General features: G+C 28.9%; 24 protein-coding genes across 24 annotated transcripts in view; 16 read left to right on the top strand and 8 right to left on the bottom strand.

The window, feature by feature from the left end:
- Positions 1 to 128: 128 nt before the first annotated feature.
- Tsp_02141 (hypothetical protein) lies at positions 129 to 2,019 on the bottom strand. The gene is made up of 6 exons (XM_003377849.1): positions 1,939 to 2,019; positions 1,619 to 1,888; positions 1,113 to 1,481; positions 670 to 1,056; positions 495 to 611; positions 129 to 434 (listed from the first exon to the last, which is right to left on the bottom strand). The coding sequence occupies exons 1-6, from the start codon at positions 2,017 to 2,019 to the stop codon at positions 129 to 131; spliced, it is 1,530 nt and encodes a 509-aa protein (XP_003377897.1).
- A 174-nt stretch (positions 2,020 to 2,193) lies between these two features.
- Tsp_02142 (G2/mitotic-specific cyclin-B3) lies at positions 2,194 to 5,200 on the top strand. The gene is made up of 11 exons (XM_003377848.1): positions 2,194 to 2,199; positions 3,188 to 3,256; positions 3,301 to 3,405; positions 3,805 to 3,857; positions 3,911 to 3,950; positions 4,020 to 4,291; positions 4,371 to 4,440; positions 4,506 to 4,661; positions 4,734 to 4,880; positions 4,944 to 5,077; positions 5,137 to 5,200. The coding sequence occupies exons 1-11, from the start codon at positions 2,194 to 2,196 to the stop codon at positions 5,198 to 5,200; spliced, it is 1,116 nt and encodes a 371-aa protein (XP_003377896.1).
- A 1,475-nt stretch (positions 5,201 to 6,675) lies between these two features.
- Tsp_02143 (uncoordinated protein 58) lies at positions 6,676 to 8,106 on the bottom strand. Its single transcript, XM_003377847.1, has 5 exons — positions 8,079 to 8,106; positions 7,707 to 7,729; positions 7,270 to 7,618; positions 6,885 to 7,201; positions 6,676 to 6,858 (listed from the first exon to the last, which is right to left on the bottom strand). Exons 1-5 carry the CDS (start codon positions 8,104 to 8,106, stop codon positions 6,676 to 6,678), a joined length of 900 nt encoding a protein of 299 aa, XP_003377895.1.
- A 4,994-nt stretch (positions 8,107 to 13,100) lies between these two features.
- Tsp_02144 (conserved hypothetical protein) lies at positions 13,101 to 14,886 on the bottom strand. Its single transcript, XM_003377846.1, has 2 exons — positions 14,566 to 14,886; positions 13,101 to 13,121 (listed from the first exon to the last, which is right to left on the bottom strand). Exons 1-2 carry the CDS (start codon positions 14,884 to 14,886, stop codon positions 13,101 to 13,103), a joined length of 342 nt encoding a protein of 113 aa, XP_003377894.1.
- Positions 14,887 to 32,569: 17,683 nt separating this feature from the next.
- Tsp_02145 (hypothetical protein) lies at positions 32,570 to 33,607 on the bottom strand. The gene is made up of 2 exons (XM_003377845.1): positions 33,556 to 33,607; positions 32,570 to 32,646 (listed from the first exon to the last, which is right to left on the bottom strand). The coding sequence occupies exons 1-2, from the start codon at positions 33,605 to 33,607 to the stop codon at positions 32,570 to 32,572; spliced, it is 129 nt and encodes a 42-aa protein (XP_003377893.1).
- A 976-nt stretch (positions 33,608 to 34,583) lies between these two features.
- On the bottom strand, positions 34,584 to 35,667 carry Tsp_02146 (hypothetical protein). The gene is made up of 4 exons (XM_003377844.1): positions 35,564 to 35,667; positions 35,427 to 35,515; positions 34,645 to 35,160; positions 34,584 to 34,597 (listed from the first exon to the last, which is right to left on the bottom strand). The coding sequence occupies exons 1-4, from the start codon at positions 35,665 to 35,667 to the stop codon at positions 34,584 to 34,586; spliced, it is 723 nt and encodes a 240-aa protein (XP_003377892.1).
- Positions 35,668 to 37,325: 1,658 nt separating this feature from the next.
- Positions 37,326 to 37,655, top strand: Tsp_02147 (hypothetical protein). The gene is made up of 2 exons (XM_003377843.1): positions 37,326 to 37,425; positions 37,513 to 37,655. The coding sequence occupies exons 1-2, from the start codon at positions 37,326 to 37,328 to the stop codon at positions 37,653 to 37,655; spliced, it is 243 nt and encodes an 80-aa protein (XP_003377891.1).
- Positions 37,656 to 41,157: 3,502 nt separating this feature from the next.
- Positions 41,158 to 48,497, top strand: Tsp_02148 (7 transmembrane receptor). The gene is made up of 13 exons (XM_003377842.1): positions 41,158 to 41,436; positions 41,661 to 41,795; positions 42,680 to 42,822; positions 43,299 to 44,931; positions 45,705 to 45,791; positions 45,871 to 46,131; positions 46,564 to 46,627; positions 46,832 to 46,982; positions 47,039 to 47,255; positions 47,403 to 47,592; positions 47,641 to 47,768; positions 48,037 to 48,056; positions 48,305 to 48,497. The coding sequence occupies exons 1-13, from the start codon at positions 41,158 to 41,160 to the stop codon at positions 48,495 to 48,497; spliced, it is 3,501 nt and encodes a 1,166-aa protein (XP_003377890.1).
- Positions 48,498 to 49,358: 861 nt separating this feature from the next.
- Positions 49,359 to 49,697, bottom strand: Tsp_02149 (NF-kappa-B inhibitor epsilon). The gene is made up of 2 exons (XM_003377841.1): positions 49,478 to 49,697; positions 49,359 to 49,381 (listed from the first exon to the last, which is right to left on the bottom strand). Exons 1-2 carry the CDS (start codon positions 49,695 to 49,697, stop codon positions 49,359 to 49,361), a joined length of 243 nt encoding a protein of 80 aa, XP_003377889.1.
- A 13,043-nt stretch (positions 49,698 to 62,740) lies between these two features.
- On the top strand, positions 62,741 to 64,028 carry Tsp_02150 (conserved hypothetical protein). The gene is made up of 4 exons (XM_003377840.1): positions 62,741 to 62,963; positions 63,071 to 63,096; positions 63,241 to 63,271; positions 63,880 to 64,028. Exons 1-4 carry the CDS (start codon positions 62,741 to 62,743, stop codon positions 64,026 to 64,028), a joined length of 429 nt encoding a protein of 142 aa, XP_003377888.1.
- Positions 64,029 to 69,576: 5,548 nt separating this feature from the next.
- Tsp_02151 (hypothetical protein) lies at positions 69,577 to 75,729 on the top strand. Its single transcript, XM_003377839.1, has 15 exons — positions 69,577 to 69,838; positions 69,896 to 70,007; positions 70,064 to 70,260; positions 70,318 to 70,416; positions 70,463 to 70,618; positions 71,067 to 71,231; positions 71,594 to 71,713; positions 72,509 to 72,616; positions 72,675 to 72,791; positions 73,051 to 73,164; positions 73,403 to 73,513; positions 73,585 to 73,698; positions 74,563 to 74,718; positions 74,920 to 75,084; positions 75,629 to 75,729. Exons 1-15 carry the CDS (start codon positions 69,577 to 69,579, stop codon positions 75,727 to 75,729), a joined length of 2,097 nt encoding a protein of 698 aa, XP_003377887.1.
- A 1,638-nt stretch (positions 75,730 to 77,367) lies between these two features.
- Positions 77,368 to 79,982, top strand: Tsp_02152 (hypothetical protein). Its single transcript, XM_003377838.1, has 9 exons — positions 77,368 to 77,441; positions 77,586 to 77,664; positions 77,716 to 77,770; positions 77,821 to 77,912; positions 77,971 to 78,066; positions 78,437 to 78,499; positions 78,845 to 78,925; positions 78,989 to 79,699; positions 79,863 to 79,982. Exons 1-9 carry the CDS (start codon positions 77,368 to 77,370, stop codon positions 79,980 to 79,982), a joined length of 1,371 nt encoding a protein of 456 aa, XP_003377886.1.
- A 2,744-nt stretch (positions 79,983 to 82,726) lies between these two features.
- Tsp_02153 (PAB-dependent poly(A)-specific ribonuclease subunit 3) lies at positions 82,727 to 86,225 on the top strand. The gene is made up of 17 exons (XM_003377837.1): positions 82,727 to 82,778; positions 82,833 to 83,290; positions 83,341 to 83,452; positions 83,534 to 83,613; positions 83,670 to 83,735; positions 83,801 to 83,908; positions 83,962 to 84,019; positions 84,074 to 84,235; positions 84,294 to 84,413; positions 84,478 to 84,615; positions 84,676 to 84,823; positions 84,892 to 84,976; positions 85,042 to 85,181; positions 85,252 to 85,378; positions 85,506 to 85,570; positions 85,642 to 85,780; positions 86,079 to 86,225. The coding sequence occupies exons 1-17, from the start codon at positions 82,727 to 82,729 to the stop codon at positions 86,223 to 86,225; spliced, it is 2,205 nt and encodes a 734-aa protein (XP_003377885.1).
- Positions 86,226 to 87,140: 915 nt separating this feature from the next.
- On the bottom strand, positions 87,141 to 89,493 carry Tsp_02154 (T-box protein H15). Its single transcript, XM_003377836.1, has 5 exons — positions 89,429 to 89,493; positions 88,405 to 88,678; positions 87,828 to 87,956; positions 87,494 to 87,561; positions 87,141 to 87,396 (listed from the first exon to the last, which is right to left on the bottom strand). Exons 1-5 carry the CDS (start codon positions 89,491 to 89,493, stop codon positions 87,141 to 87,143), a joined length of 792 nt encoding a protein of 263 aa, XP_003377884.1.
- A 1,511-nt stretch (positions 89,494 to 91,004) lies between these two features.
- Positions 91,005 to 92,719, top strand: Tsp_02155 (hypothetical protein). The gene is made up of 5 exons (XM_003377835.1): positions 91,005 to 91,018; positions 91,083 to 91,172; positions 92,031 to 92,147; positions 92,363 to 92,375; positions 92,609 to 92,719. The coding sequence occupies exons 1-5, from the start codon at positions 91,005 to 91,007 to the stop codon at positions 92,717 to 92,719; spliced, it is 345 nt and encodes a 114-aa protein (XP_003377883.1).
- A 2,564-nt stretch (positions 92,720 to 95,283) lies between these two features.
- Positions 95,284 to 97,279, top strand: Tsp_02156 (hypothetical protein). The gene is made up of 5 exons (XM_003377834.1): positions 95,284 to 95,356; positions 96,507 to 96,628; positions 96,758 to 96,874; positions 97,091 to 97,129; positions 97,232 to 97,279. Exons 1-5 carry the CDS (start codon positions 95,284 to 95,286, stop codon positions 97,277 to 97,279), a joined length of 399 nt encoding a protein of 132 aa, XP_003377882.1.
- Positions 97,280 to 100,822: 3,543 nt separating this feature from the next.
- On the top strand, positions 100,823 to 101,678 carry Tsp_02157 (mitogen-activated protein-binding protein-interacting protein). Its single transcript, XM_003377833.1, has 4 exons — positions 100,823 to 100,890; positions 101,268 to 101,430; positions 101,478 to 101,567; positions 101,622 to 101,678. The coding sequence occupies exons 1-4, from the start codon at positions 100,823 to 100,825 to the stop codon at positions 101,676 to 101,678; spliced, it is 378 nt and encodes a 125-aa protein (XP_003377881.1).
- Positions 101,679 to 101,841: 163 nt separating this feature from the next.
- On the top strand, positions 101,842 to 103,146 carry Tsp_02158 (caseinolytic peptidase B protein-like protein). Its single transcript, XM_003377832.1, is given in 7 exon segments — positions 101,842 to 101,857; positions 102,179 to 102,379; positions 102,404 to 102,500; positions 102,554 to 102,640; positions 102,790 to 102,893; positions 102,951 to 103,090; positions 103,108 to 103,146. The coding sequence occupies 7 exon segments, from the start codon at positions 101,842 to 101,844 to the stop codon at positions 103,144 to 103,146; spliced, it is 684 nt and encodes a 227-aa protein (XP_003377880.1).
- Positions 103,147 to 104,418: 1,272 nt separating this feature from the next.
- On the top strand, positions 104,419 to 106,672 carry Tsp_02159 (chaperone protein ClpB). Its single transcript, XM_003377831.1, has 10 exons — positions 104,419 to 104,430; positions 104,592 to 104,726; positions 104,783 to 104,897; positions 104,956 to 105,134; positions 105,268 to 105,429; positions 105,491 to 105,647; positions 105,703 to 105,776; positions 106,019 to 106,063; positions 106,103 to 106,243; positions 106,466 to 106,672. The coding sequence occupies exons 1-10, from the start codon at positions 104,419 to 104,421 to the stop codon at positions 106,670 to 106,672; spliced, it is 1,227 nt and encodes a 408-aa protein (XP_003377879.1).
- Positions 106,673 to 108,756: 2,084 nt separating this feature from the next.
- Tsp_02160 (hypothetical protein) lies at positions 108,757 to 112,071 on the top strand. The gene is made up of 3 exons (XM_003377830.1): positions 108,757 to 109,629; positions 111,501 to 111,768; positions 111,824 to 112,071. The coding sequence occupies exons 1-3, from the start codon at positions 108,757 to 108,759 to the stop codon at positions 112,069 to 112,071; spliced, it is 1,389 nt and encodes a 462-aa protein (XP_003377878.1).
- A 288-nt stretch (positions 112,072 to 112,359) lies between these two features.
- Tsp_02161 (u4/U6 small nuclear ribonucleoprotein Prp31) lies at positions 112,360 to 116,879 on the bottom strand. Its single transcript, XM_003377829.1, has 3 exons — positions 116,741 to 116,879; positions 116,159 to 116,289; positions 112,360 to 113,871 (listed from the first exon to the last, which is right to left on the bottom strand). The coding sequence occupies exons 1-3, from the start codon at positions 116,877 to 116,879 to the stop codon at positions 112,360 to 112,362; spliced, it is 1,782 nt and encodes a 593-aa protein (XP_003377877.1).
- Positions 116,880 to 119,814: 2,935 nt separating this feature from the next.
- Tsp_02162 (ATPase, AAA family) lies at positions 119,815 to 127,871 on the top strand. The gene is given in 27 exon segments (XM_003377828.1): positions 119,815 to 120,165; positions 120,370 to 120,538; positions 120,592 to 120,704; positions 120,755 to 120,857; positions 121,100 to 121,412; positions 121,475 to 121,493; positions 122,176 to 122,262; positions 122,282 to 122,432; positions 122,504 to 122,581; positions 122,770 to 122,924; positions 123,102 to 123,293; positions 123,539 to 123,697; positions 123,746 to 123,890; positions 123,948 to 124,062; positions 124,231 to 124,303; positions 124,369 to 124,386; positions 124,492 to 124,651; positions 124,719 to 124,829; positions 125,071 to 125,186; positions 125,291 to 125,386; positions 125,444 to 125,686; positions 125,751 to 125,828; positions 125,895 to 126,041; positions 126,531 to 126,561; positions 126,933 to 127,005; positions 127,561 to 127,654; positions 127,806 to 127,871. The coding sequence occupies 27 exon segments, from the start codon at positions 119,815 to 119,817 to the stop codon at positions 127,869 to 127,871; spliced, it is 3,456 nt and encodes a 1,151-aa protein (XP_003377876.1).
- An 8,996-nt stretch (positions 127,872 to 136,867) lies between these two features.
- Positions 136,868 to 137,726, top strand: Tsp_02163 (diacylglycerol kinase beta). The gene is made up of 5 exons (XM_003377827.1): positions 136,868 to 136,970; positions 137,034 to 137,113; positions 137,168 to 137,327; positions 137,423 to 137,616; positions 137,718 to 137,726. Exons 1-5 carry the CDS (start codon positions 136,868 to 136,870, stop codon positions 137,724 to 137,726), a joined length of 546 nt encoding a protein of 181 aa, XP_003377875.1.
- Positions 137,727 to 139,573: 1,847 nt separating this feature from the next.
- Positions 139,574 to 140,026, top strand: part of Tsp_02164 (diacylglycerol kinase alpha) — a 7,106-nt gene continuing 6,653 nt past the window's right edge. Inside the window, exons 1-2 of the mRNA XM_003377826.1 lie at positions 139,574 to 139,604; positions 139,924 to 140,026. The exon at positions 139,924 to 140,026 is cut by the window's right edge and continues 11 nt beyond it. Of these exons, the coding sequence (XP_003377874.1) occupies positions 139,574 to 139,604; positions 139,924 to 140,026 (134 nt within the window). The remainder of the gene's footprint in view (positions 139,605 to 139,923) is intronic.

Here is a 140,026-nt window from a genome sequence, read left to right as displayed (position 1 = left end):
ACTTTTAAAGTAATTTAATTAAAAATATGAAATTCTCAAAAAAACACGAAAAAAAATAATTCAACTTCAAATAACACCAATAAAAAATGATAACGCAGTAGAAAATATAAAGTGCAAATATGGAACCATCATCTCCACGGTCTTCTATCGTTTTTCTGCTTGTGAGGCGTTTTCCATTGTCGACTTGATGCAATGGATAACATCGAAACAGAATCACCACCGTTACTTTTGGAAATTTTATTCCTCAAATCGTCAGCACTCTGTGAATACCACCCAGTTCGTCCAGACGCTTTGACAGAAATTAAATGTTGCCTTTTATTGCCACTACAAACGCTTGGTGTTTGTGAATTGGCGTTTCCTTTTCGTGCAAGTCGTTTTAATGTTGCTGAGGATATTTTCAAATTTTTCAAACTCGGTTCAGGATTTCTTTTGACCTATAATTAGCATTAACGTTTTAATCACAGATTTTTTTTAATTTATTATTAAAGAATTACCTCATCAGTATTGATCTTTGCCATATCTCTGATTCTATCCCGAGCGATGATTTTCATCCGTTCAGAAGTGGAAATTTCGAAAAACACTCGATAAAAAGTGAATCGTTCAAATTGAAGCTAAAATTTCATTATCAGCGAATTCTGAAATGCAAAATGTCGATAATTTCAAATATACCTGATAGAAAAGTGACCGTTTGAAATTGGAATCACTTTCAGTTAACAAATTTTCCTTGTTCAATGCATCAATTTGAGATGTTGTATCTCGAATAGCTGCCAGTAAGCTTTTCACGTAATTAGTGCGCATCAGACGTCTGATGAAAAATCCTTTGACAAGCGCTAATAATTTTTCTCTCGCTTTAAACGGGAACGATGTTAATTTTGAAAATTTTTTCATATCGGATGAAGAATTATCCAATAACTCCCTAGTAACATGTTCTGGCAAACAATCTTGATGTAAGTGACAAAAACTCTTTCCTTCACTTGTCAACGAAGGTCTTGGTTTCAACGTTTTCGTCGGCGATAAACTTACATAATAAGAATCGTTGCTCGCGGTCTCGCACAACTGAAACAGAATTAAATTTTGAAACACTTAATTTTGGAATTTATAAAAGAAAGAACCTGATTAATAAAAATTTGCTGTTCGCTGTTGGAGCTGTGTAAATTAATTTTGTTTAAAAGATTTTCCATGAGAGAAAGTTGAGTTTCAATTGTCTGCAGTTCTCGAGCTTGCCGCAATTTCAGCTCATCCAACTGCAGTCTGTGATATTCTTTTAACATGCATCGCATCTCGTTTAAGCTCATTATTTGTTCTTTAATAAGATCATAATCAATTAGAGTATCACCAAACTCATCTCCATATTTCTGCAATATTCTTGTAATTCCATCGGATACAACTGGTGACTGAGCTGCGGCTGTATTTGAGCTTCTGAAAACATCACTGATCGAACAATTTGCACGATTCATTGCAGAATGGCTGTTTGAAGCAATCTGTAACAAAAACATACAATCACACAAATAATTTACAAAAAAAGTTTACCAACAGAATTGAAATTTGACTGGAGCTGACAGCCCAAAGATTTAAGATAAGGACTCGTTGTGTTGACAGTAAAAGTGAAACTTCTCACCAGCTTGCTTTTAGAGTGATCACCTTCCGCATTTTCACACGGTGCTGTTGTGCTCGAAGCGGCAACATCGCTCATTAAATCGTTGTTGTTCAGCGTCGATTCATCATCACTGGTTGTTGAAGCAAATTGTGAATTTGGACCGGAATTTATATATGACCTCAAATCCGTGGAATATGCCAATGAACATGCGTCTGAACAACATCCGTCACATGTTGAGCTAGAAGTGGATACTGCCATTCGGTCGCCTTTACCATTAGAATATGGCGTTGCCTTAAAGCGAACATTTGTACATGTGTAGAAGGCAAATAAACTTCACTTACACCAGAAAGAGATTTCTTCGTAGACAGTTCTGTAACTACTGTCGAAGCAACGAAACAAGGAACGTTTGAATTAGAAGGCATAATGCGCTTGAAGTTAAAAAAAGCTTTTCATAAAAAATATCAAATTCAAAAAAGTAATAAAATGAAATACAAATAAAATAAACAATTTAAATGATAACAGTCAAACATTTATTTCGATTATACAAAGCAGCAGTCGCTAAGCGACTTTATTCGTTTCCTAGGTGATACAGTAAAATGCAGGTATAACTTATACAGTAATGTTTTAATTAAATTCATATTGGAATGAATTGGTTAAATTTAATTAAAAATAAAGCATAAGATATCTGATAATAATAAAAAACTTAATTAGTATATGATATTAAATATAAACTAGTTAATTTTTGAAGCAATTTTATATATGGCTTAATTTCAAATTTTTTTACTAACGCTTTAAACTTTCCTCTGTAAATATAGATGATATTCAAATTTTGATATAAAACAAAAATTTTAATTTTAATTTATAAGAATCGCATTTTGCGTTGCTATCTATTTTACTTCCTCTCTTCATCGATGCACACTTTCAATTTGTATATTTCAGAAAAAAAGCCGAATTCTTATTAAATGAGTTTTAATGGTTAATAATAATATATTCTTATAAAAATTTAAACTAATTTAAAGCAAATCACTGAATAAAATGCGTTTTAAAGTTTAATGAACTTACTTTGCTGTTCCATTTTTGAATTATACAGTACCTCTGCTCAAATTTTAGTCTTCGCTGTTGGCTTTGAGGTGCATTTCGGTTTTCTCTTATTTCTAATTCTTACAGTTTCTGACACTAATAATGTTTTTAATAATTTTATCTTAGATATTTTAATTTTTTTTGGATCACTTTTTTATTTAAAATTATGTTTAAACATTTCATTTTTAATTATTTTCTTCCTTGGTATTTTTTTTATTTCTGAAATATTTTATATTCTTCACTTATAACACTTTTGATATTTACTTATAACTTTTGCGAAATAAATTTTCTTAGGGTGATTTGAATGTAGTATTTGACTTCTATTCACTATACTGTTAAAATAATTAGCACTTATTTATTTACATATCACAGATTAAGGTCAAATATCAATTTAATTACTATTGCTATTATGCGATATCATTGTCACAAAAGTACAGTAGAAGGGATTGCTTCAATTGCGTCAACGACCTCACATTGATTATATTGCTGATTTACCTTATTCTTTTTCAGTTTCTTTGTTATCGAAAATTGAATTTATCATTGACAACAATGGTAAACACACGGAACCAAACTCAGCAGGTTTTTCTTTAAAATTAATTATTTTTTTACATTATTATTTTGAGAAGTCTTTTTGCCATCAGGCTACGAGTCGACTAAAGCGGAGTGCTTCTTCTCCACCGCAACATCAATCGACTAGCAAGCGTTCAGCATTTGGGGATCTCACAAATGTAAGTTTGAAATATCAGTTTTTTGTTTCAGATTTAAAACATTTATCAAAAATGGGGTGTATTTCAAAACAATGATATTATTTATTAAATGGTGTTGAATTAATTTTCTATTGCAGATTTTGTCATCTTTGTAAATGTCTATTACGTATGACTGAGGTTTCAAAATTTAAAAAGTATACACTTAATTTTGAACTTCGCTTGACTGATGACTTTGACATACATTTCAGTTTGCTTTGGCAGTTCTCGTAGTTGGGGGAACATAAAATTTTTTAAATCTATAATTATTCATTTTAAACAATTATATTAAAAAATTTTTTTATTTAATTAAAAATATACAATGGTTTTAAAAGATATTCTCTCGATTCAGCGAGTGAGTGAGTAAACATGGCGAATTTATAGGCTTTGAGTGGCGTACAAATTTCCAGTCCCTCGGAAACGAAATTGCAGACAAGGTCATTTAATTTTTGCCACCGCTTTACAATGATAAACGCATTCTGCTTTTCAGATCCGCAAAATCTCTGGAAAATTTAAAAGTGCAACAAGCGGTATGTAAATTTACTTATTGATTCACCAATTATATTGTTTTTCTATCTGTTGTTGTTTCTTTATTTCAGGCTTGGATCACAGAAGAATTTCGAAATGATTATGACAAGAATAATGAATTTGATCCATATGAAATACCCAATTATGCTGAAGATATATTTGATTATTATCGTTATCGAGAGCGAAAGTTTCTAGTGAATGATTATTTGCGCAAACAGAAGAGCATCACGAAGGAAATGAGAGCGATTTTGATTGACTGGATGGTCGAAGTGCAAGAAAATTTCGAATTCAACCACGAAACATTGTATCAAGCCGTGAAAATGGTTGATTTGTACTTGGACAGGTAGAAAAAATTGAATTACAAAGTCACATGCAGAGGTATTATTTTTTTTAAATAATTTCAACTGCTTTCTTTTTCATAGAGTTAGCATCACGAAAAAGCATTTGCAGCTGGTTGGCGTTGCCGTGTTGCTGATTGCATCCAAATATGATGTTAATAAATTAAATTTAATAATAATAATGTTGCTGTTGTTGTTTTCAATTTTGCTAACATTTAGGAAAGATGTCCACCTTCGATTGAAGATTTTCTTTACATCTGTGATAATGCTTACACTGCAGAAGAGGTTTTCGAGAAGGAAAGGGATATTTTGAAAAATTTAGAATTTGATATTGGCTTTCCTTTGTCTTATCGTTTTCTTCGTCGATACGCTAGAGTATATGATTTATTTATTTATTTATTGTTTGTTTTTTTGAAATTTTGTGTAATTTTGGTTTATTTGTTTCAGGTTACTAATTCTGATTTAGTGACATTGACTTTCGCTCGTTACGTTTTGGAGAATTCATTGTTGCATTATGAATTTGTCAAATACAAGGAAAGTCACTTGGCGGCGGCAGCTTATTTGCTTGCTCGTACAGCAAGAGAGCTAGAATGGGTATGAGTTGAATTTCAGCATTCATGAACAAATTTTCTGCAAATTGTAACACTATCCTTTCAGACCACTGAACATGAACAAGTGTGTGGTTACAGTAAGGAAAACTTGATGCCTCTAATGTGGAAACTGAATGCTGCTGTCGCTAAGCCGCCACTGAATGCGGAGCTGAAGCATATTTATGAAAAATACTCTCACGTGTATGTTTTTAACTGAAAATTTATATTGAATTTTAGTTTAAAGAAACAAAATTTTTTAGTATATTTCATGAAGTTGCGAAGATTCCAGCATTGATTCCTCCATCGAATCAATATTTGAAATGAATTTTCATATAATATTCAAGCATTCTTACATGTTATTATATATCTGTTTTAAATGAGTAATTATTCCCTAACATATGAAACTTTCTCCTCTAAGTGATGTAATGTTTTAAAGCAAGTTTTATTATATGATTACATGGTAAATGTTACATTAGATATCAAGTTTCAAGTGGTTACTGCTCTGTAATGGAATGGTCGACAAATAATTATATGACAACAACAACTGAAAAATTTTCTTGCAGTATTCACTTTTAGAATTTTTCAAATGCATGCTTTATGTTGGTAAAATATTTTAGTAAAATTTATATATGAAAATTTCATTGCAAAAATGAAATATAAAGAAGCTTGTTGAAGTAAAGAATTGGAAGTGTACTTTTCTGTATCTTTGAAACACTTTTGCCAAAAGCACATTTAATTTACACTCATTTGTCATTTCTGAAATGCAAGCATTTATGAAAATTCCTGACAAATTCATTTGAATATAATTTTAAAAATTTCTTGTACAAAGACCGTTTAACAATGCAATCAATACAAATACTTGTTACTGAGAAAAAGAAGTCATTTATTGAATCAAACAAAAATAAGGAAGTAATAAAGATATAATTAACGATTAATTGTATAGCATGAGAGTAAATTTATAATAAAATGTAACTTTCTAATTTTATACTTTAACAGTAACAAAGATGATTTATTGATTTCATAATTAACATAATGTTTTATCGTTCAGTTATTATAGTTTAATGTTGCTTTGTAATGTAAAACAACTGTTTATATAATTCAAAGCGAATGTATATGAGTAAACAATTTTTTAATTGTGCAAATAAAAAAATAATGATAAACAAAAATTAAAAAAATATCGGCAGTAGTTGGCATCGATTTTATTAAAATTTGTCCAAAAAGAAAGGAGAATTCTTCCCCTGCTGCTGTGCTTGGTACAATCAACAACGGTCATCACTTTGTAGTGGAAAGTAAAAGAACTGAAAACGGCTGAAGAAATTGTGCATCATTTTATTGCATTTTTGATTTTTTTCAATAATTATTATTGTTCTTTGCTTCACTGTAACATGTAAGTTCAATGTAGGTATATGTCCACATTTACATGTCGGCTTTCAAGTGATTATTGACCATTGTTGCTAGTATCCACTATTTCCCTTTCGAATCTTAACGTCGACGGACGACGACTGGCTGTTGAAGAGCTGGATATTAGCGAACTGTGTCTGTAAGTGGAAACGGCACTGCTCGTCTCGTCGACATATTTCCATAAATGAATATTTCGTGGAATGAATGGTCGCATGCGTTCCGCTTCCAGGTATTGCTTCAGATCATCCCAAGTTACTTTGCCGCCTTTTTTCTTTCTCAGAGTCGAGATCAGCGAAACAATTTCACGGATGTCGTCCGACATTCCAAGAAATCGTTGTCTAGCACGACCGAAGTAGTGAATTTTTCTGAAATAAGTTTGAAGATGCGTTGACGCCAAATCAACGCACATCGTCACCACCGCCAGGCCGATTACCACGTAAACCACGATCAAGCACAGGTAAATGGCGTCGGTGACGAAAATGTTGCCCATGCCCACAGTGACCACCGTGTTGAATGCAAAATGAAAGGCATGTATAAAGCCCCAGTTGTCTTCGAAGCTGCAAAACAGCAGCGCTCCAATGCTGCAATAAAGACACATCAGAAATACGTATGCTCCTATTGGAAACCAGAGACTGTCCGAGCCGAGCTCATCTTCGTTTGCCTCGTCGGCTAGATCGTCGAATATTGTGTTCTTCTCGGATGCAGAGAGGCGTCGATTTTGGTTCACCTCCTTGTCTTTTCTTGAAAAGTTGGACAAAAATGCCCGGTAAAGTCGGTTGCTCCAAACGCAGACCCGCTGAAATGTTTCTGACAAAAATTTCCCAATATCTGCAGCAGTGATGAACATGAGCGGAATACCGACCAGGGCGAACGCAATGGCGAAAACTTTTCCGCCGTCTGTCACCGGGTCTATGAAATTGTAGCCTAAAACAATTAATTAATTAATTAATTAGCATTTTTGTTTATTTATGAGTATGCATAACGTGATATACCACAAGCTGTCAGCACGGTCAATGCGTATAGCACAGCTGTCGGAAAAGTCCATTCTGCCATCGGTAGAGATTGATCGATGCTTGTTCTACGACCTTCATAAAGCAATGATATATTTTGCAAGCGGTCGAACAATTCAGACTGCCATTGCTTGTAAGTGAGACCACGACCTTGAAGCTCCCAAGTTTCATTGACCAGTGCGTGGAATGTTTTTTCCAGAGCATAGTGGCGATTCAACCTGGACAACACGTTTGTACCGTTTTCGATCCGCTGTAATACCACAGCGCCGAAAGCTATATATGATAAAAGCACTGCCAAAAGCAACACATGAGGAATGGAAATTTTCAATGCCTAAATACAAATTTTTTCTTTTTAAACATAACAAACAAGCAGCTCTTTTATATAACAATGCGCATACATGAAACACACATACACAAACAATCGTGTAACGATATCTACGGACTTTATCAATAATATAAAATTCAATTATAATTTTTTTAAAAATTTATTTCAATATAAAACAAAATTAATTACTAAAAATGTTGAATAATAAATTAGCTTTTAACAAATTTTGAAAGAATTGTTTAAAAAATGCACTGAATTATTTATTTATTAAAAACTGTAACTTTTTAAATTATTAAATTAAAAATTAAATCAATAAATATTTTTTTATAATATATATTTCATTTAAAGCAATTTTTCAATAAAGAATAAATAATAAATCCATATGGATACATAAATAAACATAAATACACATGTAATATATCTATAACAGTGATTACTTAATTATCAAAAACTTTTTTATGAATACCTAAAGTTTCAGAATGTCTATTGAGCATTTAAACTGATATGCCAAAACATGCACAAACGTCATTTTGCGACATAGAGTAAACGTCCTGGATGTTTTTGCTTATATAATGATTACTTTGAACAAAAGACGTCCCTTGTTAGCATAATGTCAATTCAGAGAAGCATGAGTAGCTCAAAGATGTAACAGAAATCACAGAGTAGTAATGAAAAATTGAAATGAACTGCAAGGAAAGAATAATAAAAAAAGTAGATAAAAATGCCTCATATATTATTATGAATAATATTTTTTGAATAAATGAAAAGAATAACAAGTTTTAATTCTGCTTCTCTTTACAGTATACTTGATTCAAAAATGTGTTGTCCATTTCTAAATTAAAACTAATGGAAAAATATGAATACTGATGCCATTGAAGGTAAATATTTTTGTACTTTTCCAAAACATTATGCCAATTTGATTTGCTTTAAATGATGAATTGGTTGATTTCAAAGTGTTAAAGCATAACTGCTGTTTGTCAGAATAAAAAATTGGATAAGCTTATTTGACACCTCTCGTCAATCACTTCTAAAAATATTGCAGCATTGTTTCAGGTGAATTGCGCAAAATTTTTGAAGAAAAAAACATAATATTATTTTACAAAGTTTGGCAAAATTAAAAAATAATTTCCAAACAGAAGGGTAGTTAATTTTCAAATTGTTCCTTGATACACAATAGTGACGAAATAATAAATTAGCTAATTTGACGTAAGTGCGAATTGAAAAACGAGGAAGAAAAATAGGAAAAATGAAGGGTAATTTGTTTGAAAGCAGTTCAAGGAAATGTTTTCAAGGAGCAACTGAAGTAATTTGAACACTTTTAAAACAGTTCACAAGCGTATTCACAGTATTTAAGTTTAAAAGGATATATATATTAATTATTAAGTAGTGATTTATTAAATGAAATTTGAAAATACATTGTAATCAGAAGTCTATCTTTATATATATTTCAAATTTAAACAAGTCATTTTATGTAAACAAATGATTAAACGAAGAGAAATATATACGGCTATACATGTATAAAAAAATAAAAGCAAACAAATTAGGAAATACATTTTTTTCTACATAATATACAAGTAAAGCTGTACAGTAAACTTATAATACGCTAAGTATAGATGTTTTGTTCAATACTTGAAGAAAATTATCATATCTATCGCTTCTTTCAAATCTGTCTTCTTCAAAATTATTTAGTCACTTTGTATATATTTATCTACTTATATATGATTACATAACCAAAATATAAAAGCTGTTAGCAAAATTTTTATTCATAAAGAAGTGCTTTTGAAAATAAGTTCACTTTCAATATTCAGTTAATCTGGTTTAAATTTAAGTTGAAAACTTTTGCAGCATTTTCATTGGTAATGTTGACAAGTCTTCTAACATTTTATAATATTTCTTATCCAATGTTGAAGATCTTATTTTTTAAACCCAAAGGCGTACTATCAACGTTTACGATCTAAGTCAATCTTGCTTTCAGTGTCATGTGCTTTACTAGAAGCTGCACTTAAAAATTTATAAGATCAATACCAAACCAAAGGCACAGATTAAAAATTGTCAATCTATTAAAAATTGAAAACTAAAAAGCTGAGCAGTTAAGCACACAAGGCGTGTATTTATGACTATCATTTACGCTTTTCTGTCAAAATATGTTTCTTTGATCGAAAATGATTCTTCAACAACAAAAGGGGGAAAATTAACAGTTCCGTCAAAATTTAAAAATTGTTTCCAGCTCTTTGTAATGTTTTTGCTATTTTTGCTAAAATGTAAGAAAGCATGTAAATTCAAAACTTGCATAACTGTTTGTCAGCGCTGCATAACTTTTCGTGATATGCAGCAAAAAATGTAATGCATAAACTAAATTATATGTTAGGAATACTTTTTTAAGCAAATATTTTAAATAATTCAAGAAAAGCAATCACTGCGAGCACATCAGCTCATCTTTGAATAATTCACGTTGAAAAAATCCTTCAATATTGCAGTATTTATGCGGTTTACCATTTACTCCTTAAAGTATTATTATAAGAGCATTCAGCAGTCGACTGAAACAATCGAATAATTAACATAGACCTAATAATCTAAATATACTTTTATATTCATTCACAACTATTCAATTTCCATTTTTATACAAAGAATTAATTATACATTCCTTTTATTTAACTAAATCATTCGAATCGTTAAGATTACCATATGTAAAGTATCAAATATGTTTAAATGCTATAAATGAATAAAAAATAGTAACCTTATCTCTATGTAAAATTTAAGAAAAACCATATGCAAAAATACATTTATATGTAATATGCATATATTCTTAAAATAACTGTAAAACAGTAATAAAAGGAAATAATTTGTTTTGCGTATTTTAATGTAAATAATTCAAAAAATAAAATAAACGGTGCAAAATTCAATAAGTAACAAAACTGAATATATACAATAATTTATTGTTATGATAATGGCCAAAATAAATATAAATGCCTTAAATTAGTTACTGGAAGCTTATTTGCGGCTAAACTATGATCAGTATGACAACGCAATCGACTGACAGAAACATTTTTTATGGCTTAACAAATAACTTTAGCTTCATATATTTCATTATCTTATGTCTAGCATCGTAAAACTTGAACAGATAAAATGCAGCTTGTGGCACACTAAAGCGCTAAAGTTTTGTATTTGAAAACTATTATTTATTGATGTGCAGTAACTGAAAACTTTATTTTAAACAATAATTAAAACAGTTTAAAGTTATAATTATGAAAAAAGAAAATTTATTATTTATTTTCTTATTTGTAACACTCAAGACAAGTAGATAATGCTTGCAAAATCTTGCTTTTAAAATGAAATTATTATTATTATGTAAATTATTTTATCAATTTTTTTCTGAATCAAATTCTTAAAAGTTTTGGGAATTCTCAAGGGAAAAAAGCACATAAACCCTTATTTCAATTGCTGAAATTATGGAAATCGTACCATACAACTGCTTATTTAATTATTTTTTATTGCCTTTAAGATTTTAAAAATCTTTTACTGACGCACTAATAAACAAAATTTTCTGAAAAAATATTTAACATTTTAATTACAAGAAATGACTTATCAGAAAATAAAAACTTCAGAATCAACTTTAATAATCACTTTAAATTTCGTATTGCATTTTTATATTACACTACAGTTTAATTAATATATTGCCTTATCATAATTATTTAATACGTTTAATATATATTGATTAAAAATAGTTTTGTAATTTTATGCTGTCTTTTAGTTTTCTTGCTTTCCGTTTGCAGTAAACAATTTCTGTAAATATTTATAATAAAATGTCTCATATTTTGCTGCCTAATACCTTTTATAAAGGAAAAAGGTTTTATTACTTTGCTGGCATATTCAATATTAAAAACGCAATAAATATTGAATTACAGTGATTCTATAATTCATAATAAACAACTTTAAAATAAATATTTTATTTCATAAATGCATAACAAATTAAAATTATAATATAAAAAATTTCATTTTAGCCATCGAGCCAGAACAGTAAATGAATCATTATTTGCATTTTATTTTGTAAAATTTCAGTTGAGAAAATTCAGATCTTTTTAAACCAGGTAAATGGTTGTTAGCAAAATTTGAAAGCTTTAATAGATATTGATTAAAAATTTAGTCATGATCTTTCAAAATATTTTGAAAAGTTTTCTAGAAACCAATTTTATCACATTATTTTATTTTAATGAAACATTAAAATAACTTGAATTGCTAAAATTTATTAAGACTGTTCAATTGCTAAATATGTATTTTTTAATGGTAGCATTGATCTAAAGGAAAAAATGCTTGCAGCTGCAAAAGTCTGCTATTTTAATGGTGCATGTCAAAATCAAGAAACCCATACTTAATACTAATGTTCTTTAAATAGCTTTCTTTGACATCCAGTTACACTAATGCATGATTTAACGAGTGCAAACATGCTTTTAAACATGATCCAATGTCACTAAATAAATTCAGTGTAAACTTAATTGAAATCTTCATTTAAAAAATTATTATCCATTAAAAGAAACATATCACTTTTCAATCTCCAAATCAATAGTTTGCCTTAATGGAGAATGAGTAGTAAGACTGAGCAAAAAAATAATTTGCTATGCTTTATTCCATGATGCCGCAGTTGGAAATGCAAAACACAACTTGTAAAACTTAATTAACAAGCAATAATAAGTTAAACTGCATTTAATCATAAATTTAAAGGAAATATAAATGATTTGTTTCAAAAGTCAACAATTTCACACCACACTACTATTCACAATTGTCATTAATGATTGTAAATTTCAATCCTTTTATTTATTGTACATAAATTTGTTTGCAGATGAATAAATTTTTAAATATTTTATTAATAATTAAAATATATAGCATATTCATTAATGATAATGGCAGAATTGTATTGCAAATGCTCATTCCGTATGTTTTAACAATGTAGGAAACAATTCTTTTCATTTAAATAAAAAATGTACGTAAAATGTTAGAAAAATCAGTAAAGCACTGCTTATTTACAAAAAAGGAAAGATGAAGATTGATAGTGTCGAAAAAATTTCTGGTCAACACCAGGACAATGCTTGACATGAGAAGGAAGATTGAATGAAAAATATGTTTTGCTATTTGTGATTCAGATTTAGACGTGAGTTTGGATATAATTATAAGCCAGCTGTTAAAGCATGGAGAAAAGGAGAAATTGTTAGCTTCAGTTTGAGACAAGCCGCTGTTATTATTAAAGCAGCAGCTGTGTTTTGTTTTGGGACAAAACGTGGCTGAGTTTACCCCTAAACGCCACTGTCCACCTCAAGCTCTCCCTGAAACACTGATTTATTGCACTTCAGGATAAATCAGTTGAACTAAGACAACACCAAAATTTCTTGCCATATTGTTTGAAAACATATCTCACTGATGTCACGAAACACAATTCCAATAATATCCATTATAAATTTCACTAATAAATACCGTAATATACGGTTTAATTGAATTACTGATTAGTTTTTCCATGCTATAAATAATTAAATCTTATGAAATAAATGCATGCATAAACTATAAAATATTGATTTTTAATAGTTTTTAAATTATAATAAGTTTATTCATCATAAGCTATTGCTCATGCATTTATCACTGCATTGCACTTTATCAAAATTATTAATTAAATTTTACTTTAAAAAAATTATATTTATTCCATTTATATATTCAAATTGAACAGTTATTTTTATATGCTGAATTGAGAAATTCACATTTTAAATTGAATTGGTAAATTGGTAAATGAAAAATTATTGAACAAACACCAAATTTGTTAATGGAAGTAATAATAAGCAATAAGATTATTATTATTTGTGTAAGTTATACAGTATAAAAAAAGCAATAGTTTTCAAAATCTGAGCTTCACAATATGGCAATGAGCTTTGTAAAGTGTATATTTTTTCATAAATATTTTTAATTGATTTGATATTACTGGCAGAAATCTGTTAATTCAGCATACCATTAAAGAATAAATAAGTGTACATATTAGCAGTCCGTGTTAAGCATCTACTTATTATGATTTATAGTTTGAACAAATATGTTATGCTGATCTTCACTTATGTGCGCCATTTCAACAACAATAAATATTCAATGTTTATCCTTTGCACCACCAGTAGTACTGTAATGAAATCCGAATGACTCGGAAGTATATTTTAGTTGGTTTTAACAATGTGTGCACATTTTAAATGAAAATAAATCAATAAAAACATTTAAAATATGAATTCAAAATTTCTTTAAAAAACAAAGAAATTATCTAATGTCAAATGAAATAGAATTCAAATTACAATTTCTGATTCAATCATCATATTAGAATGAAGCTAAAAAACGAGCAATTTTTAGCCTACAATTTTTGTTCTATTTTAACATTATAGTTTCAAATTAAGAGAAGAAAATTATTTAAATAAATTATTTTTATAAATATGCAAAGATAATGGTTATTTAATATAGATGAGAAATCATTGAAAATGACAATCAGTTCAAAATTTAAATTGAATTAAATTGAATCGATTCAATTTAATTTCAAAAGTCTTTAAATGGAAATTATTATAGATGTGTTATTATTAAGTGGAAAAGCTGAAGCATTTAATTCTTCTAGCTTTTATTGCTGCCTAAGATTGGCATTAAGCGTAGCAGACGAAGCGAGCAGTACACGCAGCCGCTTTCATGTCCTCCCCCCTCCTCTCTTCCCGACCAGGAGCAAATGAGTTTCAGAAATGATAAATATGCGAATATAGCTAATTTGAGAGTTGATGATTTTTCTTATTCAAATCCAGCTGTTGAATGTTAGTAAAAGTAACACATAAACGGCCCAATGGGAAAACAAGTCAAACATGAGCACATAAAATACAAGAAAAAATTAACAAGCAATTATTATTATTATCGAAAAATAAAAGGAAGGAAAATGAAAAAAATTGACAACATACCTTAAGTATGAGGTGCTTAACGGAGGTGTCGATGTCATGGTCGGACTGATCAAGCACACCTTCGGCAACCAAAGTAGGTAAATCATCAATGTCGGATACGTTGCCATCGATTGGCGTCAGTGGCAATCCTTCCCAACGGTTCAGATGATCTACAAGGCCAAAACTGACATCAGTATGCCAGAAAGAAGATTTTTTTCGTTCAATAGGTAAAGGCGTTGATAGCCATGTATTCGGCGGCAAAGATACTCGTTTTCCTGTTAGTTCCTCGAATTCTCTCAATTCGGTGTATTCGTTCCGTGATTTTCTCAGCAGCTTTCGCATGTTTTTGAACAAACGTGCTAAGCATCACGTGTCGGCGCGTAGAAGACGCACTCTGTCAGACCAACTGACAATCCAAAAGAAGAATACGAGGAAAAAGAAAGATAAAGAGAGAAAAAGAGGAAGCATAACAAATATGACAACAAGAATAAAAAAGAAATTCCAATCCAAGATATAATTTGAAAAGGATTCAGTTTTGTAGATGCTGCTTTGAAAATGGGGGTCTGTAATAGCTGAGATGCGCGCCTGGACACCTGACTTCAACGATGCAGATTTGGATAGATTGCGTCGTCAGAGCTGTGAGATGAACGTACGCTTCTTTTGAAGTTGTTGATAGGTAGGCGAGCAGGCGCGAAATAGTTTAGCAAAATACTTGTGCAACTCAATGCAACTCACTGACTGCGTTTGATCGTTTGAGAAACCTCAGACCAGCTGCAGACGAGCACTTAATCATTCGTCCGGTGAAAATGGATCACAGCAACGGGACCGAGGAAAAAATTGCCAAGAAATGCTTCAACGTTCAGAAAAGTGATCTCACCAGCACTGCATTAATGCACCGACGCAAAAATAATAATAATTTCAAACTTAAAATAATCCTTATATCTTTCTTTTTTCCCTTATCCCTCACTGCTACCTCTCATTCAAAATATCCTTTACAAATCGTAGTTTCATTTCTGACCAATCAGAATAATCTTCCATTCTTCTTCTTATATAGTGGAGAAAAATTCTTTTTCTTGTAAATTATTTTACTTCTCATATAATGTAATTTTTATTTACGATTAGCATTTTTACGATGGCAATCATTTTTATAATTTTTTTAACTGGAAAATATTGATTCATCAGGTCATGAATCAATATTTCAGTCAACACATCATTTGCGTCTTTATAATGAATTTCTTTCACTATTCTTCTATTGATATACATACACACATACATATATATTCATTTGCTTGTAATTATTAACAAAGAACTTTTAAAGTTGATTTTAGTCTTGTCTTTTTACAAAGTTGAACAGTTGGGAAAAACGAGTATTTGCCGCCGAACACTCTAGCAATCAAACAGCCAAAAAAATGACTACATAAAAAAACATATATGTAATACCATATGAATTCAAGGTAAGCTGAAACATTAAAATTAATTACATAATTCCTCGAGATTTTAAAGATTATTTTAAAGATGCACGTTTTGTTTTTTAATTTATTAATCCCAGCTTTTCAAAATATCAGAAGCTTTACTGAGAAACCAAACGCACAAGTTGAATCAATATATTTAGTTCAATCTAAATACATCTTAAAAAATACGACAATTTTCACATTTGAAACAATTTCATAACTATTGTGCTTTTTTATTAATAAAAATTAATTGCATATGTTTCGAAATAAAAAAAATTTTTATAAATTAACAGTGAAATAAGATGTGACATTTAGCGTGAATTTCATTCAAAATCAAATTTTTGTCAAACATACATTATACTGTAATAAAAGGAATGTAATTTAACTATTGGAAAATATCCTAAAAACTAAAAAGAAATAAATATTGAAAATTTTCAAATTAATTTCATCCTGGTATCATATTATATGAATTTTAATTTAAATTAATAAGTAGTTATGCGTGATTGAAAGAATAATTTAAACTGATTCAATAATATTAATTACATTTATCAGATCAATGAACTAAAACATATTAATAAAAATTGTACAACTGTTTTTTATGAAAAAATAGTGAGAAAAATTTACATTGATCACTTTGTGTTATTTACACAATTTATTTGCGTAAAAACTTATTCATCATTATGTGATTGATAGTAAGTCTTAATAAATCAAATGAATTAAACTTGGAGGAACTTGCAAACAATGAATGCACAATTTTTATGATGTAGTCTTCAAATAAAATATTTCCCTTTTTAAAGAATATGAAGGTTCAATGATAAACGTGGTTTGCAACATCAGTTGCTCAATAATCGTAATGCACATCTGTTTCAAAAGCGTGAACTAAATGAATATATGCATCGAAGAATTGTTAATTAAATTATTCAAAAACTCTTTAAAATTAAATTAATTTTTCATTCCTAAAATAAATGATTATACTGTAAAAATTAAAATGTGACTCCTCAAAAATAAAAACAAAACTATTTTGTATAAAAACTATCAATTTAAGCTATTTTTAAAGTATATATTTTATGTCTATTCAATATGCAATTAGGTACAATTATTTTTATATTATTTTGAAATATATCTTCCACTGCTTGGTAAACTCATTGAAAACAGTCGAAGAAAAACTGCGAAAATAAAATCTATTTCTAAATTTACATGCATAATAAATATAAAATTATTTTAAATGATCGCACTGAATTTTCTAAAGCAGGTCAGCTCTTTGAATTGTGCATTAAAAATTTTCATTACAGAATTTTTCAAATATGAAACTGCAGTATATAGCTTTTAAATTTTCAATCCATAATAAATGATTTTCAGATAACTTACAAAAATTACATAAAATTAAAAACAAACTACCATTTTTTGTAAATGGTAATATAATTCAAATGAAATGTCAATTTAATGTAATGCTTATTACTATTAATTTATAAAACACTATGATTATTTATATTGGTCAAAAAGAGGAAAAGGTAGATGAACCTTTATTTAGAGTACACATTGAATCTCGAAGAAAATCGCATTTTGTAGCTCTGTGTTACAGCATGAGTTTTGTAACTGATATTATAATAATGGAGCAAAAGTGATATTGATAATATTATTTATTTGAAATTAAGTAAAATATATTTTGCAGTGTCTTTATACAATTCATTTCATTATCAACATTACATATTATTAAAAAATGGACTAAATTTTTCTAAAACTTTAAATGGAAGTTTATGCAAATAATATATAATTACTGCATTAAATGAAATAAAATTTGGAGTTTTAAACTGCTGCTATTCATGAAATGCTACGGCTTTATAATGAAAAACTGATGAATAAAAGAGAACAAATATTTTATATGGAAGAATCATAAATTTACTTCGTGTATCATACTGCTGAACGTTAAGCAATAAATATATCATGAGTTTCATGTTGAGTTGTTGAGTTAAATCGGTTAAATGCATTTTGACAGACTTATTTTTAAACAAAAGCATATAAAGTTTACAAAATATTAAGGTTAATGTAATAAAAATGTACTCTCCAGTTGCATGATTAAGAAATTTGCAATATTAAAATAAGTTTTAATATCTCTGGTATCAGTAATGTAACTATCAATTAAATAATATAGCTCAAAGCAATGTCAGGCTAAAATGTTCATTTTTAAAACATTTTCACAGTAAAAGAGAAAAATGTTTTCACATTAGTACATCATGTGTCATATATATATATATATATATGGAGACACTGCTCAAAGCAAAATGTAATTAATTTATAATTATAATTTTAAATAAATGCTATTAACATGCTGTTGTTGTGATATGATTATATTTGTATAAAAAGAGTCTTCAAATTCCAAAAATAAGTATCTACTATTGTATGATGACGACGATTTGTTAAGTTAGGTTAGGTGAGAAACAAATAAACAAATAAGTAACAGCTGTTTATGGGATTATGGGAACAGTTTATTCAGATTTGGCGAAAAATGGAGATTTTTCTCTCACAAAATAAAAAAACCTTTTGTCAAGAGAACTGTGAATCTTGCCTCTGGGACAGATAGGAGATTGCTTTAGAAGTGCTTTCAAATGCGGTGATAGATGGGAAAATTAGTGCAAGATTGTATTAAACACTGAATGCCAATAGAAGTTATAAAACACACTTGAGAAAATAGTCAATGAATGCCAACGTTCAGAGCAAGAAGACCAAAGATTGCTGAATCAGCATTGATTTTGCCCCAAGTTTGTATTGATCAAACATAGTACTTCCTGGCTTTGTTGTTCATATTTAAATGCAATTTATTTTTCACCGACTTCCAACTGTTCATCTGTTTATTAACAACTGATTTAATATGATAATTTTAATCATCTGTTTAATAATAATATAAATGAAACTGTGAAAATATTAAATGTAAAAAATCTTGAAATTAATGTCAATCTTACATTAATTATATTCTATAAAAATTAAAACCCAAGCAAATCCAAAAAGAAAAAAACATATCTTAGCTATTTCCCTGTTGTTCTGAAACATTTTAATAACGTTTACATTAGTATATGTTTTAGTATTTCATTTATATCAAAACATAATGCAATTGAAGAAACATAATGTTGCAAAAACAAATGAACAATTATTATTTCATTGAGTTTTGCTTAGTACTTTTACAGATGCAACTGACTAAAATAAATTATCCTTTTATGTGTCATTTTGAAATACAACCTATTTAGCAAATGGATGTAGCCAGCATGTTCAAATTTTATGCTTCAATATGATAAACTCTACCAAGCAAGCAACTTCCACTGCACTATTTTAGTTTTGTTTGAAATTGTAAGCTAATTTCATGAATAATGAATGTCTCTGATTTCTGTGTGAAATATGCTCTTAATCATGAGCATTGCAATTAGTAAATCATTACCAACACTCTTAATTATTTGCATTTAGTAATTACACAAATTTTTGAAAATTTAAAGTGCATTTTGCTTAGATTTAAAACTTTATAATGCTTAGCATTTATAGCCTTTTAAACTTAGCATACTATTAACGATGCTCTAGGTGCGATATAAAAAATTCTTTAATTAAACTTTAGGAAAATTATGTACAGTTAAAAAATTTTAGTATATCTTTAGTATGTCATGCTAAAATAAATGTGTAAAAAAACATTATTTACTTTGTAAGCTTTTACAAAGTTTCTGGAAATGTCAACTGCATAATATTAATTATTGCTTTTGTTATTTTAAATATGAACTGTTGACTTTTACATACAAATAAGAATAAATTAGCGCAACATGCTTATTTATAAGCAAATGTACTAAGTGAATACACATAGTAATTCATTATTAATTATATAAATCATACAGATAATGAATTAGTTGATAGCTTCCTTGAAGACTAACTTTGAAAAGAAAGCAAAAAATCTCAAAAGCTGAAATTGGTATTATGCCTTCAAATTGCAATTCAGATGAATTATAATTTAATATAAATTTTGTACTGTAAAACTTGAAGATTTTTAACCTTCTTATGATGGTTTATTTTAAATTTTAAAGTAATTATAAATATAAAAATTATACGCAAATAAAACTTTTACTTTATATCGTGCTTCATATTCAAATTAAACCTTTTATAAAGCAAAAATTTATGGTTTTCTGCTTTCAAAACTACCATGGAAACATTCAGATAATAACAATTAAACATCACATAATTCAATAATTTTAATTTATTTTTGTAGATGCGTTCGATGTATGAAGAACTTTAGGATATTTGAGAAAGTTACACAAAAACAACGCGCTTTATAAAACAGTTTCATTAATATTATAAAAATTAACTTTCATTCTTGAGAAAACATCAAAAGTATTTGATTTTGATTAACAAGCTTCAAAGTATGAACTAGATCTTTTGAAGTCAATATGCAATTTTTATTATTCTTGGTAAAAACAGTCATTTAATTATTCTGTTCAAAAAAATTTCATTAAATTAAACTAATTCAGCAAGAATTACACAAATGAGTGTAATTTTTGCTTTTTGTACTTTGCATTACATTTATTTTATATTTAAATATAATCTGTAATACTCATTAACATTTATATAGCGTTTTTCTTCTACAATAGCATTACAAAAGAAATAAATACTTATTAAAAAGGATAAATACAAAATAAATAGTTAGCCATGATTAATTCTTTTATTAATTCGACTGTTGTAATAATTTCAGTATTGAATAATAACAACATCAAACTTTTATTCAGCTTTTGTATTTACTGTTTGTTATTTAATGTAATGCAACTTTCAGAGATAGGTTGTTTGTCACAATTAACCATTTATTGAAAATGATTAAATTTTTTCAGAAAAGTATAAAAAAGCAAAACATTGCTATATATGAACACTATTTCTAATTTGAAAATTATTAAGTACATTGTGCTATAAATACAATAGTCCCATTAGGTGCTATATATGTAAAATTACTATGACAGATTTGCGATTATACTATAATAAAATAGCACCTTACCGCTGTATCCGTATCTCCAAGATAGAAAAATCTGCCTCCTGAGATCTGCTTGCCAGCGCCTTTTTACGCTGAACCATTTCTCAGGATGGTCTTCGGAACGCTCTACCATAATCATTATTCAATAATGGCAAGCTGTAGTCTGTTTCGCCTAACCTTAATGATGAAGGAAAATTGTGCGAAGATCCGCCAACCGAACACCCCTTGAGATTCTCATTGGAAAATGTTTTCTGGAAATGGGCATTCATCAGATGCCTCCCTCGCATTCAATCGACATCTGTGCAATATTTTGGCTTGGAATACTTGGGCATCATCTGTCAATCATTCAGTCGCAAGGGGTCAAAAGCAATAAAAGGATAAAACAGGATGTGAATACTTTAGTAAATAAAACTTCAAACAGCTGAGAGAGGTAAACTAGAGGTGATTAATGCAAAGTCGAATAGCTTTTAAAGTATGCCGGTTTCAAAAATTTTTTACTATTTATACATATAATATAGAAAATCTTTTCTAATTTCCATAACATAAACATAACAACCGTAAATATAAAAACTTAGATTTACTTTTGATTTTCAATTTTTTACTTATAATATAATTTTCAAAACAAATGCTCATAATATTCTATCAGGATTATACAATTCTAATGATTATTTTTATATAAATTGGTATTCATTTAAAAGCATAACAATTATTCATTTTAATTCTAAGACTTTTTAATTCATTTTTTCACTTTTAATTATTTCATTTTAATTCAATATTTATACAATTCATTTAAGTTGAACCGCATGCAAAAATTTTTAAATTAAATGAATTGCACCTTAATTGAATTGTATTATGAATGCCCATGGTGTATGCTTCAATGGTTGCACAATTTATGTGAACGCTCATCCATGTTACCAATAATGTAATGCAAACAATGCTATTAAGCGTGTATCACGTAAATTGCATAAAGTATCACCGCATATATCTTTCATGCATTTCCAATGATAAATTGTTCAGTTGCAAATACATCAACTCAACAGTTAACTAATAAAAAACATTTAAGTATTATTATTCGTACTGCTATTAATTTCTGAAAATTTATTAGATAAATTTATGTAATAATAAAAAATTATATTAAATGTAATTCGTTTATTATAAAAATGTGACTACATATTTATAAATGTCTCTACAGTTGGAATTAGTTTGCTTCATCAGTATTAAAACTATATCATCACAGTAAAGCAGTTATTATACAGTATAACAAACTTATGCTATTAAACCATTGTCATTTAGAATTATTCACAATATAAAGAATGATTTGATAAAACATCACACTACCTTGTTATGAATGAAAAAATTCACTTTTATGGGAACATTACAATTTGCCTGCAAAGAGTTTTGCTGCAAGAGGGCATTACCTGCGAAATAATCTGCATTATAGCAATGGAGCATGCCAAATTACACCGATTGCAGACGTGAACAACTTAACAAACAATGAGAAGACATTAAAAGAATATAAATGGTATGTTGTTTCTGAAGTATACATTACAAATGGAGCATCATTGTCGGTCATCACGCTCAGTAGCTACAATTAATACGGATAATTAAGCAGAGAAATTAAAAGATAGCGGGCGCATCGAACCATGACTGAATTTCATGAATGAATTAAGACTGTTTTTCACTGGGTTTTGATTTAGCATAAATCATTTTCATATGCTTAATATTATGCTTAGCGTGCACCACTTTTACACTTGAAAATATGATAGAAAAGCAACAAAGCTAGAAAATTGAAAAGTTAAAACTTCCATAACAATATGGTTATTAAAATTTAAGCAATGGAGCACAAATGAGCTTTTTGGAGTTTGATTTGATCCAATATATAAAATCATACACATCTACTTGAAATGCTTGTAAATAGTTTCCAAATGTGAAAAAGCAAAACGTAAAATTTTCGTATTCACGTACTTACTTTTAATTTGTAAGCTATTTAAATTTGAATAATAATTCCATTAATTGAGCAATATTTCGAAAAAGTCATAGTGATAGTTTAAAATTTTTACAAAATTGAAATCACACATTAATGCATATGCAATTTTTGTACTGTATTTAAAAACTGTTATCTTTGCTTACAGGATATTTCATTGAATAAAATTTGAAACAGCATTTTCATTGATTTTAGCTATAGATGATGATAACATAAAGGCATAAGAAGAAAAATTTGTCATTTCGGACAAAAGGAATTTGTTAGTTTTTACTTACAATCGACTGTGATTGTTTGAAATTCTATTTTGCTACTATGAATAACCAGCCATCTGCTCATCACATTATGTACAAAGCAGAAAGATCAAGAAATATTTAATTTTTACTAGTCAGTTATCACTTGCTTTTTGAATGTTCAATGCAAAGTAATTCCCAATTTTCAACAAAACTTTCCGGTCTTAAGTCACACATGTTCCAGATAATTTCTCATTTTAATTTTTTTAAGAATCTGCAATAGTCTCTCTTAATTTTTATTGTGCATAAAATGAAATGAAATGAAATAATGACACATTTCATTTCATCAATTAAAAATTTATTGTGCAAAAAGTAAATATTATTATAAAATTTCATAATTGTTTTCATCATTATTATTAATTTTTTCAATCATCAAGCTTCAAAGCTGCAACTGAATCTAGCTTTTTGTATAAATGAAAAAATAATATGTTGGAGATTCAGCAAAAAATGATTGCATAACAACATATTATTCTTTTCAGGATTTTCCCAAAATTTTTGTCCGATTAAATTGCAAAAAGAATTAAGATATGAGTTTGCAATTCTCCATATAATAGCGACCGATTAAAATGCAATGATTAAGCATTCAGTTAATAAGATTTAATTTCATCTTTTATTTCTGCCTAATATTTAAATATTATATATATATTACATCGCTTAAATTTGAAATTGCAATAAGCCAATTACAGCACACGCCCGTCTGAAAAGGCATGGTGTGAAAAAATGAATTGATTAAATTTCGTTTAAATAAATGAGTTTCTTGTGCATCAGAATTTTGAAGTTTCACTTTGATTTAATTCAATGAATTGAAATTTTAAATTTTAATGATTAGTTGACAATTTTAATATGGTCAGAATTAAATAATTAAAAATAAACAATCATCATATCTAATTAATTATATTCTTTTAAATACACAGTAAATGTTATGCATATGAATTTCTTCTATGCAGCTGGAAACAGTGTGTAGTACGCATGTGAATGGAGTAGTTCCAATCTACACTTATCCACTGCCTTAATTTTATTATTTTTAAAGACAAATGCTTTTAAATATGAAAAAGATCATAATTTTTTCCTGTATGACTGAATTCATCAAGCATAACTTCATTCATTCATAACATAAATTGCAATTTTCGAATTTTGTGCACTTGCGTTATCTTATGCATTTCAGAAAATATATGCTATACGAGTATATTTAAATTCCAACATAAGTCAGTAAATTTCATATTTTCTATGGGTAATACATTAATCATTAATCATTACATTGCATATTAACTGACAAAAATAAACTACCACGATTTTATTAAAATTGTGCACATATAAACAAGTTCAAGTACAGGAAGGCTTATAAAACATAGAAGCTGAAGTTAATTAAGAACACAACAAATTTATTCACACTCATTATATACATTGTATATAATAGACAGAACATGGATCAATTATTGATTTTTATACTTTCCCTTGTTTAAAGTGGAAATGTTATTCTTCTATATTATTGGATGAAATAAAGTGGTTTATATTATAAAATGAAGTGAATTTTCGAAAAATCAAAATTACATCACAGTTATTACAATTCCTTATAATAATTATAATGTATTTAAAATTCTACAAAAATGAAGTTACTCTTTAAGCTTTTTTATTGACTATATTTTAAATAAATACCTGTGTTATTTTAAAAAACGAAATGCAAATAGTTATTTCTTAGTTTTAAATATATTTATCAAATTTAAATTCAGTTCAACTTTAATAAAATCAAGATATATCAAAATGCATGCATATCAAAAGTGAATGAATCAGTGCACATTATGTAATTATTAATGTATCTGAAGAGAATAAATTTTCTTAATAAATTCTCCTGGTAATTGTGAAAAATTCTGCGAAGCAGATCAGCTTACCAATGTAGCAAAGAAATATAAAGTAGATAAAGCTTATTTTTTATTTTTAATAAACTGAATGAAATTTATGATATTTCATTAACACACATAATAATACAAAGAATAGTATGCGTTACCTGGCATTTGCAAATTTACATCTAGTTCCAGAAGCATGCTTAACAGAATATTACGCTTTTATTACAAAGCAAAAATTCTACAATCTTTTGTAATCATAATTAATATTATAAAGTGTGATCTCAGACAGCAAAATCAAGAAGAAAATTACGTAAATGGAAAAGCTTCAGCTAAGTCATGTTACAGTAGTTCAACTGGCAAAAAGAAATCATTTTATGGCAGCCAGCAAAAGAAATTTACAAATTAATTGTTGTTAAGCTTGCTAAAATATTAAACCTGTCTTAATGCTGGCAAAAGTATAAATCTATTTAGCGTAATGTAAATTTAAGTGAAAAAAGAAAAATGACTATTTTAACAAAAAGATAAAGATGTCACTTTTGAACATCTTCAAAAAAAATTTGTCAACTTCTTCAGTAGATTTTATGCTATTTGATATTCATTTATTGATATAGCGAAGCTAATGTTTATCATAAATTAAAATTCAATCCAATTTTCAAATCATAAATCATAATTTTCATTCCAATCGTGTTAGGTGAATAGTAATTAATGTTTTTTTTGGATTAGTTTTTTGGTCATATATAATTTTTTACACGCCACTATGTGTATACAATTTTATATATAGCAGGTTGTTTATTATCTTATTAAATGTTTTAAAATGGTAAATAATGACAATTTTATCAATTTTTAATCATTTAAAGTTGATAATAAATTTTTTACAAAACAGAGTTTATTTTGTGTGATTAATTCATCATTAATTACCATTAAAAAATTAAACTATACACTTGAGATTTAACTAATATTTCACAAAAGTCAAACATTGTATTGTGCTTCTGAAACTTCTTCCCGTTCTATTTAAATATGATAAAAAAATCATTTATGAAAATTAAAAAAATATTTGAATTTGTCAAACACTTACGATTCAATACTTATATTTGCATTACAATCAATATTTAATTATTGAACTGTTTCATTTTTAATATTTCTTTTCATCTACGAAGATTATGTTTAAATGTAATAATTGTTTACATCGCAATAAAGACAGTGCAATTTTTATATTATTTACTTATTTATTTAATTTAAAGTGTTGCACAAACAATTTAATGCTGTACATTTGAAAATCAAATGTGAATCATGCATGATTAGTGAAATTGAATTAAATTGTGATTACAAAAAGCGATTATAAAATTCAATATATATTCAAAATAGTCTTTGAATTTGTCGTATTTCAACCGAATGCCCTTTTTGTGTGATACTGTACAGCTGGAAAGTTATAAGTTTGAAAAAATTTGCATTTCATGTTTGTAAGTTAGAATATATCTAATTATTGAAACAAATGAAGCAAAACATAGGCCAAATCTAGTTCATTTTACAGAAACTTTTTCTATAAAATACTACGAAAATATTTCATTTCAATAACTATATTTATGCGGATTCATTGATCAATGAGTTGATAATTTTCTTCTTTTTTCAAAAGTATGATGAAAGAATTACAAATTTAAATTTTCATAAAAATTGGCATAAAAGATAATTTCATAACAAATATAATTAGACTAATAAAAAAATACCTGAAACATTTGGATCAAAGAAACAATTAAGCAAAGAACCTGATCTGAAGAAAGCCATTTAGCCGACTTTTGATAAACAATTCTAATCCTGCATTTCCATCAGATGCGATTCAATAGCCAAATTTGAGAAAAGCCTGCGGTGCATCATTGAATGAAGGAAAAGCGAGACATTTAACGGACATCAATTAAAAAGTCACTGTCATCATTGAGACGCATCACACCGCCTTTTAAGTGGAGGAGTTGAAGTTCTCCTTTGTCCCTTGCTGGCAGCGGAAGTTATGAAACAAGTGCCACAAATTTACAGCTCAGCAGGATCATTAAAATCTCTGAATTATCAAATCCAACAAGTCTTAATCTGACGAACTTAGCAAATAAAAGAGGATGCACAAATTGTAGATTTACAAAATCTAGTGCTTTTATATAATTTAAATATTTCGCAAAATCTGTGTAATTTTTAATCTTCCAATATAATCTTGGCGTTATTTCAGTTAAAATTTAATAATTCCCCCTCCATGAACATAAATAAATTTGATAAAAACTGAAATATGCAAACACATACGCATGTGCTCAAAATATACAATTGCAGTTAAAAGAAATTTAAAATTACAGAAAATAACTAATAAAATTTGAAATCATTGGATTTTGCGTAAAATTACGGAAATCAATAAACAGTCAGTGAAATAGAATAACAAATCACTCATATGCATTACTCACCCTGATCAATATAGTCAGCTTTATTTATTTGTTTGAAGTGAACATTTCGTTGTTTCTTCACTTTTCTAACCATTATCTCGCTCATTTTGCTTGTACCGGATTATTATGTTCAATTTCTTTTATAAAATTCCACAACTTCCCTTTAATTGTACAGGTATATGAGAACCTCAACCAAAGTAGGACGTACTCATCTAAAATGATAAACATTATTATTCTCACCTGCAATGTATATAATACAATTAAATTAACATTACATTAAAATTTCTATTGGTTTAGAATAAATAAAGTTTTTGTAAATTATCAAAAAATGAACCATAAAATCAATCTGCTTGTAATTAACGCACTGCAATATGAGAGTCTTAATGATCTTTGCATTTGCATAAATATTAAAGTCAGCTTTCTTACTGAATGATTTTCAAGGAAAAGTGGATTGAATTATCTATCTGCATAAATGCACTCTTATAGAATGCATTGCATAAACAAGAATAAAATGCACTGCATAAATCATCACGTATTATGTATATGCATATGAATAGTATAATTAAAGCTATACATTTGCTGGCCACTATGGATCTAATAAATCTAAGATAACAACCATTCATTGTCATAGGCATCTTATTTTTATTTGAAATACCAATATGTTTATTACGGTATTATTTTAATAATAATGAATATATTACTATCAATTATTATCTTTTTTACTGCATTTAGATCAATGGATGTTAATTGAAAAACGTATCATCTTTAGAAGCTAAGTATTACTAATTGTTTAAATGTAATCTTTGCTTTATTGATATAAAGAGATCAATTTTACTCTTTCATTTTATTACATAAATGTTTAGTATATTTGTTTATGCTTTTGTTTAATTTAATATGTTTCAAACACTAAAAAATATTTAAAAATTGTTCTGTCATTGAAATGAAAGGTAAAAATCATTGAAAAGCAAAACTTTTATTGAAATTACTTTAACATAATAATTCACTTTTTTATAATTGACATGAATTTAAAATTCTGAATATGAACACTTCTAGAACAAAAGTGAAATTTCAGCAGAAACTGACCAGGTTTTACTTATGACAGTAGTTAACTTCACAGAAATATCATATTTTTAGCCATACATCTTTATGAAATATAAAAAAATAAAAATATAATTTTGAAAAGGACAAACTGTTCTGCACAGCTTACAAAATAAAAGATATAAAAATCTAACACTTCATGCCATGTCAGAATCAAAACTTAACTGTGCGATATACATCTGAAAACTCTTATACAGTAATTTTTATACAGTACAAAAATTAAATAAAAATAGCTTATTTACATCTCTCAGGGTTGTAGTACAAAAATTAAAGACAGGAAAAATGAAATTAATTTTAAAATCAGAATGTCTAAAAATTAAAAATGCTTCATAATTCATAACAAAATACAAAGAATAATTAAAAAGAAAGTAGATTATTAAAAAATTCTACAATTGTTGTGACTTGCTTATGTAAATGCATAATACTGATTTAATTAAAAACTTTATGAACTGAATGTCATTTCAAAACTTGTTTACTATTTTTTATGTATAAAATTATACTATTTGAAATGTTAATTGCAATTTTTATGACACTTAAGAAAGTAATCAAATGAAAAGTTTTGTAATCAAACTGCTGATCTTTGTGTTTGTATCATATACTGGACAAGAAATGTGAACTTCTATGTAAATAACCATACTGTAATTGTACTGAACATTGCGCTTAACAAAAATGGATTAATTTTTCATGTAGATGAGCTCAACAGAAAATGGAATAAAACTTTTTGAATATTTGTTTGCATTCTTATTAAAATGGACTTGCTTATATCAATTTACAGGTTAAAAATCATTTCTGAAAGTATTAGGAAGATGCTCCATAACGCAATTAATCACTTTTTATTATATTTATTAAAAGTTTAAAAGAAATTTTAGATAGATAATTTTAGATAGATAATTTTAGATACCTCACTGATTTTAAATATTGCTTATACAAATAATGATAAATTAATAAAGCAACCGTATCGTAACGTTATTAATAGATATACTGTATTGCTGTTTTTGTATAAGTATGAAACTATACACAAAAATTTCATATGATCTAGCATGAACGTGCAGAGAACTCTGTTGCTCAGTATAAAAGGGTTGGATTTAAATTATACAACGCTTATCATTAATACATTGCAGCACATGTTTGCAGTCATATGCAAACTTAATCAGCTCCTACCTCCATTACCATTAGCAGTGATATAAAAAAGAAAACTTTTCCATTCACTTTTAGTAGAGAGAGCAAAATTTCTAGACTTTTTCCAGCTGAACATGAATAAAGTGAACGTGTGATGAATAAAGTATGCAATCTTTTTAAAAAGCATTAATGTTAAAATTATTAGAATATACTTTCAGTAAAAATTGAATCTTCTTATTTCAATTTAATTACATTATCTCATTTAATATTCTAAATTGATCGAAAATATTCCCTCAAATTTCAGTGAAATTAAAATAATTAAAAATGGAAAATTTCATTTCTTATAAAAGTATAAAAGATAAATTTCATCTGAAATCTATTTATGTATGATGTTTATAAAAGTGGAGGAAGAAAAAAATGTTTTTAAAATCATTTCGGTGAAAACAAACAAAATGGATAAGTTAAATGGCCAATAAAAAAAGATATCTGAGAAGCAGATTATTTGATTATGGAGACTTTGAGAATTATTTCGTTTATTCATTGGAAAGAAAATGCAAGAAAGGAAATAGAGTCACAAAAGCACAATTATGAAAAAGCACGAAAAGCCTAATCCAATTGCTATCAAGTTGAACGCTATAATTAGAAATTATTTGTGCTATATTTGTTTTAAATAAAGAAAGTGCAACTATTATGAATTAATTTTGGATGATGCAAATATGAAAATTAGTTGAAATACAGAATGGAATCAAAATTAGTGGAAATGGGCATTGTTGTTCAGTTTTGAGATGAATAAAGAAAAGAAATTTTAAATGAAACTCAATGAAAATCGGCGATCACAATCTGCAAAAAGTGAGCAAGTGGGAAGAAGGATGAACAAATCACGGCTTGCCTTATTTTGGTGCTGCTGCATTGTTTCCAAATAATGATTGATTCTTTGACATGGTAGGCCAAATTGAAAAGTCGCGCCATGAATTAGCCTGATGGAGCAATTTTTGTCAGCTTTTCAGAAGACACTGATTTGCTGAAATGAAAACAGCAAATGGAATGCAGATGAGAAGATAGACAGCAACTAGGATATTGAATATGTCAAAAGAGAAGCTCTCTAAGAACCAAGACTAGACTGAAAACTGAAATTTAATCATTAGCATTCGACGGCTTGATACTATTGGCTGAACTGCTCGATCAGTGTACATTCTTCGACTACCATTGACAGCAGGTGCGAATCCTGAAGCAATTATATGTCGTCATTGCTGCTCTGATTATCTCTCTGCTCATGTGAAATATTAGCAATAAGCTTGCAACACAAACTATGCAAACACACACACATATACCAGAAAAATCCAAATTTGCCAGAAAAAACATTCTTCTCAGTTTTATAAATTGAAGAATTATGCACAATACATCTGAAATTTTTTACTCAATCTGATACATAAATTTTGATACAAAATACAAAAATTCCTTTTTCTATTTTCCATATTTCCATCATTCTGCTTATAAATAAAAGCGAAATGTTCTCTTGTGAAAGAGCATCGGCTGAAATGATCATTTATTTTTTATCATCACCAACTACAAATGAATAGTTTTGCTTTTGCTTTTCTATTTCATTTTAATGAATAAAGAGCTTAAAATTTAATTTCACTTTTCTTCTTTGAAAAATAAAATTTCAAAAGTTGTACTTTAAGCTTTGGTTGATAAATTGATAATTGCATAAAAGCATGCAATAAATTATAACAAATAAAAACAATAAATTACCATAAAAATATCTCCAAAACAGACCGCATACAACATTGTAACATATGTTGATTTGTTGAATAAAATTAGGAATCATTGCATGAACAAGAGAAACAGTAATAAAAGTGAATTGGTATTTCTATATATATATATATATATATCACCGATGAAAAAGTTGCCTGTCTTGCTGATGTACTGCAACGTGAAGACATTCTTCTCAGTTTCTTAAATTCATCGTGACAAAGAAAAAAGCTTACTGCTTAATCTTGTATATTATACTATTTTGCATAAAAGATTAAATTATTTTCATTCGCTTCAAATTTCTAATCATTCAGGCAATCAAAGCGATTATCGAATGGGTCATATGTTACACTAAAATTAGCAGTGAAACGGAAACTTTTACGAATTTATCAAAAAAAACCAATAAGTCGACGGTCGGTTGACTCAGAAAGCATTTTCTGATGAAACATGCAAAGACAGTAGTAATAAAATCAATAAACCTGAAAATGCACATTCCAAATGTCTTTTATCAGTTCACAGTTACTAAATTATAAAAAGTATTCAACATTATTATTATTATTAATCACGTTATTATAGAGTTGAATTGATATCTGTTGAAAAATACCATTGTATTGCTTTTATATTCCATTTTGTCACAATTTATTTAAAACTGTAGTATTAAATCTACAAGCAGTTACATTGCTTGATGCAATGAATAGGCAAATAAGTTTAAATTTTCATTTGAAAGAAGAAAACATTGAGATTAAATGAAAAAAATTAATAGCAATGTGTGAAGATCAAACTCTAAATTGAAACGTTTACAGTACTTTCTGTGTTTAGAAATGCATTCATGAAATGTACAACTATTTTTCACAACATAACCTCTATTTAAAGTGTAATTTAAATATAATTAGAAGGCAAAAAAATATCGCTGACAACATACTTTAAAAAAACAAATTTAAAATGCAAATCAAGTAATCAAATTTAAGTAGCAAATTGTGCAGATTTGTTTTCATTATTGATAAAAAGCAATCTTACAGAAATTTACAAAAATTTAAATGAAAACATTTTTGCAATTTTATTTGATTTTCGTCTGATAAATCATTGTACGATTTGAAAGTAGTGAAACAAAAGTGTATTGAGATAAAAGCTCCAAAAATTGATAAAATTAAAATCTTCTGAAATTTGTTTGTGTTGCAGAAACTAATTTGAAAATTTGTTATTAGTATTAAAATTTCAATTTGAAGAAAATAATACATTTCAAGAAAAAGCAGAAAAATGGTTGTTAGTCAATAAAACGATAAGAATCATTTATATAATTTGCACCCTTATGTATGTATCACAAATATTGCATATGTAATTTTGAAAAATTATAACTGTTTAATTTTTACAGTAAACAGTATGCAATGAAAGAAAAATAATAAAAATACTTAATACCAGTACAGCTTGAAGTGAGAACTTTTTTGAGAATCGAGACATCCTGTGGTTGAATGTGTTCATTCTCCTCCCTCAAATGAAGATTGTATATTTGTGCACTATTGGTAAGAAACAAATAAGAGAAACAGAATCAAGAAGAGAGAAAACTGATGTATTCAGACAAAAGATAGATTTTATTCAATTAGTAGAAGCGCGATTCTCTGAACACTAAAACAAATAGATTTGTAATTCACACTTGTTATTGGCTTCACTATTGGATTATATCTATCCAAAAGAAAATTGAACTACACAAACCGACAATGTTGCATTATTAATCATTATTATTTAATTTCAATAATTCTAAACTTGAATTTTATTCTCATGTTTCTTTTTTATGTGAAAAAGTATATCCTTCATACTTTCACTGATTATAATAATATTTTCACTCACTGCACATTACACAAAATTAAATATAACAACATCATAACCATTCATTACCTACTATTATACACACATACGTGAAGAAACTTTGCAAATTTCAAATTACAAAATTCTGCATTTTCTACTCCATATATTATTATATAATAAATAACAATTGCAAAAAATTATACAACAAAAAATAAAATAATATTAATTCATAATTATGCATGGGAAAAACTTAGAAAATTTACCTTCATTTTTCAGTCGATTATCATTCACTTCAACAGCAATAAATGAACTCATTTACAACAACTCTGAAAATTATTAACATTTTCACAACAATTATTTGTTCAGAAAAAGTTTGCAATTACGAAATATTTAAATAAAAACTATCCCAACAAAACGGTCGCAAAATATTGCGTGACTTAATAATTTTATTTCCAAAAAATTAATTATTGCATTAAGAAATGCATTTCTTTCGACTTTTCATACACAAACATGCGATAATTTCATTTTCTTCTCTTACTTATTGTACTGTCAATATTGATAAAAATTTCAACGCAATTTTCAATGTTTATTTCAGTTCTTACCAAATATAATAATATTGAATCAAAACACAAAAATGTGCACTGTTTCTTTCATGTTCATATTTTGTTTATATGCATCGAATTCAAATTAAATTTCCCGAATGAAATAATTTAACACGAAAACAATTATTTGCCAATGATAACTTCAAAGCCATTTATTCCAACTCACTGATTAATCGATCTTTAATAAATACAATCTTCAACTAAAAATTTCGAATATTTTTCCAATCAAACCGTTTCCTTTTGTATTATTATTTTCTTTCTCCAAACCATATGCAAAAATGCATTTTCATTTCAACGTGCAAGCTGCCAAATTCTTTCGATTCAGAAAAATGTTTACTCATCCAGTTCTTCTTCTGACACCACCGTAGCTTAAGCATTCAAATATTACTATTGTACAATTTTAAGATAAATTTTCAATTAAAAATTAATTACATTTTATACTACTTATTAATTAATCATCAGGTATAAGTTTCCTATTTGCATCTTAATTTTTAACGTTTCCATTTACCAATTTAAACAAACAGTATACAATTAATTCAAACATTCAAATGTAAATTTTATCTTAATTAAAATATTTTTACAATTTTCTATGATGGTTTATTGCTTCAGTTTTAAATGAGAAATCAATACAAATATTCTCCATTTAACCTATGCAACATTTAGCTTTAGTTTAAAAATAGACATAGTTCTCATTGTTCAACAACTGAAACAAAAAAAGATATGATAAATAATTATCATAAATTCGCTTACACTGATCACTATCGATGTAATCTTCATCATTCGGTGCCAATTCTTCCTCTGAATTATTTGCATCAGCTACGTAGTTGAAAGTGCGTTTGATTGGACGACCACGACTGGAAACTTCACCCTGCGATACCAACTGTGCCTTGGCTTTTGGTACTGCAGATCCTTTAGCCCCTTTTACTTCAACTTTAGATCTGCCCGCTTTACTTCTCTTTGTCTTTGCAATGTTAACTTTTCTTGAATTTCTTGATTTAACATCTTTAATTAATTCCTTTATTTTGAAATTTTCAGGCGATGGAAGGTATGTCAATTTTTGAACATCAAATATTGAAAATCCGACAATTGGTCGAGTAGGCTTTTCAAAATTTAATGGAAATAATTCCTCTGCAGTGACAACCTCACTGAATTCTCTGGTTTCCTCGTTCCATTTACAAAATGGAATCAAAGTCAACGGTTCTTCTTCTTCTTCAAATTCATTACCATAATGTTCCTGATCCCTATCATCATGTATTTGCAGCTGCTCTGAAAAATAAAATAAGAAAATATTTCAAAAACCTTTTCAACACTTTAAATATGAAAATACTTAAACTTAACACTTGCAAAATAATATTGATAAAATAACGCTAATTATTAATCTATACAAAGCGCCTACAAAAATGCAAAACACGCCGACGACATGTACCCACAATTATTTCACAAGCAATAATAGAAAAAAAATACAATTTAAAGTTAAACAGGATATGAAAAGTAAAAGCATGCTTTAAAAAGTTAATAAACAAATAGCTCACTTTGATTCCTTTTCCTTTTTCTTTTCTTAGAACCATCTTTTAATGATTTAAAACTGTTTGAAGAACTTTTGTTGGATCGAAGAACACGTCTAAAACTCTACGATCAGTAAAAACAATGGGTAAATCATGCATCATACGTAGCACTTTCAACAGTTGCAACGGTGCCATCTTCCAAATGATTAAGCTTAACACGAAGCTTTATTTTCCTGTTCTTTGACTTCTTTTCTTTCTTCCTGCCCATTTTAATAATCACATTCTGAAAAACAATAACAGACAATTTTATGCATATTCTAATAAAGGATTATAAAAACCAAATTTTAAAAACAGCATTCTGCAAAACTTGATTACATAATGCGTTCTTCACAAATTTAAAACATTATATTTCAAAAAGCTGTTCTAAAAAATAAAGCGAAAATTAAAACCATTTTACAGTAGAATTCTTAGACAAAAAGGCATCTAGCTTTATCCCATGCATACAATTCGCAGAGTGATAAATAAAATCTTCAAACGAAATCAACATTATCTTCAAAGGTACAAAATATACTGTATAAAAAGCAGGTTTTATTATTGTAATTTTGCAAGTTTATACTTACCACAAGTTGTTCTACTCAAAATAATAATATGTAAAACATTGGCAACTGCATTCAAAATCTTCAATACAAAATAAAATTTAAGTATCTTACGGTAACACATACAGTTCAAGTGAAAAGTATGTATTAATTTTATGCATTTTTAAGCAACAAGAACATTTAAATAACAAACATTTTTCTTATAAAATTTAATTATTTTATTATTTGTTAAATAATTATTTTTATATAATTTTAGGTTTAAATTAATAAATATATTACTGAATTATTTGTTACAACGTCTATACATTTGATTTCACATAAAGTAGATTTACACACGTCAAATCTAACAGTAATATATTAATTTTTTATATCCCTTGTAAAACGGTAACTTTTATTGAAATAAAAATAAAATTTTGCCAAAAAATGACTGAAATTTATTTCTTTAAGCAAAAATTAAAGAGGTATATTATATCGAACTTTAAGCTTCCAGAAATGTCGTAACAACGCTAACATTAATGCACTGCTCTTCAGAGGGCAAGGTTTTACCATTATTGTATCTGGATTTACAAAAATAGCAACTCAAAATTTTCAAAATTTCTTTATTGCACGAAACTTACAAGACATATACGAAATAAAATCAATTTACTTTTATTTCATAATCAATACTAATTTTTTGCTTTTGAATGTCAGTCTGAAATTAATATCCATATTTTGAGCCGTTTTCTTGATTGCCATTTAGCAATATGCATATTTAATATCGCCACTTTATTGGCAGTCTTTGAAACGGTTTATTAGAAGATAAAATCTTAAAGATTAAACAAAATATCGAAATAATTAAAGTGAACCACATTTTATATGATTTTATCAGTATATTATCAATAAAAATAGTAAATGTTCATGACAGTACATGGGAAACTTGAACTCTCACACACTGATAGCAATGATTAAATTTTAAAATTTATATAGTAATAACCTCTATCATACTATAACTTATAAGGAATAAAAGCGGTTCCATTGTTGTAGAGTTTGCTTTCAAGTATATTTTTAATTTCTAAAACCAACAATTGTTGAGAAGTATTGAATATTTTTTTAAAGTCGATATGATAGGAGCAAAACAAGTCGATCGATAAATTCGTTGTTACATGTCGTGCTGGACAAGTGTAAAAAAACAATAAAAAACACTTTCCTGGGATAGGATATGGTGATCAGAGAAGAAAGGCGAAATGAAATATATTGTTGAACTGAGAACAAAGCTTTTATAAATTTAAAGAGAGATCAGATTAAAAATTACATATAATTTAAAAAATTAACAGACATTGTTTGAAATGCTATGGTAAATTTAAAATCATTATCATCAAGCTGTCGAGAATCAGAGAAAATTGATTTGAAGTTCAGAATAAATGAAAATAATGCACCAAGAAAAAGTGTCCGTGAGCATGATAATAACAATAAAAAAAGCAATAAATAATATTTTACAGAAAAATGAGGGGTTTGTCATTTTAAGCTCACATTTGCAGTGTTATATAAAGAAGAAAGGCTGCTGATTCACTTCGACGTAATCGGAAAGTCGATAGGATTTTCAGCAAGGGTTGCTTTCTTATTGATTTCACAGGACATGAAGAAATTGTGCGCTTGGGATAATGCTAACAGCATCAAGTAAAGCTCTGAACAGAGCTGAATTTCAAGCAGACGACGACGATTCATGCCAGTCAACTGCTTCTTCCTTTGTCTACAAATTACTTCCTACTGAAGAAAGTGAACTGCTACAACAACTACATCAGCATAAATATAATAACCTGGTAAACAAGATCACCCATCATTTTGTATTAATCTTTTAATTATTTGTTAATGTTTGTTGCATGTGTTTGATTAGAATCGTAACAAATCAAATCAGAACCAACAGCTCTGTGATTTCACTTTATTACCAGTTATTTTTTCCTTTTTTTTTTAAAATATTTTATCCTAAAATTTCAATTACTGTATTTTGCTCTGAGAATACGTGAAAAGTACAAATTTTTTACTATAAAATTTCAACTTTAAAAAATTTATTAAATTTTCAATAAATTTTCTTAAATAAATATGATTGTTTACTTGAAGTTGTAATTTGCATGGCATTATGAAAAAATTGAATTATAAATGTCACAGTTGTACAGATTTTTACTTTCAAAGAAAAATGAACTTTTCCTTGAATTGATTTTTCATTCTCACATTTCTTTTCTCGCGTACGTGAAAGAAATATGCAAAATGGTATTGCACAAAAAATTTCAAAGTGTATTGCAAAAGTTGAAAATCATTGAATAATAAAATTAAAATATATTTTAAATCTCTGGTGTGTTTTGCTGAAATTATATTTTATGAACAATAAAAAAATGCAGCAAACTATGCATGAGGGATTAAAGTTGCAAAATCGAAATAATTGAAATTTTTCAAGCGGCTTTCAAATGATACTTATGGTAAGTATTGATAGAAAATTAAATATTTTCGCAACCAAAATTCATTTTCTTCAAAATACATTTGCAATAAAATTCAAATTCAAACTTACTAATTTTTAGCTGATACTTTTCACTTGTTAATGTTGGGCATGAATTTTGTTTATTCAATTACACTGAAGATACGCTGATGAATTGAATTCATTCATTTATTTTCTTATTATAATTAAAAATAAAATATACATGCATATAATAGGTTGTCTCATTTATCTCTCTAAAATGAATTAAAAGTTAGATTAATTCTAAATAAGAATTAAAATTTAATTTTAACTATAAAATATTTGTCAAACCGAAAGCAGTACAAATAAATGCTACAATGCATAGCCGAATTTATTTCAGTTCAATAGGGTATTATTTAACGTTATGTAGTAATTAATAGTCATGACGCATCGTTTGCAATTTGATTTGGTAAATTCAGAATCACTTCGATGATATTCAATACTGTTATAAATGTAATGAAATATAAACATATTAAACTGTTAATACAATAAACCATGATAATTAAATTCAGTTTTATTTCATTGCCGTATCATTTTCAACAGTTAATGAATTGTTCACATTTCATTTATTTAAATTTAAACATTTGAACTTGTTGACAAAATGCTTTAAAATTGAATTGCAATTTTGAAAATAGTGGAAATTGAATTTTTTAAAGAAATTTTTAATTTAAAAAACACCTAAAATACCTTTTCCGTTACACATTCATCATAATCATTAGTAGTCTGTTACTGAGATTGGAAGAATAATCAAGTGAAAAGTATAGTTGATAAATTATACAACAGCATCTGTTATTTGCATTTGTTGATGTGTTGCTGCTTTTAAGCACAAATATATTGACTAAAAATGAACATTTCAAAGCACTGCACAAATTAGATCAATGAAAAAAGAAAGCTATGATTTGATTTATTAGCACCACTCTGGCTATGTTTGAGATTTCGCAAATAGAGAATTTGAATGCTGTCTTAAATAAATAAATAAATATATATATATATATATATATTTATTTATTTATTTATATTTATTTATTTATTTCAAATTACAACTAGCTTTCTGATAATCTGAATAGTTTTTCACAATTAATAATAAAACTAAGAAAGCTGTAAGTAGGTTTGCATATTCAAAAATAGCAACAAAGTTGAAGCATTCATCAAAAACTCTTATCATTATTTTGATAAAGTTATAATATTTTTATTTATTTTGAAAAAAAAGAATATTTGTTTGGTTATTTATTAAAATACTTTAACATGGGCTAGAAGTGAAGAATTTACGTTTTCAGGAAATTAAAAATTTTAACAGCTGCTTCAAATAAATACACTCATAGTGTAAATAAGTTCTCATAGAGTAAAAAGTGAGTGGCAAAAAATTTTCAAGGATAGAAAAATTAAAGAAAAGTAACAAATTGCTTTCATAATTTAAAAAGTAAGCAAAGCTGAATGCCAAACGTTTCAACACCAGAAAGCATTTCATATTGCCTCAGAAGAAATGCTCCAAAAGTTTTACAGTTTTGAGACAATTATAAAAATATTTTATTAAAAATTTCGAAGTATGAAAACTAAAAATAGATTTTTAAAATGTTATTAAACTTTTCAAACAAAAAGTATTATGCGTACTGCAGTATGTGAGTAAATTTTCATTTTTTGTAGCTGCAAATACAATAGCTAAACTCTATATATGGATGTAGAGATATGTATATATAATTTGAGCATATCATGTAGTAATTAGCAAGGCTGTTTTTGACAGCATTCTTTTAAAATAGATAAATTATGTCAAAATATAATCTAAAATTAAGTTGAACTGTCTGCAACGTTATTTTCTTCAGAAATTTTCTGAAATGTTGGATGATATTTTAAACTTTAAACTTACAGTAAACGTTTCACATACAACAAATAGTGATTCGTGTTTTTGCTCATACAGTGAGTTTAGCAATTATAAAGATGTACAATTATACATATTTTTAAAACGTCGCATAAAATGTCTGTAAAAATGATAATTTGTAAATTTAATGAATATCGAGATGTAATTCACTTTTCTCTAGAACAGAGAATTTATTAAAAAGGTAAAAAAGTCTGAAATGAATGGTATTCGTAATATATACATATATGAATTTGAATTTGAATAGTAAGAAAGCAGTAAAGTATTTAAAGTTGAACTTAGTTATTTAAGAATTATTTGCTTACGAAGTATTTTTTAAAATTGTTACTGCTTCTGCTTTTGAAGTTATGATGATTCAGGCTTGTTTTCATCGTTGAAGTTGATCAAACATTGGGCTATTTCTGAATACGTCAGAAATTAGTAAATTCAGTCGGAAAACATTTGCGACGAACAGCTGTCAAAACTGCTTTGACGATAAAGCTTAGAAATTAGCGGCACGTCAATGCTTATACGTGACAAAGAGCAAAGTTGAGTTCGTTAGCGTGCCAAGATATTAGTCTTATCAACAATGAGTCTTGAATTAATTGTTGAAAGCGTTTTTACATATGCACATACTTTTCTGTCTGTTTCAATTGCAAAATGAATTGCCATTTATTAGTTCCACAGCATTAAACGCTTTTCATTTTTATCCGTTATTTTTAACTTCTGACATTTGAATAAGTAATGTTTGAAAAAATTTTCATCTTTGAAAAGTTACAAATTTCATTTACATTTCAAAAAATTTGTACCTAGGGTTGAAAAATGCCAAACATTCGTCCGCTTGTGCAGTGCCATCCGTTGTTACTTGCCTGTTGCTATGTGTCTATATCTGGGCTGATTGCTTTGAAAATTGTCGGAGATACTGACAATACAAGTGATACAAGACCTCCAGTTCATATTGGTGCAGTTTTTCCCATGTCTGCTGGCACAGGGGGCTGGCCTGGAGGTGAAGGATGCTTACCAGCTGCCTCTATGGCATTGCAAGATGTAAATCGAGTGCTGAAGAAATTTCGTCTTGTTATGTATTGGGATGACAGCGAGGTAATTATTTGTCAAATTGTAAATTATGACAAAAGTTTTCATTTATTATTCATAAACAGAATCCTTATTTCATTTTTTATATCTTATTAATTGAATAAATATGAAATAACGAAGATTTTGGCGGTGAACAACTTTATTTAAATATGCCAAATTAAAAAAATAGAAAAAGATCAATGTAAATAAATCTTATAAATGAAATGCAAATTGTTAACAAGTGCATTTAGTGCCACCCTGGTCTTGGTGCAAGGCGTTTATACGAGTTACTTTACAACAATCCTACAAAGTTGATGCTGTTATCAGGCTGCAGTTTAGTTTCGACAGTAATTGCAGAAGCAGCCCCTGTATGGAATCTAATTGTTGTAAGTTTTCTTTCAACTTATTATTTTTGCATTAAATATTAAAAATATTAATGCAAAATGCATAGTTAATGGACAGTTTTAATAAGTTGCAAAATCAAAAACGCACTGTTGGCATTTATTTGTTGCCTTTAATGTTTTCGCATTTTATTTTTAAATTGCAATTTGCATCATTTTGTTTGTATTCAGATAAATATCTTAAATTATAGCAATTGAATTTAATTGACTATAGTCATTAAATTATAACTGTAAACAAATTGCTGATAATTTAACAGATAAAATAATAATATATATTTTTAAAAGTATATAACATGCAAACAGTATTTAATGCGCACCTGCTTCCATTAGTGTTAATTTATTTAGATGAAGTATGCATATGAAACTTTTCAAGTTTTGCCTGAACTTATACTTACTTTACTCTGAAGTCGACTAAACCGAGTCTTAAAAATGGACATTTAGTTAATAAAAAAAGAAATAAAGTTCATAGAGTGCAAACAAAAGCTAATAAGAGCATGCTGCGTCACTGATTTAACAGGTAATAAAATTAATTGGAACCAGATGTTATCGAAATTAATTGCTTTAAAAGCTATCTGCGTAATTTAAACAATTATAACTTAAAAATTATTGCGTAAATTAGCTTAAAAGTGAAAGCAAACTAAAAATGAGATGCACATAATAAAAAAGCATCTTTGGCATTTTACTCACATCATACTTTGTTCGTAGTATTTTAACCCTCCTGTTATCCTCCGGGTCATATTGACCCGTTTTGATTTTCAACATAAAAATTAGTACCAAAATTATTGTCTGTTGATGCTGAATTTTTTTGACTTTTCCTCATTTCACCTTATCTACATATAATGAAATTCCTGCGCCTCTGTCATTTACAGCAACTGCTGTATGCACTCCACATACATCCGAAAAGCCCGGGGTCAAATGGACCCCATGATATATCTTCTACTGCTGCTTTATCAATATTGAAGGCAATGCAACATCTATCACTCTCAGGGTTCTATAGTTTATGTGACAACATGTAGGTGAATTTTATTATGCAATTTGGTCTAGTTCTAGCGCTATGTGCATGTGTTGTTTTGATCTTTTTTGGTAGTAGATGAGAAATAGAGCTGACGTTAGCTGTGCAGAAAGAGCTGTTGTGCGAGTCAGTTATACAACAGCTCCCCTCCTGCTGTCAGTATACTGAGTATAATAAACAGTTGTTCACTGTATGGTGTGTTATCCTATGCACACTTTATGGACAGTTGTTCTTATGGTTGTTGTTTTACTAACTGATACCCCCAGCTGTCCGGGATAGGGTCATGCATAGCTTAGGCTTTACACTTTTCTCAAAAACAAGTCATTCAGTGAAACAATCTCTTAGTGACCAGCTTGAAAAATAGCATCCTCAATCTAAGCCATTTTGGTAAGTTTCAATTCATTACTTGCTAGTTAGACTTCAGCTAAAAAGTGCGTACTGTTTAGCTGTTAATAAGTTTTAAAAATGAGCTCCAGGCAACCTGTGATTGATGAAACTCTGGCCTCATCTGAAGGGGAGGACACAGATATTAGCGATGTGGCTTCAGAGACAGATAATTCCGTAGTTGAAGACTCAGACCAAGATTATGAAACATATTCGTCCTCATCATCTGGGGGATCCAGTGACATTGAAGAAGAAATTACATCAGTACCATCTGCTTCCACAGAAGAAGCATGGGTGTCCAAAAATGGCAAGGTCAAATGGCAACCGACACCGCTGAAGATAACGGGAAGACTGTCTGCCTGCAATGTTATAAAAATGATCCCTGGACCCACACGATATGCACTCAACAGGATCACTGACATCGCTTCATCTTTTGCGCTTTTCGTTCCAACATCCATTGAAAATCTCATTCTAGAAATGACTAATCTGAAAGGAAGAAGCTGCTGCCCAGAAACTTGGAAACCACTTGATGTGACTGATTTACGTGCCTACATAGGCCTTCTTATATTAGCCGGAGTCTACAGGTCCCGAGGTGAATCCACTAAAAGTCTATGGAACGCTGAAAATGGCAGAGCAATTTTTCCTGCAGTCATGTCCCTAAAAAAATTCCATCTGATATCTAGAATGATACGATTCGATGATCACAGTTCCAGGGCCTCACGCCGCTCGAAAGACAAGTTGGCAGCAGTAAGAGTAATATGGGATACATGGGTTAAAAATCTACCTAAGATGTATAATCCTTCTGAAAACGTTACAGTTGATGAGCGACTGTATCCTTTCAAAGGCCGATGTCAATTCAGACAGTACATGCCAAAGAAACCGGCAAAGTATGGCATTAAGTTTTGGGTAGCCTGTTGCTCAAAGTCAAGCTACGCTTGGAATATGCAAATATACACTGGAAAGCCATCAAGTGGAACTCGCGAGAAGAACCAAGGGATGCGAGTAGTTCTCGATATGGTAAAGGGGCTAAAAGGTCATAATGTTACTTGTGACAACTTTTTTACATCGTATGCACTGGGAGTAGAACTGAAAAAAAAGAATTTGACATTGGTTGGAACTGTAAAAAAAAACAAGCCAGAACTACCAAGGGAATTGCTGGAACTACAAGGCAGAAAATTGTACTCTTCAACATTTGCCTTTTCTGAAAATTGCACCATCATATCATACCTCCCAAAAAAGAACAAGAATGTTTTGGTACTAAGTACCATGCATAATGACAACCAGGTTTGCGACGGAAAGGGAAGCAAGCCTGAAATTATTTTACATTATAATAATACTAAAGGTGGGGTGGATAATTTAGACAAAATGACATCAACATATTCCTGCCAAAGAATGACTGCACGATGGCCATTAGTCATATTTTACAACATCATCGACGTATCGGCATATAACGCCTACGTTCTATGGACAGAAAAACATCCAGCATGGAATGTAGGACGGCTGCATAAGCGTCGATTATTCCTGGAAGAACTTGGCAAGGCTTTAGTGCAACCAGAAATGATGAGGCGCAAAACACTTCCCAGAACAGCAGCAGCAAAATCGGCAGTTAAAAGGTTGCGGAAAGATACAGAGCAGCCATCTACAAGCGGTATCACTGATACGGATGCAGGTGGTAAAAAAAGAGCCCGATGTCAATTATGTGTTCAAAGTGACAACAAGACAAGCGTACGTTGTAAAAAATGCCAAAAATACATTTGTAAAGATCATACACAATCATATTGTAACTTATGTGCAGAAGAAATTTAAGTGTGTCAATAAACATCCACCATAAACAGTCATATTAAAAAAATAATAATCTCTGCGTATTAGAATATTTATCAGCACCTTTTAAAATAAAATTCACAAATACTTAGTCGCAGTATGACCGCAAAACAAACTGTGCATCACTTATGGGTCAATTTGACCCGGAGGATAACGGGAGGTAAGAAAATATGAGGATAACAGGAGGGTTAAGGATGCTGCAAACTTTTTATCAAAAGATATTCCAAATGTAGCCTTTTCAACACAGCATCTATAACCATTTACATAAAAATGAATTTACTGTTCCTCTGGATTAACTATTTTAAAAAATGCTTATTAACGAAAAGTTAACCAATAATAATTCATTTTAGTCATCATTCATAAATTTATACTTTTTTAAAAAATATATGCAATAAATAAATGTAGCATTTATTTGTTTGTTTACTTACGCATAGTTTGCATTTAGTTAGCTTATGGAGCTAGTTCACCAGCACTGTCTGATCGCACGAGATTTCCAACTTTATTCCGAACTCATCCTTCTGCCACAATTCACAATCCAACACGTGTACAACTATTCAAAAAGTTCAATTGGCAAAAAATTGCAATTTTACAATCAGTCGAAGAAGTGTTCAGATCGGTGCTGACATACCGAAATTAAGGGAAATTTAGCTTTTTTTTTATTATTCTGTTTTTTTAAGACAGCAGCAGATCTTGAAGAAAGTTGTGAAATAAACAACATTAAAGTACTTTCTGTACAAAGCTTTTTCGGGGATCCTGCTGCAGCTGTAAGAAGTCTTAAAGTAAAGGCATTCTTTAAATAATTTCTTGTTATGCTTTTCTGCTTATTCTGATGGATGTTTTCAGCGTCAGGATGCTCGAATTTTTGTTGGTCTATTTTATGAAAAAGAAGCCCGTAAGGTTTTCTGTGAAGTGTATAAGCAAAAATTGTACGGTAGAAAATACGTCTGGTTTTTAATTGGTTGGTATCCAGACGATTGGTACATACCTCTAAGTGGTGAAATGCTCAACTGTACTGCTGATCAAATGAAACTGGCTACTCAGTATCATTTTACCACAGAAGCTTTAATGCACAGTCAAGATAATAAACCTGGGGTATCAGGCATGGTTGGTTTAATATACTGTTCAGTAATATTTGAGAATACGTTTAAAGACGCTGTTTTATAGAATTCTAAACAATTCGTGCATCGACTGAGCGGGATGTTAGAAAAAGCGCCTAATATAACTGGTGGTTTTCCAGAATCACCTTTAGCCTACGATGCAATATGGCACGTTTTCAATAATGCACCAAGTCTTCATTTTTTATCAAGAATATTTATTTATTTATAGGGCTGCCGCTATTGCTTTAAACTGCACGATGAATCATCTAGAAATGAGTAACCAGTCTTTGAATGACTTTACTTATGAAAACGCTGAAATAGCAAAAGAAATACTGCTATGCATGAAGAAAACAAAGTTTACAGGAGTTTCGGTTCTTTCTAACTTCTCTTCAAATTAGCTTTTAGTATTTATTTCATAATTTTGTTCATTTATTTTAAGGGTGACGTTATGTTTTCAGAAAAAGGCGAGCGCATTGCCTTGACTCAAATAGAGCAGTTGCAAGGTGTTCATAGAATATGTTTAATTTACTTTACTTTGCATAATATAAAACGCTTTTAAAATTTAAAATAGATGGGAAATATGAAATTATGGGCTTTTACGATTATCGGTCAGAGAACTTGACTTGGCTAAACAAGGAAAAATTTGTTGGTATAGCACTTTTAAAACGTTTTTTTTAATCAATTTAAGTAACTGTATTATTTTTCAGCTAATAAAATACCACCAGACGAGACTATAATTCAAGATAAATGGCTGAGCGTTGACTTTGATCTTTATTTAGCATTTGGACTCTTAGGACTTTTGGGTGTTACCTTGGCTATACTGCTCCTTATTTTTAATATCTGTTTCAGTCATAGAAAGTGAGTGCATGAAATTATGCATTTGCATTTTGCATTAATTCTTTTCTATCAATTAGGGTAATAAAAGAATCACATCCTCAAGTAAACAATGTTATGTTGGTTGGCTTTATTATCATGTTTGTATCCATGCTGCTGTTTGGACTGCCTGTAGAAGAAATCAGCATTTCGGAAAAATATTTTCCTTTATTTTGCTATGTATCAAACATGCATTTTTATGAAGTTATTATAATTCTTTATTTATTTATCTATTTAGGGACAAGTTGTGACAATCATGTATGGATTTACGCTTTCTTATGGAGCAATGTTTAGCAAAATTTTAATGGTGCACCGTTTAGGAAATATAACCATGAAAAATTGGGTAGACGATTATACTGATATTTAATATTTTTCTGTTGTCATGCTTTTCATTACAAGGTTCAGACATGGAAATTTTATGCCATTATTGGATTTTTAATTGGACTAGACACAGCTATAGTTATTGTATGGATCTCAGTTGATTCTTTGCGAAGATCAGTGGAAACGTTTGATTCCATTGAATACGTAGAAGAGAACATCAGACTTCGCATATTCATGGAACATTGCACCAGTCATAACCACGAACTTTGGATTGGTAAGTAAGTTATTGAAGTTTTCATTTGTAATTGTTCCATTTTTTCAGGCCTTATATATTCATATAAAGGAATATTGTTATTTTTTGGTTTATTTCTGGCATATGAAAGTCGAAAAATTAAAACCAAATTATTAAATGATTCTCGCTTAATTAGCATGGCAATTTATAATGTGGCGGTATATTTTTAAAAGAATTTGCAGTTTTTCATTTTTGAATGATCTATTATTTAGATATTGTGCTTTATCACTGCGCCCGTGGAAATTATTATTTCATCTAAACCCGACGCAAGTTTTGCCTTTTTTGCTGTCACTGTAGTATTATCTACGTTTTTATCTATGGGTCTTATCTTTATTCCAAAAGTATTATTATAATGCATTGATAATTTTCTTATTCTATAATTTTTGCAATTACTTACCCAGATTCAATACATATGTCAAGTTCCAGCGTATGCAGAAGAACAGGAGGTAAAAACATCCCAAGACACATACAAGGAACGTTTGAATGCATTGCAAAATGAAAACATAGCTCTTCGATCAGAAATTATCGAAGTAATTTTTAAATAATTAAGTTTTTTTTTCAAAATTAACAATGCGTACACACTGCAGGCAGAAAAAAAGCTAGCTGAAATCAAGCAAAACCTTAATGTTAATTTGCTTGGTGATGTTCACTTTAACCAACAGCAGGGTAGTGGCTATGAATGGAGATTTTCCAGAGGTTCTCATATTCGAGAATGGTTGGCAGAAACAGGAACCATGCTGCTTCGCATTGGGGGAGGTCGTTATTTATTTGATAGGATCGCTCAGATGGAGACTCTGGAAGGCGGCAACGTCAGCAGATTTTTCAAAGCTCGAAACTCTTCATCCATGTTTCTTCCACAAGAAATTGAAAGCGACACAATGTTATAACACCATGTGCAATTGAAAAATATATGCAAAATAATTTCAATTAAATTATAACAAAATATTTATTGTGCATTTCAATATTCTTTTTATTTTCTTAGAATTTACTGTTAATAAAGTTTTTATAATAGTTAATAATTTAACTGTTATTTTTATAATTCAATTTTGATCATATTTAATAATTTAAGTTTCTAATTTTATTTCATATAAAACAAACAAGACAATAGTAAGCAAGATAAAAAAAATTTTTTTGAAAAATGTTTTTTAGTTGATTCTAATTATTATGAAAAATTACTATTTCTGAAAATAAGAGTAAACATACTTGTACAAAAGAATTTTTGTTTTTTAAATGTTCAAATCTTAAAATTATTTACAAACGCTTCAAATTCTCATAAGGCATGAGTAAGATATAGATAAGTAATAAGACACAATAGACATAAAGATGCGTCTGATGGAATAATGCTTTATTGTTTGAAATAACTGCAAAATTTTCTTGAAGTTTATATTATAAAGTTGCCTAAAAAAGTGATTTTATTTGAAGCAGAACAGTTGCATTTTTAGACTCATTTACTAATTAATATTTCAGAAATTTGTTAAGTACAATAAAAATTTTGTAAAGCTGAAAATTTCTCATTCAGACCGCAGTAAAATGCACAGTAAAATTAATAGAAAGTTTGCAAAAAGTAGCATACTGCAAGATGCAGGTTTATTATTTTCCAATTCTTAAAAATTCATATTTTCGCTTTGACATCACTCCTCCGGATTGTAATGCTGATGCTAAAAGTAAATAATGAATCACGTTGAGCAGCCATTTAAATTTATACATGGAAATAAAAGAAAAATAAATTAAATTCATTACATATCAGGCTAAATGCTATATTGAATATTACCTGGAAGTAAAAAAAATTGAACAATCAAATTTGAAATAGAAATCATGCAAAATAATTATTTTCCTGAATAATATTAGAATGTGCCTTCTGACTTACGTGTTTCTTCGTTGCTGTACAATTTGAACGCCAAATTTTGAATTTCCTCATTCATCGCATTCAACAAATATTGTAGACGACATAAGCAACTGCTCATTGAATTTCTTCCAGTTGTTGCTTCTAATTCTGTACAAGCTTCAAGAACTTTTGCTTCAGACAAATATAAAGTTGTAAAGAAGACAATAACTGCGAAAAGCAAAGATTTTATATGTTTTTCCATGACACTCGATCGCTAAAATAAATTTTAAGATTATACAACTGATTATTCCAAATTGTTTGCATAAATCAAAGTAGTACAAAATAAAACATCAATAAACTGTTAGTTATTTACTGTACAATGCATTTATTTAGTACTTTCAGAAAACTAAACAACGTAAGAATAGCAGTTTTATTTAAAAAATTACCCTTAATTATGATTTATTGATAAAAATTGAATAAGTTCCTGTTTCTCATATAGCTTTTCATTTAAATGTTTAATAGCAGCACTGAAATGGACTTTTTTATTATTTCGATAAATGTTCTTAAAAGTGTTCAAAAAGCATATGATAATTTTTAAATGGTCGTAAATTGTGTATTTATGTGAAGCATAATTGGCATCTAAATGAAAATAACTAAAAGTACAATATTTTGCTTTAAACGAATGTAACAATGTTTAAACTTCAATCTGATAAATGTTATATGTATGTGCAAAATTATCACTCTATGCCAATTTTTATCGGTCTGAAATTTTTAATAAAAATAAAGGTAATGAAATTAAATTAAATCAAATAAATAAATAAATAAATATATATATATATATAACTGTATTTTCATAAACTCAAGGATATAACAAATTAAGCACCACGAAATACTACTATAGAGGAATGTATGAAAATTTAAATTTTAACATTTGAATATAAGAAAAGAAAATCAAATATTATTTAGGCCTGAAAGCAGATTAAATGGAAAATAAAAATTAAAAACATAAATTATTTTGAAATTTTTTCAGGAAAACAATGAAAAAATAATCTAAATGTTTAGGCTAGAACAAAGAATTAAAGCAAAAGCTGTAAAGAACATCAAAAATTTCAAAACAGGAAAGAGATACCACATACATGATGAAAGTTGAATATATGCACTAGCCAAGATGCGTATGGTTCCAAAAAAGAGAAAATTAAAAACAAAGAATACTGATAAAAGTTCAAAATTTAGCAAAAGCTTCAGAAAAAAGAAGTCTAACTTATTGAACGCTTAACAATTCTTGGTATACTCACAAAATAAAAAATGCAATGATAGAAAATAATTGATAAACGATTCTAAAACAAAACATTACAGCAAAAAGAATTGCTAAAGATCATGGTGATCGAGTGTAAAGAAATTTGTGATAAACTTCCAACATATGCTTTTTTAATGGACGTTACTAATAAAATTATTTTAGTATTATGAAGTGTTTGTGAGTTTCACATTCTTTAAATCAATACCTTTAATGCCTGCTACTAAATCAATTGGAAATCAATCAGCAAAAAAAAGCAGTAATCACAGGAATTACAAAAAAAATTTTTTGCAGAATCACAAGCACATTTGGAGCCTTTGCAATTTTTAAAATTCATTACGTGTCATTATTTCAATTTCCGGCTTATGGTTTTAATCACTTCGATTTTTTCGTCCCTATTCCGAGATTATTTAGCAGATGCGGCGGATTTGCAATGAAATTAATCTAATGAACGCTCTTTCTTGTGTCAAAACTGAATCACTTGTCAACGCAATTCGTCATCTAATTACTTCTGCTACTTGTTGAAATTGTCATCTACATCCACTGGTGTCAATAACAATAATACGTTTTTGTCAATTTTGGAAGCAATTAAATGCAAATTAATGTTTGAAAAGAAATTTATTTTTCTTTCATTGCTAACTTTAATTGCAGTTGTTAATTCATTTTCTTCATTTATTTCTTGACCATTTTGTGCACTAACGTGCACCCCCACTGTCATGCCAGTAATTTAGTTTCCTCACTGTACAACGTCAAAAAATCTCATGTGCTCAAGCAAAAAAATGGTGAAGCACATTGCCATTTTCTTTGCTTTTTCGATAAAAATATCGAAGCAAATGAAATGTTAATTTCAAATGAATAAAATTATTTCAATAAATGATTTGCAACAATGGATGTTGATTGCAATTGTACATGCAAATCTTTTGATGTGTGAATTTTGCGATTTGTGATGTGTGATAAAACGTAACACCACTAAATGAAGATGACACCCATCACTTCATTCTACATAATATTCTATAAATGTTCATGACCGTCATGTCAATTCAGTTTTCATTCTGCTTGAACATGCAGCGCATGAATTAAGCATCAGTGCTTATTCTATTTCCTTTTTTTCATTTTATCATTTCTCATTAAGCAATGTATTTATTTATTTCAACTTGACTCCAACTGATGAAAATATTGCGTTCTGTATTAAAAATTAAAAAATTAAATTCGTAACAACTGCATGCGCAAAATTTAATATTAATTTCAATGTTTTAATAATTTTCCAATTTAATTTTTTTACTATTAAATAATTTAATCTCTAATATTTCATTGATAATGAATTGATTCAAAGTCACACCAGAAACAATTAAATATACACATAGATTGAAGTAGCAATGGTAATTTTTTGTATTTTTCTCTTTTTGTTGAAAAAGTTTGCCTTTTTAATAAATTTTAAATAATAATTTCATTTCAGTTCATTTCCATACATTATCAGTAACAGTTACTATCATATATTGCTATTATATGAATAAGATATTTTTAAAATAAAAGTAGAGGCATTTTAAAATTAGTTCTTGCAAACAACCCAAATTTTAATGTGTTTATAATAAATTATTATTATTTAAAAAATATTTAATGAGTTATATTCAATATTGTTATGCTTATTTACAGAGCAGTTATAACCTTTGGAAATATCTAACTAAGTATTTATATTTAAATAAAATAATTTTGAAATGTATTATATTTATAAATAAAAATGTAAAACTTGAGAGAATAAGAAATAGAGTAAGAAAATGGCGTTTCCACTTTTGAATGTTCATTTTACAATGCTTAAAAGTTTTCCGCCTTGTTTTGATGACCAATAGAATGCATATATGCCAGCAAATTAAAAAATTACGCAAAAAATAATTTTCTATTTTTCATTCATGTATACAACAAATATTGAACTAAATTTTTTAATCTATTAAAAAGCATCAACGTTGACATAAAATTGACCATACAATCAGCGCAGCACTGAATATAAGTTTGTGCCTGTAACATAATTGGATATTTAAAGTTTGTGTTAAAATTTCATTAAAAATACATCATATAATAATCTTCATAATAAAAACTGGTCATACATTTTAAATTAAGCGCATAATTTCACTATTTAATTTTAATGTTCAATTTATCAATTTCAGATGCCGAAGAATGTTTCATTTTTATGCTACTCTAGCAACTGGCTTAATTTCAGTTTGATTATGCTGATTTGAATAATACAAAAACGATAGCATAAATGTTTAAAAAGCTTTCGCCGCTCCATAATTTAAGCGCTTATGTTGTTTGTTTATCACATCATTTCTGTTGCAGCTCAAATGCATTGCAGGTTAGATGTTCGCTTAGCTTAGCACTTTTTTGATGCCATTACAATTGCAAGTGTGGTAAGTTGAACAAAAGCATTGCTAATGTTTTTATAAATAAAAATTACAAGTAATTAAAACTTCAAAAGGAAAGAAGTTACTTTTAAATGGCATTAATTTCATTCGATTCAGATAATAAACAATCAATTCTTTACTTACATACTATGCATGCATGACATGGATTACAAAACATTACACATATTACATTCATAAATATAAAGATTTTTTTGAATTAAATGTTTAACTATGAAAAATATTTCAAAAAACATGGATTTAAATTCATTCCTGATATAAATTTGTATTTATTAAAAATTCAAATTATAATATTAAAATCCTTTACGAATGATATTCACTGAAATCTAAAGCAAAATGAACATTTACCTGGTTATAAGTTAGCTAAACAACACTAGTGGTTGAATGGATGGTTCTAGAGTGTTAGTAGGTTTTCCTTCACTTATTTCTGTCTGAAGGTTTCATTATTCAGTGCACTGCTTATGTACAAAGTTTCAATGCTCACATTTAGAAAGCTTGGTAATAAAATTGATTTTCACTGTCCTGTGAAATTAATGCTTATTGCGTAAGCAGTAGTGGATTGTTATTAGGAATGTGTGCTTCATTGACAAATGCTATTCTGTCACTTTCACTACAAAACATTTCGTTTCAAACTAATAGTGGCAATTCGAAATTTTTTTAAATTATTTCTCCGTAATGAGTAATAAGAATTTTAGAATATGAGTAAAAACCTTTTAACATTGATGTTTAATGAGAATTTTCCACTATACAGCACTGGAATAATTACTATTTTGTTGGTTGAATTTTAAAACTTAATAAACGTCGCATTCAAATTACCACAGTTAATGTATTAATTTGGAAGAAGAATAAAGTTTAATTTGCATGCAGTAGGTGTGAGGAGAAAGAGTAAACACTTCTGATAATGATTTTAATTAATTTCCTATATGCAAAGAAAATGCACAACTGCTATCAGTATTTGCACATCAGGGAAGAAAAAGGCTGCTTATGAAAAGCTGCAATTCCAACAGGCAATAATATTTCAAAAGGGAATTAACAGCGATCAATCACTTTTAGAGACTTAAATTTTCTTAAAGATATTCAATCAGCTTTCAGCTGTATTTTATTATAGGTAAAACAATACCGTATGAATTTTTACTTTTATATTTTCTTATTTCCTTTTCTCAAATTTCAAATTATTAAAATTATTGTTAAATAGTTTCTTGCTTTTTTTACTGTTAAAAATATATGTATAATTTCATTGAAATTTTATTTGACAAACATTATGAAGTGAGAAAAAAAATTTACCACAATGCTTCTGTCAATTTTTTTAAAAAAGCAAAAAAATATTATAGTTAAATGGAAAGAAATAAAATTTGAAAAAGCACAGATCACTGACACTGTTGTACTGTAAAATCAAAAAGCCCTTTTGTTGTATGGCAACAAGCTGATTGGTTCATTTTCCATGATGCACGTTTTCTTAATTTATTAAATTCATGCCTACTCAAATAGCATACTATATTTTTTAAAATTTGTTACTCAATAAAGAAATAAAGCTGATGTAATTTTAATTTATTAAAATTCTCAATATTTAATATTCTGATAAAATAGTAAATAATGACACCAGTTTTTGCTCTAGTAGCAATTTTAGTAAACTGCATTTTTTTATGAAATAAAAGAATGTATATTGTAAAATTAAAGTTACAAGCTGCTGAAGTTACATTGCTATATTACTTTTTCGTATGCACCCATTTAAGATTTCAAAAAAATTTATAATTTTACTTCCAGTCGAATTTTATCATATTGAAAAAGATGAAAATGACATCTTATATAGTGTATGCTTTACCGAAATTTAATTTAACAGAAAAAGGCAATGAAAACAGACCGCATTTAAGAGGCTTAGCAAGAGCTGCTTAAAAGAATAAATCTTTCAAAGTATTGAACATTTTAAAAAATGATTAAGACTGCATTAAATACCAGTAGCAAACAAAAAAGTCATATTACAGTGCAGTCGTTAATTTTACTAATAACTAATGTTGCATTATAATTAGATGTAAGTGAAAATGCACTCACATTTATAAAAAAGAAAAATGCATGTATACGTTTGAAACGTCATGAAATCTTTTCGCAGTTGATCAGTGCATCATCATTTTTACAATCTTATCTTATTTCCATGGTTTTAAAATAATCCTGGTAATTAATGCTAAAGAAAATAAAACGAAATCCATTTTTGCCAAAACCGTAGCAAAATAAAGAAATTTTTATGTTGAAATGCGAATATTTTCTTTCTTTCTTTTTCCTTTTTGTAGATATTGACAGCAATTTCACTTTTATTTATGAATCTGTAAATTTAGAGAATAAAATATCACCTTTCCAATTTAATGTGCATATTTATTCGCAAAAATGAAGAATATATGATTAATTTTTATTTATTAATAATTGCTTAACATGTGAAGTTCACTTTTATTGATAAATGTTATTTATGATGATGAATTTTTAAATTTCGAAAAATAACTTTCTTATTAATATTCATGTACATACGCATATTTTATTATATGTTATTTTGTTGTTCTTTATATTTTTTTGAACTGATCACTTGATTTGATTTGATCACTTTTTGCATAATACTGTCATGCACTGTTTATTCAAGTGCAATTAAAATACAAAATGCAAGACATGAAAGTGCGAATTAGCAAAAAGTGGAAAAATAAAAAATAAATTAAGGCACTTTTTACTTTTAATATAACATTGAATTGTTGTTTTATTTATTTATTTATTTATCTTTTTTGTGAGTAAATTCTGTCAGTAAATTTTGTGAAAATTTATATTTGCATTTTGCTTTACAATATCATAGCAAAGGTTCCCTTAACACAGAAAATAACTTTAAAATCAAGTTACTTTGAAGCAAGACATATGTTGGATGAATTTACATCCATATTTGAAAATTTTGATATCAAAATCACTTATAAGAGCGCATAATAATCATTTATAAAGAAAATTTAATAAAAATGCACTGATTCATAAAATTTAAATTAGTTGTTAATTTCTGACTTATTTAATATGGACAAAAACAACTTTTTTATTAATTAACATTGATGAAACCACGTAATAAGTTAATAAATAATATTGGCGATTTCTCTTCATTATTAATTTTTAAATATCACATTACACACAGATTTTAAAGCAGTTCAACATTGAAATTGTGGTTACTGTTGCTTGTTTTTGTTTTACTAACATTTGATTATCAGGTGAAAAGTATATGATGTAATTTAAACACGATAGTATAAAGATACAGAGATACAGAGATTTACATATACAGATCTACTTGCTTCCTTGTTTATAGATACTTATAACATTTATTGATGTATTATAATTTGTAAATTATTTTAAATATTGTTGTAATTATTTTGAATACCAAAATTTCCCTTTAAATGAAATATAGTGTGCAGTAATTTAATTGAAAAATTTTAACAGTATTATCATATTAAAGCATGCGAAACATAAATATAGTTACTATTATTTACAACTTAATTTTTAATTTTTAATAAAAAAATAAAAGCACTCTAATATATTACTGGAGTGCTGCTGGAATATAAAACAATAAATTTATATAATTTATTTATATTTTCAGCAATGAAGAAACTTCCTGCAATATTATCATTTGAAAATAAATTTGAACTAATGGCATTTTTGTGATCCACCTAACATTTGCTTAAATTGACCCCTTTATTTTACCTCATTCAAATTTTGTTATTAACAGACATGAAATAAATTAAAATTATGTGCATACTGGCATTTATTTTAATTTAAACAATGAATATTAATGAAATAATTAATTTAAACATGGAATATGTAAAACATCAGACGTCAAACTCCGTTGAATTAATTGCTTCAATTTGCAAGATATTTCAAAATTAATAAATAAAGCGGTAACATAGCTGTTGTTTTACCTACTTTTATTTAGTTTATTCGGTTTCTAAAACGTTTTAAATTATTACTAAATAAATTAGGCTTGATTTGCTCTTACGCATATGTGTACGTAAAAACATAAGAAATAATTTGTGGAAAAATCTGATTGATGCTTAAATGATTAATTCTATGCTTTTTCTACAGATCGCTTTTATGATGGCTTCTTTTTTGGGATGCATATAAAAACGTTGATGCTCACAAAGCCAGTCAAAAAATGAACTTATTAATTAACTAACTTTGTTAAATTATGTATGTTCTTCAATTAAAATAATAAATAATGAGCTAGCTTAATTTTAGTTGCATTTCAATATCCAAAATGAATCAAAAAAACTTTTAGCTACTTTTCCTTCGACAAGATGCATTAATGTGCATTGAAAATAAGGTTAAATAAAAAATTAAAAGTAATCAAGCCATTTAAAATAAATAAAATAGAATATTTAAAATAAGCTTCCATAATCATATTATATTACATTACTGTATTATGCACATTATTGTATATGTATAAGTGAGGAAAAATAATATGTTTAACGTGAAGTTCTTAATTTTTTTGAAATTTCTATTCAAAACTGCAACGACGATGACAATTTTCAGTAACATATTGAATTAAATCAACTGTCTGTATGAAAATCCTCTGATTTAAATTTACTACTTGACATTCTTGTAATTTCACATCTTTTTGAAATGAAAAATATTCAAAATGAAGCAATACTTAAATACCTCAACTAAGAAAAAATAAATTTGACTTAAAATTCTCAACATTTAGCTTCATTTCAACTTTCATTCAATGTCGTTTAATTTATTTCCAAATAACAGTCTCAGTAAATACTGTAATTTAAATATAAAACATGTAACTACAGTAGCACATAGATATAAATCAAGTTGCCTTAAATGAAGGCTGTTTTAAAAATTGAAATTACTTCATGTTTAAGATTGATAAAATTGAATAATTCTGAGTATTCTATTTTGAATTGTTACAATTGATTCTGAACTATTTAAGTAGATAATAAATAAATTAAGAAGTTAAATGAAGCATTTATAATATCTTTTGAATGCTATTCTTTAACTGTTTTGAAACAACAATCTATAAAATGTAATGCCAAAAAATTTTTTAATAGTTAAAATGACAAGCATATTAATTAATAAGCTTTTGACCATTATATTTTGAATTTAAAATGAAATTAATGAGAATTTATAAGTTTTTCATAAATCTTGAAATTCAAGTTCATAAGCTTATTTCGTGTGAACTGCTGCCTTTAATTTCTTTTTTAGCTTTTATTAGTTCTTTTTTTATGTTACATTTAAAATTATACAAGGAAATCAGTTATGTAAAACATTATTTATTGCTTAATTATACAATATGGTTCAAAAGTTTTATATTACTTGTTTTTAGATTTTTCAATTTTCTTGAATGGTCATATATTTGCTTTCTAAAATTTCAACAGAAGTAGCACCCTTTATAGCCTTCTGTAATTTTTAATCTTTGTGTTCATTCATTTTATTTCACGTTACAACCATTTATTTGAATTTTAAACACCTTCCAAATTGCAAAAATTATGAAAATCTCATTACTTTAAAAGTTGACGTTAAAAATGAATGCTGATGCTGTTTTATTATTATCCAAAATATTTTTTTCATACAGCCTGATTAATATAAAACATTGAAAATAAATTAAACTGCATGATAGGCAGTTAATTGATTTTGCATAGCATAACAAAATAACAAAACAGAAGCCGTAACATCACATAATGCTGATGTTATGCAATTTACAACTGAACTTGTCATTCATTTAATGAAATGCAGAGTATTGAATCGATGTGAACGTGTCTTTTAATTACCGGCTGGTAGTAATATGCAGGGCACAAAAATTATTGCAAATTAACGTTTCAAATCAAATCACATGAAATGCTTTACTACACTTTATTTACATTCAGCTTTTATAAATAATTGTAGTTGGACAACATTGGAAAAGTTTTGACTTTTTATTAAATAAAATTTTATTCTAAACAGTTTCACATTATTCTTTTATGCTGTATTTTGTAATATTATAACATACTGTGAAATTGCATAACATAACTTAGTAACATAACATAACTTTATTTTTACATTTCAAGAATGTTCAATTTTATTTAAATCTATGGTTCTGTTATTTTATTATTGTTATGTTATTCAATGAAAAAGATTACAGTAAATGAAAATTAATATGCAATATGTTAATAGAATGCTTGCTGAAGCCTAAGAATATTACAGCTCTGATTTTGGTAACTTCTAGTAATGCGTGATAAATTATAACCTTGAAATAAAGATACACACGTTGTTCACGAACAATTATTGATTAAGTTACACTGCTAAGCAGAAATTTACGGTGGTCAATTAATGCAAACCTTTATTAATTTATGAAATTGTAATTTACGACATACTATGATGTAAACAATTTTTGAAATGCATTCGGTCCTATGCTGAACCATTAAGCTTGACAAGCAATCAAACTTGAACTGATAGTTAGCTGATATTGTTAATATATATTTTGATAATTACCTTCAAATTTTAATAACTAACAGAGCATGTTATTATATCTTTCCTAAATAAACATGCTTCACTGTTTCTTGGAATAGAAATCCACTTCTGTAATATACCATATATCACATTTGCATAACTTTTAGAGCAATATTTTTACAAAAATTGAAATATATTTAATAAATATTGCTTAACAACTTTCGAAGTATCTGCAAAAATTGCATAATTAAATAATTTCTGAAAATTAACAGCTACCATAAGAAAATAACTGCGCTGATTTATCAATGCCTGTAATTTGGTCTGATATTCTTATTGTATGTACTAATCTTATAAAAAGAGCAACCAAAATCTTGCAATTTATTTTCATTAAAATTATGCCTTTGTAATTAAAAATGTAAAGCAAAATAAGCTAAAAAATACTTATTAAATAATTTATCCCCTGATTTTCCTAAATATTATATGTTTCTTTTGGCAATTAAGATTATAGAATTTATTTAATAAAATTTGTACAGCAAATACATCTGATAAACATCAAAAATTACATATAAATTATTTAATTATAAATAAAATTCAATGAGCAATAAAAATGCTTCATTTCTTTCACCATAACTGACATTAGCAACATTGCAACTTATGAAGCTGTAAATATACTGATATTCATGAACACCAATTATTTATATCACTTACAAGCCCAGCTTTAACATATTTATTAACGCTGATTTCAAAAATGACTTTAAAGCAAAAAATTATGTAAATCATAAATATTTTTGCATTTAAAGTATATCTATTTTTATTTTATTATCAGTGTATTTTAATATTGGCACTTTGAAATACTGCGCAAATTTTTGTGTAATGCATAAACATACGCATTATAAAATGATTAATCACAATAAATTATAATCCTAATTATTCATTAATAAATTCATTATGATAGATTCATAATATATTGTAATGAATGAATAAGTTTATTTCAGCCATACAGAATTTAGTATGTATTATTTAATGCTCAAGCAGTGCTTCACGTATGTCTGAAACTGATTCAAGTCAGTTCGGTTAGTAAAGATGATATACAAAAGATTATTTCGCTGCCAAAAGATATATTGACCTGGCCATACAGGCAAATGAAGTAAGTTTTGAAAGGATAAATTAATAAAAAACATTATAAATTAAAAATTTAAAAACATTAACTGAAGGAATTGAATGTACAATAAGGTAGAGATGATACATACAATGTGGTTGAGGTTGTTTTACATATTTCAACATTTATTTGCTTTTATTTATTGATACATTTTAATAGCTGCGCTATAAACAGCACTTAAAATGAAAAGCTTCATTTATATCATGATATTTTTTGAAATGTATTGCTCAATAAATAATTGAAAATTATTAAAAAAGTAATTTTTTCAAAAAGGTTATTTTTTATTCAATGAATCTTTATCAGTGGAAAGATAATTTTCATTATGATGAATTAATCTTTAACCAAAGTTTTCCAATATAAAATAAGCTGCATTATATCAGATTGTACTTCAAAAAAAATTAATGTCTAAAAGCGTCCTTTTTGCTTTTCCACGACTTGAATGTTAATTAAATAGCTTTTATAATGCGCTGTAGAAAAACGTCGTTGTTAAATTGATATGATGAAAAAATCGCATCGTTAATTTTCTACGTGTCAGTCTAATTTCGAAAATTCACGTTACGCATGATTTTAAGATCTATAAAGCGTAACTTCGTGAAAACGCTTTGTTTTAATGAACATTTTCTTAGTAAATTCAGTTTGCCTTATTAACTTCCCAGCAGAGTTCCTGCAATGACTTGATGAATCACACAATTTGGTTTGCTTCAAAAAAAATCATGAATGCATCACCATAGCAAACAGCACGATGTCCACACTGGCTTAATTAATGGTGGGTTGAAATGTAAAGAAGAGATCCATTTTCAGTTTTGCATTGAAATGTGCAAAATACAAATTTAGAATCTATGAAAATTCAGGCTTACAATATGCACACAATTTGCATGCTTATTATTATATTATATTATATTATCATTTTGTAATTGACCGATGGCACTAGAAATGTGCATAATTACTGTTCCTAAAGGTCAATTTTTTTATTCCATTTCTTGGAAATTCAGTATTCATTATTAATAATCCTTTTCAAATAGCATGCTCATGTTTTGCTCATTTAAGATGTTCATTTGTGGTTTAAAAATCAAAAATAAATTCTGATCTCAAACAATACTGCTGAAAAAAATCATTCAATAATTGAGGTGTCATTATTGTCTAGATTGAAATTGAGCCGTTCTCATTGAACTCAACTTAGTCTAGAAATTCAATGAAGCATTCAATGACAATGTATAACACATACATGGTAGTTTTTTTAAGCTGCAAAGTGCAGATATAAGTTTTACTTATCGTTCTTTGTTTCTGATTAGGCGAAATAATTTTCTATGCCAGATCTGGTTTCTCATTGGCTTTATTCGTAGGCGACGTTGAACGTTAATCTTGGTTTTGCATTTCATAGGTGGTGAGCTCCTTGAAAAGAATTTCCGCCCCCTTGCATTTTAAACGTCACTCCAGTTCATTTCCAAGTTCACTGCACAATAGCGTGCAAGATCATTTGGCTTCAAATTAATTAATCTTAGTTATTGAAGGGGGCTTATAAAGGTCCGCATTGCAGACACTTCCGCATTATCTGAACGAGCTTGCTGCTTACTTATTATTTTACTTGTTTTAATCGGATTCTAGTCACGGAAACTGTAAACGGTTACGCCGACTGGTCTAAATTGTCATAAACATTGGGCAAATTGCTTTCAGATCTTTGCGTTTTAAAGCCCTTTTAAAAACAGCCTTCTGTGCGACCATTCATTCATTTTTGGAATAAGTTAACTGATCAGTTGTAGCTAAATGTAAATCGCCTTTAACTATTACTTGTTATTGTTCTAAGAATATTTGGCGATACTTTTAAATTCATATTCATTCAAATCAGTGTCATTCTAATTGTTTTTCAATTAGTTGCTATTCATGCATTTTTTGTAATTTGTAATTCATTATTTTCAGGAATGAATATACTTTGATTTAAATTCAGTACTTTTCCATTCATTCACAGGTATCCATCGAAGAATTGGCTAAACAAGAACAAGATGCAATCCATCATCTACATTGTTACTTTTGCAACTGTGATTTGTGGCAGTTTATGCTTAGAACCTGAGGAGAAGTTGTGCAGCCAAGTGCTTTCATCAGAACAATTACTTAAAGAAGACAGTGGCAGTGCTCAGCTTTGTCGGATGATGCAAATTATGACTCAGTTTCAGACTTATGTCAGATTGTTGGAAGAAACTACAGCACAAGCTCTTGCAGATCGAGGTATGCAAACTGAGTTATCATTTGTAAATAAACAGTGTTTAAAATATAACGTTTCAGGAATTTTAAATCAAGGTAGTCATAAAGTTGAAAGGTTAACATATTTAAAGGGGAGCATAAGAGTGAGCATTTTAAAGTTTTTGCTTCAATTTTTCAGCTTTTTATAAATTTCATAAAAGAAATATATGCTTATATTTATTATTGCAAGTCAGCATTTTACGAGTAAATTTATATATTGCTCCATTATTATTAATTATAAAACTGTGAAATAAATTTGAAGATATATGCCGCACAATTTTATACATTTGAAAGTAAATTTCTTGCTGAGGTAGAAAATTTATCTTAATTAATTTATTATTTAAATTGAAGAAATGCACTTTTTTAATTTCAAATTATAAAGCTTCATTTTCATTTTTAATTTTAATAAAAACCTGACTACCTTTCTGATAACTTTATTCTATATTAAGTTTTAAAATGAAAACCATTAGATTTTAGTATTTGAATTTTTTTTGAATTTCCATTATTAATTTACTCTCTGAATTTGAAATCATTTACTTTAAATTTTTATAAAAAAAGGTATATAAAAAGTATTTTTCATCAGAACTATACCATCAATGCAAAATCAATAAAATGAAAAAATCTGCGATTGCCACGATAAAGATTTTTTGCTCAGATATTTATCAAGATTTTTCACTATAAAAACACTAATTCAGTTTGCCTTTTTTAATCCATTGAAATAGCTTAAGGCATCTGAAATAATGCAATGGTTATAATTTGGCATATACCCATTAAAATTTAAAACTTTTTGAAAGCAATTGCATTTTTGTAAAATTAAATTAAAAATTTGTATTATTGAATATTTTTGCAGTTTATAACATTGTAAAAAGTCAAAGTCTATTTTTCACTCAAATTTTTTTAGGAATCATATTTGACATTCCTGCTGAAATCCTAAATGATACTACATTCAATATAAACAAGAGAAAACACGAATACCTTCGCTTTGGCAAACGAAAGCATGATTATCTGAGATTTGGCAAAAGGAAACACGAATATCTCAGATTTGGCTAAAACTTCACATTTACTGAGCTTTTTGGTTGCACATGATAAAAACTCATAATTTCCGAATGTTTCAGTTTGAATTGAATCATCTGTTTGCATATAATAAAGCTAAGTAGTAATTCATTGACAATGTTATTCATTTTAGTAGCCCTAAACAAAAATATTGTGAAGTGAAATTTTGTTCAACTGTTTTTTCAATGACTTCTATTTTATTTCTTTTTTGAATGATCAGCTGCTAAGTAAAGCATAATGTGAACAATATTAATATGCTGTTCGCATTTTTATGTAATCACTAATTCATTTGAAGCCTCCAATCTTTATAGTAAATATTGAGCAAATTGTGAATTAAAATTTCTTGATGTAGTAAGCACAGTTTACGGTTTGCACGCAATTTAATATAATTTACCAAAAGACTTCATGTGTAATTGTTTGAAATATATATATATATATATATTTCAAACATACATATATATATATATACATGCAATTTGAGCATTCATACAAATGCGAGTTATAGAAAATTAAAGTCAGCAAAGCTGAGGTTGCACTAATAATTGCCTTGCATCTATATTGATAAACAGTTCAATCTTACTATTGAATATTATAAATTTTCCGTTTCAGAAGTTTATGTTACTGCATACATTAATATGATAGATAAAATCAATGTTACTGATTTTCTTTTGTAATAACATGAAAAACAAATTGAATAAAATGCACAAAAAGTAATTCATTGTAATGAAATTATCAAAAGTAAATATTAAAAAAATTAACGCTTTAAATATTACAGATAATAACAAATAATCTCCATTGTCTCAAAAAGTATAATTCTGATAACATTTAAATTTGCATATAATTTTAAATTCCAGGTACCGTTTGTTTTTAAATTTTATTAATATTTTTTGAAAATTTGGCACAGCATGCATAATTTTAGCTGCAATATTGTCTTACATTTTTAATTACGTGAGAAATGACACCGCTTAACATTGTTAACAATGCTAATGTCAATGGGTAATGAAACTCAAAATAGATCGCTTTTGTCAAAAATCTCAATACCTATTAAAATTAAATATAAAAGTCTTATGTTTTTTTCTGCTTGCATTGCATTTCATCCTGTTTAGTTCCTGGATAGATGCTTTATACTCAAAATTTTCTTAGCCTTTATAATAAAAATAATCCCTATTTAAATTTAAGAAAATATTTTAACTTGATCATATATTTTTATTGTGATTAGATAATTTTATAATAAATTATTAATATGCAAAATAAATTTTGAGATGTAACTAACAACTAAGAACTTACATAGATGATGATAGATTAGCCTATGAAATATCATCATTATTTTTTTCATTTATTATAATATATTCTACTATAGTCTGACAATCTATGATGTACATGATTGGATTTAATGTTGAAATTAATTATACTATCTTTTTCATTTCAGATCAAATTAGAAAATCAAGCATTTTAGATTCTGTTTTATCAGCAAAATGGCACTAACATATAAACATGCCATTCAAAACTGTAATCTTTTTATATCGTAAATTTAAATTTAAATAAATTTCTGTTGCATTGCTTTCAATTACTTATCATAGTATAATTGTAAAAATATAGCTTAAATACTTAATTAAACGGTTACAAATTAAATGGGCACTGCAATTTATGAGTGAGTTTTTTAACCTTAGACTGAAATCAAATCTGAAAGTTATTTGCTATTCCATTTCAAAAAAAAATATATAATTTTTTGAAAATTTAAAAAAATTTGCATATAGAAAATTATGTTTTTTTATTTGATTTATTACTTATATTTCTTTTATGGCACTCAAGGTGCATTAATTGCAAAAGCGATACATTTAAAAAAAAACTTAACTTCCTTACAAAATTACAGAAAATAAAACTTAATATCTCTGCAAAAGTACATGCATTTGTTTAAAATACTGCTAGGATTTATAATACTTTTTTCAAGGGAACAGAATATCTGAGGTTTTTAGTAATCAACTTCAATATAGAGTAATAATTGATGGATGATTTCTAGAATTTTTAATAAGTATTTTATAATTCTTTAACCTGTCGACATATTTTCTAATAATAAAGTTTGCTTTTTTTGTTTTTATATTTTTATTCAGTGAAATTTTAATATTCATCCAATTGAATTTTTTTTCAAAATATAATGCAAATTTAAATTACATGCCAAAATTTGAGTGATGTGTACATTTAGATTAAACTAACGCAATTAGAAGTGAACATTAAAAGGCAATTTACAATCAAAGCGCTTTAGAACAAAGACCATTTTCTATCCATTTTTCAATCAATAAATTAAAACATTCTGCTTTCCAAATACGTCAGATGCGCTAATTGTGAAGATGTAAAAAAGGAAAATATAATAGTGAAATTGTATTAGGATAATATATGTGATTCTTTTATTTTGTAATCAGCTTCTTTCTCATAAAGCATTCCATTCATTTCACTATAATCATTTGATTTTGCGCAAATTTGGTTTCCCACATAAGGGATTGCATTAATGAATAGTTCACAAAATTCAATTTCATTTGTAAAAGAGTCGTATGCATTTTTAAAGGTTTTATGCGCAATAAATGATCCTTTGCATTGTATTTTAATGCAAGCTAATTCTTTTAAGATGCTCTTCAAATTATCTCAAGTATCGCTTTCATGCTGTAATGACCATTCTTACTAATCTCACTGCACCAACTTCTAAATAAATTATTACATTTCAATACACTAATATTTTAATGCCAAAACTCAAATCATACAAAGTATTTTGACACAGATCAGTAAGCACTAGAAGTATTTTTAAATTTATATTGGAGCATTACATTTCATTTTAATATTTAAACAAACATAAAAATCATAAAGAAATAATTCATGAATTTGAAATATTACATTATACAATAAAGAAATAAACTGAAATATACATTTAATATGCCATTAAAATATACCATTAAAAAATACTGAAATACCAATAAATACTGAAATATACCATTAAAAAATATTAAATTTTAATGTAAATTTTAATGGCTAATTAAGTATAAGACAATTTTAAAATTTTATCTAAATAAATTAACTACTGTAACTGTGACTTTTATACTGATTTTGTCATAAATAAATATCAATAATGTTTGATATGAAAACTCACAAATATCATATTTTTACTTTTTTAAAAGAAATATTTACTAAACGAAGTTTTATTTTCTAATTAAAAGTTTGAAATTTTAATTAAAAACAGCATTTCAAGTTTAATGCTTTGGTAAAATTAAAATCTCAATTTTTAAAAATTATTGAATATTATTTTAAATATTTCTTTATGATATATTTTTTGTTTACTTGTAATATTGTATGGTAAAGATAACATTTATGAAAGCATAAAAATAATAAATACTTGAATTTATTTGTAAAATTCATTTTGTCCATCATAAATGCCTGATAATTAACTTTATGCAAAATGCTTATCATATGCTAAATTAAATGAAGCATCATAAATATGCTAAAAATCCTTGTTTCTTAAAAAGCTTCTAAATTATTGAATTTTACTTGTATGAAACAAAAAGTCTATCATTATTATCATCAATAATTTATGTTAAAAATGAAAAAAGAATTTTATGCATATTTATGTATTTTCTGCTTATGAGCATAAAATTAGAATTTGATTATTCACTTTTTAAACTTTCTGACAGTGCGGAAGCATTTATGAAGATCTCTAGAGAAATGAAATGCAGTAATGCTTCTTGGTACTGTTATGCCAGCTTCTGCCAGGCGCCAGTCACATAAGCATGAAGCAGTTTAAATTCCAAACTGTATAATAGTTATCTTTAAGACATGTATAAATGAAAGTATCTGTTTGGGTGAAACAGTAGTTGAACAGGATTTTTGGAAAGGCTAAATTCCAACTGTGATTGGAGCCAGGCGCCGGGATGCGCAGTGACCAGACTGTTGTGCAAGAGCTAGCCTGACATTTTGTTTATGCAGACCTGGAAGATAAATACGTTTTTGTATATTTGTAACTATCAGAAAGGTACGAGCAATTTGACCACGTTTGCTTGACAAACATTGTCCAGCAAGTAGCCTCTTGAAAACTGCAGTTACAGGGAAGTGAAAGAGAAGGACGCGCAGATAGCCATGACGCTATGACCCACAATTCCTAACCTTTTCTACTATTGCCAGTCGAGTCCGTCCAGTTCAACAACTTGCCTCTGACTTTCTCTACTGAGGCTCTGACCGTAGCCTTCTTAAATCCTATGAATCACCTGATTCAAAATGGAACGTTCAAGTGATGCCTGGCCAATCAATCCGTCTGTCCAGTTGGTCAGCTAATAAATGAATGTGATCTAAATTCTTATGCAACCGGACGCTTATCTTTTCGTTGTCCTGTTCATAAGTCTGCTACAAGTGTCTGACTATTGTATATCAGCTGGGGTTGCGCTTCTTCGTCAGTAAATTAACCTACCTGTAACCTGCCAGCATACAGTGCCATCGCATGAAAAATTCTTTTATCATGCTAATTCACTACTGGACTGTGCATTTATTCTCATTTTCCTTAATTTGTAAGTATTTTTAATGAAATTCAAATTTTTTAATTTTTCTTTTACACTTCTTGAAACAGTCATTCAAACTATTTCAAAATACTTAATCCAGCATTTTTTAATTGTAATTTTTAATTTTAATTGTAAATATTCAATACACTGAATTATTTCATTTTATTTAAGTTCACACAATGCACTTATTGCACAAAATGGTATGCAATTAGAATAATTGGAAAATTTTTACATCAGCTGAATAAAACTTGAGATACATTTGAAATTACGATGTATAAAATATTAGGAAAGTAATGAATTATAGTCAATAAAGTTTGTGTTGCATGCTTATAGCGAATTTATAAATGACAGTAATTTTCAATTAACTTATAAGTATACTGTACAGTATAGCAAGTGATTGTACCACGTAATATCAAAAAATCATTACTTCATGAATTCTATTTTAAAATATTTGAAATTATAAAGATAGCTAAAATAAAAAATTATTTAACTGAATTCTGAGCACATTTTTATTTAAAATATGCTAATTTTCTCAGATACTGAAATGTAAATTTTGATTTATTTCAATATTGTTTACCCTTATTTCATTTTCACAGTTAAGTAATCATGTGAAAAAAATTAATTTGATTTATGATTTGAAAAAACAGATTGCTAGTAATAAATGAGAATGATAATTGCAATATAAATTAAGGAATGCAAATTTACTTAAATTTGGAAAATTACGCAAGCACTGTTTTTAGTTACAATCATCTACGCAGAGAATAAAACAGATAAAATATGCAAGCTTGGTGAAGATACTGTTCGACAGGTGAATGGAAGTAATAGTTACTATGAAAAATGTGAACCAAAATTAAGGTAACTTGCTTTTGCTCAGTTTTTATAATCTGCAGTAGAACTAAACTATAGTTTTTAAGATTATACGTATCATGTGAAAATATTTCAAGCGTTAAATAATACGGTCACTTTTTAATTTTTACATAATAAAAATTGTTATTTCAACTTTGCTCAACATGAAAACTTTATTAGCATTCTGTTTAAGCATTAATGGGACTCTGTCTGAAAAAAATGGAAAATGGCAAAAATACGAATGCAAAGGTCGTTCAATAAAAGACTGCATGGAAATGGCGGCCAACTTAACCCATCTGGACAGTGTGCAAAATGATTTTGATGTTGATTATGACATGCTAGCAAATTATAATGCAAAAAGAATCAGTGCCCCATATGCAATGTCATTTGCAAACGTAGCTAGACCTTCAGAAGGACGATGCAAAGGTAATTCAATGACTAAAAAGTTCTAAATCATATTTATTTTAATCCATCATTTTTCAGTCACTGAACCAGCAATTCCAGGTGGACCGTGTTGCTTAGAGGCGTTCAGCAGGCTGGAACCAGATTTAAAATATCCCCAATATTATTTGCAGTGTTCATCTACACAAAAGGAGTATTAATTATAAATAGAAGTTAATTTCTTCTTGTTAAAAAGAAAAATGATTTTAGTGATGAAATGGGACAATGGGTTCGAATGCAATGCCCTGATGGTTTGGTGTTTGATAGCCCTAGTCAAATGTGTATTAACAGCATCAGTGCCAGTGCGCAAGGGTCTGGATCAGGGAGAAAAATTCCATCAGAGTATAACAATGCAAACCTAAATCCATTTAGTACCATGTCACAAAATTATTTAAGACCAAGCTACAGTGAGTGCAAAAATGCAAACAAAATTATGTAATTAATGATGAATTTTGTGATTTCAGCTTCTTGTCCAGATGGTAGCACAGCAAAATTAAACTGCTTGAATGGTCAGTGCCCCACTGGACAGAAATGCATCAACAATTTATGCTGTGAAATATCAAGTATGATTTTCTTTAATGAATAATATTCTCTAAAATAGAAATTCAGGAAATGTTTGCGATGATGGCACTGTTGGCATAAAGAGCTGCACAAAAAATGAAGAATGCACACTAGGATATTATTGCGCGCAGAATAAAAGATTATGTTGTCGACTTCGCACTTCAATGAATAATCCAAGGTCTTTTACTTATGCATTAAGCATTGGTATGCTAAAAAAATTTATAAATTTTTCGTGGTTACATGAATTTATTCTCATTTAAATCAGCTTGTCCTGCTGCTCTGAATTCTATCATAACATTGTGCAACTCAGCTTATCAGTGCCCAGCAGGTTCAACTTGCATAACTTCCCTAGGTGTTTGTTGCCCAGTTGAACAAGCTCCAGGAAGTGGACTTTATGGTACGATTTGGTATATCTTTGCAATCACTGACTGCAGTTTTATTTAGCTCAATGTCCTGATGATACTAAACCTTTGACTGGAAGTTGGTGCATGACTAGCAATCAGTGCCCTGCGGGATATTATTGTCCTATTTCTACCAGAGCCTGCTGCAGTTTGCCAAACCAAATGGCATCATCATTAAGTAAACATTTCTTAAACATATTTTTACTTAAGTTGATTGCAAAAGGTTCATGAGTGTTACTGAGATTTTCAAGTGCACATGTACATTGAAGGGACTTGTCCTGATGGTACAGCCGCTTTGGCTTACCCAACGAAATGCACAAGTAATACACAATGTCCTATGAAGTGCTATTGCGCACTTCATTTAAACTCTTGCTGCGTGCTGCCGGTTGTACCACCGCCACAGCCAGCTAACTTTCGTGAGTTGGCAAAAATCTCCTGAAAATAAATTTTAATAAGTTTTATCTTCCAAAAATTATATATACTATTTTGCATGTCTAAATGAACATCCTGCTTGTTTTAAAAATTATAATGTTTTCCTCAATATTACTTGACGCTTTAAGTTCATTGTTTGCAAAGTTTACTCAGCAGCATACTTCTCCCCACTGGAACTCATTCAAGAGAGTCCCTTTTATGAACTTAAAATTGAAATAAATTTATAAATATTATTTCAATTAGAATTCAGGCATGTAACTTACCCTGCTAACCGTTAAAAATAAAGCAAAACTTCAGATAAATAATGATTAATTTACAATGAAATGAAATCTAATAACCATTTTAGGATTTTGCCCAGATGGTTCACCAGCAACTTCAATTAGCTGTACTGTGGATAGCACATGCCCAAACGGCTATTACTGCCCTGGTAGCCTTGGCTATTGCTGTCGCATTCCTTCCAATACTGGTTAGTTCTATCTTAATGATAAAAACAGTTCACAAAAGAATTTATCAATAATATCTGCCTTTTCAGCAGTTTCATAAAATTGATTAGCATGAATTAAATTCAGAAATATGGAATGAACATTTAGTTTCATGGTTTTAATATCTAATTTAATAAAGTAATAATTATTTAATTTAATAATTTCATTTGTTTTATATGGACATGTAGCACGTATATTTACTTGTGTTTGATGCATAAAGGTATCTGCCCAGATGGGTCTGAAGCAGCTGGTTTTTGTGTGAGAGGCTTGTGCGGAAATGGATTTTCCTGTATAACAGAAATGAACATATGTTGCCCAAGATCTGGCAGTGGTTCGATTAGTATAGGTAAAAAACTGAAGTCTATTACATTATGTTTAATTAATTTACATTTTGTTATTTTCTGATTAAATCATAAATGATATTTTCATTCTAAATTTGATAAATTTTTTAAGAACTATTTTTTCAGTTTGAAATACAAATTTATGATCTGTTACGTTTATGAGAAAAATTTATTTATTGTTTAACTAAGATTAAATAGAAGCATTATTTTTAATTATGTAATATAATAATGGCAATATAATAATGGAATAATGGTAATATAATAATGGATAATGGCAATGCTAGTGTGAATGAGCGTATATTATTAGTGAATTATTTTAATCGCAAATTTCTGTATTCTTTTATGAATTTATTACTAATATTTAAAGAAATTGGCAGATTTGTGTACGTCATATATCTATCATGTAATATTCTATTGAATACAGAATTAATGTTTTAGGTATATGCCCTGATGGAAGTGCGCCCACACATACATGCACTCATGGACAGTGCATGCCTGATTATGTTTGTCTTGGTGGCGTCTGTTGCCCACAGTTAACAAACAAATGTATTTCTATTCATTATTCCGATCTGACTCTATTATTACTAATGTGATGGTTTTACAGTACCTTGTCTTGATGGTAGTCAGCCTATAGGGTTATGCATCAACGGACGCTGTGGAAATGGCTTTGTATGTACTGACGGAAATTACTGCTGCCGACAGATAAGCTCCCCTGGACTGCGTAAGTATTTATTTAAATTAGTTAGTATCCTTCTGCATGAAATAAAAATCGCTGAAAATAACAATTTTTTCATTTTAACGTCTTCATTTAAAGTACATTTGTCATGTAATTCAAAAAATAATGTTGCAAAATAATTTATAAAAAATTTTATTTTAATGTGAAATGTAAAATTCCTGATTTAAATGAAAATTCGTTTTGTTTGATAAAATTTTTCATCAACAATTTTTAACATTTTTTAAATATTCATACTGTATTTTAGCTCGATGTGCAGATGGTAGTACAGCCTTTTGCCAGTGTTCAAATGGTCGATGTCCAATGGGTTTAACCTGCACTGATAAAAATATTTGCTGTCCTCAATCACAAGGGATCGCAAGTCAGTCGTCCATTAGCAATAATTTAAATTACAAATGCATAAAGCATACATCTCTTTATTATTTTTAGAGCTTTGCCCTGATGGCAGTCAGCCAGTAAGTTCATGTTTAGGTGGACAATGCAGCTTGGGCTTTTATTGCGTATCAAACGTTTGCTGTGCAACCAGCTTAATAGAAACGAGTAATTTATATCTTTATATATATGTCTTTTCATAATTTTACACATTATTAATCTTTTAGAACTTTGTCCAAATGGGCTTCAACCTCAAGGTAAATGTGTTAAAGGGCAATGTGGACCTGGTTTTACATGCACTGCTGACAACGTCTGCTGCCCTGTTTCGATTATACCTGGTACTTATTTATTTATTTTCTGGAAATAACGTCTTGTAATGTAAATATTATTTTTATTTGATCATTTTAAGGACTATGTCCTGATGGGAAACAGCCTGCTGGAGCTTGCATTAATGGTTTATGTGGAGCTGGCTTTACTTGTTTAGCCGGCGCAAACATATGTTGCACAGGTGCAACTCAACCAAGTAAGATTTGCAATTTATTTTAAATGAAGTTAAGAAAATCTATAAATCTTAGATCAGTATATATTTTGATATTTTTTAATAACTGGTCCAGAAAACTGATTTTATAAATTATTTATTTCAGTCTGCATCAGTGTAAACTGTTCCATGAAGAATACAATAACACTACTATTTTGTACTGTTAAAGTATATTTTAAAGATCTTGATGAGCTGTTTTAATACTGTCATGCTGTTTATATTCATAAAGTTCAATCTTATTAGCACATTAATAAAATAATAAATCTAATTTTTATTAATACATGATAATTTACTATTTATTTAAACGATACACTAATTTTAGCCTTTTGTTTGGATGGAACCATTCCAGTAGGACCGTGTGTTAACGGTTTATGCGGAGTTGGGTTTACGTGCACAACTGGAAATCTTTGTTGTCCTCAAGGAAGCTTCAGTCCTGGAATAGGAGGTCTTTTACCTTGAAAAAACAATGAAAATTTTAATTTAATAATTTAGGCGTTTGTGGTGATGGAAGCAAATCAGTAGGACCATGCATAGGTGGACTTTGCGCAATTGGTTACTCATGTACCCCAGAAAACTTTTGTTGCCAAGATGATGGACCGCCAGTGACTGGTATGCAGTCAAAAATTTAGTCATTTTAAAATTTTGCCATAAATTGTTTAAATTGTAGATATATGCCCTGATGGAAGCCTTCCAACAGAATCATGCACAGCTGACTTTCAATGTTCTCGCCAATCTTTGATTTGTATCGATGGCTACAACTGCTGCCCACTGACTGGCGGAGTCGAAACTGGATGTAATATAATTTAAAATAATTTTTATTTTTCTTCCACAGCAATTATATTCTTGCAGCTTGTCCAGCTGGTACAATGTATTATGGCCTTTGTGTAAACAGCTTGTGTCCAGATGGCATGCAATGCATTTCTGGACAATGTTGCGGACCTCCTACAACTTCGAAAGCATTCTTGACATCTGATACTGGATCAGGAAGTAATGTCAGAATGTTAGGTTGGCATTTTTATTATTTATATCTTATCAATTTACATTAAAATAGATGTTATGCTTACTAATTTAAACATCATTTTTTCAAAATTTGAACTTGTTTCAGTTATGACAGAATGTAAAACTCATTTATTATAACTAAATTATTGACACAGTAAAGAATTTTTATAATAAAGACAAAATTTCTTTCATTTCTCTATTCTTCAGGAGTTCCAATTGCAAAATCACCAGGAAGCAAATGCACAAATTCAGAAGAATGCAATGGAGCCAAAAGTAAATTAGCCAGCTGTCACAATCAGCTGTGTACTTGCTTAACACCTGCAAAGCCAATGAGAGGGACTTGTGTTCTTCGTCCACCTCCAAAAGCATCAGGTACTGTATAAAAGTAAGCAAAAATTATTAAAAATAAAAATTTTGAAATATTTTTTAGGTTCTAATGGTGAATTTCTTGACTTAATTGCGAACGATAGCCCCATTAGTGAAGAAATTCAAAGAGTCTGGAGAAACTGCACCAGCAGTGCAGAATGCAATAAACGATCACATGAGAAATGCATTTCTGGAGTGTGCATTTCCCGTATGTTTCATAACAATAAATTAAATAAAATTTTATTTTATTTTATTTGATACTTCGTGTTTTAGCCAGAGCTCCAGGAGAGCCTTGTTCTGATAATGCTGAATGTATGCTCAACTGCGCAGCATCTTCATGTCAAAAACGTGCTGATCGAAAAATTTGTGTCTGTGCTGAAAACCTCTATCGCTACAAGCGGCATTGCAGTATATGACAATTACTAATATTTAAATTTTTTTGGTATTTTATTTAAAATAATTTTTTATAGTGAAAAAATGTCCTCAAGGGACACAAACAAGGAAAGATAAAAATGACTGTGAAGATACTGCGTATTCGATGATATTACAGGACAATGCATCGTTCGGGTCAGAAATCCGACTGAACAGTGCATGCTGATTACATCTGGTATGGCCATAGACAGAAAATATCGCTTTCTGGATGCAAGCTGACACCAGTACAACAAGAATACTAATTTCATGAACAATATTTCATATTTTGATGCGTGATTTTATAATATTTTAAGTTTTTGTTAAGTTGTTTATGCTGGTTACTCATTTTTATTGAAAAATAATTAGCTTATAAGATTCATTGTTAAAATTTTACTTATGAAAGCACTTATTTATGATCATTTACACAAGCACACATTTATTATTATGTACATTCAAGAATAAATCTATGAAAATGCAAAATCACAATTAAGTATATGCAAAGTTATTAACAGAAGTAGCAATTAATTCAATTCAAATTTAACTTATTTTTTTTAATAAACTTAAAATATTTTTTTAGAAACAAATGCAAATGCTTATGGACGAATTGTCAGTGTGATGCTAATTTCCATCTTTCACTATGCAAAATAAAATAATAAAAATTTATGGTTCATAAAAAAATCTTTAATAGAAAATGCTGTAAAAATATCTTGCTAAAGAAAGTAAATATAAGTATGTAATGGTGAAATGTATGTAAAAAACTTTATCATGAAAACCACCAATCATTTGACTGCAAAATAATATGTGAACTAAAATAGCGTTTTATTTGAATTTTATGCTTAAAATTCATACAAAAAATGCAATAAGCCGAGAATTTTACTAGATTTTAAATATTAAAAGTTAGTAAACATTCCATCTAATTTACAGTAAGAGCAGTTTCATTTTTCAGCATTTACAAAGCAGTTGCATATAGGAAAAATTGACCGTTCACTTGCTTTAGTATTAATAATTACACTCCTTGCCTTTTTATTTTGTTTTATTGATGAATAATATCAATTCGCTATTGTGTTTTGCATAAAATAAAATGTCAAATAGAATATGGCATTCAACAAAATCTATTTTATGCTTATATTTCTTATCAAAACAAAATTAACTGAAAAGTGCAGCGTTGGGCATGCATATTCAAATTTATTTCATAAATTTTTTACATGTTTTTAGATTTTAAACATTATGAATATTTTTTATTCAATTTGATAATACATTGCAATATTATTATTTTATTATATGACATTACTGTTAGTTTATTCATAATAGGTTTAATAATAATAATAATAAATTTAAATATTAATTTTTTAATTTATTCACATGATGTATATTGCTTTACATTTATATTTACGGATGCCCGAATATGAAATTGCTAAGAATATTGCATTTTTAAAGTATAAAGATATTAATTTATGATTGCTATTATAATAAATAAATAAATAGAGGTACATAAAACGAGTTCTTTCATATACATATATTTATAATTATATTCATTTTCAATTTTACTTTATATATGTCAGTATTTGCTTATTTTTTGAAATTAACCCAGTATTACACAATTAACAGCATATCTTTCTGCACATGCAATAAAGAGCATTTAAATTTCAGATTCATATTTTATGGATAAATAATTAAAGTCCTAAAATCTCAAAAAAGCTAGTCGTCACTAATTACTTCAAAATGCACTTGAAAAATTGTAAATCAGCATTTCAGTTTAACCAAATTCAAGTGATCAACTGAGAAATCAATAATATCACTTGGATTAATACTTGCAAATTAAATATGAAATAAATTTTAATGTTTGAAAATTTCGTTTCATCTATAAACAAATAAGCAATGAATACAAGTGAACAGTGTGCTGAACATACAGTGACCTGTAGCAAAATTCGTGGCACCAGCACCTCAACAATGTATACATTTCTTGAATAGCACATTAAGTGCTACTCAAATTGAAGTTCTATACAAAGCAGAATGGTACCACCCTCCAGGAAACTTACCAAAATAGTTTACGGCTGCTTTACATTGCTTTTAGTATAATTTGAAACAGTTTTCAGGTTGCAATTTATCGCTAAAGCAATAATGCTTCGACAAACTTCAAAATTTATTTGTCTTGCAACTGCCGTTTATCAAATGGTATTTAGATTTTTTTTTCAAATAATAATTTCATTTTAATATCTCCAACAGGTTATATATGGAGCAACATTTTGCCTTACAGTATGGCTGCTGTTGAAATTCACAGGTAAAAGTTCTGATACAGAAAATATGGATTGAACTTTAATTATTTTGCAGAGTCGCCGATTGTTCCTTTCTATATTGCTGTGTTTTTGTATTTGGCTATTTTTGCACTTTCTTTAATGTTAGCTTTGTGTACTAACACCAAAGTAATTTACTTTTCTACTTTTGCATAATAAAAGTTTTAAAAATGTACTTTTTCTTCAGCTTGTTGACATAATGTCTTACGCTTGGGTTCTTTTTTTGCTTTCTTCAGTACTTCCCGAATGTGGTCTCAACATCTGGATATGCATCTTGCTAACAGTAAAGTTCTTTCTTCAAATGATTAACATATATTGAGACCAGTAAATGATTATCTATCTGACCAACTGTTTAGGAAATAATATTTGATGAGTTTATTTGCTGCTATTTAGAACATAACTTGATTAAACTCAATGATAACATTACTCATGATTAAACTACAACCTATGTCTGTAAATTCTGAAACTTATAAATGATAATAATTTCAGATTATTTTATATAATTTCATTTCTGAGAATATAAATGAATATAATAGCATATCCTACTTTTCTACTTTCCAATGATAATAATTTGTTTTAAATAACATTTACTTATTTTTATTACTAGTATTTCATTTTTTAGTATTACATGTTGAAATTATTTGTGATTTTAGGAATCTGACAGCACGCTTGGATTTTCCTTATTAATTTTCTATCTACTACGCAGTGTTGGAAATGTATGTAATTTTAAAATTAAGTTTGATATAAATAAATAACTTAAATTATAAAATAAATTTAAAAAATATTAGTCATTGTTATATATACATCATTTCTAAATTCAATAAAATAATATATAATGTTAACATGTTTACCTGTTCACATTATGTACATAACGCCAGAAACTTATATAACTGCAATTTAGCAATGCAGATATTATCATATATTAAATAATCATATCAGTTAACTAATTACATAAAAAATGAAAGCAAATTCAATATTAAATTGCACGCATGTCAAATTATTTCTTTAGATCATATTTAGCAAAAATTTGTTACACTCCATTTTAAAAATTATTATTTTAGATTATCTGCATTTTGTTGATGTGTATTGGAAAAAAGTTAAATCGCATTCCATCTCAAAAGAAAAAAATTTTCCATTCCCAAGTAAAATATATTACAATTTTTATTTTTCTATTCAACATTACATATACAATATGAATTTTTCAGTTATATTCTATTTCTGATGGCTATTTATTACCATTTGAAAATTCCATTTATTCGTCATCAAGTGAAGATCGTATATCAACAATGGCTGAAACTGACCAATCAGACACGTCGACGGCCATTGGTCAGGCAGTGAAATTGTTGTCATTCAAACCATTGACAAATGAATTAGAAAAGAATCCAAAATGTGAAGAAATTTGTCACGGGTTTTCAACATTCAAGAACAAAGACGATCATCACTGTCTTAAATCTGCTCACACTGCACCACAGCAAAAGCAACAACATGAACTACAACTTGTTGTTGCAAATAGTTTTATTGAAAATGTCCAACAGCATATCAAACCTACAGAGAACAACTGTCACAGAAACGATAAAAACCAAAATTGTCACCCACTCTCAAAGGACAATCCAATAATTGTAAAGAGACCTTATGTTCCAGAAACCAGAGCAAAAACGTTGCCCACGATAAAAGAAGCTCGTAGATTAAAAGCAAGCTTGTCATTCAACAAAGAAACCCAACGGGTATTTAGTCAAATGAGTTTACAAGAAGCTGGCTTTACTGGATGCGAATTTTGCTCTAAAACGTACAGAAAATGGACAGAAAATGCACAGCCAAATTCTCAACAATCATTTCTATCTTTTACATATTTGGATCCATTTGCTTATGATTATTATGATTCTGTAGAACCATGGCTTGATCAGTTTCCCAGAATTGTGAGAAAATGAAATTTCTAACAACGATACAAAGAACCAAAATAATTTATTTTTGAATACATTTCAATTATAATTAATTTTTTGATAAAAAGTACATTAAAATAATTCACCGAAATGTTTTATCAAATCATTTATACCAATTTATGAGTAAAAAAGTGTCTAGTTATCTGTAGATTTACGTTGCTTATTCAACTTTTCTGGAGGCCGTACTGTTGTTCTCGCAGATGAAGTATTATCAGCAGTCTCAGGTAATCCATTACTGCCTGGCAAAGTCAAATTCTGACTACACGTTGGGATGGAAGCAGCTAAATTAAACAAATTTTTCTCAAACGATAAAACATAACACTTCAATAATAATGAAAAAATGTCAAAATTAAATAAAGTATTCATCAAATCAAAAATATTATGACAATATAACATAACATAACAAAAAATTATAACATCATTATATATTACTATACTACGTGATAACATAACATGATATAATAAATATAATATAATGCCGGGCATTATAAAGAAAGAAATCTCTGAATTATGTAGTTAAACAAAATTAATTCAAACATAAAGTAAATTACTTACACATAAAAGAATTTTCTAACTTCACATAAACGCCTTTCTAAATCGAATATAACGTATTAAAAGAACCTTGACAATCAACTGAAAACTTTTACACTATCCAAACTGGACGAAAAAATGCGATCTGCTTCGCGTACACGCTTTCTTTTTTTCTGTGCTTTACTACTAAAATAACTAAGTTAAAATAAATGAGCACATTGTTCAAAACACATCGTACATATCCGCTGGTCTTGGCGCTTTCCCCCATCCCTGAATAACATTACCAAAATCCATAGTACTTTCAATATATGTCGTTTCCAGATCGTATACTTTCTTTCGAAGTCCTGTAATCACATCCTGCAGATGATAAACTTTCTTTACACCATTCAACATTTCCGTATTATCATCGTTGTCTGGTTGGGCCATTCACGTCAATTACACATTCACGAATCTATAAAATTTAATTTGCATAATATTCATTAAAATAAAAACAGTAATTTATCAAAATTTGTAAATGGATTAATCAAAGTGAAATTTCAAACTTTATAAACTTTTAACAGATGTTAAATTGATAAAAATAATGCAACAAATCAAAAAACACCTTTAGAAACAGCGAAAACCCAATTTATCAGTTAGTTAACATGAAATCAAAAAATATTATTATACAAATTCATTAATAGATTTTTGAACAATAACATCACCGTCTTCGTCATTATAAATATATTATCAATCTAAAGAGAAGTCAAAATTTAATTTTCTATCGTTACGATGAAAAACTGTGAAAATGCTACACGATCAAAAACACTCAAAAAATTTAAATTCCGATTTTATACGAAAATTTTCAAATAAAGATTGCATTACATATTCCAATAAATTAAATTTAAAACTGCTATCAGTTTGATTATTTAATGAATTTTAAATATTTCTAACTTTTCTTAAAGTATATTTTCAGAACACTCACACAAATAACTCTTCTTATTAATAAATAAAAAGTCTTAATAAATGATAAAACAAAAAAAATTTTTTTTTTCAATAATTAAAATCCATTGTTATTTTAGATTTTAATATAAATAATATAAAAATTATTATTATTCATAAATGTATATGTAAAAAAATACATTAGTGCCATGCGAATTAATTAAAAGAATTGAATTAAATTTATAAACATATAATATGGATTTATCTAAGTTATTATAATGAATTACCGAAATATTTTGAATGCAACAAATTAAAAGACGCAAAAGTAACTACAATATGAAATTATGAAAACTAAGTACAATTGTTAAAGTACTTCAAACTGTTCAAAATGTAAATTTTAAACATGCTGTTTGTATGTTTTTCATTATAAAATATTAATTTCTTCATAAATTATAAACTTTAAAATAAAACGTATAAAGCATTGAAATATCACGTAATAAATAAAATGCTTGCTAAAAACATCAAAAAAGATGAGAAATAAAAATTAAAGCAGTATCATTATTGTTATTGTAAGTTACTTCAAGCGCTTTAATTATGAAATTAATTAAAAATTAATTTTTGCATTTTTACCTTGTATTATTACTCTCATGTCTTATAATTACACTTTTAAAAGTGTTGTTTGATATTTAATGGAAGTTAAGCTGTATTTGTTTGATTTTTATACATTTGATGTGCATAAAATTCACGTTTTGAATACAAAATCCGTGCATTAATTAATCATGATACTCAGTTATATAACACATATGTAAAAAAATCAAAAATTAAAAGCAATTTTAGTAGAATAAAATTTTAATTTGCCTTTTGAAGATGAAATTGAAGCTGAAGTTTAATATCATTATCAGTGAATTATAAATTTTAGATTTATCGCGAAAATGCGGCCAATCAATGTAATGCCAGATACTGTATTAGATAAAACATGTTGTTTTCGAAAAACGATTGCTTAAGCAATGATACTTTTGCAATGATTTAATTTGTCTATTTATATGTATGCGTTTTACAATTTATATTACTATTAGTAATTGTAATTTTATAATGATATTATCCTACAATCTTCGTTTCTTTGTTTTCTTGTATTTCTCAAAGTTAGATTCAAAATAAAGGATAAAGCAAACTTAAATAAAAATATATTTATCAGAATTTTGCAAAAAAATATATAGTAATTATATTTAGAAATTAGTTTTTTACCAGTTAGATACAGTATGACAAAACAAAAACAACTATTAACCTGCAATTCAGATATATAGGCTTCTGTATGTTTATAAAGTTTAAGGTTGTGGTTTAAGTTTTAGAAGGTGGTGTTGTTCTTACACTTTTATGAAAAGTGCTTAATTAGCAAAAGTGAATTTTTACCTATCAAATATAAAGGGTATTTGTTATTTTTTGAATATGCGGCACAGTGTTAGATAAATATTTTAGATTTTAGATGCTTTTTTGACAAGTTTTTTCTGCAAGCGAGTGTTGGTATATTCATAATTTTGCAAAGAAAGATTATTAATGAACTACTCTCAAAGTGTTACTAACGCGGCCGCTGGCAGTTCACGTACAGGTAGGTATTCGAAAAGTTTTTCAATATGAAATCAATAACATTTTTTAATAATAGAACATGCTGCTGCAAATGCCCATCATCAGCATTCAGCTGTCTTCTCACAGTACCAAACTGTTTTATCTCGACCTGCATTTCAATCCTCATTGTGCAATCGATCTGTCAAAATGGGTACTTCATATTTCACAGCTGATCCAAACTGCAGATTTCCTAATAGCAATGGCTCTTTTAAATGTGATTCAAATATGATGGCAGAATCAGGAAGTAAATGGTTGTATGGAAATCATGTTGTCGATTATCCTTTAAATTTAACGACAAATAATAGCAACAGTCAGAGCATAGTTTATATGCCTCATCATCGAACCGCACTGCATTCCTGTGATTCCTCCTCCTCTTTGCGATTTCAGACTCCTGCTAAAAATCAGTCTGTCTTGCCGGAGAATTGCGAATCATCCGACTCTGTAATAGAAGGTCAGTTTATAGAAAAATTTGCCAACTTCTCTCTTAACAAAGTGGTAAGCTTATTATTGTATTATTTTCTTTTTTCTATTAATAATAATTATAGACAACAAGTGCTGAGGTTGGTCGTGTTGATTTTGACAACGCCTTATCGAATAGATATGATGTGTTTGGTACTGCTAATGTCGAATATTCTCAATTTAATGCCGTCTCAGCGGGTAATAATATGTGATACGTTATTGTTTTCGTTTTATATATATATATATATATATATATTTTTCTTTTTGACATTTTTGCAGGTTGCAACACATTAACTACTAGTTCACTCTATAATTATACTGGTAAAGATCATCAGGGAAACAATTGTTTTGTTGAGCATGTAAGCATGTTATTTTATTATCTGATCATTTTTTATTACGATTTATTTTCTCATAGGACTGCATAAATGGGGTCACATATTTTTATAGCAATGAAGGTCAGAAAAGTTTTCCTTATGACGGAGTATGTTGATATTTTTTAAGGTTATTGCATTTGTTTATTTTATAATTTTCATTTTTGCATTTTAGTCCGCTGCTGGGCATTATTTGTATAATGGTGCACCATCATACCTGTCCAACCCTGCATATTGCAAATCCGATGCATCTTGTTTTTCGATTTGTGCTGAACTGAAAGCAGTTAAGTAGAAATTCATCTTTTCTTATCATTAGTGACAAAAGAATGTTAATAGGAATTGCAAGCAAGACAACAATTGAATTGTCCACATTCATATTCGTATGAATATCATGGTAAGGTGTTTGAATGCAACGCATAAAATTTCACGTTACATTTATTTTTTTAAGATGTCCCTCAAAAAGTGGATAATTATTACAAGCTTTTACCATTGGAAGAAGTGACGACTAATCCAATGATGCAACAGAATGGTTACTTTTGTTTAGTGACAACAGCTTACAAAGCTGTTTTGGCCGATGATGGACTGTATTATTGTTTGAGGCGTTTGCACGGTTAGCCGAATGATGTTGTATCTTTAAAATAAAAATATTAATTAACTTATTTTTGTAGGATTTCGGGTCGTAAATAGCAACGCTTTATCAGCAGTTTATCAGTGGAAAACCAAAGTAAGCAGTCCAAATGTGGTTGGAGTGAAAGAAGCATTTACAAACAAAGCCTTTGGCGACAATTGTATGCTTTGTATATTAATGATTTATTTGGTTGATATTAATTTTTGAAAGGATTGATTTTTCAGCTTTGATATTTGTCTTCGATTATTACCCAGGTGCGGAGACCTTGAAAAGCAGACATTTCAGCAGTCAAAAGCAATGCAAGTCAAACAACAATTTTCAAAATAGAGATAATATCACCACGTATGACCCAACTTCGAAAAGTGAGTTTTGGGAATTGTTTTGGCTTTTGCAGTATTATTTATAATAACTTAATTTTTCAGATTCAACAGTGGAAAACAAACCAATTGCAGAAAGTCTGCTGTGGTCGTATGTGATTAACATTTGTTCCGCACTGAGGGTTATTCACAGTGCCGGTTTGGCTGCTCGAACAATTGACCCTTCTAAAATACTCGTTGTTGGAAAATCTAGGTTAATTATTTAATTATTTCTGATCATATTTATGATAAATTGGTTTATTATATTTGTTTCTCTTTCAGAATTCTTTTGAATTGTTGCTCTATTTTCGATGTGCTCACTTTTGAACAAACGCAGAACAATCACGTATTAATATCACGTTATCAAGTAATTATTTCACTTTTAAGTGCAATGAAAAAAAAAGAAAGATTATTGTTCGCTTTTGTTTATAGCAAGATGATCTGGTTGGTTTGGGACAGCTAATTTTCTCACTCGCTTGTGGCAATTTGTCTCCTCTGCAGCAAGCTAACTTCGCATCTTCAATGGAATTTCTCTCTCGTCACTATTCAGCGGATCTGAAAAATTTGATTTTGTAAACAAATTAATGAATTAATTGAATAATTTTTCTGTTAGTGTTATTGAAAATGAAAATTTCATTTTAGATATTTACTTCACGGACAAAGGTCGAAAAACGTGATGGAAATCATGCCAATGATTGGTGCCAGATTTTTTAGCCATCTCGATTCATGGTTGATGCGAGTAGACATGTTGGAAAACGAACTGATAAAAGTTAGTTTTCATTATTATGATCATTGTTGATGTTTTTATTTATGAAAAATTTGAATAATGAATTTTTTAATTCTGTTATTCATGAACGTTACGATTATTGTCTTGTTTTTTATTGAAAATGTTGCAGGAAATGGAAAACGGACGCTTATTTCGTATCTTGTGCAAGTTAGCAACTGTCAACGAACGGCCCATGTAAGAAATAGATGAAACGATAAAAATACCTTGCTATTGTTGTTGTTTTAAATATTATTTCATTTTTTTAGACTTGGAATGGATCCACAGTGGTCTGAAACTGGAGATCGTTATCTGTTGAAGCTGTTTCGTGATTACGTTTTTCATCAAGTCACGGAAGATGGAAGTCCTTGGTTGGACTTGGGCCACATTATTCAGTGTTTAAATAAAGTATTTTTTATAGTTTATTATATTTTTTTAGAATGGGATATCTAATAGATTTGAAATTATTCGATTATTTTAATTAATATGTAATATTTATTGTATTCTAATAGCGGTTGAATGTTGAATAGAATATAATTAATAGGTGGTTTTAATGGAGAAAATTTTTTTCTCTCGATGTTTAATAATTGAATTTCAACTTAGTAGTATGAGTTTTAAATTATACATCGATTTCATTTTATGAATATTTAAAAGATACTACTTGCTTATGCTAGCAGGTTTGCTTTATCATATGTTGTATATTTAGCTTGACGCAGGAGTAGCGGAAAAGATAATGCTGATGTCCAGGGACGAGCAGAACGTGTTGATTGTATCATTTGCTGATTTGCATCGTTGCCTTGATCAGTCATTTACAGAAATTGTACAAAACACCTGCCAAGGAGTAACAAGTTGAAGTAAAAAAATTATGCGAGCGCATGAACAAATTAGATGCATCAGCAATGCGGGTGTTGCTTTGCATCTGGTTAAGTAAATTTTATGTATTGTTATGCGGTTGCAACAATTGGTGTACTGTATTGTGTTTGAATTTCACCGTAAAATCAAGTGTTTCTTTTTTTTCTTGCCAATAACTGGCAGTTTCATTATACTTTTTTTGTTGAATTTAATGTTCATGTTAATTTTTCTTAATAAAAGTTTTATAGATTTTACATGTTTATTGCAAAGCGATTTGTTTGTCTGTTGATTGAAATAAAGTTTGTCTGATTGACATAAACGAAACTTGAAGTGCAATTTTAAATAGAGATATATGTATTTATTAAATTTATAAATATTTTATACACGTTTTTTGATGTAAGTAAGTAAATAACTATTTTAAAAATATTTTTTATTAGCATTATAAACAATTCATAAACATGCATTTCTTTCAATACAACAATAAGTGTACAATTTTCAGTTGCAGGGGATCATTGCTAAAACAAATCCTGCACTTTTGAACATTAAAAAAATTAAATAGAGAAAAAATATTACGCTACTCTTGTTACAAAAATCGTCATATAAAGTGCATTAGACATGCAAGAACTGTGGAAAAATTATTTTGCTACTTTAAATTTGTCAAATACGAAAAGTTTAAAGTATTTTTCGAACAAAATGCAAAGAATTTCATAACCAAGCTGAAATGAATAAAAGGCACCGTAATCAAAAATATAATGAAAGTTCTTGATGCATTGGGAAGTATGTTAATGTGACCCATGAAAAAAAAATTTCCATAAACTGGAACAAATAAAAAGCAGTACATTTCAATTTACCAACATTGTTTTTCACGCATGAACCTGAACTATCTACAAGTATGCAAATCAGTGTAATTTAGCAATTAAAGCGGCTTAGTGCCTAGGAATGCGTTGTTTTGGAAGATGCCGGCAGATTGTCGTTGACTCAATAAGGACCTAATGAAGAAATCACGATCCTCTTGTAACATTCCGGTCGGCCAACTTGCGTGCAAAAATACTGATGATGAGGCGGCAAAAAATGGTGACTGCATCAGCATTGTTGGAAATACCGTAGGCAAGGTTGTCAGCGGTGCAGACTTCTCAGGTAATTGTAACATCTGTGGAAATCGGTTCCAAAGGCTTCAAATGATAGAAATTGATTATTATGGACACTTTTTATTCCCTCCAAAAGCTGAATCAAACTTAACATACTGCTTATTTCAAAAATACAACTTACTTGTCCTCACAGTCGGTATCTCGGAATCCTTTGGCAAACGGATTGCTGGCAATTTTTAAATTCGTAATCTGAAAATGTTTCACAGTTTTGAAGTTTTATTAATTTTGGAATTTATGAAAGTATCATGGCAAAGATTTTATCATTTAAACTTTCCTCATTTCTGCTTTCTACCCTATGATGAATATATATATATATTATTTGTTTCATTTTTAATAAAAACATTGTGCAAAAGCAATGCCTGCTCATTTGTTTAAGCTAAATATGAATTTCATGAAATTTCACACATTTAAAAAGTATATGATCAACTTGCCCGTTGATTTTGATAAGCAGTAACGGCCATGAACACTGTCTCTGGAAATATGAACGTCTTCATTGTTTCATATGCTTCATCTTCAAAAGAGCACTTATTCATCATACTGACATGAATTCTAGGCTGATATTGATGCATTGAATTTAATACAATCTGAAAATGGAACAGTTACCAATACTTCGTCATTGAACCTATTAATTTATCATGTGTAAATTGTATGAAGAAAAAATTGAGAAAAAGCATACATATAATTAGTGTGATGTTGCTTGTAATCAAGATAATTTCATTTGAAGCTCAAGATAGTACATTATCGTGTTTTTCAAAGAAATTGCTTAATATTTAAGCATCTGGAATCAATTTCATTCCTTATTTAAAACAATTTTGCAATAATTTAACTGCAAGATATCCAGATGCGAGAATTCTTGCTAAGAGGAAGTGAAGAGATTCAACATCATTATGCAATAAAAATAACACTCACATCTTTAAGAAATGGCCATTTAACAAATAAACTCAAATGCATACCACATAGTTAGCATACTTTTCAACGAATATTTAAAACTTTATATCATAAAATAAAATAAAATAATAATTTCATATGTACATATCCGTTTGGATCCATTTGGTTGTTTGTGATTTTTAGCTTGTCAAAATTGACCACTTGACGCATCCAGTGACTGCCCAACGCTGGAGAATCTGGATGAAAGTGAACACGAGGTGGCAACTCTGGATCACTAGGACCTGCCACAATCCAACTTGATCGATGATATGAATAACGATATCGTTTTCTCTCCAATGGTACAAAGTCCACCATTACATTGTACAACCTTTTCGGGTCCATTCCTGTTATTGAAATTTGAAGGGTTGGAAACATTCTTCTGAAAGAAGAAAATTTTATGAACTACAAGTTTTAAAAATTACTTCAGCTGGCATTTTGTAAATGGGCCTTAAATTTGTAGTTTTTAAAAGTATAAAATGCTACTTGAAGAAACTCACTGATAAATTGTTACGTGTGTATCTTAAGAAACCCTAAAGATAAAAACATAAAAAAATAAAATGTTTTACACCTAATAATAATAATCTTTTGAAATAAATAATGCCCATATATGTTCTGAACATTTTTCCATACGCCAAACATTACTGTAATTTGTTATGATTACTGTTTACTATGACTTTAAAATTCAATTCAAATGTAAAATTTACTATTACAATATTAATAGAAAATTAAACAAAATTTTTAAATATTTGATTTGGATTGTTCGTTTCTGCTGCTACATTTACAAATGTCTCGCTTTGTACAAATACAAAAATATAACATGTAATATTTTTAAAATAGCATTTCAAACTTATAGTTTTTAGCATAAATTTTTTTTATGAAACCTAAATCATTCGGGATGTATAAAATGCAAATTTTATCTTCTTTTCATTAATATAAATGATAATATATTAATTTTTAGGCATCTGGTCATCATCAGATGTTTGTATTGTTGTTCGTATTAATGTTGGATACCAATGTATACCTTTCATATTAGTAAAAGACTATGAAGATATAATACACTTTATAAATTTAAATATTCATATTTTTAGTAATGTGTATTTGTTGAATGAAAATTTTACGTTAATCATACCTTCCGGATTTTGTAACGATCATCTCCGTTCCAAGTTGACTAAACTGAATCCAGAGATCATGCATTTCCAGATTTAACTGTACATTTTTTAAAGAAGAATGCAGAGTCTTCACAGGTGCTTAAAAACAATAATTTATAAAAATTTTTATTAAGAAAAAAGCATTCAATTATAAAAGTGTACCTTTTCCTCCTTCTTCATTATCTAATTCTATCAATGAACGAATCATGAAACTCTTCTTCGGCACTTCTTCCATTTGATGCAAGCCGACGGTTGTATTAATCATGACAGAATAATTATGAAGGCGTCCAGAAAGTCAGAAACAGCTCTATTTGCTTTGAACATTTCAGGTGTCAAAATCTCTATGTTTCAGTTTTCCGTTAGCATGTTTATTGGAGTTGAACAGCCAATAGAAAAACTGAATGCGGCAATCAGAGAGGTCAGAAACGCCAAATTTCACATATGTTTCGTAATATTTGCGGCAGCTTTTATTTGCTGCTCCGGTGCAATAGCATAATAACAGCAATGTTGCTAGATTGCAAGCAGAAACGTGTGCCGCTATTTTCTTCATCCATTCCGTGAGAATTAGCTTCACGTTACACGTCCGGTGTTGCTATTATTGACGATTCAGATTTTGCTAATGTTGTTGAATTAAAACAATTTTGTCTACTTGAACAACGTCCGTTAACAAATCTATAATGACTCGCTATTGTACTCCTCCTTTGCTATGAATAGCATAATTGCTGTGCATTGGAAATCTAACTGACCTACTAGGGGTATTGTTTTCGCTTCATAAAAGAAAGCAAAAATTTATCAATTATTTGTTAAACACTTCCACTTACGTAAATGTTGATTCAATTCAATTCCACTCAACTGCAGCAAAACTGTATACCCCACAGTTGCATCCCATGCAAAATTCTGTTCATCCGTTTTCAATATTTATTGTTATATTAATTTAATTTAAAAAAATGGCATCTTAAATTTTAGCTGAAAGCAAGATGCATAATGCATGCTGCACAATTACATTTAGTTGAATATTTTTCAAAATATATAAATCCAATGCATCTTTTCTTATAAATTTGATAAAGTATTGGAAAATCGTATTTATAATAAAGTATAGCAATTTATGCCGGATAATACTGATATGCTACAGATAAAATGCCATCATGCCAGTATAAAATACAAAGACAGTTCACTTGCATTCATAACTTATCATTTGAGTTATTTTAAAATCATTTTTTTACTATGAATTCTTATTATAAAATTGATTTTTTAATTTACATATGAAAATCACATGCAAAACTGTGCATAATAATGGTAAAATGTTCATGATTAATCTGATCAATGCATTAATGCAGTACACTACTGCTGTATGCAATATGAAACATTGAAAATGATAGCAATTAGACGATTCAAATGTATCATAGCATGCAAAACAGCTATGGATATTTCTACTTCAAACATTTTTCATTTATCTGTTTTGTTTTTGAAATAGGTTGAAGACTGGATTTCTTTAAAAAATACTTTTCCTCTCAGTTTTTCCCTCAAAACAGCAAGTATTCGACTAGAATTTAATAAATGTATATATATAAGTAAATGCACGACAATTGTTGAAGAAATTTTTTATATTTAAATTTGAATATATAAAACTTTCAGATACGTGTACAAAAATGCAGATGCTTTTGAAATATATTTTGCAAGTTTAGTTTTAACAATGAAATTTTACAAGAAGATAGTAGAATTTGAGTTTGTTTTTTCAGATCGTAATTGAAGAGAATAATTGTAAATAAAATTTTACACAGTAAGATCAATAATTGAATAAGAAGGAGAATAAGTATTTGCTTAATGGAAACTTATTTATTCTTATTCTATTTTTGTTCAGTGTTTTCATAAATTTTCAAGATACTGAAAATATAAAATACTACCGTTTGTTGTTTACAGTATATAAGACAAATGCTGTTTGAATGTTGAAAATTACAGACAATTTTGCACTTTGCAAAACTATTGAAATTATTTCAGTTTTGATTAAAAGTTAAATTTTTTCCCCTTCAAAATGATCTGAAAATCAGATCAAGTATTCAAAGTTTAAATAAACTACTATATTTTTAAAAGTATTTTGTTTTGTCATTCAGTAACATTAAAATTTGAGAAAAAAGCAAAATGAAAAAGATATAACTCTCGTTTACTAGTTGAAAATGATAGTTTTCATTGATTAGGAGATAAAGAAAAAGGACAATTAGAACCTCTGAATTGGATATTTCAAGAGTTGTCTTCATAAGCAAATTTTAATATATTTCCGTATTGCAAGTATTCCAAACACTTCACCAAGAAAACATACAAAGTTAAGCATTTAAAATGAATAAAACAAAAGCAGAATTCAACCATTGTATTAAGTAGTTCAGAAAAGTGGCATCTTTTTGAAGGAATTATTGTTGAGCATCTCGTCGGTGCCAGTTTGTCTGCACGTCACTTGCCACTTAACACCGGCAAACTCTAAAGTTCAGGGAAAAGAAGAACCGCCCAGATGTTGATGCGTAAAATAAAAAGCTGTAAATAAAAAATTTTAAAAAAATGCTAGAATTATTTTAAATTATTCTGCTCTAGCTTCTGGAGGATTGATGAGCTGTCAACGTTTGGAACAACGTCTTCTGCAAGTTGGATATTTTCTGAAGCAGACCAACCGACGCCGCCCGGTCGTTCAATTCAAGTACCAAATGTAAAGTTCTTTTTCTCAGTTGTTTTTCACTGTCTGAAAAAATTCTTGTAGCCGCTTGCTAGAAAATCTGAACTCGTAAGAATGAGCTTGTCACTTTTTCTGATTATAAACGTTGGATATTTATTGAATAGCAATAAATCTATGCTTTTTTTTGTAGCTCTGAAAAATTTCACTAAAATGACGGAATTTTTATGTCAAAATAATTTTACTCTTTTTTTAGACCAATTGTCGAGGTTTAATGTTTAATTTAATTTTTGCACAAATGCTGCTATTAACTGCTTCTTCAACGTTTTGAGGTTTTTTCCTCTCTCAAATATGCTACTTACTGCACATTTTATTTAGCAATTTCCAAGATCAAAATTATTTTTTCTACAAACAATTTCACACTTAAAACTAAATAAGCAGGCATTTTAGGATTAAATTTAAATTTGCTTAAAATATTCAACTGACAAAAAATTTCTTCAAGAGTATTCTTTATCACCACAATATGATGAGTACACAATGTTTGGAAAATTTGCTGGCTCATTTTGCTGACTTATGGCATAAAATTACTGATGAAGAGAATTTTGCTAGTTAATAATATATAGATGAAAGCCAGTTTTACAGAGAAAAGTGATGACTTTACTGAATTCACTGATTGAATTGAATATTCACTCATGCGCTTGCCTGCATTATTTGACTTAGTATTTCGCTGCTGAATATTTCCAACGTTATATTAGCGCAGAAGTTTACATATGTGTAGTTTTCACTTAATCTTAACATTGGGTACATAGTTATTTTTAAAGTGGCAGGTGCTGGAAACAAACTTTTAACTGATTAAATTATCAAATAAACTAACTACTATTTCACAATCTGAACAGAAATAGAAACTGGTAAATACATACAGAGTTATGCATAAACCACAACTCTATATACTAAACTACAGAACAAGTATAATACAAAAATATGGAACATATTTAACAAAATATTTAAATTTTTACATGTAAAATATTTCTTATTCTTAAAGAATGTTGATGTGTAATGCTTTTTTCTTAAAAAAGTATGACCCATTTATGAATATCTGAGAATATTAGAAATAATGCAGAAACATTTCTTTGAAAAATTTAACAAATTTAAATGCAAAATCAGTTTAAAAATGCCATGAAAGCACATTTTTCCAATAATTTTATTCTTCGACAGGCATTTTAAATAATCCCTAACTTCTACTGTGAGCACTTTAAAGCACAAGCTAACTTTCCAAAGAAACTGTAATGTCACGAAACAAGATAGACAACTGAATAATATGGCATTTCAGTTACTCATCGGCAACTGTTCTAATAAATTTAATGCATCAAAACTTTAGTAATTTTAGTAAAATATATTATAAATTCATTTATAGTTCAAAAAGAAGGAAAGAATGGTTAATAAACCTGCATGTCAATAAAATACTTTAGGTGAAATTAATAATAATTCTAGTTTTTAAACAGCTTAAAAATGAAATGTATATCAGAAACACAAATTAAGTAAGAAGGAGCTTGTCACTTTTTATATTTTTTGTCACAACAATGCATATTCACATGTGTAGAGTGTGCTTTATAAAAAAAATAAAGCTTTAACTTTCTTGAACATCAGTGGTTTGCATAATAAATGCTATCAGAATTATGAATTATAAGTCTACTGATATAATGAATATAATCATCTATATAAGACGAAAAATTGAATTAGAAAGCTAAGTCTAACAAGACTAACGTAAACAATGAGGAGGTAGCAGTAATAAACACTTATGTATTAGTACAAAGAAAAGCAGTACTTGGTGCTCACATTATCGAGAACTAAAAGTTAAGCCGCTTCCAATTTTTCATCTAAAAAGCTAACTAATAGCACACATCTATTGGTAAGAATGAATTTATAAGTTTATGGAACTGAGAATGATTTTAATATTATAATGTATGTGGAAATGGTATTTACCTGTGTTTTGTTTTGTTTGCTACTTCACACAGAACAGCGTCTATTTACGTAGTTACGGTTATTGTTGTGTGATGAAAACTCAGGCGAGGTTTTTTTGATTTGGTTTAGTCATCGTTATTCTTTTCAAATCACATTATGATATTTTAGCGGTAAGTTCAAATGATTTTAATAGTACTCATGTTTTTTTACACAGTGGCAAAAACTGATAGATTGTATCAATTCTCTTTAGAAGCATGCAATTTTAGTTCTGAATGACCAAAGAATTTATAAGTTAATAAACAAAAAACTGCAAAATGTAAAAAATAAACTGCATATGACCAAAATGCAAAAAATGGAGTCCTCACTATATTTATGAAATGCATTCATTAACTATTACTTCAAAATCTTATACGTGACTGAATATCTTACACTGCATATACGCCATACTAACATTAATGACTATCTATAATAATGACATATGTTGTGTGGAATACTCATATGCTAAAAAAATTAATGTATTTTGGGCTATCTGTGAATAATTTATATAATAAAATAAAAGTCTCATCAAAAATACTGTGTACAGAATTTAGTAATCATTGTTAAAAACAGTTTTAAATTTTCTAGAAAATAAGAAACAGCTTATGGTTTACAGTGAAAGTTGTATTACTGTTCCCTAGTAATTTTTTCCATTTTGTTGTAAAGAAGCCATATGAAACTTCTACAAAGTAAATATTAAGCATATTTCTACAAACTGCCAGGACACTGCATGAAAACTTCACCAATATTTTACTTATGGAGTACACTTTTCTCAGGTGATACGAATGTTTGTTCAGCTTTGTAGTTCTCAGTTAAGGTCTAAAGTTCAGCCGCAGTACACCTTCTACATGGAATTGATTGAACATCAAATTACACACAAACAGCGATTGTTTGCTCTGAGAGGATCCTAACATTAATAAACAAAGGTACAATTGAACTTTCAGTGATGCAAATTATTATTACTTGAATTGTTTTGACACAGTGCTAATGCTAAGACTGCGCACTAATATCTGAGAAGAAAAAGGAGAAAATAAAACAAATGCATGAATTGTATTGAAAAGCAGTAGTAGTTCAGGTGCTTCTGTCTTAAGAAAATTCCTTTTGTGGTTTGCTGTGTGGTTGAAAATAAAATGTACCTCTCTGTTTTTGTTTACTCGATGACCGTAAGTATTTTTGCATATGGCTGATTTTGGCGATAGTCTGCCTACAGTAGAAAGGGATAGATCAGTGAGATGTGCCATTTTTACTGAGGGTTGAACTGAGTCCTTAAGAATCAAATTACAGTCCACTTACTACATGGAATTACATGCAATTGCATGAGTCGTCAAATCATTGCGTACTAATCTTAATTTTATGATGTCGAGACTCTCAGCTAAATAATTATAACATTATGAATAGCTGCTGAGTTGAGGTGAAATTAAAATTTACTTCACATTTTAATACTAATGTTTCATAATTAATCTTATTATAATTTTATTCACAGATTTTATAGAAATTGAAATTAAAACATGTTCCATGTTTGCAAAATAAACGGGAAATCAAAATGAAAATTTAACATTGTGATTAAGATAAAATAAAAAAAACAGACAGCTAAATAAATAATCGTAAAGTTTTCAGGGGGACATTGAATGATAAATTGTCTTGCTTTATTGACTGACAAAGCAGTCAAAAGTGATTTCAATCAACCTGTTAGCATCTGAATAATTATCGATGAATTTAATAGCTTCTGGCTAAAGGGTGGGTTAAAGAATATTTTTAGTATGTTTTCTGAAAACAATGTGCCACTTTTATATCATTGGAAAGCATGAACACTTTAATTAGGTTTAGACAAACGATTTTTGTCAATAATGTAAAATGATCATTTCTTTCCCACAAGTGAATGAATAAATAATGTTTACTAAGCTAATGTATAAATAATAATGAGCAAATACTTTTGACATGTGATACTTTTTGTTATTCGTTCTTTAAATAATTTATCATTTCCATATTAGCTGTAATGAAGCATGATGCTTTTTCTTAATATAAGTTTAGTAAATCTTGATTTTTAGTGCAAGAAATTAATTTGTTTAGAAACAAAATAGTACAACTTGATAAAATAACTCATGACGATGAACATGAATGTATTTTTTCAGAACAAAAAATGATTGTGATTTTTACAATGACAACAGATTGCTTGTAAATATAATAATTTGAAGGATTTTCTAATGCATATTTGCGTTAATAGGAAACTGCTTCTTCATTTGTTTATTGTTATGATGTTTCACTAAACACTAGAAAAGATGCTTTATAAATTTTAAGTAATAACACTTATCAACTAAAAATTTCATTGTGTAAAAATAATCTGCTTGCATGGTGTATATGATTTTTCAATACAGACAATTATTTATTAAAACAAAAAGCAGTGTCAATTCAATTTTTCATTTTGAAAGCGAATGCTTATTTCAACAAACCAACATTCATTCATTCACAGTCACATATGCCAAATCACAGTGTAATTTGTCGACGGCAAAACAAACTTCACGCAGTATTTAATTAATCAAACAGCGTTTCCGCTTTTATCACAGCTAGTTATAATGCATCCTTCTAAAAGTCAGATTCAACCGTTTGAAATGTAGAGTGATAAGGCATGGGAAAACTGTATGTTGTTTTACAGAAGCCAGCCCACAGCAAGACAAAGCCACAGGTGATAGCAATAGTCACTCGTAAGAATTTGCGAATTAGCTGCCGTAAACGACTTCTTAAAATAAAAATAAAACTCATGGTTACCTTGGTATCAATAACCTTGCAAATGAAACTGTCCAGATGTGTTTCATTATCGTCAGACAAAGTTGCTACAGACTGCTTATCAAATTTTGCCTACTGCTTGTTATTTATCATTATTTTTCTTGCATTAAAAGTTGCAAATATCAAATGTACAAGCAATTAGTAAAAGGAAACTGTTTATGAAGACGAGAAAAATAATTTTTTTTCTGATAAAAGTTTTAAGAAAAAAGTTTCCAATACCGATCTTTTGCCGATATGCGTAGTAAACTACACCAAATAACAATAACAGCCAGTATAGAGCTTTCACTGAAATTTAATAGTTAGCTTGAAGGAAAGCAATTTAAAATTTCCTACTTGATTAAAGCAGACTGGGGCAAAATTCCGTTTGTATAAAGGCAAAGTTCATAAGTAGACCAAACAACAAATAGAAGCCAAAAAAAACCAGCAAGCAGTGTAAAAGAATTGAGAAGGCGAAACAGATAATGACCTGAAGTCATAAATAATATAAGTGAATTAAAAAACAAAATATTATCAATCACTAACCGACAAGTTTCGGTTGGAAACAAGTAATCAATGCTTGTATGCAAGCGGAAATTGTAAAAATCTAAAAAGAAAAAATTTTGTTAAAGTAAGAAACACCTGTAATTACTCTGCTGGCATTACCGACCACACCCACCAAACGCCAGTTGAAAGCTAAAAGTCATATTCTTATTAAATCAAAGCACATTATATATAAAGTATACAAAAGAGCATTTCAACCTGGTATAAGCTTGTAAATGTCAAACAAAGAGGAAAAATGTAAGGGCCAATTTCAACAATAGTGACACGTAGGGAATCCATTGCATTTCTCAAGTAACTAAGAAACTAAATTAACATTTTGTAATTCATTTTTTTAAATACATAATATAAAATCATTCATAAAACTCAAATATCTGAGCAGGAAAAAAAATAAAAAAGTAGCATTGAAAAATGTAGTTCACGTACAGTAGATAAATAATATACACGTTCTTTTTAATGTAATTTCAATCCAATTTTTTAATTCAATTTTGAAATACGGCTAAACAAATTTCATGCATGGTTTACTGTTTAATTTAAAAATGTTCAGAGCACGAAAAATAAGCACAGCCGGCTTTGTATATGCATTTTTGTCAATTGGACTTTGTGTGATCACTCTGATTGGTTAATTCAAAGAATTATATGATTTGCTAGTTGAATAACAATTTTCTGGTGAATGTTCTCTTAACGGGACACATTATTCTGTCATTGACTACTAGCGCCACTTAGTGCGTAAAATGAAAAAAATTAATGCCCTTTGAGTGTTTCATTGTCTGATGGACTGGATAAATTGATTTTTAAACACTGAAATACAAGAATGAACATGAAAAAGCATGATTTCACCTTTCCTTTTATTAACACAAAGAATTTCATTTAATTTACTTTTATTAACAGCTGTTTTTAATACAAAAATTAATATAAAAATATTATAGTTGAAGCGAGTAGTACAAATAGATCACATACATAGAAATACATCAAAAATAACAACAAACAAAATACGCAAAACTTATTATTTGCTGTCGTTCATAAGCAGTATTCTATATTCTTTTATAAATGTAAAAATGTGGAAAAATTAATTTCTGTTTATGCTTATTCATTTTATTATCATAGCCATAAAAAATCTTTAAAACATAAAAATTAACATAATACAATTTCTACTTTAATAAACAAAAATTCAGTTACTCAAAATGCATATTCAATTCATATCGTCTAGTATTTATAAAATTTAACAAGTGCAAAATAACAAATGAAACAAAAATATAAGACAGCTTTACTTTGATAATGCACGCTATTCAATTTCGCTTTCCAGTTTTACTTTTGAAAAATAGCCGTACTGAAACTTGATAAAGTTATTCATTTTTGATTGACAACCGTCTCTGAAGCAACCATGTCGGTTAGCAACATTTTAAATAAACATGGGCATTTCTTAGAAAATTACACGACCGTGATAATTCACAAACTCACTGATACATAAATATGCAAAGTTCACAGGAATATAACATCGCGAACACATACAAATATTTCGCAACAAACAGAGATCAGTTTTTTGAAACCTTTTTGAGTGATTATGCTTTGCCTCAGATTGTATACGCTTAAATTATACAAACTACTAACATTACTATTTTATGCTTGAATAATTTATTTGAAAATTCAATAGATAAGTACCTATTTATAACCTGCAACAGTTATAGTAAAAAATGTTACTCTCACCAAATACTTTTTCATATACTTCTTTCGGCCATTATTTGAGATGGATAATTTGTACAAATCGACAAAGCATAGGCTTCTTTATCAAAATCTAAAATTTTTGAAAATACGAATGAATCAGCATTATCGAAAAATCTAAATTATTGCATTAAAGTATGCATTAATATTAAAAGAATTGCATTAAATGTAACATTTTCTGTTGCACAATTACGGTTGCAAAGCAAGCATAGCCTATATAAGGCAATTCAACATGTAGAGGACAGTGCTGATTGCCAAGGCAATCTGCAAACTCTTGCCAGAATTCAGAAGATGACTAAAAAAGCAGGCAAAAAAATATGACGAGGAGGACGCATGTGCAAATGTTGAAAAACACCGTGGAAAATCAGAGAAGTGCGCAAGCTTATGCAAAAAATTGTGAAATACTAATTCTTTCTTGTCATTATCCAATCTGAGAATATTAAATTACTTCATGACGATCCTAATTTGTCACATTTTTAAGCATCTGACTGTAATATCTGAATGCTCTGAACATTTTTTACTTTTAAGTTTACCTTTAATTATTAACTGTCTGACATTGCTGTGTAACTTTTAAACAAGCACACGTGTAGTTTTAAAAATTATGCAAAGTTCATAAGTTGCTGCACTGTAAGCTACTACTGCTAGTATGCTACTCAACAAATGACAAAAATTTTGTAACTTATCATACATTTGATGCACTGTATTATAAATGTAGTATAGATGCACTGTAGAGCAGAACAGCTCTTCAACCTAAAACCATATGTTGCGATTTTAAAGCCACTCATTCTGGTTTCAAAATTACAGAGCTGGTTTCAAACACACGAGTTCAAGGATGCTGCTTTCACTTTCACAAGCCACTCTGCGCAAAATCAGGCTAATAACCTGATATAGATAGAAGTTACAAATGCACGTGGCAATGGCATTCCTACTGTTCGCTGATATTCCAGCAGTTTAAACAGCGTAAAAGCAGCTGTCAGATGATAATTGCATGCTTCATGTAAGCTTGCGCATTAACAACCATTTAGATAGCGATAGAGCAACTCATTTAACAGAAAAGCCACCATTAAGCTAATGAACAAAGTTTTCGTACAACATAAGCTGTAGACAATAGCAGTTACAAAACAGGAATTATAGCTGCTAAAGAAATTGTGCAATTGTCAGAGCGCTGTAATATTCTGATTAAATTAAAGCATTTGATTTATAATAAATGCTTTCAACGCGTAAGAAATTTCTTGATTCATTAACGACAAACAACAGTAGAAAACATTACCCACAAACAGTACACTAAAACAAATTTGTATTTTGTGATATCAAAATTGCTACAGTTTTATGACAGTCATGAATGAATTTAAATAATGAATAACAAACAAAATTTTGGTTTTTTAGTAAATATGTTGACAATATTTTAATTTTATGATAATCGAGCTGAAAAAATTAACTATATCAAAATTAAAATACTTGAAATTGTTTTTAACTTTTGAAAAATGATGCATTTGATCTCTTTGTAAAACTTATATTCATTTGAACATTAAAACAATTTAATGATTATTTAAATATTCAATATTAAATAGTGATATTGTATTACTGCTATGAATAATGTATGCTTTTTTGTAATTTAATAATACTTGAAAATCATTATGTAATACTGTTTCTTGCATATTTATTTACTGAAAAAATGATTAGACCAACTGTTTTAAACAGTATCCTTTGTCAAGCCAATGCAGAAGGACTCACAGGGACGCTGTAAGAAGGTTTATGTTTAATAATTTCAACATTGTAAATTTTCTTAACTGCTAGCGGATGCTGTTTATGCTTAATCTTATACCACTGGCGTTTTTGACGATAATAAGTGTATAATTTGAGAAAGTTTTAATGAGTATATATATGTTAATTATTTTCAAATGTATTTTTAGTTTATAAATGCTTTTTATAAGTTTTTTAACATGACAGTTATCAGAAATGAGATGTGAATGCATATGGTACATTTGTTGAAGACTGACAGCTTATTCAAAAATGAGTATAAAAGTTTTACATTTTCGAAAAAAAATTTTGTTTTGCACATGTTTATTTACTTTAATATGCATTTAAAATTTAGATTTGATTTTTAAATGAATTTTTAGCTTGATGAATCGTGAAGGAATGGTACTTTGTCACGCTGGTTGTGATGAAAGCCGAGCAGAAGCTATAGCTGCAATTGCTTCTAACATTTGGTGCTCTTATGAGAAAAGTGGTCAAGAAACATTTCGTGATGATAAATTGAAATGGTTTTTTCTTGAAGGATCGGTATGTTTACAATTGAATTTTTTAAAATTTATTTCTGAATGATTCAGGAAGGAAGAATAGCTATTTGTAAAGTTGCCACGCTGTTATTGTGTATGGTGGCCAATAATACGGTTGAAATTGGCATGTTGAGAAGCAAAGTAATTTAAATTTATGAATTCACATATTGCTTATTAAGAGTTTTTATTTTTTAGCTTCATGCGGTCAAGCATTGTTTAGAACCGTCACTGACTCACATACTTCCAAGATGATTGTATATTTTATATGTTTCACATTGTTAATAATGTTTAATTTTTAAGAGAGAAATGTGAGAATAGTCTGTTTTGAAGTTTACTTAACTTTGTTTCCATTGTTTACAAGTTATATTGTTGCGATGAAATTTGTACTGCGGTTACTAATAAATTTTCATTAAATATGAGAAAAACATATCGTACTTGATTTGTTGATGAAGCGATAGCATTCGCAGTTTATACTTTAATGCATGATGGGATTCCATTTTAACGTTGATGTTGATATTTTAAACTGAATAATTTAATTAAAAAAACGATGGATTTTATTTTAGAAAAATGTTGAAATATGTGTAGCTTTCAGAAGTGTTTTGTAATTACATTTATAAAATGTTGCTATATTGCCATAGCTAGGTATATTTTAGCATAAAACAAATAATTATGAACATTAAAATGTGGTGTAAATTTACTAATAGTTATGAAATTGATTATCAATATTTTAGAATTTTATTAAAATTGTTTAGTAAACATGTGGCGATTGTTCGCTTCACGAATGCGTCGACATTGCTATTGGGTGTGGTTGCGGTCGTATTTTCGATATTTAGGATGCCGATTTGCAGTTGCACCATTTTTGAGAAAAATTAATGCAAACGATGGATGGTTTTATGGATTTACATTTTACACAACTTATGAATTTTCCGGCATGAATGGAGACCGAAACCACGGTAAATGTGTTGTTATTTTTTTAGCATACGAAAGAACTGAACGTTTGTTATTAGGAGAGGATATTCGCAAAATGCAGCTGATGTATGCTGCTAGAGATGATGACGAACGAACTATAAAAAAGTGAGTGCTCTTTTTGAGTCAACGAATTCTGCTTCAGTAAATATTTTACGCAGACTTTTACAATCCGGTGTTGATCCCAACGAGCGACATTTCTTAGGCTGGACCGCATTGCACGTTGCTTCATTTCATGGAAGCTGCAAGTAATAGAAATGTTTTGCTAACCAAAGTGAAATTCAAATATATTATATAATTAATGCGGATTTATTTATGTTATTGTTTCTTATGAAAAAAAATTTATATTTCACCGTGCTGAGCAACCGTTTTACATACAAATAGAATTCATATTTAGAGCATTGAAAGTATTACTTGAAAACGGTGCAGATGTGAATACTAAAGATAATTTTAGCAATGTTCAAACGGTTGCTCGAGACATGCGCATCTCTTTTTTGGAAGGTAGACATTTCTTTACTTTTCACTTTGTGCAATGACCATATTTTTTTAATTCAATAGCACTATTTATACGAGAAGAATTTTTTAACTTCCAGTTGAATAAGAACATAGAGTTTCGAAATATGACACCTTTGCACTATGCTGTTCTGGGAAATAATAAACCGGCAGTTGAAATGTTGATGGAATATGGTAAGATAAATGTAATTTTTTATATCAGAAGATACTGTCTGCTTCATTTAAACTTTTAATTTGTTAAACAGTTGTTTATATCATTTATTTATTGTTACATAGCTCATAATAATGATTTTCATTTTCTTCTGTATGCCGTAATATAATTGTATATACCAGTGTTTCCCTAACCTTTTCAGGCTATTGTCCCTTTGATAGGCATATATTTTTCAAACGTCCCCAATGCCAATCTCAGATTATTGCCAAAAAAATGAATTTTCAAATATACTATTTATTTAAATTGAGTGTTCTTTCAAAAATAATCATATAGTGAGGAAATAATTCATGCGATGGATGGGCTTGGTGCGTTGCGACTAATTTGTCTACATTGGGTTCAATGTTGGTTGGTAAGAAACAGTCGTAAGTGCTATGAACGAAGAAGATGAGGAAAACAGATTGCAGAGAGTCATATTACATTAAACACATACAAAATTTAATAAATATTCTTAAAAACAGCCGCTGAACAAATATCAGTATAAACACAAAACATAAAACATATTGTGTTTATATTAACAATGCGCTTCTAGGTGCCCCTTTACTTCCCAACCCCCCCCCCCTTTCAGCCTCCCACCGCCCCCAAGGGGCGATATCGCCCACTTTGGGAATCACTGGTATAAGCAATATTTTCAGTATTTTGTTTTTGTGTTTTGTAAAATTTCAAAATAATTTCAATTTGTATTTATTATTAAGAGTTAAATAAATTGTTATTAAGCTGCTGTTTGTATAAAATGCGGTAATGGTGATTTTTCATATGGGCAATTTAAATATGAACGTTATTATTCGGAATCGCAGCCATACAATCACTCAAACCCAACAACGCGTACATTTAACGAATTCATGAATAAGTACCTTCAAACAAACGCGCACAACGACAGATACTACTACCTCTACCGTATATATGATATATAGGAAGATATCTCTTTGTTAATCATATCGTTTTATCATTTCTGGGCATCTATTTTCTGAATCTGGGTAGGTACCTGTTCTTGAGGCGTCTTTATGCCAATTTGTTGACTTGACTTACTGACGTAAGATGAAGTAGTCATTGTGTTGGCTTGGCGGTCGCCGCGCTCGCTGTGGTAAAAGCTTTCGCGTAGCTTTCCGCTTTTTTTAGCTTGATAGCAATCATCATTGGCTGAGGAGAAGTACCAAATCTCTATCTTAAAATAGCTTACTGAAAGTTGGCTGATCGAAAAATTCCTTTAATTGTTCTCTCTCCAGCATATATGCAACCATAAATATTGTCAAATAATGTGAAATATTGTCTTTTGGACTGGAGATTACCGGTGTCCCAAACGTGATGTCTGACAAGGTTCATGGTCTGAATTGGAGATAGAATGAAATCTCTGAGCTCTGGAAATTTAAGCAGAAACTTTATAATAAATACTCCCAGAATATTGGGTTTTTCCATACTGCACATGATTTAATTAGGAATTTTTATTTTGAATTTAACCATTTAATATTTAAATTTAGCATTGTATTTTTGTCATCATTGTGCATTGCTGCATAGGTGCCGATCCATTGTCGAGTAATGAATCTGGGCAGTTACCTGTAAACTATGCACAGAATCAACAAATAGAAGAATTGCTGAAAGGATACACAAAAAAGGTTGTCTAGAAGTGTTTTTTATTTTGTCAAAATTTAATAAAAAGTAAAAATTACAGTATACTGAAAAGAAAGCTTTGCTAGAACGTTTGGAACGTCAAAATTATCCTTTCGAGGAAAGGGTGAAAAAGAACATGATTGGTCAAGACGGAGCAATTTCTTCTGTAGCATCGGGTAGAGAAAAATTGTGAATAAAGTGGTTCAGCAAAATGTGAAAATTTGACGTTTTAAGCGATTCGTCGGAGAGAAAATGGATGGACTAATGATGAACACCCGCTTGTATTTTTGTTTCTTGGATCAAGCGGGGTTGGGAAAACGGAGTTAGCAAAGCAAGTGGCTCAGTATTTGTACAAAGATAACAAAAAGTCATTCATCCGCATTGACATGTCCGAATATCAAGAAAAGCATGAAGTACGTTAACGTCTATATTTGAAACTTTAGATTTAATCATTATGTCTGTATTTTATAGCATCTGTTAAATTACCTGTTTCTTTTCCTGGTGTAATATCAGAGTTCGGTTAATTAATTTTTCTTGTTTCTTAAGGTTGCTAAATTTATTGGATCCCCTCCAGGTTATGTTGGTCATCAACAGGGGGGTCAGTTGACGAAGAGTTTAACCGAATGCCCGAATGCGGTAGTTCTGTTTGACGAAGTGGAAAAAGCGCATCCGGACGTATTGACTATCATGCTTCAACTTTTTGATGAAGTGAATTTTATTTTGAACACGTCAATTAGTCTTTTTTGTAATTAGAAAATGGTTTTTTAAGGGTCGGCTTACTGATGGAATGGGTAAAACGGTTGACTGCAAAGAAGCGATATTTATAATGACATCGAATTTGGCAGCTGAAGAAATTGCTAGCCATGCTTTGAAATTGCGTAAAGAGACAGCAGATATGGTTGAAAAGCGATTATCCAATACATTAGGTATTTGTTTATGTGATTTAAATAAATAAATAAATATCCATATACAATTTTATAGAAGATTTAAATGAGGCTGAAAATGTGACCATATCGAGGAAGTTCAAAGAAACCGTTGTTCAACCAATATTAAAGGTTATATGCGTTGGAAATTTTTTTTAAAGACATTTCAAAATTGAGATCTTAATTTACTGTTTAAATTAAGATTTTGAATTTTAAAAACAGCTCGTGAACAAATTTAGTTGCAGTGCATTATTTATTAATTTTACTTTTTTTGATTGATTGATTTTTGATGTAGATATTCTTTTTTTAATGTAAAATAGTCATTATTAATATGTAGCAAGTGAAATGATGGTTTGAAAATGTGTTTTTTTCAGAGACATTTAAAACGTGATGAATTTATTGGACGTATAACAGAGATTGTATATTTTCTTCCCTTTTCTCGACCGGAATTGTTGCAGCTTGTAACTCGTGAACTTGAATTTTGGAAAATGAAAGCTTTGCAAAAGCATAAAATTCATCTTACGTGGGATCAGAATGTTCTTGAAGTTTTGGCCGATGGTTATAATGTTCGCTATGGTGCTCGATCCATCAAGCACGAGGTGATTATTTTAAAACCATTGTAATTGTTTTAATTAATTAATTAATTTAAAAGTTGCTTTTTTATCGAAACTTTATTGTTGTTTATTTAATGCATTTATACTTATTTGTTTTGAAGTATGCGCACCTTCAAAGTATAATTGAATAGATATGTAGGTGGAACAGATTAGATTGATTGGTGTAGATTGTTTGAATGGTAAAATTTATGATTTTTTCTGTTTAAGATAGAAAGACAAGTGGTAAGTAAATTAGCTGCAGCACATGAGCGTTCTTTGATTAACGATGGAAGTGAAGTCCGAATAAGTGCCACTTTGCCACCCGGTGAGCAAGACCGAAGCAAGTCGATAATCACAATTGACGTTGTCAATTCGAACAGTGGAAAAGGAGTAACATTGTCGGACCAGCTTTTAAAGATGATTAATTTGAGATAATTTATTTAAATGTTTTTTAATATGTACTAATTTTTAGCAGTATCAGTACTAATAGCTTGAATATTAGTTTTTTGCAATAAATGTCTTTATATATTTCCTTGGTTTTCTTGATCGCGTGCTTTTTAATATAAATAATGTGATGTTGTTGTTGTTGTTGTTATGAAGCAAAATTATTTAACAATTTGTTTGTTTTTAGTCAGCTAATCTGTGACGCATTTAGCTTTCCTTTTTTTTCATTTCAAACTGAATCTTTCTCATTTACACAATAATGGCAATATAAAAAATCATGCGTGCGTAAAATTAATTTGAAATTTATAAAATAAAAGAATATTTTGTTGTTTATTTCACTTTTTTCATCACAGATAATCGTGTTATTAAATTTAATCAAACAAGCCAAGCGACTTTAAGCGTAGAAAAGCATGATTTAATTTAAGTAAAGTGTTTTTTAATGCTTTTAATTTATTCAAAATAAAATATGGCATAACAGATTTTTTCTGATGCAGTCAGTTATTTATCTTGTAAATTATTAGTATCATTATCCTTTTGAATTAGTAATTAGCTGTGTATTGGTGAACAGTAGATTAATTTATGAGAGGAGTTTTCATTTCCATTCTTTTTTTTGCATTACTTGATTTCACTAAATGGTAGATATTCATTTTCAACGTTTCATTGAAAGTTCCTTTGCCAACTGTTAAATTAATTTACAATGAAATTATTTTTTCTTTCATTAACATAATTACTGAATTCATTAATAAACAGTTTGAAAATTATGGATGAATGAAACTTGAACAAAGCTGCTTAATTAGCTATTTTCTTCGATTTTGCAATTCTGTAGACAGAGCAAAAAGAGCAATTCCCTTTGGAATTCTCGGATCAAGTTGCTCTGTTGTTCTGTGTTAAAATTCAGCTTATGCATATTAAGCATTTTTCAAAATTAATGATTATTTGAAAACTTGCAATCTCTGTTGTCGTAATCTGTAGTAATAAATAATGTTCACCCCTTAATCGAAATGATTTGAATCCTAATTGTTGAAGCAAATTGCATTATCCCTTTTATGTTTTTATTGTTTGTTTACCACTGCTATAAAGCAGTACTTAAAATTCGTTGTATAAAAATTTGATTACTGTGTTTTTTAGCACTTGATTAAACGCTTAACACGTCACCGGCGAAAGCATGTTTGTCCAAATTGACATTCTGAACGACTCTTGCTGATTTTATTTGCATGCACATTAAACATTTTCAATTTTGTAAAATGCATACGTTGTAAATAAACATTTCAATATCTGCTTTGTGCGATTAATTCGGTCATTATAAACAATTAACTTGCACTTAATTCGCATAAAAATAATTTGTATGAGATTTTTGTTTTTCATTTAAATATAAATGATGAAAATAATTGAAAACCTTGATTATTTCAAAAAACCAGCTGCTATGCTTCAAAATTGGACTTTATATCTTGTAAAAAATAATTTTTATAAGCATATCAGTTTTGACTTTTTAAAAGTTGACAAAGTTTTATCACATATGAAGAGAGTGATTACTGCGTTTGATAACTTCCTGTACATCTGATTATGAGTATTGCTTTTATCAAATTTCAACAGAAAAATCATCCATGCCATAAAATTTTGCCAATGATTTAGAAAAATGTTGATTTGCTGAATATTACTTTTTTATGAAAAAATAATTTTTTCAAAATAAACAAAGTTCTGGTGAAGCGATCAAAACAAGTTGCAAAGATCAAACTCGTTAGCGGGTTTTGTCGGCTTGCTTTTCACTGAACGTTGATTGGCTGTCGTCGAGCAAAGTTTATAACGGATCACTTTACGAGTGAAAAATCGAAATTGCACTTTAACCAAACCGACATCTCAGAAATGCTCCTTTGATCTAAAATATTCTCAAAACTTTCACTAAGTCTTTAATTCCAGTCTACTGTAGCATTATTTTATGATGAATGTTGTTTTCTGCTTTTGAAATTATTATTACTTATTGAAATTTTACATTTACGGTTCATTTATTTTTGTAGTTTCAGTTTATAATTAAAAAAACAGCAACAAAGAACAGAAATTATACAAGAAGAATAAAGATGCTCAGCCAAGATTGGAAAATAAGTCTGGAAGTGGTAAAGAATGTGCTAGTGTTAAGCTGTTCATCTATGTGTTATTGTGGATGCTTTATTCCGCTGAGAACATATCTGTGCATTCTGCCAGAAATAGGTAACATCTCGTCTGTTCTATTCAGCTTGCTTTATGCTGTAAGTGCTGGTTCAGCCTTAATGAATGGCCTATTTTTACCGAAAATTCCCTACAAATTAGTTCTGGCGCCCGCCTATGCTATGGCTGCTTTGCTTATTTTCAGCATTTCATTTTATCAGTATTCAATTATTATCCCAGCTTGCATACTGCTTGGATTAGGCCAAGGTCTGCTATGGGGTGCACCGGATACTTACATCATCGAAGCAGCTAACCGCTATGTCAGAGGTTCGCCAAAGTCAAAAGATTGTTGCATTCAACGATTTTTATGCATCTATTATGCATTTACTTACACCGGTTGGGCACTTGGATTCTTGTTGGAATTTGGTTTAGGTGTAGAAAGCGGTAAAAATTATACCCAGTATCCTTTGGTTATGGTCAACTCTGAAAAACGGGGATGCCATTATACAAGTGCTTCATCGTTCAGTCTAGCTACATTTTTAGTTTCACGGAAATCTGATTATCTAGCCCCACTGGGATGGCATGTACTACCATTATGTCTTGCATGGATTGCATCTGCAATTGCTTTAGTTTTGCTTTTTTTGGATCAGTCTGATTTTTTTCCATCAAATGCGTATAGCACTGCAACACGTTGGAGGTTTTACAGCATTATGCAAACCTTCAGCTACAAATGTATTTTCAGAAAAGTTATGCTTTTTTTCTACACAGGATTCAGCGAAGCGTTTTTAATGGCTGATGTAGTTGAAGTAAGTAATTGGTGATTTCTTGTTCTCTTCTTGTTGTTGTTGATGATGTTTTTACAAACAAATATTTTTTCTTACAAACTAATAACTTTAAAACTACATAAATCGATATCAATAACTTCTGCCCATCGAGGAACATCAAATTGAACTCATCTGTAGCGTTGCTATGCCCCTTATTGCGAAAGTTTCATTTTATTATCAAATAACGCCCTAGTGCAGATGATGTAAGCTGCATAAAAGGTTTTATTTATTGCTTTCCCAATTAAGCTTATTGGTCAGTAAATTTTTGTTTTTCTTCTCCATAAACATGTTGACATGCATAAAATATAATGTAATTTTTGCAAAGCTATACTGAACAAATTAATAATTGTTTTGCTTGCTTGCCAACTACTTTTTTCATTCGCATCTTTATCATACTAATCATATGTCTGACCGCTTCATTAACTACAACTATAAACTGAGCTAATAATACACTGCTGTAATATTGCATTTTAGCCACACTTTAAATTATTTGTTTATCGTATACGCTTATTCTTTTTTAATATTTTTTCATATTAAAAAAATCTTTCATTTGAAATATGAACCATAAGTATTTTGCGTAAAGAAACTTCCGTGGAATGATTGCCCTGCAGTATCAGCTATTGCAAATGATATATTTTGTTAACATGTTTCAGAAACAACATTTGAATAATAAGAATGTAAATTTTAAATTGTGCTCCATGCTTTAGTCCAAAATTGTTGATGAAGTCATTGTTCTAATGCATTATGAAGAAAAATGAACTTAGCGCGAAAAATCATCTCATAATTTGATGAGATGTTGCTGAAAATAAATCAGTTAAATAAATAATTGTCCAGTAAGCTAAACGAGCATGCAGGATTATAAAATGCATTTTAAATCGACACAAGAAAAATATAATGAGCACACTTATTCCTCAACTTCACACTTAAACATTCTTCAAAAATTAATGCATGGAAATTTCAGCTAATAATTTAAAATTTAAAAATTGAATTTTTAATTATTTTACTGACAAATTTGCATTGATTTAAAGGACGCATATGATTTATGATAAATTAAACCTCTGTCCGCATTTATTACTATTTTTATCTGATTTCAAAATATTGTAAAATTTTAAAATTTTATCAGTAATATATTGTATAAAATTGTTGTTAATTTAAAATCTCATAAACTGCTAATACAATTATACACTGTAATTATTAGTCAACTTTTAAAATTGTTATCGAAATAAATTAAAAACAATTTTCCAGACAAAAAGCAAGCAAACAAAGTTTTTTGATATATTCTGTCTTCATTTATGAAAAACACAATTTAACTTTTTCCCTATCCATATATATTGTATATTAACGTCATTTTTCAGTAGTAATGAAAAGAAAAATTGAAGAATGCATTTAATATGCAGAGAAAATATCCCTATTATTTGAGTTTCCATGTAAGATAATGAAATTTGTTAAAAAGCAATTATCACATTTATTTTTCTAGCTTGAATTTTTGATATGTCAAGTAACTTAAAATTTTTTAAATTTCCATATTGAATTATTTTCATGATAAAATTTATTAACATAATAAATTGCTAAAATATATCATGCAAATATAGTTTATTGAATCTCATTTATTTGTATCTTGTTGTTGTAGGGAACAGTTTTCAATATTAAGTGCAGTCAATCACTACTGTAATACAATTATTAGATTCTAATGACAGCTTAAATTTTTTAATAGCTTTAAAATGTAAAATTTCCATTAATAAAATTTGTAAGAAGAACTGAATCGTTGCATTTTTTTCTTTTTTTCTTTATGCTACTTATGAGCATTACTTTTTGCTGATAAATCAATTTTAAAAGCAGAAATTCAATTGTAGGCATATATAGCATGCACAACTTCGATATCAATCACTGGATATGTATTGTTCAGCTACAGTTTGGTTAGCGCATTGTTTAGTATTTTTTTGATGCTTACTGTGACTCATCTCAGCAAAGCTACTTTTATATGGCTTGGCTTGAGCTGCCACATCGGTGGCTTGCTTGTATTGAGAATATGGAATCCAACTGATGAGGATCTGGCCATTTTTTACGTTATTACAATAACTTGGAGTGTTGGACAGACAATTTGGCAAATATTGGGCCAAAGTAAGTGAGAAACTGTGAAATTTATAACTTCATATTAAGTACGATCCGTTTTTAGAAATATTGTATGAAACTCTTCAAGAACGTTGGCAATTTTCTTTTACCATATATCACTCCGTTAGAGCACTGGGAATGAGCATTGGATTTTTGATCAAACCTTTTGGATTTATGGAATATAAAATTTATTCCACCTGCGCAATTCTGGTCATCTCTTTTTTATTATTTGTTTTCCATGAACTTGGTTCGAAAAGAGAAACAAGCGACAATACTATTCGGTTCATTGAAGTGATTGATGAAAGACATTGAATTGAAATTTAGACGAAATTTTTTTTAATATAACAGCTCAATAATAAAATGTACAGACCAAAATTAAAAATATTCATATTTTTCTTCAAATGACATTTTTTGCTATTCATTGCAATCAAAAATTACTTGTGAGTGAATGCACACAGTTTGACAGAATGGACAATATAATTTTTACAAAGTTTTACAATTCTATCTTTTTTAATTAAAAAAATATTTAATTTTACAATAATAAATTTTTCAAAAAAAAATAAAAGATTCACTGATATTTTCTTAATGAACAGATAATTATTACTTCGATTGATGATTATGATGATGGCCAGGAATTGGCGTCTCGACTTTGATAAATTCCGCATCCTCTCGAAAATATTTCGCACTAGCTGCTTCCGCCGACTTGTCCTTTTCGGCTGCTTGTGGATTGACAATTTCCAAACCTTGTACAGGAGTGAAAGTTACTGTAGAAATGGTTCCAGCTAATTGTCGACGAACACTAGTTACACTTCCAAAAGTACTCTGCTGCTTTTGCATATTCCTCTGCAGTGTTTTCGACATACGTGCTCGACTCTTCTGATCAACTTGCGGTGCCCGAAGGCGTCCGCCTGGACCACCAGTTTTAGCCTGGCCCAACGAAAAGCCCATGTGCTCTTGGAGTATGTCCTCTTCGATTTGGCCAAAATTCATCCGGTTCGCTTTACGTCTCAGCTCCGTCAAACCTAAACGCTCTTTCATTTTTCGTATTCGTCGACCGCCGCGCTTTTTGCTCGCTTGATCCAAAGGCTTGCTAAGAGGCTTGATTAATTTCTTGGGCGGTGGTTCTTGCCATTTTTCAAATTTACTTCGCACCTCTTCTGCAAGTTTCAGACCAACTGATCCATCCGAATGCGAATGCACCGAATCTATTCGAGCAGCTAAAGTGCACTTGGCAGCGACTAGTCGAGCAGCTTTGCGTCGCAAATCGGCCGGAAGTGATTGTACAAGAGGAGTATAATAAATATATCCAGTATGGGGTAAAATGGTTGTGGAGCTGAACCCGCTTAGCGTTCGTTTTTGTGATCCAAGTATCAGAACATTACAAGCTGGAATCTTGCTCAGTTGTGTTATTCCACCAGCGGTTCCCATTAATTTCGCCGCAATTTCTGGCCCTAAAATGACCGACAAATTCGGCGCAATACAATGCATTCTAGATTCGACAAATTGATAAATTTTCAATTTTGCATCGTTCAGTTGAATCGCCATCTCACAGCCTTCCATCACTATTGCCAACTCTTCGTCTGTCAAACATTCACCTTGTGTTGTCGAAGCAGTAACGCTGATCACAATTACAGTCGAAGGCAACAAAATATTTTGCAATTGTTCATTGTGCTTCGCTTTGTCCAAAATATCATTGCCAAGCTCTTTTACACAAGCGACGTATTCCATCGGCATTTGAACAAGTGATTCCAATTCGGGAAAACGTTTCGCATATTTGTCGCGAACAAATTTGTGCACCACCGCAATTTCATTATCGATTTCCGCTGCTAAGCCATTCGCGTCAACAATCAGCAAATATTCAGGATGCGATTCCACAGGTCCAGAAATACTAGTCAAATGACTATTTTCCATTCTATCCGCAATTCTCTGCATTATACCCTGAAAATGATCACTGTGCAGCAAATGTGCAACTGCTGTAACCCGGTTATAAATGCTTCTGGTACGCGTTTCCTTTTCTTCTCCTTCTGCTGCTTCTTCTGCTACGTTATAATCATCATCATCACCTTCTTCCAAATCGGCCAACAATTCCTCAGCTAAGGACATGACCAAATTCTAAAATTATAATCCACACAATTAACTATTAAGAAATTGCAGTCGCTTATATGAATTGCAAGACAATTTATTCCAAGTTTCAAATTTTATCAAAAAAAATAAATTCAAAGCAATGTAGCAAACAAGCATTAAAAAATCTGATAACGCAATTCATTTAACCCACTTGTTACAATGCTAAAACTATTACTAAATAAAAATTATTTCAACAATCAAAACATCAAAAAAAGCACAAAATAATATTGTTTCAAATTATAAATTTCCCTGAAAAAGAATAAACAATAAAAGACAAAAATTACAGAAACCAGCACATTTATTTAACATAATTAATTCGTCTAAAACTGATATCGATCATAAACAAAGTCTACTAAACAGGAAACAATAAGCACCATGCAGAATGAATCATGTTCCACACAATAAAAGAAAATAATTTTTTTGGAAATCTGCTAACTGTAATTTGTTAAATTATATATAAACATATGAACAAATAATAAAACACAAAAAATGCTAATTATGAAAAACAAACGTCTGGAATACTGTAATTATAAAAAGTAAAGTTTAATAAGAACTGTACAGTATGATTATCAAAAACTGGCGACTGCTAAAATAAATAAAAAATCCTGACGCATTTTGTTTTAAAAAATATATTTTATTTTTGATAAATTATATAATTCCTTTTTTTATTTCAATTTTCTCGAAATTCCTCTATTTTTAAATGATTATTAAAAATCATCTTAGTAATGCATATTATAGGTGAAATAATTCAAATTATAATTTATTGTTGTACATTAAAAATAATATTATAAAATAAATATGATGAAATTTAGCGATACAGCGAGAATTAGATAGTAGATTTTTTGCGAGAAACAGTGTTTAATTACCTTCCTGATTATGTATCTTTAGTTCCGATTTCTTAGCTTCGCAGTAACCGCTTTCTTAAACATTCCCATCCAAATACATGGGTTTGCAGATTTGACATTCTATCCACTATTTTATTGTCATTTGCTACTGCATTTAACAATTTGTATTTGTTTTTTCATCAACTTACCTTAAATCTAGAATTTCCAGTGCATTATAGTGACTGGTCCACAAAATTTTGATATATTTTATTTTCAGTGCATTCCATTTCATTTCATTTATAATGGTTGTTGAATTTATATGCGTATTAATAATAAATTTATTTTATGTTTTATTTTCAATAAAATTAAATTAGATTATTTGAAATAACTAGGCATTTTGCAAATAAACTGCTAAATAAGTAAAAGCAATGCATAACTATATTGTTGCAAATGTTGTAAGATTTAATAAAAATTTGAAATTGAATAACAATTTTAAAAAATCTTTGCTCGACGTTGATTTTATATATCAATCGTAATCTTCGACAAATTGTCTCTATTTTTGATAAAATCTGACAAAAGCGTTGGGTAATCAGTAATAATGCCATCAGTTCCAACTTGAAAAGCGTGCTCAAACTCTTCTGGAGTGTTCAGAACCCAGAGGAAAATTTGCATGCCACGTTTTTTCAAATGTTTAAACAACACTGGATTTAAAAGTAGCCTGCAATTTAAAAAACATGCAGCAAAAATACTAAATTTTTACTATACTAAAAGAATTATTAAATTTAAGAAATAAATCACTTACATTTGAATTTATAAAAAATATATTCATGTTTCAAGTCATATAACGCAATAATTAAAAATTAAAGTACAAAAAAATCTTTTCAAAATACGTATTGTGTTCATGTCTTACCAGTCTGCTACAGCTAAAATTTTTAATACAACAGGACGGAATTTGTTGCAGTAACCTGATCGTCTAAATTATATTATTTTAATATTACCAAAAATGAGCAATAGTAGCAATATGTACAATACTTATAAAGGGTCGTCAGCATGGGTAATTCCAAAAAATTTTCCTTTAAAGGAATGAATGGTAAAAGCCCAATATAAAAGAAGAAAATAATTTTTAGTACAGTCCTAGTAGAGCATATAAGATTCACATTTCGATTCTAAAATAGGAAAAGTAGTAAAATAAAGTTTAAAAAGATGAATGAAATTAACATACTGCTTTATGCAACTTTCGAACAATTTTTTCATCAAAATTTCCCCATGCCACGGAATTTTCTCTCTTAGAAATGCTTACAATTTCTGCTGTCTACATGCAAATTATTTTATTCTACTTTTAATGAAAAATTGCTTGGGAGCAATTTGAATATGCTGTTTAATAAAGACTCTTCATTGTCTTTTCAGAATAATGATGAGAAAAGTAAAGCAAATGATAAAGCACTGTTTACCTTTTCAATAAGCTTGTCATTATTTATTTTAATGTCAATATTTACTGGAATTGGATAAGTTTGCTTAAGAATTTCTTCCAACAATGGTATTCTTCTATCCATCAGATTCTGCGTTGAACCACCAGGCACTTCTGGAGAAATTCTTTTTTATTTATTTGTTCATGAAGATTTAATATTCTACCTGAGTGCTCATCAAGAGGGATATTATTTTTCAGAAACGGAAGTTCCTAAATATAAAATTTCAAAAAATTTAAATATAATAAAATTTCTTACATACATTGTAATTGAGTTTGGAAATATAATTGTCGACTCCTGCAACACGCAATAAGTGGTCGTCATGACAAACTACTACTTGTTCATCTTTTGTAATATGAACATCCAGTTCAAGCATATCAACTTTTTTTTCAGCAGCTCTAAAACATTTTACAATGAATTTTTTAATTAATGTTTATGGATAAAAATCTTACAATAACATGGCTGATAGTGTATTTTCGACATGTTCACCTGCGCCTAAATAAAATTCACCTTCAAGCGAATATTCACAAAGCAGTTCAGATTAAAATTATTAGTTTCACATATTACCGCCACGATGAGCTATAATCTTTGCTTTGAAAGCAGGAGCTTTCATCATAACATATTTTGGGGGATTTTGAATAGCGTACGCACAGAAAAGTATATAAATTATAACAGTCGTTGCAACCACCAACCAGAACGCCTCCATTGTATTCAAATGATTCGTTGAAAATTTCAACTGCACTATGCTCAATTCAAGCACATTTTAAACTATTTGGTTTAAACTGTAGCATCCTTGTTTGAAGCATATTCTAAAACCACTGTTACATACATCTTTTAAACAAATTTTACTGTTTAAAAAGATATTAAAACTCACGATATTAAAATAATAAACGTGCTATACATATCTGCTTTTTAAATTGTGCTGTATTGCACCTTCCTTCAAAATAATTCAGTGTAGCACTTTAAAATTTGAAAGACATTTTTAATTTTTAAATTATTATTACATTTTGTTTGATAAATTGAATATTTTGGCAAAATAAATTTTCATAATAGTTGCGAAAACAATGTGAATTATTATTTTTTTACTTTTTGTAAAAAAATCGTTATTTTTCAAAAATTTTAATATTCATGATCGAGCTTCGCGAAATAATAATTAGATTGTTAATTTGTAAATTCAAGAAATTTTACGTATTTAAAAGTGTACACAATAATAAATATGGCCTTTTAATCTATTATTTCTGAAAACTTAGTTTAGTGCAATTTAAAGTTCACTAGTTTGTCAGCATATTAATTAATGAATACGTAATAAATAAAACTAAATTATGTATGCTGTTATTAATTTCAATACGAATAAATTTTGACACATTAAAAACATTTTGATATTTTAAGCTTTTATTATTTGTATATTTGCAGTTTTTACCTGGTTTTTAATTGAAGAAGTGACGAGTCATTTCAACGTTTACAACGGAGATTGTTTGCAATTGAAGAAACATCAGAAAAACGTGCTATTATGACAATCTTTAATTCTTTTTATAAAATGTAGGATATTATTTCAAGGTCTCTGCATAAACTTTTATGACATTTTATCATATTTTTATAAACACTTTCAAATTAAGAACATAATCAGAATTATTTTTTAAAAATAGATACTGCTTTTGTCTTTAGATATACAAATTTCTGTCTCTCAAAAAATACTATCGCCAAAAATGTAAGCTTTTAGCGATGATTCGTAAATAAGAAAGGATTTAATTGAAGGAAAGCATCTGTCTTATTCAACGACTTTTGATTAGCTCAGGGGTAAACGCAGTTGATAATATCTTCTCTGACGTGAAACTGAAACTTCAAAATTACTTATAAGTGCTGTAAATAAGAATGATACAACTGTGATTGTTTTCATCTCATTATATTTTGTTACAAAATTGCTTTTCTATCAGCATTCAGTAGTTTGAAAAATGCTGAATTTTTACTTTTCCAGATATGATATTATGAAAGTTAATAACTCGAAATATCACATGCCTAAACCCCTACAAATCTACATATAAAAATTTACCTAAAATGTTATAAAAATAAAATTGGGAATTTCTGTTAATTAAACATTAATAATTTTATTTTAAAAAGAACATCAAATAATAAATAAGTCTGTTTTATAATTTAGCAAATGAATAATAGAACAATTCTTTAACTTTATGCTTTAACTCACTTGAACATTCATTTAAATAAACTTAGTTTTCATATATTAATTTCACTTTTAATCATTTCAATTTCTAGCTCTATTAATTTATTTTTAAGATCATTTTTATTGTTTTAAATTCATATTTGGATATTCATTTTTACTAAATTTTTTTTATTGAAATTGTTGAATAAATATTACAAAAATACATTGTTATTTACTTAAAAAGCGCTTATTATGTATTTTTCTTTCTTTAATTAACTGATGCATCAAAAGCACAACTAAAATCTCTTAATTTAAAATAAACTCTAATAAAATCAATTATGTTTAATTTGATACTGAATTTCAAACTGAAATTAAAAATCAAAAAATTATTCCTTTATTACTCCCTGTTTTAATTTGACTTACGGGAAATTTTATTGAATTTTTTAAATAGAATTTTTAATTTACATCTGAAATACATCTTTACTTTTAAATCTTCTATTATTGTAATCCTTAATTTCAGCCTTTTGAGTTTCCCAAAGCTTTATTAGAATGTAAATAAACAGCAATAAAATTTTATTTTATTCTTTTACTTAAACTGTTATATGGGTGGGGTAAATGTCTAAATCAAACAAACTGTTTGCATTTCAACAGTAATAAAAACGAGCCTGGTAAGAATGACTTTACACAAGCTGAATAATGCGGTTCAATTTGTTTTCTCAACAATGATTAAACATGTTGCCGCTAACATTGAAATGATAACGAAATATTCTGCATAATATGGGAATGTCTTCACTGACTTAAAAATTAATAAATCAGTGAAGCTTAAAACACTTTTGCAAACAAATATCTATCTGTCTATCAAATCATGTTTTCAATTTTTCCATAAAACAATTATTTTCTGTTCACAGAAAATCATATGAACATTCATAACAGTGAAGATTCATATACATTATATAAAAGAGAATTGTAATAAAAGTATAATTAGTGATGTAGTGTAATTTATAATTAAATTTGTAAACTTCCAAATTTCATACGCTATTCAGTACAAATAGAACTTTTAAACTTGTGGATCAAGTGCCAAAAATTAAAAAAAAGTATGACTTATATTTATGTCGTATTGCATTTTTTTGATCAGATAGTGAGGAAATTCAAAAATTATTATGAGAACTTGTATTAAATTGTAATTCAAAGTAAATTGAAAGCTGAAAGCTTTTGTACGTATAACGTTTTTTGAAATGAAACATTTTTGAACATTTTGAAACATAAAAATTAAAAGCATATTATATACTTTAAATATGCATATAATGTAAATATATAATACATAATATATTTTAATGGAATTAAAATTTGAAATAACGGCTATGCAGAACTGTAGATAGTTAACATTAATTAAACTTGAATTTTTTAAAATTACAGTAGGAATGAAAATAAGTGAAAATTCTTTTTCGGTGACTGTTTGTTGATCTTTTTATTCCCTTATTCAATTATGTCTACCATATCTGATGATTCTGAAAAGAATTCCAAAACTACGAATAGCACTGGGAAAGTCTGGCAGATGACTGCTTATGAACGTCAAAGAGTGCGACACGACCCGATAACTGATGATTCCGTTTTAAGTCTTTCTCCTAGAAGTCTTAGTTCTGAGTTGATGTGCCCGATTTGTTTGGACATGTTGAAAAATACAATGACAACTAAAGAGTGTTTACATCGCTTTTGCCAGGACTGCATAACAACTGCATTACGCAGCGGAAATAAAGAATGTCCAACATGCAGATGTAAGCTCGTATCGAAACGATCACTTCGACCGGATCCTAATTTTGATGGCATAATCACTAAGGTACTTATTAAAAGTTTAAAGTTGCGTCTGCATTTGCTGCTTTTTAACTTCTTTGATATCGTTGATTTAATTCTTGTTGAAAAATTATATATGCCTTGCTTAATTCAATTCATAATGTAAATATTACATAATGCTTAAAGATGTTTTGTTTTTACGCACTGTCTTTTGTTAAAAGAAAGTTTTTTTTTAATTGTGCGCTTTCAGATTTATCCAAGTAGAGAAGAATATGATGCGATGGAAGCGGAAGCATTTGACAAAATGAAGAAACACCATAGTACAATTTCTTTGCAACGAAGTATACAAGAAGGAATGAAATTTCAGAGTCAACTCCGCCGATTAAACAGATTTGCTTGCATGATGGATGAACGTGAAAGTGGGTAATTGATGAATATTAATATTTTAATTAATCCTTATAATGGCATATAGGACGTCGAAAGAGAAAAGAAGCTGAAATAAGTGCAGCGAATCCCAAGCAAAGATCAAACGGTGAAAGCTCTTCTGAGAGTCCGAGAGCTTCTTCAAGTACATCGGATAGACAGGTAAGTCGTATTATAGTTCATTCGTTTATTTTCAGTATATGTTGTTATAGTTTGGATTTCTGATAAAACCACACCCGAATATGATTTTTTCTAAAAGTTTTCCGTCATTTCTGACCGAACCACGCTATTTAACGTCTAATGTTCTTGTGTCAAGTGAGTTTTTGTAAATTTATAAAGCCGTTTTTTTATTGCGTTTTTGAAAGCATGTCGTCAAAAGACAGTACATATTTTTTAGTGAAATTCTAAGTGCTACGGTATTTAAATGATTATAAATGGAAAATTTTAATTTACCGTAAAAATGTATAGTTTTTATTTTTTATTTCAATGAGTTGAGGAATTTTGGATTAATTGTATATTTAATATTTTGTACGATACTTATGTGTTATGCATTTTAGTTGACCATGTTATCGATTATTTGGCCATGCGAATTCGATTCGATTACGAAAGCACTAAAAATTGTACAGTAGATCAGAAGTTGTTGGATTTTCTAGACCGTTTAGCAACTTTCGATGAAACAAAAGGATGCCCGGTGCCATGTCAACTATTTATAATGTCTGAAAACTCAGAGATGATACGAGTGGACAATGAACATAGCAGCATAGAGATGCTTTCCAGAAAGCACTGCGCTGAAAACAAACCAGTAGAATTGTATTTTTCTTATCCAGAGTTGTTTTCTGAAGATAAACCTTCGTCTTCAGCGGAAACATTGTAATTAGCATAGTTAACTTTTCTGTATATTTCTATTTGTTCATTAGATTTTCATTTTTAAGTGTTATGCAAATGTTAATGGTGTTTACTGAATTTCACTTAACACTATATGCGAAAAATAATTGTTAGCTGGTACAGTTGACAAATAAAGAAACTTCTACAATAAAATGTGAAATAACACTTATTTGTGAATTATTTTCAAAGCACTATATAGAAAATTTAAAAATTTGTATTATAAATAAGTATCGTAGTTGTATGCTATTTTACATTTTGTTATACTGCAAAACCTGAGGACATGAAAATAGGATTTGGAAGCTGCTTTAACATTTATTAATTTTACGATACTTTGATAGCTCAGATTTTAATATTATCATCCAAATCATATTTCCTTCAATCATATAATCTATCATTCGGTTTTGCAGTGCTACAAAACCATTTGCTAACATCAAGATTTTAATTACAGTATGATAAAGATATAAAATCTTAATTTTTTTATACTGTACTGAATTACTTGTCAGTCTACTTAATTCAGTTTTTATTTCTACTTTTGTGTAAATAAAATTATTACTTTTTAAATTACAAACTTTTTTCTTTGCAACAAAGATAAGTCGCATTAATATTAATAAACTTTTTTATTATGCATTAAAACTTTAAAAATATGTAATGCATATTTAAAATTTTTTGATTGAGTTTCTTCGAATGAGCAAAATGGATATCAATGTTTTTTTCAGTATCAAAATTTTTTATAAAATATTTGTATTAGTTTCTTTCAACTGATCGGGCAGCTGTTAATAAAGGAAATTTTATTTATTTTGTTGGCTTTCTTATTCTTGTTTCAATTCTTAATCAAGTGAAATAAATTATTTTAGCCAAGCATGTCCAGTATTATTTCTTTCCGGCAAAACAGTTTTCAGAAATCAGTTATTCGATTACTACGTCGTTTCTATGTTCCCTACTTGTTGCATCCAGTTGGGCATCACCGTTGTTTATCATTGGAATTTTATACTCATTTTGCTGCTGGTAAATATTGTTCGATTTAAATTTAAGCATTTAAGATTTTTTATTGGTTTACTGTATTATTTTGAATTCAGTTCGCTGTTTTCACAATTCTGCCAAATTTTGTCAACGAAATCAGTCTGAAAACCCGAATGATTCTAATGAAAAACCAAGTAAGAGCTTACTCAGTGCAATTAAAGAGAATTTGCATTTTTGAATTTTTTTCTTTATTTTAAGAATATAGGTGAATTATTTATAACTTTTAAAATTAACTTTGAACTTCTGAAATGAAAAAAACATTTTAAATTATGAAATCAGTATTGTATTTGTTTGTACATTTAATTTTCTCTGTTATATACAGAACCTCCGGAGAATAATCTTTCCAACCTTGTTGTGGCCTTACTATATGCGTTTGCGTTAGCCACTGCTATTTCATATTGGTCGAATTCAAACATTGAAAACACCTATTTAATTCCATGGAACGTGTTTGTTTACGAGATGCTTGCAAAAGGCGAGGTGTGAAGTAATTTTTTTTGCAACAGGGTTGCTTGAATAAAGACTGAATGCATACACGTTTGGAAGTTTTCATTTATGTATATTTCGGCAAAATTCATCGATAAGTTCAATGCAGCTGTCTGCAATGAATGCCATTATTGAATCATATTTTCAGTTTATTATGAATAATTTTTGCAGGTTGAAGAAGTGATTGTAGTACCAGACTCAGATATTGTTACTATTCGACTGTTTGCAAATGCGGTTATCCGGAATCACGTTGCTCCAAGACGAGTGTATCATATGCGTGTTCCGGAAATTCACAATTTTGAGGAGAATTTGCGTAAAGCTGAAGAATCTTTAGGAATCACAGCAGATTCTGCTGTTTCAGTGGTTTATCATAGAAGTGCTACATGGTACTTTGCTTGTAACTGTGTAATTCATTTTCAAAATGTGCTTTTGTTGTTTTAAGGCCTATTATTTTATTTGCCACTGTATTTTTTTTCCTGCTCTTGCGTAGATTTTTTCGCTTGGGCAAAAGTGGAAAAGCAACTAAATTTCCTACTGTCAACTTTTATGTAAATGTTACTATTATGTTATGATGCAGATTATTGTAAATAAGATTCACAATTTTAAAGGATAATTTTCGCAGAGCACGTTTTCGAATTGTTCGACCATTTGTTTCATCGACTGTGCCGAAGATTTACTTCAATGATGTGATTGGATTGAGCGAAGCAAAAGTTGAAGTGAAAGAATTTGTCGACTATCTTAAACGACCTGCTGCATATACGGTAGGGGTTTAATGTTGAATTGAGTTTTTGTTGTCAAATGTATATTTTGTTCAGCGTCTTGGGGCTAAATTGCCAAAAGGGGCTCTGTTGCTTGGTCCACCTGGCTGCGGTAAAACGCTATTAGCTAAGGCTGTTTCAGCTGAAGCATCTGTACCATTTTTGGCAGTAAATGGTACAGAATTTGTGGAAATCATAGGAGGTTAGAAGCATGCTTAAAATTTAAAATAATTATGTGAAAAGTTATTTTGTTCTGTAGGACTTGGAGCTGCAAGGGTCCGTGATTTGTTCAAAGAAGCCAAACGACAAATGCCTTGCATTATTTATATTGATGAAATTGATGCAATTGGCCGTGCAAGGCGCGGTAATGCAAAGTGAGCTATCTACATTTCTTTATTGTAAAAGTGTATTTCAGTGTTCTTTATATTGTTCTTGTGTTATTTTCAAACATTAAAAAATAGTAAATGTTGAAATATCTGTCAGCGGTTGTAAAAGTTTATAGATTGTATTACTACTAAAATATATTTTACTTCATGTTACAGTTATCCCGGTGGTTTTCAAAGTAGTGAGGAAGAACAGACACTGAATCAATTGTTAGTTGAAATGGATGGTGCGGTTAATCAATTAATTTTATTTATTCGATTTGAATTTGAATTTTATATATCAAAAACAACATTTAGGCATGGATACGACCAAAGGTATTATTATATTGGCCTCTACCAACAGACCTGATATATTGGACAAAGTATGCAATACATATGAAAATAGTTTGGTGAAAAATAAGTTGATCTCGGCTTTTTCAGGCTTTACTGCGAAGAGGACGATTTGACCGTCATATACTTATCGATTTGCCAACCGCGAAAGAAAGAGCGGAAATTTTTGAATATTACTTGAAGAAAATTAGACTTTCAACAAAAATTAACTTTGAAAGCTACCTGAGTGATCGAACTCCCGGATTCAGTGGTAATTTTAAACTGCACTGTTGTCATTATTCCAGTGGATGATTTTTGAATTGTTTCTCTTTTTCTAGGAGCAGATATTAAAAATGTTTGCAATGAAGCTGCAATTAGAGCTGCAACACTTGGGAAAACAGGGGTAGAGTTGTGTGATATTGAATATGCTTTAGAGCGTGCAATCATAGGTAATGTTGAGTTATGTTGATTATTGTAAATTTTTTGGCAACTGGTAAAAATTTCACGTTAGCCTCATTTATCTTTTCAAGCTAACGTTTGGTAAAATACTAAAATGATTTTTGCTTTTCTTTTCCAACAATGTAAATTTAATTTAAAGTACAGATGTACATTAATTTATTTCAATCAGTGCATGTATTTAATTATTACACAAATTTTATCTGTGCATATTTACAAGTGATGCACTTTTAGGTTCAGAAAAGAAAAGCTCTGTAATGACATTAAAGGAGAAAGAACGAATTGCTTATCATGAATCTGGGCATGCTTTGGTTGGCTGGTTATTGAAATATACAAAAGCATTACTGAAAGTGGGTAGCTGCATTTTTCTTTGTGAAAGCTTTTAAAATTTAATTTTCATCTATGCAATATATATATTTGAACATTTGTGTACAAATTTTGAATTCTTTTTCAGTTGTCAATAATTCCGCGTACAAAAAATGTAACCGGAATGGGATTTTCACAGCATGCTCAAAGTGAGAAGCATCTTTTGACTCGTGATGAAGTACTCGTTTGCTGCTGTTTATTCTGTTTATTTCATTATTAACATTTTTGATTATTTAAAAAGTTGATGGACAGAATGTGCATGGCATTGGGTGGTCGGGCAGCTGAAAATATTGTGTTTGGTCAAGTGTCTTCCGGAGCTGAGGATGATTTGAAAAAAGTGACAAGAACAGCTTATGCAATGATCAAAGTGTTTGGTATGGATGAAAAAATTGGACCTCTCTCTTTTGGACGGGTCAGCGAAGAGCATGAAGGTGATTTTATGCGGAAACCGTACAGTAAAAAGCTGCAGGCAATAATGGACGAGGTTATTGTCAAAAATCTATTTATTATTCATAACTAGTTAATATTGCATTGTATTGTGGATTCAGGAGGTGGCTTTGTTGGTGGGACAGATTAACAAGAAGGCGGAGACAATTTTAAGAAATAATCGGGAAAAATTAGATCTGGTAAGAATGTTGTCCACAAAAATTGGTTTTTTTTCCATTTTAAAGTTGTGCATTTTGCTTGTGTAGATTGCGAAAAAGTTGCTCCGCTGTGAAACTCTTGTTTACGATGATTTGGTTGAATTAATCGGTGAACCACCGTATGGTCCAAAAGGGGGCACTTTAAACGAAATTCAACTTCCCGACAATGTTATGATCGAAGCTGAATCCGATAAAGTAGATGAATAGAAATAATTTCATTTCATATGTTGAAAAATATTTTGGAGTTTATTTAAATTTTTGCCTATTGTATTGTTGCCGTAAATGTATTTGCAAAGGCCACTTGAACAGCCTTCTAATTGTTCAACTTTAAAGCATCACCAAATTTGTAAAACAGAATGTTTGTTGTATATTTTTTAGAAAAAATTAATAAACTTGTTGTTGTTGTTTTGGTTTTTTTTAGGTTTCCGCTACGATATTATGAAGTAGGCAGTTAGTTTTAGTATGAACTAGCAGTTCATCACTGGAAAGCAGTTAGTTAATTGTATGTTGCTTGAAACTTAAAATATTGTTAATCTGCTGGATGAATTATTATTATTAGTTTTTGTTTATTTAAAATATTTACTTTATCTCCCACAGTTAGCGTTGCGCATTTTGTAGAGCTGAGATTGAATTTTTGAGCAGCTTAATTTAGGAAAGAAGCTTATTAATTAATCCATGTTTCAGGATGATTTTCTTATTGGAAAATCAATGAATGGTATATAATTTGACAACAGCCTTCTTTTATGATTTCAGTGAAATGTTTGGAACGTGTGAATTTTTGGTCAGTGAAATCGAATCGATCTGATTGTATTTGACAATGCAAAATTGGAGGAAATTCTGGGGAAAAAATCTTCAATGCTTCTTCTTCATTCACTGTTTCTGTTTTGGTTTATGTAAATTTCCCTAACACTTGTGTGTTTATGCGTTGTGGTTATTGTAAAGGCATCATTATTATTATTAAATAAATTCAAAGATGATTGATTTTTTGCAGCTTCTTAAAGCTGGTTTTTTTCATTTATTTCAATTTGCTAAACCCGAAGAAAAGGCATTTAATATTTATAATAAAAAATTGATGAGTTTTTACAGAACAACTCTGGAAACAAAATTTTGCAAATGGAATATGTCGAATGAAGTCTGCTTGTCATGCGGATCATGAGAGGTAATTAATTTTTCAGAACTTGTAATAATCATCAAAGAGGTTTTCTTTTTCTTATTCCTTCAGATTGCAGACTGTTTTTCACAAGATCTACATAATATTGTTTTTCCAACTAGCTGAAATTATCATCATAAATATCCTCATGTAAAGTACTAATAATTAATGAAAGGGAGTGGAAATGAGAAATGAATTTGAAAAAGAACTTTTTTTATTAGTTCCAGTATAATGGAAAAGTTTTTCAATCAAGACAAGCAAACTATTGTTGATGAAAATGATTTGCATTTTGTTTGTTCACATTTAGTCAGCTAAAACGGTACGTTTATTGTAAGAATTTTTTATTTTCACATAAAATTACGTAACACTTATTTAATCAACTAAATTTTGATGAATATTTTTTTCACTGTAAAAGTAAGGAATTATAATTTTATAGTTGTTGTTAATTTTTCTTATCTACCATTAGCAACATAGCAAGCAGTTTTTATTTATGTAAATTAAAAAATAATTTTCACAAATGTTATCCATTACTGTGTTTGTGCTGTATTTTGATATTTTTAAAAGTCGCCGACAACGACAACTATGTTTGCCAAAGTGCTTTGACGATGACAGCCGACCGAGTATTTGCTTTTTCACTTTGCTCAGTCGAGAGCGCAAAGTAAGCAAAGCGAGGCTAATAGTGTTGGTTGAATTATGCAAGCGCATCATTTTATCATTTTCACGCTTCACAACGTTCGGCAGAGTTTCGTGCTATTTTCATTTTTCTTCATAATTTTTGAAGAACAAATTTCAAACTGCATCATTTATAGTCAGTCATAATTTCAACTTTTGACAAGACACATTCATGCAAAACAACTTCACCCGATCATAAGTGATTATCTTTGTTTTGCTTTTTTAATTTTTAATAATAATATTTTTCATTTGTGATAAGAAAAATTCAATTTTTTTAAATTGAAATTTAATCATACTTAATTTGCATGGGTTCTTTCTTTTTTGACACACTTCGTGGGATAATTTTATTTTCTGAACTCTTACATTTTCAATTTACAGACAATACAATAATCAAGTTATTAGAAACAAGTGGTAATTTTGTTGTTGTTGTTGTTGTTGATTGGAATGAAATTCAATTTCAATATTTATTTCATAATTGTTTTTATAAATGAAAATTTTAACTTCATTAATATGAATTTCACAATCGAGAGATGCAATTTTATTGTTTCTTCATTGAAGTTCATGTTCAATGGAGCAGTTTGCATTATACAAACAAATATGCTAACTTTGCTAGAACGTATTTCGTTTTCCAAGAATAGTAGAAAACTATAAAACCAATGCAGACATTTGAATTATTTGTTTACAGCCAGTTGTGAGCTGGGATTTTAAGCAAACGATAAATATATTGATTGTGTTCATGTGAATTTGTGCTAATGCAATTAATGAGGGAATTTTAACAGTTCAGAAATTGTGCATTTCAGAAAATGTTCTAGTTTTGATGTTCAAATATTTGAAAAATTTTCAATAATTGATTAATTCAAATATTTGTATTCTACATTAAACGATACACGGTTGTGATTGTTATATAGAAGTTACATATTTTCACAGTAGCATCTGTTTTTCTTTCGCTTGTAATAAAACGGCACTCGTACGTAGGTAGTACTGTATGAAATATGACACATATCAGTAAAATGAAGTATCGTTATGTTTTCTAATTATTAAAAATAATGAAGCATTAATGTTATATTATTTTTGACGTCAATTTCTTGAAGCAGGGTGATTGATTATGCATTATTGTTGAAGTGAGATTTATAATATTGCATTGTGAAATAAATAAATTTAGAAAAACTGAGGTATATATATATCGTATATGTAAGTATGGAAATATTGAAAAAGAAGAAAAAGTGTCAGGGAAAAGTTTTTTGAATTTTCAACAATTGCAAAACGTTTCAAAAGTGAATAAACTGCACATTCCCATCGTTGTATTTTATTGAACAAGAGAGGCATTTTCTCAGTGCAGACTTGAAATTATGACGAATGCCGTCAGCTGAGCAGCAGCAGTTCATCAAATTGAGCGTCAGCAAAACATCTGGCCGAGTCTTTAGTTAAAATCACGCCTCAATAATTATTATAAAACATTCTCAGATTTTTGCTGATTATTTGGTTGGGTCGAAACGTAAGAATCGTCATCACTTTTCGAAGCTGAGGCAAAAAAAGACAGGGAAAAATAAGACCAAGAAGCATTAATTTCACGACTGATTTGTTCCTTTTTCAAATTTATAAATACATTGACAAATTTAAATGAATTTATTATGATAATTTCTTCTTGTCACTGCTGTGTAATACAGAGGGAAAAAAGAAGACGACAAAGAGGTGGTATGTATGCTTTTTTTTAACTCAAGAAACAAGAAATGCTTTCTGAGTTAAGCAGAACAATCTATTTTTCTGTTTTATTCAGTGTATTTGTATTTTTTTTTAATATGACAATATATCACTGCATAAATTTTGTGTAAAAGGAAAAATTATCGATAATGAGAACCTGAGTTGTTGTGTTTTTTGCGTTTTACTGGTTGGTCGGTGATGGGATTGATAAAAGCGTAAAGCGATTTGTTTTAATGAAATTTTGAATTTCAACGATTTCTTTGCATAATGATGAAAATCTCTTTACCGTTTGCATAGCAACAAGACAAACCTCATTGACAGGCGCTGTGTGAGCGTATGTTTGTACTTGTGATGAAAAATCCTGTTATTTATTATTTTCTTCGATATTCATTCTAAATCAGTGCACATTATCCATTCATCTATTATCGTTGATCTGGAATGGCTTGATGCTCGCTTGAGCTTCACTACGGGTGGTTCGGCTTGTTAAAATGTTGTCTCGGAGTTTATGAATCACGCACTCTAATATCATCATCATCATCATCATCAGTTATATTGCCACGGCTGTTGTTTGCTTTTGAAGAATCAGATCTTTCCGATTGACTTCACCCAAATTCGAAAAGCATCAGTTCCAATTTTTATTTTCATTTGTTAAAATATTTTCAAATTTCAACAATGAATAATTTAATCAAAAAAGTAATTTGTTTTCTCTTCTATATTGATTGATAATTACAAAGAAAACAATGTTCAACACATTCAGTGAGACGGCATGCTTTCTAAAAAATCATTCAATTGTTGAAAATGCTAATAAATATTTTCTGTTATTATTAAAATTAATTAAAATTGTAAAATATTTTATGTATATATATACCGATGTGAAGAGGTGGTAAAAATAAATTGTTGGCCAAAACTTTGATCCATCGTTGAAAATGATGATTGTTATATGCGGTTGAATGGAATTACAATTGTGTACAGTTAGCTCGTTTTCACTGCACATTTGTTGCGCGTGTAATAAATAATATTCCAAACGGATTAGAAAAATTGAATTTTTTTGCATGACTTTGAATTAAATTTGTAAAATAGGAAAAAAACAATTATCAACTGAAAATTCATTTATCACTTATTGATTCGTTTTTTTTTGAAAAAAATGGAAAATTATTAAATTATGAGTTCCAGCCACTGATGAATTATGCAATGCAAAAATTGGAATACAATACTGTAGAGGAACTCGTCTTTGAATTCAATGCAATTTTACGACCAGACGATTATTTGTTTAATAATAGAGCAGTAGTTGTTGAAGTGTAATTAATGATGAAAACGGCATAATAATAATAATAATAATAATAATTTTACAAATTTCTGAATGCTATTGAATTTGTTTTTTTAAACTAAAAAAATTCATTTCTGGACCCTGGGGCATTTTCATCACTCGTATCTCTTTTGTTTGCATGATAAGAAAAAGCATGCATGCAGAAGTTTTTTCATTCTTTTATGGATATTTTAATGAAATATTTTAAAAATTAATTTCAGTAAGACGAGTTTTACGTTGGTCGATGATGAATGAATTTTAGTGTTATTTTTTATTTTTGAAATGTCAAAAAAAGCAGACTTGATGCCGAGAAGAGTGAGTGAACTATGCTTTTAGGTTTTTAGCTTTGTTTTCTGATTTTGTTCGAAATGTCAAACCGCAGTTTTATGACGCTTCATTTTTTTTCATAACGCACAAGATTTGCAATTTTTCAAATACACTGCAGCCGTCACAATAATAATAAATTAATTAATGCATCCATAGAAGAATATCTGAAAATAGTAATAAATATATTAGGAGCAAATTTTCAAATTTGCATCGTCGTCCATCCGTCTGGATTTTTTTCTTCTTGTTTTTTGCTTTTTCACTCCCAAACGAATTACGTTAATAAAATATTGTGCACGTATTCTCATTCGATGACAACGTTGAAGTTGTGTAATTAATTCGTGCTTGCATTTTTGACGTTTGACGAATTAGCGCCGGAACTGACGCGTAACCACCAAATTCGATATATATATAATACGGAAATGTGTTGTTATTGATTTCACGCTGAGGTATTTTCTTCTGTGTGGTGCATCAAAAAAGGTTCCAACGAAAAATGACGCCACTTATTCGGTTCGTTTTTTTAATATATTCTCTTCTACGCCGCTTTTCGTCAATTTCTTCAATTGAACCATTGTAAATTGATCAGCTAATTATTTTGCATGCAAATGTTAATATAAATAATTTAGAAAAAAGCAATATCTAATCCTCAGTGTTCAACGGAAAAGTTATTTATCCTTACAGTCTCTGCTGTATCTGCCAACTCACTTTTCTGTACGTGAATTATTCTGAATTACCGTAGTAATTGATGTTGATGTTTCAGAGAAAATTGTAACTATTGTTCAATTGGTCGCTTGGTGTTTTTGTAGTAATATTTGTATTCTGTTTTTTTTATTCGATGAATATTTTTTTTAATTTTAAAGTGAATTTTCATCTTCTGTTCTCCGATACATATATAAGCTTATGTAGAAATGAAAACTTTGAAAGCAACTTTTGTCGGCCAAAACTCTGTGTGGTTAACCATTAATTCAGTGTGTCCAGTGTATTAAGTTCAGCTGTTTCACTGATAAGGAAAACAATAAAGAAATAACATTATGATAAAAGTGCAAATATTTCTTAATGTTGTGCAAGCAGTAGATATAAGATAATGCGGTTATTAATATTATACGCGGTTTAAAAGAAAGCATTCTTGCATACAACAAAAGTCAGCATTTGTTGTTTGAACTGAACAAAATGTACCATCTAATTTGTAGTGGAAATATTTATCCGGTGCTCTTTTGTTCTGTTCTTCTTTTCTTCCAAATAATTGTGTTATAATGCCGTTAAGAAATTGCAGGGCTGTTTTCATTTTTTTGATTGATTTAATTAATTAAAATTGTTTGTTTTGTATTTTTAATAATGTAAAAATGCTAAGCATTGTGTGAGTAATTTGTGGAAAAAAAATATCGCTTTGGCCGTCGGTTATTGCCAAAAAGCAGAAAGTGAATAAGTAATAATTAGCCGAAAATAAAAAATGACGCCGTCAGTTTGCAGTGTCACACACCAGTGACGTATTGAAATGCACCAGAAAAGTGTTCAATTTGTGCTAACTTATTATTTTAATAATAAATGACTTTTAGTTTTTGAAATTGTAAAAGCATTTTTAAATCAATATTTATTTTTATTAAAAAAATATTATTAATGAAAAAGATTATGAATTTTCAAGCAACTGGATATGTATTTTATGTATATACTGGAATGTGGACAATTATTAGTATTTTTTTTGTTCTTCAATGCAACATAATAGCAATTATTTTGTTGTTTTTTTTGACAAAGGAACAATTTCCGACTGTGAACAATTGTTTGAAGGTTATTTGTTGCATTCATTTGAATTCTGCTTTTTGAAAATACATTATTAACATTTTAAATATTCATATTGTTTTTTTTCTCTGGTAAAGTTCAATCTGCTCTTTTCGATTCAGTGCAATAAACTGTTTTAAAAATTCTGATTGAAAACTTTGTGCTTCGAATTAATAAAAACACTTTTTAAATAAAATCTTGCTTGCATTATTATCATTATTTTTAATTTTATTTTTGTAGGTCAAATTTTGTAAAATATATTCTACTTTGTTTTCAACTTTTCAACTTTCAAAAAGATGTTCACTTTGTACAGAGGTAAGTTTTTGAAGAATTATTAATTTTTTTTTCATTCACATTACAAATTATTTATTTTTTTTTGTTCCATTGAACAAACATACTTTGAATGAGCATTGTCATTTTGTACTCGATGAAGAAATTATGGCAAATTTTGACAATTAAGTTCAAGCAATTATAGACACGCGTGGGATTGTTTGTAATTCTTAATGAATAGCAATGATCTTCCATTTTTCATTCCCTGTGTTTTTGTCCAAGCATGCTTGACAAGCGGAATTTTGTGCGACAGTTCAATATTGCAATCGACAAGCTAAATTCAAGGCCTTTCATCAGAACCGCTCTTAATAAATAACAATAATCATAATCATAACAATCTTGCTCATTTCAAATTGCAATCAAAGCCGACTGACTACTCATTTTAATTGACTATTCTCTCATCTCGTGTTATAATAAGAGAAAAAAGAAAACATTATTCATTTATTTATTTGTAAGTATATTTGTGCATTTCATTTCATTTCATTTCAATTCAATCCAATTCTTGTCAATTATGATTGAACATGGTGTTTCTATTTGATTTGTTCCATCTCTTTTTTATAAAATGATAATTCTGTTTTTTAGGTTTATTTTCAATGTTAAATATAATTTTCATTTTATATTCAATGATAAATATGAATAAATATGCTTTCTATTTATGATCAGGTAATTTTTGTTCTTTTATTTAACTATAACAACAGAGTCTCTGATGTTGAGATGGAATTTTAAATTTTGTAATTGATTAAGGGGAAAAAGAATTTGATATTTCAAAATTTTACCCCAGGTAATGTGGAAGATGTTTGTTAATTTTTAATGTTTAATTAAACAGAGTAATTTTTTTCTGGATACTTTACATTTTGACGAACGATTGATTGATTCCATGAAACAATTGATGGGCTTTATGGGGAAGTTGATGGGTGAATGTGGACCTCGTAAGTGAAAATATAAATTGATAAACGGACACAAAGTGGACTTTTTTTAATTATTTTGTAATTTGTGTTCTTTTTTTATGACATTAAAGTATTTTCATATGTAAGCGCTCATTCAATGGGTGATTTGAATCTCGTCTTATCTTTCACGTTCGTTTATTTCAATGAATTCATTCTGCACAGTTGGATATGGAAAAATTCCAATATCTTATTTGAATAAATTTCCATCATCAGTGTGTTTTATGTTTAATATTATATTTATGGCTTTATTTCGAACAGTGAAGTAATGTAATTAATGATGAGAAGGAAGGAAATTTGTAGAATAATAAATAACTACCAAGCAACGCGCTTTTGAAATGGCTGGATCACGTGTAGAAAGAATATAAGCAGTTGGCCTCTTCCCCGTACAAGTTAATAAAAATTATATAAGTTGCATAAAAATGAGTTACGTCTGTTGCATAATAAAATCAAATATAGATTTTCTTCTTATCTTCCTTTTTGTTTAATTCACTGACTTGCGATTCTCATTGGCAACATTTAATTTGCAGCAGCAAACGATTAGGATGATGAAGGATAGTTTAAATGATGTTCTTTCATCAAATTAAAATGAATAAACAGAATAAAATTTTATAAACTGAAGAGAAAATTAAATTACACATTCAGAACAACTTACTGAAAAATAGTTATTAATATGAAATAATACTTTGAATGTGTTTGCCTACTGATATTCTGTTAATTCTGCATTAACAGAAAGTGGCACAACACAGTTTCTACTGCTACTGTTACTACTACTAATAATAATGGTTAATAATTTTCTTTTTTATCACTATCTATGTATTATGCGTAATATTATATGAATGGTTTACGATTTTCATTGCAAATGCAAAACATTTCTATATTGTTCAGTGATTTATACTTTCATATTCATATTTAAATAAAATACATTTCATTGTATTTTTTACAAATATTGTATACTAGTAATACAAGCCATGTTGATATTTATTTATCATTAATAGCATTATTAATTCTCAATAAGCATAAATATGATGCAAACTGTTGTGCGTTATAAGTCAAACGTAATAATTAATAAATTGAAAATTTTTGTATTCGCCTACTTATAGTGCAGTTAATGCTGCAAATTATTGATATCGTGAAAAACATGTTTAATAATAAATTAAAACTCTCATTTCTAATAGTATATTATTTGTTAAGGGCAAAGAAAAATGCTTGTTATTCAGAAAAAACTTTTCTCTTCAAAAATCATTCTATTGCTAAATGAATTTGTTCACTTTTTGCTTTGCATTGTAACAGACTCACCTGTTAGTGGTATTTTTTGATGGTCTATTAAACGTATTAAAATATATCGAAATGTAGTCTATTCTGACAAATTGTGTAGTGTTTAGTATAACTTGTTTTAATAATAAATAGTATAAATGTTGCAAAATATTAAAATTTGTTTTATTTTCTCACAACATGATTCAATTTCAGGAGAATATAGATAATAATATGAAAATAGCGGTGTATTGGAGATTGTTTGTATGATGAAAATTTTTCTGTTCAAGAAAGATCCGTAGCTTTTAGTGTTTGCTGACAGAGGAGAGGAATCACTTTGTCTGTGGACGGAATGAAAGTATCGAATAATTTGTGAATTGATTTCGATTTTTGTCGCTTTGTTCAACAAAGTCACATGCCATATACACAGCATGAATGAAGTGAATGTATGAAGTATTAATCAGATGTCATTTTGCCTTTCAGATAAGTTTTAAAGCAATAACGGAATTATCTATTTTTCAATATTGAACTTGCCCAGTCGACGTGCATTCATTTATCAATTTACCGGTCACGGCCATCACTGGCAGAAGAATATGTACGGCTAAATGTAATGCTGATAGTGTGGTGGTGGTGGTGGTGGTGGTGGTTGAGAATTTTTGAACAGGTCAACTTATTTTACCAATTTCACTGGCCAATTGATTCACTACTTGACGTCACACCCACCACCACCACCACTATTACAACTATTAGTGTTGGGGGAGACTTTTTAAAATTATTCTACAACTTCTTCTTCTACTACATACCTACATCTACTTGGCTAGATTGAGATTTTATTGAAGCAAATGAGCTACACATCTCACTGTTGTTGTTGTTGTTGGATTAATTATGCCGACAAACAAATTGGCAAATATGTGGAGAAAAATGTTCGCATGATGCATTCATTCTACTATTCATAATTTCAACTGAAAATATTTCCATGTTCTGCTCTCATCGTCGGCTACTTTTACAAGTTCTTTTTTAATTTTTTAATAAAAACTGCTGACCAGAAACAGCTGATCTGCAGTTGTTAACCAATTGCATCGATTTTTTTTTCCAAATCTCTTTGATCAAGCCACCCAACTGGCGGCCAGAACGATAAGCAACCATTTCCGCTACAGCAACAACATCCATAATAAAATGAACAATTTCCATTCTTTCAACTTGACATCTATTCATCATTAAGCATGTTTTTCAATGTCATCGGGTTCGCTTTTATTGGCGGTGAAAAAATTCTAATTGTTTTGACGCAGATTAATTTAAAGTGATCTTCTTTTCTGACATACCTATTCCATCACTATTATTATTATTATTTGTTCGCTGAACTTAGAGATAGCTCTTCGTTTTCTTCTTTCATTTAGCAATAAATAGCATGATGTATGCCATGCTGCGCTGGGATTTCTTGGACCAGGCTATTTGTACACCTTCTTCGCATGCCGCTTCTTCATTCTATACTGTCCGCCGAGTATTATTATTGTTATTACCCTGAGGCTGATCATTTGGAAAGAAAGATTGTACAAAATTCTCAATGACGAGTTCCGCTTGCGGTCGAAGCATTTTCTGCGGCAAACATGTGAAATGGCGAAAGCTGACACCGGCTGAATTTGAAAAGCTTCACGGCTATCTACTTTGTATACCATGATCAGTGGTTTTTTTGTTTGGAATATTATTCAAATTTTATTTTCCATTTCAAGATCGTACAAAAGAGTTGAAACAAGTGATGGTCGCTTTTCAAGACGGAGGTGCTTTGGCCAAATATCGCAGACCCAACGAGGTTTGAACCAAACCAAATGCTGAAACATGATGATAATTTTAATTTCCTTTTCAGACGGTCGATTTTGAAGGTTTCAAAGCTCTGCTTGATTTATACTTGGAAACCGATATTCCATTCGACCTGTGTTTGCATCTTTTTCGTTCTTTCATCAAAGATCGTACCAAAGATGACGAAGTTGCTCTTCAAACGACCACACAAACTAATTGCAAAACAAGTATGATTTGTTGCATATCTATCACTTCTGTTTCCCGTTTCTTTTCATATATTTTTTCTTTTTCGCTTATACATATTGTAAAATCTACTGTCCAGTTAGTTGTATTGTAAGGAAAATCATTCACAATGTCAAAAATCATATTTTCGCGTACAAATACATTCATTCATTCATTCATTCATTCAATGCTGATCATTTATTCATTCATTCATTCATTCATTCATTCAACAGTTTTTGCTCATCACTGAGTGCCAGTTTCGATTCTTATCGATCGGCGAAACGAAACGAAACGGTTAGCTTAAAAGATCCAAATTCAATTTTTACTCAAGCATTTGTCTTCTGAAATATCTTTAATACCTGTTCAAATTGATTCAAATCCTTTGACAACTTCAGATAACATAATTTCTGCATATATCATCACTCAGTGCAGCTTTGCTCACCAGTAGCCAATAAGTTACTAGTATTAGCAATATAATAATAGTGGCAGTAATAATAACATTTTCGACTTGTGCTATTATGCAAATAGACAATATAGACAAGTGGAATTGCCGCTTTGAGTGCAGTTTAAATTCAGGCTGTGAATATTGGTGCTTTGGGCAATAATTCTCTTGCACAATATTCATTCTTCATTTGTTTATTCATTTCAAGCATGTTGTTTAAAAAAAGCTAGCTTTTTATACTAGCGTAGCTTCTCTTGTTTGTTTACACTATACGAAAATTGGCAAATGAAAAGCAAGCGAGATTTCCAATTCATTCATTGGTAAGAGTCATGGCCGTTCAATTTTTTCATTACAAATATGAAAAATTAATTATAAAAAATTGTTAATTAAAAAAACAAACAAAAAAATTCATTCATTCATTTGTAGACGTAAGAATTTCAGATTGAACTGTTCGAGGTGTAGATTTATTAATGAACGGTTAGCAATTTGCTTAATGCATGGTGAGTTTTATTGTTGAAAGCTTGTCGAGCGTTCATTGTACTACAATGTGCATGTATTAGCGTGCAGTTTTAATTGCTACTACAAGCGGTGTATTGATTTGACTAGCTTTCGCCGGCGTTTCGTATATCAACTGATAAAGCGGTCAAGCTTAATGAATGAAGAGAGGAAGCAATCGATTGGAAATTAGATGCAGTGTCGAATTAACAACGAAAGGGCCGTTTTTATGCACCGGCCTACGTTTTCTTCAAATTTGATTTCACTTTTATTTGCAAATTGCATTTTCAATCCAATGCAATTTTCCCATCCCATAGTCCATATTCATAGCCGAGTCAAATCAGCCCGGTCCTCTGACACCAGCGCTTGCTGAAACTTTCAGCTAATAGGTTAACTGACCGTAAATTTCACTATATATATATATGTTTATGTATATGCGTGCGTTTGTGTGTATGAATAGAATTGAATAAAGTCTGAGCAAAAAGGGTTTTTTGTTGGTTAAGGAAATTTATTCCACTGCTCAAGACAATTTTCATCTTAACATTTATTTCACAAATAATTTCTTTTTTTATAGATGTTCTTTGAATGTTAAATCTATCTATAGATTGTCAAGTTATTTGAAGCTTATCAACTGTGATGAATGAGGGAGTGTCAGTGGAAAGATTTTATTGCTTTTATTTATTATTTTCAACGGCGTTATCGTTTTCAAATTTCAAACAAATGTCGTTCACTTGATTGAATTATATTTCAAATGAGCAACTTTGAAAAAGTGATACACAATGACCTTACATCATTGAAGTGAAAAATAAAGATGGTTTTGCTGGAGATGATAATTTACAAAATTTTAATTTTATTACAACTGTAAAAGTATTCAACAAGTGATAAATCATCAAGACAATAAAATTATCTTATTACGAACCTTACTTCGGGGGCAAGAGAGTAGAGAGTGAGGGAGGGAAGAGGGGTAAAGAGGAGAGAAGTGATTGAATGTTGAATTTTTCAAATTTTCTACCATTTTTTTACCCAAATTTTTGAAAGCAAAAATATCTCATACAGTCAGTCCAGCATTAGAGAATGTCAATTATATAAAAATACGCACAGCCAAATTTTCATGCAGTGTAATTTTTGATGCAAAGTGTTTACGTAGCCGACGCAGATTTATTCAAATTTATCAACATTTCTCTTGGTGATTGTGCAATTACTTACTTCTGCGTTTGTTTGTACATGCGTTAAAATTAGTTTTCACTTTATTTATTGCCGCTTATCAAAAGCTTCACTTCTTTTTTCATCATCAATAGCAAATTTTAAAAAAATATGAATTTCATTAAATACTGTTTATCTTCAGGTATACTATTTTGTGCATTTTTTTCTTTTATATCACCTTACAGATGTTAATTTGACACATTTTATCTTGATTTTGTGTAATTATTATCCATTTGCATCACATTTTTTTATTTCATACTTTTGAAAGTTTTCTGTTGTTGTTGTTGTTGTTCTGTTGCCGTTATCTTTTACATTAGGTGAAATGAATGCTAAAATGATTCATATACAGTTGACGCATTCTGCAGAATTAGTTTCCATTTCTAAAAGCAATTATTATTATTTGTTTTCTAAATATAATTTTTCATGTACTTTTTTTAATTCATTTTTTTCAAACTTTACAGACCGAGGAAGCTTGGCAGCGTCAACCGTTTCGAATGTTGCATGCACACCAAGCTCTAGGCGAAGCAGTTTTACGTTATCAGAAAACAAGTTGAACATCCACGA

Source organism: Trichinella spiralis (genome assembly GCF_000181795.1).
Source record: "Trichinella spiralis strain ISS 195 chromosome Unknown Scfld4, whole genome shotgun sequence".
NCBI classification, from domain to species: Eukaryota; Metazoa; Nematoda; class Enoplea; order Trichinellida; family Trichinellidae; genus Trichinella; species Trichinella spiralis.
Note: the sequence above shows the minus strand (reverse complement) of the source record. Positions and strands in the feature narration are given on the sequence as shown.

Excerpts from the sequence above, each read along its gene's own strand:
- Tsp_02141 (XM_003377849.1), bottom strand. The coding sequence starts at position 2,019 with ATGCCTTCTAATTCAAACGTTCCTTGTTTCGTTGCTTCGACAGTAGTT. Across the intron at positions 1,482-1,618 it reads ATCACTCTAAAAGCAAGCTG|ATTGCTTCAAACAGCCATTC; the intron begins GTGAGAAGTTTC and ends TTTTTGTTACAG. Across the intron at positions 612-669 it reads AACGGTCACTTTTCTATCAG|CTTCAATTTGAACGATTCAC; the intron begins GTATATTTGAAA and ends ATGAAATTTTAG.
- Tsp_02142 (XM_003377848.1), top strand. Across the intron at positions 3,858-3,910 it reads GAAACGAAATTGCAGACAAG|ATCCGCAAAATCTCTGGAAA; the intron begins GTCATTTAATTT and ends TCTGCTTTTCAG. Across the intron at positions 4,662-4,733 it reads TTCTTCGTCGATACGCTAGA|GTTACTAATTCTGATTTAGT; the intron begins GTATATGATTTA and ends TATTTGTTTCAG.
- Tsp_02143 (XM_003377847.1), bottom strand. The coding sequence starts at position 8,106 with ATGCTCAATAGACATTCTGAAACTTTAG. Across the intron at positions 7,619-7,706 it reads GTAGATATCGTTACACGATT|GCATTGAAAATTTCCATTCC; the intron begins GTTTGTGTATGT and ends ATTTGTATTTAG. Across the intron at positions 7,202-7,269 it reads GACCGTGCTGACAGCTTGTG|GCTACAATTTCATAGACCCG; the intron begins GTATATCACGTT and ends TAATTGTTTTAG.
- Tsp_02144 (XM_003377846.1), bottom strand. The coding sequence starts at position 14,886 with ATGCGAAAGCTGCTGAGAAAATCACGGAACGAATACACCGAATTGAGA. Across the intron at positions 13,122-14,565 it reads TTAAGCACCTCATACTTAAG|CATGGAAAAACTAATCAGTA; the intron begins GTATGTTGTCAA and ends AATTATTTATAG.
- Tsp_02145 (XM_003377845.1), bottom strand. The coding sequence starts at position 33,607 with ATGAGTTCATTTATTGCTGTTGAAGTGAATGATAATCGACTGAAAAAT. Across the intron at positions 32,647-33,555 it reads TAATCGACTGAAAAATGAAG|AAGATTTTAATTTTATCAAT; the intron begins GTAAATTTTCTA and ends AACAAATTTCAG.
- Tsp_02146 (XM_003377844.1), bottom strand. The coding sequence starts at position 35,667 with ATGGGCAGGAAGAAAGAAAAGAAGTCAAAGAACAGGAAAATAAAGCTT. Across the intron at positions 35,516-35,563 it reads GCAACTGTTGAAAGTGCTAC|ACGTGTTCTTCGATCCAACA; the intron begins GTATGATGCATG and ends GTAGAGTTTTAG. Across the intron at positions 35,161-35,426 it reads AAAAAGGAAAAGGAATCAAA|AGCAGCTGCAAATACATGAT; the intron begins GTGAGCTATTTG and ends TTTATTTTTCAG.
- Tsp_02147 (XM_003377843.1), top strand. The coding sequence starts at position 37,326 with ATGGTAAATTTAAAATCATTATCATCAAGCTGTCGAGAATCAGAGAAA. Across the intron at positions 37,426-37,512 it reads TGCACCAAGAAAAAGTGTCC|TGTTATATAAAGAAGAAAGG; the intron begins GTGAGCATGATA and ends TCACATTTGCAG.
- Tsp_02148 (XM_003377842.1), top strand. The coding sequence starts at position 41,158 with ATGCCAAACATTCGTCCGCTTGTGCAGTGCCATCCGTTGTTACTTGCC. Across the intron at positions 46,628-46,831 it reads TCAAATAGAGCAGTTGCAAG|CTAATAAAATACCACCAGAC; the intron begins GTGTTCATAGAA and ends ATTATTTTTCAG. Across the intron at positions 46,983-47,038 it reads ATCTGTTTCAGTCATAGAAA|GGTAATAAAAGAATCACATC; the intron begins GTGAGTGCATGA and ends TCTATCAATTAG.
- Tsp_02149 (XM_003377841.1), bottom strand. The coding sequence starts at position 49,697 with ATGGAAAAACATATAAAATCTTTGCTTTTCGCAGTTATTGTCTTCTTT. Across the intron at positions 49,382-49,477 it reads GTACAGCAACGAAGAAACAC|GTAATATTCAATATAGCATT; the intron begins GTAAGTCAGAAG and ends TTTTACTTCCAG.
- Tsp_02150 (XM_003377840.1), top strand. The coding sequence starts at position 62,741 with ATGCAATCCATCATCTACATTGTTACTTTTGCAACTGTGATTTGTGGC. Across the intron at positions 63,097-63,240 it reads ATAAGAGTGAGCATTTTAAA|ATATATGCCGCACAATTTTA; the intron begins GTTTTTGCTTCA and ends ATAAATTTGAAG. Across the intron at positions 63,272-63,879 it reads ACAATTTTATACATTTGAAA|GAATCATATTTGACATTCCT; the intron begins GTAAATTTCTTG and ends AAATTTTTTTAG.
- Tsp_02151 (XM_003377839.1), top strand. The coding sequence starts at position 69,577 with ATGAAAACTTTATTAGCATTCTGTTTAAGCATTAATGGGACTCTGTCT. Across the intron at positions 70,008-70,063 it reads TGTTCATCTACACAAAAGGA|TGATGAAATGGGACAATGGG; the intron begins GTATTAATTATA and ends AAATGATTTTAG. Across the intron at positions 70,619-71,066 it reads TACTTATGCATTAAGCATTG|TGCACATGTACATTGAAGGG; the intron begins GTATGCTAAAAA and ends GAGATTTTCAAG.
- Tsp_02152 (XM_003377838.1), top strand. The coding sequence starts at position 77,368 with ATGAATACAAGTGAACAGTGTGCTGAACATACAGTGACCTGTAGCAAA. Across the intron at positions 77,665-77,715 it reads CAACTGCCGTTTATCAAATG|GTTATATATGGAGCAACATT; the intron begins GTATTTAGATTT and ends TATCTCCAACAG. Across the intron at positions 77,913-77,970 it reads CTTTGTGTACTAACACCAAA|CTTGTTGACATAATGTCTTA; the intron begins GTAATTTACTTT and ends CTTTTTCTTCAG.
- Tsp_02153 (XM_003377837.1), top strand. The coding sequence starts at position 82,727 with ATGAACTACTCTCAAAGTGTTACTAACGCGGCCGCTGGCAGTTCACGT. Across the intron at positions 83,736-83,800 it reads AAAGTTTTCCTTATGACGGA|TCCGCTGCTGGGCATTATTT; the intron begins GTATGTTGATAT and ends TTTGCATTTTAG. Across the intron at positions 84,824-84,891 it reads CTCGTTGTTGGAAAATCTAG|AATTCTTTTGAATTGTTGCT; the intron begins GTTAATTATTTA and ends TTTCTCTTTCAG.
- Tsp_02154 (XM_003377836.1), bottom strand. The coding sequence starts at position 89,493 with ATGCATGATCTCTGGATTCAGTTTAGTCAACTTGGAACGGAGATGATC. Across the intron at positions 88,679-89,428 it reads ATCGTTACAAAATCCGGAAG|AAGAATGTTTCCAACCCTTC; the intron begins GTATGATTAACG and ends TTCTTCTTTCAG. Across the intron at positions 87,397-87,493 it reads GATACCGACTGTGAGGACAA|CCTTTGGAACCGATTTCCAC; the intron begins GTAAGTTGTATT and ends TATCATTTGAAG.
- Tsp_02155 (XM_003377835.1), top strand. Across the intron at positions 91,173-92,030 it reads AAGAAGATAGTAGAATTTGA|CTTCTGGAGGATTGATGAGC; the intron begins GTTTGTTTTTTC and ends ATTCTGCTCTAG.
- Tsp_02156 (XM_003377834.1), top strand. The coding sequence starts at position 95,284 with ATGGCTGATTTTGGCGATAGTCTGCCTACAGTAGAAAGGGATAGATCA. Across the intron at positions 95,357-96,506 it reads ATGTGCCATTTTTACTGAGG|TGTCAATTCAATTTTTCATT; the intron begins GTTGAACTGAGT and ends AACAAAAAGCAG. Across the intron at positions 96,875-97,090 it reads TAAAACTCATGGTTACCTTG|AAAAAAGTTTCCAATACCGA; the intron begins GTATCAATAACC and ends AAAAGTTTTAAG.
- Tsp_02157 (XM_003377833.1), top strand. The coding sequence starts at position 100,823 with ATGATTAGACCAACTGTTTTAAACAGTATCCTTTGTCAAGCCAATGCA. Across the intron at positions 100,891-101,267 it reads GAAGGACTCACAGGGACGCT|CTTGATGAATCGTGAAGGAA; the intron begins GTAAGAAGGTTT and ends ATGAATTTTTAG. Across the intron at positions 101,568-101,621 it reads TTGGCATGTTGAGAAGCAAA|CTTCATGCGGTCAAGCATTG; the intron begins GTAATTTAAATT and ends TTTATTTTTTAG.
- Tsp_02158 (XM_003377832.1), top strand. Across the intron at positions 102,380-102,403 it reads GAATGGAGACCGAAACCACG|CATACGAAAGAACTGAACGT; the intron begins GTAAATGTGTTG and ends TTATTTTTTTAG. Across the intron at positions 102,501-102,553 it reads GACGAACGAACTATAAAAAA|ACTTTTACAATCCGGTGTTG; the intron begins GTGAGTGCTCTT and ends TATTTTACGCAG.
- Tsp_02159 (XM_003377831.1), top strand. Across the intron at positions 105,135-105,267 it reads AATATCAAGAAAAGCATGAA|GTTGCTAAATTTATTGGATC; the intron begins GTACGTTAACGT and ends TTGTTTCTTAAG. Across the intron at positions 106,064-106,102 it reads TTGGACGTATAACAGAGATT|CTTGTAACTCGTGAACTTGA; the intron begins GTATATTTTCTT and ends GAATTGTTGCAG.
- Tsp_02160 (XM_003377830.1), top strand. The coding sequence starts at position 108,757 with ATGCTCAGCCAAGATTGGAAAATAAGTCTGGAAGTGGTAAAGAATGTG. Across the intron at positions 109,630-111,500 it reads TAATGGCTGATGTAGTTGAA|GCATATATAGCATGCACAAC; the intron begins GTAAGTAATTGG and ends ATTCAATTGTAG. Across the intron at positions 111,769-111,823 it reads TTGGCAAATATTGGGCCAAA|AAATATTGTATGAAACTCTT; the intron begins GTAAGTGAGAAA and ends ATCCGTTTTTAG.
- Tsp_02161 (XM_003377829.1), bottom strand. The coding sequence starts at position 116,879 with ATGGAGGCGTTCTGGTTGGTGGTTGCAACGACTGTTATAATTTATATA. Across the intron at positions 116,290-116,740 it reads GATTATAGCTCATCGTGGCG|AAGTGCCTGGTGGTTCAACG; the intron begins GTAATATGTGAA and ends GAATTTCTCCAG. Across the intron at positions 113,872-116,158 it reads ATGACAAGCTTATTGAAAAG|AATTTGGTCATGTCCTTAGC; the intron begins GTAAACAGTGCT and ends TTATAATTTTAG.
- Tsp_02162 (XM_003377828.1), top strand. The coding sequence starts at position 119,815 with ATGTCTACCATATCTGATGATTCTGAAAAGAATTCCAAAACTACGAAT. Across the intron at positions 125,829-125,894 it reads ATCGGGAAAAATTAGATCTG|ATTGCGAAAAAGTTGCTCCG; the intron begins GTAAGAATGTTG and ends TTGCTTGTGTAG. Across the intron at positions 126,042-126,530 it reads TCGAAGCTGAATCCGATAAA|GATGATTTTCTTATTGGAAA; the intron begins GTAGATGAATAG and ends TCCATGTTTCAG.
- Tsp_02163 (XM_003377827.1), top strand. The coding sequence starts at position 136,868 with ATGACGAGTTCCGCTTGCGGTCGAAGCATTTTCTGCGGCAAACATGTG. Across the intron at positions 136,971-137,033 it reads GCTTCACGGCTATCTACTTT|ATCGTACAAAAGAGTTGAAA; the intron begins GTATACCATGAT and ends TTCCATTTCAAG. Across the intron at positions 137,328-137,422 it reads ACAAACTAATTGCAAAACAA|TTAGTTGTATTGTAAGGAAA; the intron begins GTATGATTTGTT and ends TCTACTGTCCAG.